A 106,899-nucleotide genomic window follows, 5' to 3' on the forward strand; every position below is an offset into this window, starting at 1 on the left:
GGGTTACCAATGACCGCCACAGGTATTGTTAGCCAACAGGGTACCAGTGGAAATTGGGCTACTGTTGGTCGAAGGAGGAGAAGGAGAGGAGAAAGACGTCTACAGAGACAGCAGGAAAATGAGAAGTGGAGGAGAGTGGATGTTAGAGTTGGTACTTTAAATGTTGGTACAATGACTGGTAAAGGAGAGAGAGAAACCGGTTATGGTGGCGATAGGTATATATGTTATGTGTTCAGGAGACCAAGTGGAAAGGGAGTATGGCCATTAACATTGAAGGTGGGTTTAAACTGTTAAACTGGTATTTAAACTGTTCTATCATGGTGTGGATGAAAAGAGAAATGGTGTAGGGGTGATTCTGAAGGAAGAGTACTGTAAGAGTTTAGTGGAGGTGAAGAGAGTTTCTGATAGGGTGATGAACATGAAGCTGGAAGTTAAAGGGGTGATGATAAATGTCTTCAGTGCCTATGCTCCAAAAGTGGGCTGTAAGATAGAGGAGAAGAAAAAAATCTGGAATGATTTAGATGTGGTAGAAGGTGTACCTAGGAATGAAAGATTGGTGATTGCGGCAGATTTCAATGGGCATGTAGGTGAAGGGAACAGAGGTGATGAGGAGGTGATGGGTAGGTATTTAAGGAGAGGAATGTGGAAGGGCAGATGGTGGTAGATTTTGCTAAAAGGATGTAAATGGCAGAGTTGAATACATATTTTAAGAAGAAGGAGGATCATAGGGTGACGTATAAGAGTTGAGGAAGGTGCACACAGGTGGACTATGTTCTATGCAGGAGATGCAACCTGAAGGGGATTGGAGACTGTAAGGTGTTGGCAGGGGACAGTGTAGCTAAAAGCAAGAAGAGGAGAAGAGTGAGGACTGAAAGAAGAATAAGATGGTGGAAACTGAAGGAGGAAGACTGTAGTGTGAGATTTAGGGAAGAGGTCAGACAGGGTGCTCTGTGGTGGTGAAAAGGTGCTGGATGATTGGGTAACTACTGCAGGAGTGATAAGGGAGACAGCTAGAAAGGTACTTGATGTGACATCTGGAAAGAAAAAATGAAGACAAAGAGACGTGGTGGTGGAATGAGGAAGTGCAGGAAAGCATAAGGAGCAAGAGGTTGGCAAAACAAAATTGGGATCGACAGAGTGATGAGAAAAGAAGGCAGGAGTACAAGGAGATGCGGCAGCAGGTAAAGAGGGATGTGGCGAAAGCCAAGAAAAAAGCATATGGGATGCTCTATATGAAGTTGAACACTAAGGAAGGAGAAAGGGATTTGTACCAATTGGCCAGGCAGAGGGACCGAGCTGGGAAGGACATGCTGCAAGTTAGAGCAATAAAGGATGCAGATGGAAATGTGTTGACTAGTGAGGAGAGTGTGTTGAGAAGCAGGAGGGAGTATTTTGAGCAGCTGATGAATGTGGAAAATGAGAGAGAGTGAGAAAGTTGGATAGTGTGGAGATGGGGAAGCAGAAAGTGGATAGGATTAGTAAGGAGGAAGTAAGATCAGTGATTAAGAGGATGAAGAGTGAAAAGTCGGTTGGACCAGATGACATACAGGTAGAAGCATAGAGATGTTTAGGAAAGATGGCAGTGGAGTTTTTAGCCAAGTTGTTCACCAAGATTTAGAAAGGTGAGTGGATACCTGAGGAATGGAGAAGGAGTGTGCTGGTATCGATCTTAAAGAATAAGGGAGATATGCAGACCTGCAGTAACTACAGGGGAATAAAGTTGATCAGTCACAACATGAAGTTATGGGAAAGAGTAGTAGAAGCCAGGCTGAGAGAAGAGGTGACCATCTGTGAGTAACAGCATGGTTTCATGCCGAGGAAGAGCACCACAGATGCATTATTTGCTTTGAGAATGTTGATGGAGAAGTATAGAGAAGGTCAGAAGGAGTTGCATTGTGTGTGAAGTTGTGGTACTGTATGAGGAAGTTAGGTGTGTCAGAGAAATATGTGAGGGTGGTGCAGGACATGTTTGAGGACAGTGTGACAGCAGTGAAGTGTGCAAAAGAACTGCATCAAGGATCTCCTCTGAGCCCTTTCCTGTTTGAAGTGGTGATGGACAGGTTGACGGACGAGGTCAGACAGGAGTCTCCATGGACTATGATGATATTGTGATTTTTGGTGAGAGTATGGAGCAGGTTGAGAAGAGGTGGAGAAGGTGGAGAAGTTTAGGTGCCTGCGGTCAACAGTGCAAAGTAATGGAGAGAGTTAGAGAAGTGAAGAAAAGAGTGCAGGCAGAGTGGAGTGGGTGAAGAATGGCAGGAGTGATTTGTGATAGAAGGGTATCTGCAAGAGTGAAACGGAAAGAATATAGGACTTTGGTGAGACCTGCGATGCTGTATGGTTTAGCGACAGTGGCATTAACTAAAAGACAGCAGGTGTCCCTGAAGGTGACAGAGCTAAAGATGTTGAGGTTTTCGTTGGGAGTGACGAGGATGGACAGAATTAGAAATGAGTGGATTAGAGTAACAGCGCTTCTAGGAAGTTTTGGAGACAAGGTGAGAGAGGCAAGATTGAGATGGTTTGGACATGTGCAGAGGAGGGACATGGGGTATATCGGTAGGAGAATGCTGAGGATGGAGCCACCAGGAAGGAGGAAAAGAGGAAGACCAAGGAGGAGGTTTATGGATGTGGTGAGGGAAGACATGCAGGTAGTTGGTTTGAAAGAGGCAGATGTAGAAGACAGGAGGTATGGAGACGATGAGCCGCTGTTGCGACCCCAATTGGGAGCAGCTGAAAGAAGAAGAAGAAGAAGAAGAAGAAGTAGTGCAGCGTGTGCCCATTAAATGCATGATAAAAGTACGTATATTTCTCACCCAGGTTTCAATAAGATTACAGTATTGCCACTACTGGTATTATTTGAGCTGATTCTTAGTATTGCAAGCTTGCTAGCTGTGTTGTTTCAGGTCTACAGATTTTAACATTAAATAAGGTTTTTGTTATGGGATGGTGAAATAGGTACAAGCACTTTAGCAGTATTAGTTCTATGTTAGGATCAGTAACTGTACTAATAAAATAATTTCTATTATTGTCATTATTTGAAGAAATAAAACAAATTCCTGGTGAAAAATGCTGATATATTAATAGCATGACATTATTTTTAATCAAAAACTGCACACTAATCACAAATCTAATCTGTTATGTTTCTGTTCCCTGTCCTTTACAGCATACTTTACAGCATACTTTACAGCATACTTTACAGCATACTTTACAGCATACTTTACAGCATACTTGCAACATCGGTGGAACACCCGCAAACTTCATTGTACTTGGTAACGAAGCCTACACACTTTTAAATTGGCTCACAAAGACGTATACCCCAAGTCCTGTTTTAACCCCTCAACAGAATAGCAACAGAAACTGCCTTTGGGAGGTTAAAAGCAAGATGGTGGGATTGTCTGTAGAGAAACAACTTTCACTACACCTTTTCACCATATGCAGCAAAATCTTGCTGTGCACTGCACAAGAGAGAAGAGGAATCCTTCAGTCAAGACTGGATAGAAGAGGCTGCTGCTTTGGAGAGAGCTGTACCACAGCTAGTGGTAGTGTAGCTGTGTGCCATGGTCCAATATAAGACCAATCATTTTCATCTTTGTACACAAGAGCAATAAAGTTTTGAATATTATTTTGTTTTATACTATTTTTATATTTTTATATATACGTTTTTGATCAATGTGAAAAAGTAGCTTTTTAGTAGAGTTGCTGTCTACTGCTTTTGAAGCAAGCATTACTGACTAAACACTGATTCCATTTTTTTTTTTTTTGTGTTGCACTTATTATTGAATAGATTACCTAAATTGAATGTTGAAAAAAAAATCAACTGAAAAACGTTTTACATACAACTTACAGACACGTTTTTTTGTGTGTCGTTCAACTGATTAATTTAAAACATTTTCTTTTTTAATCACACGTGTGCATTTGTTATCAGAATATTAATTGATTTTACTCGTTTTATTTTCATTGGTGCAGTATGTGTGGTGCTTTTTTTGTTCTCCTTATGTTCATATAGGTTTCCTTTTGATTCTCTTTATTTTTCAAAAATATATATATTTTTAAAATCCATTTCTGCCTTAGCCTGCACAACTGATGCAGGAGTTATTTATGAAGATTTTATTAGGATTTTTTCAAAATTTAGGGTATTTATTTAGTAATATAATAATTATAATAATACTAATTATTATTATATATTATCATATATTGAAACTCTATGGTTTGTCATCAGTACACAATACCTTTAATATTCAATGAAATTAAAGTTCATCATCAGAGACCATCAGGTGTTATTGAAACACTCCTTTCGGTGGTCTGTGCATTGGTGCTACATCTTGCATGTTATCTATGTCAGTTCTCTAGAAACCCATAGTGGTATTGAGTGCACTCCTGTGCCAGGAGAAAAAGAGCTAGCATGGTTGACTAGTGCGACAGACCATTACTACACAGTGACTAAATTACTGGTTACTCTTTATTCAAATATGCATTTTTTATATAAATGTGAATAGAGATATTTAACAGTTGACATATTTTGCCTTAATTTAGGCTAAAGTTAGTTTTGAGAAACTTGGAAAAAAAAATTCAAAGATTCCTAGAAACATTATCATTCATTGATTTATCTTCAGTAATCTTTTAAATTGGTGCATGTTTTTGGGAGGTGGATTGTAACCAGATTACCCATATGTAGAAAATATAGTAAAGACAGTAACCCGAGTTCAGGATCAAACTCTGGATCGTGGACCTATGAGGCAGTAATGCACAGTCCAGTCCAGATGTCCAGATGTAAAAGAAAAATGGAGATAATCTGTCTACATTCGTTATGTTTAAAAAAAAAAACTCCAGCACAATGTTACTTTTGTACTCATCATTCCTGCTACCTCCATCTCTGAGGTCATGGAAGACTAGAAGCGCTTTGTGTTAGCCTGATTGACTGTTTCCTGACCAGTCTAAATCAAACAATAGCTGTTCAGTGCCATTTTTTTTTTCTTTTGGACTGTGACCTTTGCCAAGTCACTGGCAAATATGTGTCAAAGATATAGATGATTTCAAATAACCAATATCTTTGATTTATATAATCAAAATGTATAATATTTATAGCAGGATTTTTATCTGACTGTGATACAAAGCCATACAATCATCTCTACAATATTCAAATGCAAATTACCTTTCACTGTGTTGTAGTTTGATGTATTTTTTCATGAAATGTATTCATAACCGTGACCATCATTGACTCATAGTCAGTTACTATGCACATTTTTATGATACACAGTTTTAACCAATGTTAAGATTTATTTTAGAATATGATAAATGCTTTATAGTAATAGTGGAGGATCATACTCGGGTAATATGAACGCTGAAGCAGGATCATTAACAGGTCCAGCTAAGGCATCAATAAAAAATTACTCTATGAATTATACAAAATATTCTCGTTTTTTGCATAAAAATGCAATGGTGAGTTATAGTAAAGGATTTGACTGAAAGACATGCCTTTAAATTGGCATCTGTTTGACCTAATGAAGTTTCTTTCAACTTGAAAGTTTACTTGAATTGATTTAATGGATTAAAGTGGAGCAGAGAATATCAAATTATATGTATATTATTTATGTCTTAATATATGATAATGTTGCAAACAATATTATCATATTATTATATTATATTGTTTTATAGAGCAATAATAACACTGTAATATTTATTGTAAAATATGGTAGAAAGGCTTTAACAGTGACAGTGTTTTTGACTTGAGACTATTTGTGTGTATGTTTGTGTGTGTGTGTGTGTGTGTGTGTGTGTGTGTGTGTGTGTGTTCACAATTATGCACAATATATATTGTGTGTATGTTTGAAAAGTTCCTCTTTCTTGCATTATATCTGTTGATTATCATTTATGCTACATCACAACTTGAAAAATTCGCTTTGTTATAACCTGAAATGATAAAAATTAAAAGTATGTGCAAAGTATATTCAGTACGTTTTTTTTAACCAGATACAAATGTCTAATGATTGTTTATTCACCGTCTTTAGCATATAGGTGGCCAAATAGCTTACTTCTCTGATGTAAATAAGATAAACATCAAATGACAGTAACATTACTGTGTGAAATTTCCATGGGTACAGAGAAACAGATAGATGTGCATGCAATCTACCTTTACAGGAAGTGCATCAGTGGTTGGGGGATTTCTCAGGGCTAAAAAGTCCAAACTCTCTGGTTTGTATGCATGACAGTTGCAACATTGGATTTCATACCTTCTATATGAGCATATGAGGTTATAAAAGCATGGATTTAAAGGTATGTAAAAACAATATGCAAAACACTTTGCTTAAAATTCATTATTTGTTTTAAGGTTTGGGCCCACTAAATGTGATGGTTATAATTTCATTGTTATGCTTGCAAATGGGATATTAATGTATAATAAGACCTTAATACTATTTACGTATGTTTTTGGGGTGCAGATTATGCTTAGTTTCTTCTTAGTATGCTTACTAGTTCTTCAGTAACCATATTTAGCTCAATGGTAAAACAACAAGACAAGGGAAAAGCTGGCTACATCCTAATTTTATGTATGCAAACATTTGCATATATATTTTATAAATGTTACAAATGTTGCTCATAAATTTAACATTTATCTATAGCTACTATTGTATGTGTGCAATGCATTGTGATTTTTCATTATCGGTTCTTTTTCCTTTTAACTGTTTTTAACAATACCTTCAAACTACTGCATACCTCAGAACCATATTATCAAAAGGATAGAAAAGCGATAATTTATTGTCCTCCTTTGATTATGCAGGAGAAAAATTCTCTATATAAAAAAAGTTTCTCTATATAAGTTCTCTAATATCTTAAAAGATTTTAAATCAGTTTCTATTCTGCAGAAAGGTTACGTTAATTCTCTTCAGTAGAGAAAATCTATAAACATTTGAGAATCCTTTTTTTTTTCAATATAAAATATTAATACATTTATATTGGTAATAGTTTGGTATTTAACCAGTAAATTATATAGTAATTAATTTAAATAAATGTAAAAGTTAAGATCTTAATAGATGAGAGTGATTTTGCACAAATGTCATAAAGATTTCTTATAAGATTTGTATTTATACATGATGATTTTTATTTTATTCTTTATTTTTTGGAAGCAATCTGCAATTTAACGATCTTTATAAACGATATTTTATTTGTATTTATTTCGATATTCATACATTGACATTCTGCTCAAATCTACTGAAATATATTGATATCAATGGATCGTTTAAATAAACTCTGTTTACTAATAAATATGTACAATTTGGATGTATAAACAGGATTTAGTATAGAGGGAAAAACCACACAGGAATAGGAATGTTATGAAAACATTGTGTTCAGTGGACAGATGGGGCCAAATTTTGACAAAAGGTGTAACACTTTCGGTGTGTGTGTGTGTGTGTGTGTACGTTCAACTGTGAAATATCTGGTGTAATTAGATTACAAGGTGCAATGAGTCGTTTCATCATAGTGAGCAGAATATATTTGGGAATATGTTGTGCTGCTCTGTAAAGAGCCCCACGGTCAGTGCAGTCTTCTCCATCCTAATCCCCCTTCACTCTCCCTGAGCCCCTCACACTCTTTCCCACTGTATCGCCAGAGACTGACTGGGACAGCAGGCAGAGATACAATCATCTGCTTCTAACACGCCAGGAGCGCAACATATACACGTGTTATAGCTGCTATACGATCCTTTACCAGCCAGTGAACTCTTTCCCGACGCCGAACGTTAAATGCCGTGGCTGGTCTAAGGGGAATGAGGACTAATACCAAAAGCAACAACACTGGCTTCTTGTCTAAACAACTAGCTAGCTATGTAGCTGCAGAGCTAGCTAGCTAGCTAGCTAGCTATATCTGCAACATAGCCGTTTTCGTAGGTTACTAGTTAGCTATCTAGCTATAGCCACTCCAGAAAGCTTTGGTTAAAACATTGCGGGTTTGCTTTCATTTATTATTCCTGCACCAAGCAACAAGGTAAGACGGTTTTCTATAGCTACGACTTATAGCTGGTTAGCTAGTTGCTAGCAAGTGGCTTGTACCGTATTAGCAAAAGTTCCAAGCTAGCTGGTTCAGCATATTGACAGTATTAGCTTTTCGTTGTTTAGCTAACCTCCTATGCTAGCTATAATGCTGTTTTAGTTCATGACTATGGCTTTTTGTAATTGTAGCGTTAGTTATAACGTCGTACATGACAGCTGGATATTGTTATGGCAGCGAGGCCCGTGTGCGTGCGTGCGTGTGTGTGTGTGCGTGCGTGCGTGTGTGAGAGAGAGGTTAATTGTTGTTTTCCTCTATATCTAGCTTACACAAGCAAAGCGCCGGTCTCCAGTTACACCCTGACCCGAAAATGGTGAGTCCACACCGTGTATATTTTTATATATATATTCTATATATCATCATGTTTTGGTAACAACTAGTGGCTTGAAATGCTACAATGGCTCCTAGTATCAGCACGCATGCTTTAATTTAGTATAACGAGACAGAAATTGTAAGTTGTGTGTCAGTAATAACTCCTGGCCACCCTTTATAACATCCAGCTTGTGTGATTGTAGCAATCAAGGTACATCCCTAAGAACTAACCATCTAACTAGGTCTTTACTATAGTGATTAATAAGAGTCAGATTGATTGTTGTTAGTTTTCTCACGATCATGTCCCTGGCTTCTTAGAAGAAAACAAGGGTATTGTCAGGAGAAATCAGAGACGAGTCGTTAAATCTTGATTAATCACTATAGGTTGTAGGAGTGGCCCTAAAAAAAACAATTGCTTATGAACTGACAAGAAGCATGACATTGTTGAAATCTGGTATAGGCATCTATTACAAGTGGTCAACTGTTGCCACGAAGTTGGACGCATGTCGCTGTATGTGCTTCGGTATGATCTAGCTTTAGGACTTCCCTTCACTGGAACTAACCTTTTCCAGCATGACAGTGTTTCTGTGCACAAAACAAGTTCCACAAAGACATAGTTTGGCAAAGTGGACAAAACTGCATGCATATTGGTCTGACCTTAACCCTTCTGCATACCTTTGGGATGACCTGGAAGTCTGACCCCAGTGCTTGAGTTTTCGCTAATGCTCTTGTTTGTTGAATGAGTACAAATCCCAAGAGCAACACTCCAAAATCTAGCGAGAAAACCTTTTCAAACAGAGTGAAGGTGATTCTAACAACAAATCGGGTAACATTTTGAATAGAATGTTGTGTGCATAAATGAGTCGCATACACACATTTTTAGCTGTATGAGCGTGTTATTGTAGTTGAAACAGTAAAAGGATTTCATATAATCTGCATTTTGAATGGATGTCAATAAAGCTGACTTTTTATATAACAAAATCAAATATGTGTTTTAGGACATTAGGCACTCTTAATGGCAAAATTCACCCCAGTAAATTTAAATTTAAGAATGTAAATTTAAGAATTTATTTGCCTACTTTTGTGCATTGTCTTTTTTTCTTCAGGCCACGGATCCACTTGTCTGGTTTCTTGCAGAGCCCTGATGATAAACAAGACCTTATCAGTTCAGCACTTCATTGAACACTTATTCTGCTTAATCCTGTTAATGTAGTGTAAAGTAGTTCAGTATGCAGATTCTTATATGTGTATTTCATCTTCAAGCCCTTTCTGAAACAGCCACGTTATTTTTCAAATGGGGAAGACTGTCATCACTTTTTTTGGTCCATAAATAGTCCTGTGTAAAGCTTTACCCCATGAACAGAGCGTGCCTTCTCCTGACTTCATCAGTTTGTGACAGTCACTTGATCCTTGATCAGAAGGTTTTAGTGATTTGTCTGCAAATCAGCTGCTCATTGAGTCAGTTATGAACGGCTCCTTATTAACCCCACCCAGCCCACGGGCTGCAGCAAACTCATCCCCTCTTCCTCCATCCCCATCTCCCTCGCCATCTCCTCCATCTCCTTCATTGCTGCCCCTTTCTGTACGTCCCCCACCGTTACCCCCTCCGGCTTCTGGCCAGCCTTTGTCTTCGCTGTCTGATACACCGACTCCCTCACCTTCTCCCTGCCTTAGCTGGACCGAGTTCTGTGAGCTTCATGCCCGGGTAGCTGCTGGCGATTTTGCCCGTCACTTCAGGGCCTTCCTCCTGGAGAATCCACATTATTCGCCCGATTCTGCTGCTGCTTTCTGCCGTCGCTTCACTGACCGATTTGTTTGTCATTTTGAGAGCGAACTTGAGGGAAGCAGTGCAGTCAGGGAGGGTACAGGGATTTGGGTCACTCAGTCTGATGGCACGTCGCTGGAGGAAGAGGCAACGTCTCCACCACTTTTGCCACCTGATGCTCCTGCAATCTGCCTGCCGATACACCTAAGGGCTCCGCCCAAGCCACTTTCGGCTCGGCAGGGTTTGGACACTCGAGGAGCAGATAGATTTCAGAATCCCACTGCTTACCAGGACTCATATGCTCATGCGCAAATTCTGCCACCTTCTTCTTTGTCTTGTTCATCTTCAATGCATGGGAACAATGGTCGAAGGGAAGACAGGGCATTGACGGTTAAGAAGTATCCTGGCCACTTGCCTGGCAATGCAGACCTGGAGGAAGAGGAGGACAGTTGGGTGGGACCTGTGACAGGGGAAGAGGCAGAGTCAGACGAGTTAGTGGGGAAGGACTGCGAGGGAGAGGGTGGTATTCTCACGGACAGACCTGATGGCAGCCTGACACCAATAAGCCCTACTTCTGGGGGACCACTAAACTCCGGGTCAAAGGGCAGCATCCCTGGTGCAGGTGGTCACTCCAAAAACAAGCTAAAGAAACGTTTTTCTCTGCGAAACGTGGGCCGCAGTGTGCGGGGCAGTGTGAGAGGTATCCTGCACTGGCGAAGCTCCTCTAGTGACTCGCCTCAAAGCTGTGGCTCGGCTAATGCCACGCCACTGCCCTCCAGCTACAGCTACACTATGGGCCTGCAGGATGCCAAGAGGAACGCTCAAGGTGCCCCATCCTCGCTTCCCGTCTCACTTTCTCTCCCCCTCTCACTCCCGCACTCATCCTCCTCCTCCCTGCCACCATCGTCATCCAGCAGCGCCACCTCCCTCTCTCTCTCTGAAGCTCGTGATCGGAGGAGGAGTAACGGAGAAGGTGAGAAAGAAAAGTGGACCCACCGGCTAGAGAAGCTGCGTCTGTCCCGCTCTCCACCACCAACCCTACAAGCACCTGTGGGGCCTACATCTGCCTTGTTGCCCTCTTCCCTACCTTCTAGGAAGACAGGCAGACTTGTACGAGAGGGAGGAGTGAATGTCTGCTCCTCCGCAGATGAATTTTCTGGCTCTCACGGCTTTCCAGGCTTCTCGTTCGGGTTGCTCTACCATGGCATGGACAGTAATAATGCCGTCTCTGGCTCCACTTCGGAGCAAGCTGGTGGAATGCCTCCTCCAGTAACAGGAGGGGCAATAGCTGGACGAGGCACTCGCTGGCATAAGTGTCGACTGGTTTTGAAGGAGCGAGACAAGGAAGGAGGCGAGAGAGGAGAGGAGTACTTCCTAGAGTTTTACATACCGCCCAAGGTAAATGGAAACTTAATTTATTTCCAATAGTCTATAAGGATTATTATAAGTCACTTTTATACATTGTGTTGTAGTTTACAGATACTAGAATACTAAACTGTGTATTAAACTGTTGCACTTTGGATTTAAATCCAGTTGTCAAAAACATATTTGTTTGGTGTTGATGTATATTATATATCATTTTTTTCCTCTATAGGCTTCCAAGCCCAGACTGACTATCCCATGCTGCTGCATTTTAGACATCAGGAGCACAACAGCTCTTGAAGTACCGGACAAAGAAAACACTTTTCTTCTGCAGGTTTGTCTTCACAGACTCCAAAGTTTCTGCTTGTGTCTGCATCTCATTTGATTCTCTATAGATATTCCTCTATTACAGAATGTTTCTTTTAAATATTTTTTTCTTTTGTTTCTGTTAATATATCAACCTGCTTGTCTCTCTTCTCTTGTTTACTGTCACACTGTCTTTGAATGCTGTCTTCTCTCAGTTGGAAGGACAGGTTCAGTATGTCATTGAGACCAGAGATGCTGTTCAGATGAGAGCCTGGCTAAGTGACATTAGAAACAGCATCTGTCTGAGGTAATATACATTCGGTTATGCTGTAAATATTTTCGGTAATGTTGTTTAAAGGAATACTAATCTGGAACTGTTGATTATTAGAGAGGTGAGTGTAAACATTTTTAAATCACATTATGCCTAGTAATAAAGTAGTAATTAGCATAATTATACTTTAAGATAAATAAAATCAATTTAACTATTAGTTACCTGGTAAGGTTTTTTCAGCATATAGTTTAAAAATTGTTAAACAATTTATCCAACAGGGTTCCTTTACATAACAGACCTAATATTTTTTATTTTACTTGTGTTTCCGGTTGGTTGGTTGGAAGAACAGCTGACCTTTCATTATCTATAGTTAAAACTTTTTGGGTGCCTTTACTACTTAATATCAGTTGGTGTGCTTTTTTTTGTTTTTGTTTTGTTCTAAGTTAAAATCCTGTTTTCCTCCATTTGCCCTCTGTTTCGACCCAAATATGGAGACCAGCTTTCACCTCCATATTTAGGTTGTTTGGGCACAAATGCATGTTAAAAAACAATATTTGGCATATGAATGATATATACCAGATGAGTATTGAAGTTTTAATCCTGTATAAGATATATTGTGCTTATTCTTGTCTACTTTTATAACGTTATAACTGCTTAAATTTGACAATTAGTTTACTAGTGTAGAAACACTCAATCTTTGGCTGTTGATGTTAGTGAGCAAGAGGACATCGAGGGAGTGTGTGGTGGAGCCCAGACGGACCTCAGTAGCACACCGGAATTCAGTGATCGTCTGTCTCAAGGTCAGTGGTTTGTCTGTAATGATTTAGTTTGAGGGAGCTAAGCTGAAACTATTGTCACGTCATTTTAATTCTGAAAACAATACTGAAACTTCAGCAATATTCAGTTTCATGGCCGTGACAAGTTGTTTGTACAGCTGGTACAATTCAGTGGTTGTAAAACGTGTTATTTAAAAAAATATATTGAAACCACTATGAGAATATTAATAGAGTAAAGCAGTATTAAAGGCGTTATACAGTATTGCTTAATATTTCACTGTTCTTTTGTGCTCGTTTATTTATTTTTTCCATTTACAGTGTGTTACGGTGGAGTGGGGGGTTCTCCACTGCTGGACGCTCTTCCTCCTGAGTTGCCACCCCGCGCCCCTCTAGATGAACCCGATGGTCGGCTGCTTGGAGGAGGCGGAGCTAGTCTTGGCATGTCATTTCCAGAGACGCCTGAAGCCACAGGTATCCCTTATAGACATTACAAATAAAGAGTTACAAACAACGGGTCAAATAGGGATCCATTGTGAAGTGTGTAGCCTCAAAGCCATGCCAGCTCTGCAATACACTTCTTTTCACTCTGCCGTCTTATTGATCAATTGCTTTTTCACAGGCTCCTTCCTGATCTCTGAGGGCTCAACTGCAGAGCCTGTAGAGCACCCATTAAGTGAGTGTCAGTGGTTCCACGGCACGTTGTCACGACTGAAGGCGGCCCAGCTGGTGTTGGCAGGCGGCATGGCAAGTCATGGCGTCTTCCTTGTGCGCCAGAGTGAGACGCGGCGCGGGGAGTATGTCCTCACCTTCAACTTCCAAGGCAAAGCGAAGGTGAGTTCACAGTAATTTTTGTTCTAACCACATATTCTTTGCTAATAGTCTGAGTAAGAAGCACTCAACATACTAATCTCTTATTATTTTCCGATTTCTCTTCTTATCCTTGCATTTTGATTAGGGCTGCTGCAATCGATTATTTTAGTAATCGAGTAGTCTAACGATTATTCCATCGATTAATCGAGTAATCGGATAAAAAGTGATATTTCTTTATTAAGTGCGATACTAAATAAGAGGGAAAAATGAAACAAATTTAACAAGTAATTGTTTTTTCTTTTAGAAAAATTTAAATTTTTATTGCTGAAATTGCATAAAAGAATATTAATGAAAACTAAACCCATTTAGTGCATTTAATAGCCATATTACATCAAAATACAAATACAGTTGCATTCATTTTTTTTATTCTGCAGCATCTTCTGTGTTTCCTGTCCAGAGTGCTCCAGAGTTTAGCGGGTGGTGCTTCAGTAATAATCGTCCCTGGGAAACACAGTGTTCCGTGTTTAGTTAAATAGACTAAACGAAGCATTGAATTTTTGTAATTAAATTACTCGAGTTACTCGAGGATTCGTTACAGCCATAATTTTGATATTATTTTGTTCTCTGTACAGCACCTTCGCCTTTCTCTGAACGAGGATGGCCAGTGTCGTGTGCAGCATCTCTGGTTCCAGTCTATCTTTGACATGCTGGAGCACTTCCGAGTGCATCCTATCCCCCTGGAGTCAGGGGGCGCCTCCGATGTCACACTCATCAGCTTTGTGGGCGCCACAGCTGCGCGGCAACCAGGTATTGACACTCAGGGCCAAAGCACAAATGGAGGAAGGCTTGAGTGTGATGGCAGACATGAATAGCATTCGGGTTTTGTTAACAAGGTTTGGAAAACATTCGGGGTACCTAAAAAGGCATTTTTCATTTTTTGTATAGACCTTTAGTATAATCTGAATGCACTGCTGCAGGCCACCGCATGAGCTTTGTGACATGGTTGTAGGGCTAAAATAGAATTTTATCCACGTATGTAGTCTCCTGCTGTATCAGCATGGCATGTGTGAATGTTTTGCTGGCTGTGCATGGCTTCTGATACTTTTCTGATTTTGTATTTGCTAAGTGTGCATGGCCTATTGTGTTTTCTTGTCCCTTTCCTTCCATCCCATTACCAGTTTTTAACATTATCATCCTCAAACTATCTCTTTTATAATTGTCTATTAGGGGTGTAACAGTACACAAAATTCACAATTCGGTACGTAACTCGGTTTTTAAGCAGTTTTTTCAATCAATTATTTTTTATTGATAAATTATTTTTATTATTATTATTAATATTATTATTATTATTATTATTATTACTATTATTATTACTATTATTACTATTATTATTATTAACATTTGTGATCAACAACATTAGAACAGGTCACATTTTTTAAACAAATTTAAATAAAATGTCTGTTTGGTTAAATAATATATAAAATAATATTTTATAATATTTTATAAAAAATAAAATAGAATAAATCAAATTAATGTAATACACTTTTTATTATATTGAATACATTGAGTAATCAATTAAATTGGCACAAAATAAATCGATTAAATAAAATTAAATAAATAAAATAGTTTACATTTGTTAGACTCCATTTGGGTAATACAGACAAGTATGTAAGTGTGTATGTGTGTTTTACATTTAATATACAATTTTTCTAAAGATATGTTCTCCCTAACTGTGCTACTTATTTCAGCAGACTTTAACAAATGTCTTCATTCCTTCCATCCTACATTTATTTACTCCCTCAAAATGTGGAATTGTCAGGATTTTCTCCTTTCAGGAGAAATTCTTAAAGCTGGACATAAAACGCTGAAAGAATCCATATTGCTAGCATTAGCCGCTAGCCACTTTCTGATTAGCAGCTAATGCTAGAGATGTGGATTCTTTAGCGTTTTCATTTATGCACAAAACAAATCTTATTTCCGGTATGAAGTGAATAGCCACAATGACACTGCCAAACTGTCGTTTCTTTTTCTTTTCTTTTATTTATTTATTTATTTTTATGTTTTCAAGTTTAATAATAATAATAAAATGCACTCAAAGTGCGAGGTGGGGACCAAACAAACTTGCAATCTGCCACTTGATATGTTCTCGTGAGAACTCAGATTTGACTTTTGTTCCACATGTAAAATAGAAAAAATTGGTACAAATAAGAGTACCTTTACAACCCTATTGTCCATATTGCTCGTTTCACTTTCTTCTAACTTTTTATCTCTTAGCTTGATTTATTTTCCCTCTTTCTCTCTCCTCTCTCCTCCTATACAATCCTAAATCTGCACCATCTCTGCTCCACCTGCCAGCCATAGCCCCATGTTCAAGTTTATTTCCACTGGAAACCCCGGTTTCCTCTCACTGAGAATATTGCCCATGTTAATATCGCACCTATGTGTGAATGAGTGTGTACATGCACCCTGATGGACTCATCTCAGTGTCCCAGGATAGAGTCTGGAACACACACTGACTAGGATAAAAACGGTTATGAAATTTTTAATTCGTTAAATGAATAAACAATTAAAACACATTCAGTTCAGTAACAGGTTTTGTCAGTTTTTCAAACAGAAACTGTAATGTAAATACTTTTTACCCCCACCCAACCTCGGAAAATGTTTGGTAGTCAAAGCAGTGATCCAGTGAACTCTTCATGCTGTGTGAACTACCAAAGCTATTCCACATATTTAATCTATCTTTCACCTCTGTCTCCTGAGTCCCACCTGTCTCGTCTCTGATTTGCATTCATTCATTCATCATCCATCCTTCTCTGTATGTGCATATCTACTTTTTCCCCAAACCTCTGTCCCACCCCTATGCCTCAGGCCTCCCTCCTGCTAGTGCGTACCAAAGCTCTGATTGGCTGTCTTTGTTGTTGTTTGTCGTTGGGTCATCTTCGCAGGCCGGGACAGGGCAGGCAGCCGGCCCACAGTCTGTGATGTCATCACCACGCGCCACCCTGACTCTCCATCAACCCCCATCTCTGACTGTGTGTAAGTGAGACAAGATTTAATAGACAGAGAGCACAGAGAACCCTAACCCAGAGAGAATGCTTATAAAAAAATTGAAATAATAAATTTCCATGAGAATTACCATCTAATATAAAGGGATAAGATTTGAAGCATCATTTTTAAGATAGTTACAGGCAATGCAAGGGCAATATTAATCTCAGGCCATTTGTAGCCTGAAAACCTTTCAATAAATATGTGAAAAGGAAAGATAGTAATTTAGTAAACTATTGAAATAAAATGGTACACTGCTAGAGACGAATAAACACCACAAAACCTGTAGCGTATGACAGGTGAAAAAGATCGAGATGGGAGGGAGTGGAGCAGCAGGTCATCCGTTCACCTCAGATGTACATTTTGTCTGCCTAACGTTCCATTCACGGCTGGATTTCAGTTGCATAGGTCCATTGTAGATTTGTCGTCACATGGAACATTGCTCACTATAAGCTTGTGATTATCACGACAGCAGTACAGCTTTCCATTTAGTGATTGATCTTGCATCACACATTTGACAGACAACAAGCTCTTTCTCCACAATCACCTGAAGTTTTTAAAGACTTTTTGTATGTTTAGAATATTGTCTCTATACAGCATTATAATGTAGGATGCACATATCCCTATTTACATACACACTGTGGAGACAGGGTGTAGGAAGTCTGTGTACTGTGTGTTGACTGATTCCATTACTGGGACACATGCATGTCTTTGCTTCCTGGATCTCTCTCACGTACTATGCCATTTCTTTCTCTCGTTCTTTCTCTGTCTCTCGCTTTCTCCTTACCCCTTTCACTTTCTTCTCACTCTGTGGAACTTGCCACTTTTGTATATACCCGATTTTTCCCTTTTGATTTTCTTTCCTGTTTTGCCTACTTCCCTTCTGTCTTTTCTCTCTTGGCCTTTCTGTCCTCGTTCCAGACATGATCAGCAGACCCCGTAGCCCCCCTCAGCCTCCGCCTCCCCCTCTCCCACCAGGGCGCCCTCCACCACCCACACCACCACAGGAGCGTGTAACCGACGTGGAGGCCGTAGGAGGAGGAGCGGCCAGCGGGCCAGAGGAATGTGAGGAGCGTGAAAGGGACGCGCCTTTAAGACAGTTGGAAGGAGCAGAGGCCGAGGAGAGAGAGGGAGGCCGGGCCCGAGCCATTGACAACCAGTACTCCTTCTTCTGAGGAGCAGAAGAGGAGAGCCAGTCACAATCAGTATTTTTCACTTCATAGGAAGAACTCAAGGGTATGGGGGGGGAAGCATTACTAACACTATTAAAAAAGGCTTTCAAAGGATGAGAGAGATATGGAGGGAGATACATACACACACACACACACACTGTTCATTGAAACTACAACATAGAAACACTAAGTAACAGTACACTAAGTGGAGATTAGCTGAGGAAACGTTTGTTAATGTTACACTACATTTATTTTTCCATTGTATTTCAGTATTAAAGGTGTTTCTCATTGTTCTGTTATATAGGACGGTACGGTCCTTCAGCTTCGTGCAATCACACTGGATGGTACTCGACCACCACGTGGTGCTATCATTTATACACAGATTTTTCAGATAACATACCCAGCAGCACTCTATTATGCAATTTTTTTTCGGTACATTTGCTTTGTTTTGTCATTTTGTATTTGTTGTTTTATCCTTAGAGCAACTGTCACTGACGAATCGTGATTTTTGCAGTTTATTTCAGTGCTAGACCTCACACAGGACTGCTGCTTGCCAAAATAACCCAAACTCATCAGTGAGGCAGACCAGATATAAAACATCTCCATTGACATCATTACCTCAGTGCCCTCGGGCTGTAAGTACGACTGCTGATCTGAGATCTCAGAATCCTTAATAATTAAATGAATTTAAATTGGCTGATCCCAGATCAACAGTCCTACAGTGAGATGCTTGAGGTGTACGAGGCCTGATGTTTCATCCACAGCTTTGCTGGAGGCTGCTCAAGATTATTTTTCAACCAAATCACAGTGTCCCATCTGTGGTATGCTGACATTCTTACCACCTTGATAGCTGTGTTTGAGTTACTTCATTGGATCTGTTTGGGGAATAAGACAGAAGACAAATGAATTTGGTCACAATCAGATTTAACTGGAAACTAAAGTTGTGTGTACATGCCGATTTCTATTGTGAAAATGGGTTGTTTTATATAATTGTTAGATCATCAGCTGATCAAAGGCAAAGCACACACATGAAAGGTGATTTGGTTCAAAAATCCTGAACCTCTCTTTACTGTCAGGAGACAATCTCTCTCTCTTTCAATATTTCACAATTTTTTTTCTATATCCAGTAGCTGCATTTTATTCATCTACAATATCTGTCTTTATGATGTCCCCCTCAGTCTTCTCTCTTCTCAGTCTCAGCATTCTTACACACACACACACACACACACAAATGCACACACACACACATCTGCACACTGTTTTACTTTTAATCATTTCAAAGGTTGAGTCAAGAGAAGGAAGAATGTCATTCATGTACATGAGAATTTATTTCTTATTGAATATAAGAATAAGGAAGACCTTGATAATTGATAGTAATAATTGTCTAAATAATAGTATTTTAGTATTAATTTTATTTTTTATGTTGTTTTAAAAATGCCTTTGTTGTATGTCGTTTACTTTATGTATGCATAATATTGTTCTCCATACTGAGTTTCAAGTTTTTGTGCCTTTTTTTTTTTTTGTATAGCTTGTGATCTCCCCCAGCCTGTCCCACACTAGTTTCTCTTTTATCTCGTTACAGTTTCTTCTTATTTCCAAAAGGTTTTTTTTTTGTTCTTTTCTTTTTGTTCTTTTCTTTCTTTTTGTTCTTTTCTTTCTTTCTTTCTTTCTTTCTTTCTTTCTTTTCTTTTCTTTTCTTTTCTTTTCTATTCTTTTCTTGTAAACACCAGGACAAATGGCACTTAAATCCTGTGCCTTCCCATGTTGTTTTGTCATCATTTATTCTGTTGTTGTCATCTTTGGTTTTGTCTCCTAGTCCTTTCCACCTTCCTCCTTTATCGATATCCTTAACAACCACATCCCTTCTTGTCTTTTTGTAGTTTTTTTTTTTTTTTTTTTTTTTTAATACCAATGGATCACCCTTAAACTAATTTTATTTTTTAGTTTTATTCTCTTCCCCTTCTCTTGACTTTTGAACTACTATTTGTGCCTTCTCTCTCTCTCACCCTCTCCCTTTCTCTCTCTCTCTCTTTGTCTTTCTTTTTCTCTGTGCTGGGACCGTGTGTTGAGGTGGACTGTGTTGCCCACCATGTGTAATTAGTTTCAGGTACTACATTGAATTTAATAATAATAATAATAATAATAATAATAATAATGGTACATGACAATGGTGATATAAATATACTGAAACATGTTTTGGAGTCTCGTGTTTGTGTTAACCTGCGATAAAGTTCATGTGAAGAAGGTCTTACCAAGTATATTGATGTGTGTTATGTCTTTAGTCTGACTAGAGGTTAAACAATGTGATTATTTCATAAAAAGACATCAGGATACCATGAGAATTATTTGAAAGACTGAATTTTTATTTACAAGGAGAGTATTTGACAGTGTGACATTTCATAGCTGAATCACAGAATGTCATTGTTGCACTATTTATATCAGCTTGTTTTCTTAGTAAACCTGATTCAAATCATATGCTCATAAACAAGCCTTTTATCAGATTTGGTGGTAATGGAGAAAATTTTTTTCTGTGAAAGGGATATGCTTACTAATATAACTTGGTCCAAAATGTGTGGCCTAAATAAGTTGAGTATGGGACTCTGCTACTTTTATTTCTGCATGTAATGATTTAAAAGCCAAAATTATTATTTTCTTGTGATGTTGGTTGAGTGGGTTATTTGTTCATAGTGTGGCCAAGTCAGTGGTCAGTGATTTATTTATTTATTTTTTTAGAAAAAACACCTCAGATTTGGTTAAGTTCCAATAGTTTGGATTTTGATGTAATAAACCTTGTACTGAGGGGGCCTGTGGAATTTATGTCACTGTTAAAGTGGTTCCTGGCCTAATTAGTTTGGGTAAAGTGGAATTCTTTGTGCATATCGTACAGAGCTTTTCCCTTAATCAAACTTGGGTTTATAGAAATCACTTTTTATCTCAGAAACCAGAACAAATATCACATTCATGTTCGAAATTTCATCACTGGTCTGATTATATTGAATATGAATATAGTTATAATGCTTTTTGTTTGCATTTGTTTTAAAGAACCATAGATTTATTCTTTTTGTAGTGGTCTCCGCAAAAGGATAAATACAGCCATGTACAAAATTTAGACAATTAATATTTATTTTAAGCCTTTCAGCTTTTTCAGAAGCTAAAATTGAAATGTTGAGTGGAAGAGCTCGGATGATTTGTGAGTATGTGTTTCTGAACCACAGTATGCATATAGCATGGTACGGCACTCTTTGTTGCCAGAAATATAAAGACAAAAATATTGAATAACATTTTTTCTTCCACTAGAAAAAAGCCTCAGTAGTGGCCCTCATGGAGGAACTCCTGGAGTCAATTAGTCAGCAAAGAAAGTGGAGAATTACAGTAAATAATTCTGAAAATGACTATAGATAGCAGGAAACTTTGACCCACTGTATATCTGTAATCAGAAAAGATTGTATTCATCTGCCATTATTTAAAAAAAAAAAAGGTTCTGTGACCTTGACAGACATCAGATTCTTAGCCATACCTGTGAAATGGATGGTGAGGGTTTCGCGTGTGTTGGAGAGTTTGAAGTTAGAAAGATTGGAAGGTAGAGATTTAACTAGAAATGTTGGGTCATCCAGGAAGAGATGGAAGAAACTATACAGGGCAGTATTTTCTACCAGGTGGTGGTGTAGAGATCTTATTACAGGTCTCAATGGTTTTATTATACAATTAAACCCAAGGCGTACTGAAGATTTGACCCCTAGAGAGATGCTGTGGAAAAAGATAGAAATTGGACTGCTGTGTGGAGGGGGTGTGGTATTGAAAGGAATTATAGAGATTATAAAGATGACTTAAGTTTCACTCCTTTATTGACATGATTTGTGTTGCCTCTTTGGTTTTATCAATAACACATTCCAGAACATTGCACATTTCTGAGAGTGTAGTTTGGGGGTCACATTATGATACTGAATAGATTCAGTGTGTTAAAGAAAAATATATAAACAAACCCTGCAAAGTGTGTAACAAGGTGTTTAAATGAAGTACATAGAAGAGAGGAGGCAATTAAGGGTCAGATCCTATTTAAACATCTGATCAGTGGAAACAGGCCTGTCGGGTTTTTGCTATACTGAGGATTTTCTTTATGCTAAGGCGTAATGCTCTCTTACCCCCCTAGATGAGTTTATCAGTGTAATCGAAATATACCTAATAGCCCTATTTTAGAAATAACCTTGCCGAAAGTTCCATGAGGATTTCTGGGTGGTGCAGATGCACCATGAGCTCCCTGTACCCAGCACGTCGTGCGTCATTGCGTCATCGCGTCATGAATCCGGTTTAGACCAATCAAAAGAGGTTTGCTGAAAGCGGGTTGCCATTATGTTGAAGGCAAATCTTAAGACGTGGTACCGGCTTTTAGAACAAAATTAAGAAATAGCGTTTGACACTTTTCTCAACAGTGCTCATGACATGTTTTCAGAATAAAAACAGGAGAAGATTCTGGGCACTCGAACAGGAAGCTATCGACGGGCGTGGGACATTTTTGACGCGTATTCCGAGATTTAGCTAGCTAGCTCTCAAGGTTGCTAGCATCCTACGCCAGAGAACACTGATACGCGCCACAACGTTAGCTGATCAGCCTAGTTAGAGGCTTGCGATGTCTTTCCGCCGCCAGAATGTGAGTATTTCGATTTTTCCATCGCCCCTGGACAGCCTTGTATACAAACAAAATATATACAACGGTCGATTGGACTACATTTTGATAGTAACAAAACTAGCTCGGTTAGCTCATGGCTAGCGTGTTATAGCTGGGCTGTAGTCGCCGGTCATCCAGCATGGGACTCGCAAAAGCGAAATAATCACGTGTAGATAATGATTGTGCGAAAAATATAATTAAAATAATCTTTTTTCCAGCAACAGTCTGGACCAAGTGGCCGCAAAACGTCTAACGGACCTTCTGGGTCGGCCGGAATGTCACCGACAGTTCCTGGGAGTAACACTGCCAGACCAACCCCTGGAAGGTAACCTGAGCCCGGCTTCCTCTTCAGAGAAAAACCGAGGATCGGAATTTCATCATGAGGCCTACCGGTGAAAGGGGGCGTGTACATTAGGACTAAACGATCCCTGGCTCAAAAAAGACCAATTGGACAATATCTGATTGGATTAGCAGCCATGCTGGCCAATTACCGAGTAGATTGTTTGATTGACATTAAATCTAACCAATGAATTCGCCGCGATTCTAACTCTATTAACGCCCGCCTTCAAAGGAAATATTAACCAATAGGATGTGAAAACTGGCTGATTGACGCGTTCAGTGACCAATGGCTGATTTTTGGGGGGGAGGCGGGCCCAATCGAGAGCTCGGCAATGTTGTTGTTTTTGTAATCCATATGATACACAACGGCGTCCTCGCTTCTCCGTTCGAGCAATTCAAGATCGACCGACCGGAAACCTGGAATGCACGTGACAAAAACGTATCACTACATATTTTTAACCTGTCACGCTAGCAATAAGTCTTTGTTTGTGTGTTTGTTGTTGTTTTTAGATCTGTAGACTGCGTGTGATCCCTCCGGCAGTGTATTTATACTTCATTGTCACGATGTTGTTTGCGCATCTTGGCTGTGTTAACTGGCGCATTGGGCTTTTTGCTGATGTTAACACGATCGGTGTCGAGCTCCGTGTCTAGTTATCGGTGTCAAAAACTAAAAAAACGAATACATAAATTGTCTAAGTAAATGGCAGAATATTATTCGATCGTACTGTCGCTGATAACTTCTTAATACACAATAGAACTGGGGCCATGTACTGAAGCAGAAGAAACGAATCAGGACTAACATAGACGGTCGAAGTAACATTAAAATGAATAAAGCAAAGCTTTTCGAGATGCTAAATGTTAAACGATTATTCACATGTATGCATCTTATAAGATATGTTTGGTATACCGTTGTTAATAAATACCTCCAAAACAGTTGGTATATGCCTGTTGTTTAATGTTACCTGGGTTTAAACGGGTTTATTTGAACGTAATGCTTGTGTTTGACATTTCAAAGGACCCAAGTCACAATTTTATCCTGATTATTCGATTGTCCTTTTATTATTTTCAGGAACCGAAACTCTGTGAAGCCTCCCTCGCAGTCTCCTCCTGTATGTAACCTCAACTCACACATTCTCTCATTCTGATCATACCTGTGGCTACTTGTCCAGCGTGTGTGGTGGTTTTTATTTATTGATTTTTTATTATTAGTTTTTTTCTTCCACATTCAAAGCTCATGATATTATGAGCACACCTTTATAAGTAGTGTTCTGGCATTGCATATTTCGCATTCTTTAAAAGCCAGCGTAGCAGGATGCCTGTTTTCGCATCTTGGTTTCATCCCAATTCGTTGTTTGGGTATAGAAACTCCATGTGTGAAAGAGGTTTGTCGGTGTCTGTATGTTTTTTTAAATGGTCTCAGTTCCTCTTTATTTAGAAAACAGAAAGGGTCATGCTTTGTTTTCTTTTTGCTTGTAGGTGTTTGAGGGAGTCTACAATAACTCCCGGATGCTTCATTTCCTTACAGCTGTAGTGGTGAGTGTCCTTGTGTTTACTGACCCCTTTAATCGACCATCTGGTTATTTCCCACCCCCTCAAATGTTAAAGTTTGCTTTCCCTCCAAAAAATATTAATCCCTTTGTACCATCAACTGCATCATTTCTTTACCTTTTCCTAATCCCTACTCTCTAATGCTTAGGGCTCTAGGTGTGACGTGCGGGTGAAGAATGGCAGTGTGTACGAGGGGATCTTCAAGACACTAAGTTCAAGAGTAAGAAAGATGCTTCTGTGTATTAAATGCAACATACTAGTGGACATTTTAGGTGAATTTGTAGTCAAGTAATGAACAGAAGAAACTAGGTGCTATTACTCAGCACTATTGTTTTATGTATGGAAAATAATTGAAATAATAAGGAAATAATCAAGCAAGAAAATCTTATAGTATAACCAGAGTAGAGCAAATCCAGATGCACTGACGTCTTTTTATATCTTACATATAAGCTGCATATTTCCAATAGAACATTTGAGATTCTTGTGCCCTATATAAATAATCTCCTTACATGTTAAATTATTTTTAATACATGTACATTTTATTTGTAATCTTAAGGAACAAACAAATGGATAAATTGATTTCTGAACATCAAACCAAAGGAAGCTTTTAAGAGTACATGGGGTTATAACTGTTCCGAGCCTATGTTTACTTTTCAATTCATATGTGTCGTAATCTAATTGATCATTGTTTAATTATTATTGATTTTGTGCAGTGTGAGCTGGCGGTGGACGCCGTGCACAAACTAAGAACTGAGGATGGGGATGGCTGTGGAGGTGGTACGTCCACACACCCTAGGAGAGAGGAGATCACAGACACAATGATCTTTAGCCCCATTGACTTGATCACTATGACCTGCAGAGATGTGGATCTCAGCTATGCTACACGAGGTGCGTGCGTGGGCTTTTAGACCTCTTGGGTTTTGCAAGTAACTTCTCGTAATATCGATCCGGTCTGGTGCAGCCTAATTACATTCACCTGTGTGTGGTTGTAGACACCTTTACAGATTCAGCGATCAGCTCATCCAGAGTAAACGGTGATCACAGAGAAAAGGTGCTGCAGAGGTGGGATGGTGGAGACAGTAATGGAGAGAACTATGATCTAGATACGGACACAGTGAGTTGAAACCTAATGTGCACTCTGAAATATGGCCCGCACCCTTTAAGGAAAATTTTAGCGATCCATTTAACAATTTAGGGTTTTGTCAATTAAGGAACTATGTCAATTCAAGGCTTATGTGTAAAGAATTTCTAAATAACATTTATTGCATTTAGCAGATTTTCTCATCCAGAGTGATTTACGTTAATCTCAACCTAATAGTGGCAGCATATCTTGGCAGTGCTACAGTCTAAGCTCAAACACTGAGAGCCTGCTCCACCTTGATTCTTAATGATCTTTGAGCATCATGTATTTTTATTTTTTTCCTGTAGCTCATTCAGTGCTATGGTTTAGTTATGCTTAAGGGAAAGGCACAACAGAGGTCATGTCGTTGAAGTGAGAGTTTCCAGTAATCTATATATTTGTGTTGTATTTTTTGTAAATTATAGGTTGCATCATGCTTCAAATAAAAATATGACCATTTAATTTATTAATTGCTCAGTTTTAGTATAAAGTTGCCTCTAAATAGTCAATTTTACATTCTGAATCTGAAACCTGATTTATTTTTTTTCTGTCTCTTTCTTTCTTAGGCTAATGGTTGGGATGCCAGCGAGATGTTTCGCTTCAACGAAGAAACGTATGGGGTGAAGTCCACATACGACTCAAGCCTCTCGATGTACACGTGAGTTTCCCCCAACCATACACAGCTAAAAGAATGTTTTTTCTTATCTCTGTCTTGTCTTTTAGACTTGGATTGCAAACACGAACTAAACCTAACAGACAAAAGATGGTTTGGATTGTTTGTGACTTTGTAGGTCAATAGAGTGTAGAACGGGTCTGCTGACAGTGTATTTTTTTAAGCTAATGCTAATCAATCAAAGAGCCAGTCTTAATCATGTCATGTTTGCAGAAAAAAGGAAACTTTGAACATGTCAGATTGATTACTCATTTGCTCAATCTTTTTAGGGTTCCCCAGAGCGAGGCAGCTCTGAGGGTTTCCGACAGAGAGAGGCACGAGCTACGCGACTGGCTAGTGAGATTGAGGCTGGCGCACAGTACCGCCACAGAGTGGCGCTGGAGAATGATGACGGAGGACTGAAGAGGACAAGTTCAGTGCTGTGGTACGCGACGGAGAGCGAGAGCGGGCAGAGACAGCCCTGGATTCTCTAGCTCTGGGAGCCGGTCGGTATTCTGTCACTCATTTTAGATCTGATTGGTGATTCTGCCCTGTGATGCGAGTTTTCTATTTCTCCGTCTTTGTTGATTTGTCATAGGGAGGGCAAATACATTCCTTTACCCCAAAGAGCGAGAGAACGAAATCGGTGCGTCCAGAGGTGACCGAGAAAGAGGAGGACCCTCCTCTGCACTTCCTAATCGAACAAATAGACCTGCCCCCTCGAGCTCATCTCCCAGAACGTCTCTTCCGTCTGGCAGTGGTCAGCCCACACCACCGTCTGATAGGAACAGTCCATTGTCAATCAGAGGTGGATATTCTCCTCACCAAGCACAATGCAGCCCACCTGCTCAGCCCCGGCCCTTAGAGGCAGGTCATGCCAGTCCACCTGCCCCACACATGCTCCCTCACTCTCTTTCACACCCTCAGTCTCTCTCGGAGTCTGCACGACCTGTTAACGGAGGTAATGCATCTGTGATTATTTTTAGACTATTGAAATTCCAGTGATGAATTATAATTTTTTTTTACATGGTATTTTGTATTTTTTTGTAACCTAGTGTCATCGAGAACATCTCCCAAATCTCAAAGGCCTGCACAACCTAGAAGCTTGCGTGCTTCCAATTCTCACCCTTCACCTACAGGTGAACCTCACGGTTACACTTTCACTTTGTGCAAATGGAAACGTCTTGTAGTTGTTTACAGTACTTGCACCAACATATAGCTCATCATCAGCCTCTCCTTTTATTTTCCTCTCTTTCACGTTTCAGTCTCACATTCCCCCAAACCCGATGCACCCTGCCAGGATCCCCCTCTGAGTGCCCCCACCTTTCTGGACACCTCTTCAGTTGCCATGGTGACCCCGAAGCCCTCTGGCCCCACCCCACTCTTCCCTGTAGATGGTGAGCAGCATTAATCCTCCACAATTCTCAGTCATTATTATAATTTTTAGCAAAAAGTAATTTTTCCTGATTGTTTGTCAAGTTTCTCTCCTTTTCTGTGTCCTGTTCATTTATTTTCATATTTTCTTTTGCTCAACTTTTCGTGTCAGTGAATGAGATCTTGTCTAAGGAAAGAACAGAGAGCCCTGCCAGTCCTCAAGAAGGCAAGGGCAGTAAAGGTATTATTTTAAAAAATCTATTAATTACAAGACACAGATTTTATTTTGCCTAAATGAATGCCCCCTTTTGTATTCCAGCTGCCTCAATTCATCAGAGGTCACAGATAGAAGAACTTCGTAAGTTTGGCAAGGAGTTCAGAGTGAGTAATATAATAATTCAGTTCCTTTACAATTGCTTTATTGAATATTATTATTTTTTATTTTTTTTAAGGGTGTTACTTAAGGACAGTTAAAATTGGAACACTGTACTTGTCTGTTTCAGCTTCACTCTAGCTCCTCACCCTCCAGCCCAAACACTTCTGCCACACCCAGTGATCCTGCTCAGCCAAGCCCTACCCAAAGCACACAGACAGACTCTACCCGTTCACGGAGCCCAAAACGTTGTCGCCTACAACTCCAACACAGGAGCTTCCTTCAGATGAAGCTAGCAGAGAAACGAGTGCTGAGGGTCCAGCTGTGGCCACTCAATCATCTGTCACACCCACTGTCACACCTTCAGCCACACCTGGTGGGGTTTCCCAAGCCTCTGGTACAATTTAGGGTTTTGTCAATTAAGGAACTATGTCAATTCAAGGCTTATGTGTAAAGAATTTCTAAATAACATTTATTGCATTTAGCAGATTTTCTCATCCAGAGTGATTTACGTTAATCTCAACCTAATAGTGGCAGCATATCTTGGCAGTGCTACAGTCTAAGCTCAAACACTGAGAGCCTGCTCCACCTTGATTCTTAATGATCTTTGAGCATCATGTATTTTTATTTTTTTTCCCTGTAGCTCATTCAGTGCTATGGTTTAGTTATGCTTAAGGGAAAGGCACAACAGAGGTCATGTCGTTGAAGTGAGAGTTTCCAGTAATCTATATATTTGTGTTGTATTTTTTGTAAATTATAGGTTGCATCATGCTTCAAATAAAAATATGACCATTTAATTTATTAATTGCTCAGTTTTAGTATAAAGTTGCCTCTAAATAGTCAATTTTACATTCTGAATCTGAAACCTGATTTATTTTTTTTCTGTCTCTTTCTTTCTTAGGCTAATGGTTGGGATGCCAGCGAGATGTTTCGCTTCAACGAAGAAACGTATGGGGTGAAGTCCACATACGACTCAAGCCTCTCGATGTACACGTGAGTTTCCCCCAACCATACACAGCTAAAAGAATGTTTTTTCTTATCTCTGTCTTGTCTTTTAGACTTGGATTGCAAACACGAACTAAACCTAACAGACAAAAGATGGTTTGGATTGTTTGTGACTTTGTAGGTCAATAGAGTGTAGAACGGGTCTGCTGACAGTGTATTTTTTTAAGCTAATGCTAATCAATCAAAGAGCCAGTCTTAATCATGTCATGTTTGCAGAAAAAAGGAAACTTTGAACATGTCAGATTGATTACTCATTTGCTCAATCTTTTTTTAGGGTTCCCCTAGAGCGAGGCAGCTCTGAGGGTTTCCGACAGAGAGAGGCACGAGCTACGCGACTGGCTAGTGAGATTGAGGCTAGCGCACAGTACCGCCACAGAGTGGCGCTGGAGAATGATGACGGGAGGACTGAAGAGGACAAGTTCAGTGCTGTGGTACGCGACGGAGAGCGAGAGCGGGGCAGAGACAGCCCTGGATTCTCTAGCTCTGGGAGCCGGTCGGTATTCTGTCACTCATTTTAGATCTGATTGGTGATTCTGCCCTGTGATGCGAGTTTTCTATTTCTCCGTCTTTGTTGATTTGTCATAGGGAGGGCAAATACATTCCTTTACCCCAAAGAGCGAGAGAACGAGAAATCGGTGCGTCCAGAGGTGACCGAGAAAGAGGAGGACCCTCCTCTGCACTTCCTAATCGAACAAATAGACCTGCCCCCTCGAGCTCATCTCCCAGAACGTCTCTTCCGTCTGGCAGTGGTCAGCCCACACCACCGTCTGATAGGAACAGTCCATTGTCAATCAGAGGTGGATATTCTCCTCACCAAGCACAATGCAGCCCACCTGCTCAGCCCCGGCCCTTAGAGGCAGGTCATGCCAGTCCACCTGCCCCACACATGCTCCCTCACTCTCTTTCACACCCTCAGTCTCTCTCGGAGTCTGCACGACCTGTTAACGGAGGTAATGCATCTGTGATTATTTTTAGACTATTGAAATTCCAGTGATGAATTATAATTTTTTTTTACATGGTATTTTGTATTTTTTTGTAACCTAGTGTCATCGAGAACATCTCCCAAATCTCAAAGGCCTGCACAACCTAGAAGCTTGCGTGCTTCCAATTCTCACCCTTCACCTACAGGTGAACCTCACGGTTACACTTTCACTTTGTGCAAATGGAAACGTCTTGTAGTTGTTTACAGTACTTGTACCAACATATAGCTCATCATCAGCCTCTCCTTTTATTTTCCTCTCTTTCACGTTTCAGTCTCACATTCCCCCAAACCCGATGCACCCTGCCAGGATCCCCCTCTGAGTGCCCCCACCTTTCTGGACACCTCTTCAGTTGCCATGGTGACCCCGAAGCCCTCTGGCCCCACCCCACTCTTCCCTGTAGATGGTGAGCAGCATTAATCCTCCACAATTCTCAGTCATTATTATAATTTTTAGCAAAAAGTAATTTTTCCTGATTGTTTGTCAAGTTTTCTCTCCTTTTCTGTGTCCTGTTCATTTATTTTCATATTTTCTTTTTGCTCAACTTTTCGTGTCAGTGAATGAGATCTTGTCTAAGGAAAGAACAGAGAGCCCTGCCAGTCCTCAAGAAGGCAAGGGCAGTAAAGGTATTATTTTAAAAAATCTATTAATTACAAGACACAGATTTTATTTTGCCTAAATGAATGCCCCCTTTTGTATTCCAGCTGCCTCAATTCATCAGAGGTCACAGATAGAAGAACTTCGTAAGTTTGGCAAGGAGTTCAGAGTGAGTAATATAATAATTCAGTTCCTTTACAATTGCTTTATTGAATATTATTATTTTTTATTTTTTTTAAGGGTGTTACTTAAGGACAGTTAAAATTGGAACACTGTACTTGTCTGTTTCAGCTTCACTCTAGCTCCTCACCCTCCAGCCCAAACACTTCTGCCACACCCAGTGATCCTGCTCAGCCAAGCCCTACCCAAAGCACACAGACAGACTCTACCCCGTTCACGGAGCCCAAAACGTTGTCGCCTACAACTCCAACACAGGAGCTTCCTTCAGATGAAGCTAGCAGAGAAACGAGTGCTGAGGGTCCAGCTGTGGCCACTCAATCATCTGTCACACCCACTGTCACACCTTCAGCCACACCTGGTGGGGTTTCCCAAGCCTCTGGTACAGATGGACAAGCAGCAGTGCCTCCTCAGCCTGCAAGGACACCAGGCAGGGAGGATGGCAGACCGGAGACTGCAGACAGAGCAGAGGGTGTAGCTGAGTAAGTAGGGGGTAGAGAAGTTGTAATAAAAAAAAAAAATATATATATATATATATATATATATATATATATATATATATATATATATATATATATATATATATATATATATATAATACATTATAAAAAATGATGTATTTATTTATTTTTACCCTCACTGCTTGTGTGTCTGTTGTCAAACACTAACCGTGTTTGTCACCTAACAAATGTGGGTAGATTTGGTAATGGTTAGTGAAAGTTTGTTTCTAAAACAAGCATTTATTTCTGGGGGGGGTTTCCATTGTTTCGGTTCTGTTGTGCAGATGGGCAGCTTTGCCAGCAAAAGTCTATAACGTTGTTCCTTACAACAATGAAAACAAGCTTCAATGCTGTTTATATTTAACATTTAATCACTACATGCAGGTGTATTTGGCAACTCTGCTTTACAAACCTGTTATTGTTTGTATTTACATCTTAGATATTTCAATATATCAGTATAGCCACAATCTATTTGAACCCCATTTTCTCCTTTATTATGTTCAGTCAAGTGAAGAAGTCCACACTAAATCCCAATGCCAAAGAGTTCAATCCTACTAAGGCCCCTCTCAGTATGGTAAGTGCTTTAACATTTAACTTTCTTTAGCATTTTTTCCCTCCTCATATGCACACACATGCACACTCCGGTAAATGTTCTCTTTTATTGTTTAGGTGAAGCCTTCTGCAACCCCAACGACTCCACGGCCCACACCGCCAAGCCCCTCAGTGGTTCTCCAGCCTCCTGCGGGACAAGGAACAATCTACCCTCAGTACCTGGGCTACGTCTCAACAATCCCCTTACAAGGCCACTCTGTACAGGTACACGCACATAGATTTTTCTTTTCTTCCTTTTTTTTTGTACCGGAATCTTGTTGAAATCTATTCTAATCAGTCAGAGAGGTTTATGTATAAATATTGAAACGAGTGTCTTAAAAGTAAAGGGTTTTTTCTTTTTGGATCCGTCTTTGCCAGGCCCCTCAGATGTACCAATATGCCGTGTCTACCGTGAGCCAGGGAAAGTACCCCAGAACTAAAGGTATTTTTGGTACATAATGATTTACTAACCTCAATTTTGGAGACCTCTGACAAGTTTTCAAACATTACCTTTCCTGAAACGGATTTCTATGATGATCATTTTTTCCCTTTTAAATTGTTAATCCTGTTTGAGAAAAATGCCTGTCTGCATAAAAATACTACAGCAAACTTTTGTTCATAAAGTACTAAATGCTTAGTAACGTCTTTCCCTGTATAACGGCTGTGTTGTTAGTTTAGCTACCAGTACATTAGATACAATTCAAAGGTTCAGGTTTATTTGACAGAAAAAAAGCCCATTACATTGACCAGCCTTTTGTCGATCAGGATCAGTAGTTGGCCCTCGTCCAGACCACAACTCGTCTGCGCCTCCAATGATGCAGGCAGCAGCATCGGCAGCAGGTCCTCCTCTCGTGGCTTCTCCTTATCCTCAGTCTTACCTGCAGTATAGCCAGGTCATCCCTGCCATGCCACACTATCCTGGACAGGTATACCAATACCAAAATGTTCATCATGCACACCCAGAATGACTATTACGTTATTGGTTTTGCACTGCAATACAGTTCCAAACCAAGACATTTACTGAAATGGATGAATCCTTTCCGTCTTGTGTTTGTTAGCCGGTATATTCCATGTTGCAAAGTGGAGCACGGATGCTGAGTTCAGGGGGACATCCTCAGACTCTTGGACCTCCTGGTCCTCAATACCCTGGCCAGAATGAGGGACCCCCAGGAGGCCAGCAGGGCATGTATGGTACGTCTTTCACAAGTACACTTTTCATATTTGTGTTTGTCTAAGTCTGATGAATACTGATATTCCAGTACATACACACCAATGTCACACATCGTGCATTCCCCAGCTTGTACAAAAATGAGCAATTTCCCACAACGAAACATAGAAAATTTGTTGATATTGAACATCAGCTGTGCTATTTCAATTGTTTTGTAGTTATGCTTTTCTGCCACTAGAGGTTTGCTGTGTTAAAAAGTGTATGAGAAAACTCCCATGACTGATGTAACCTGCTGTTTCTACATTTACATTTTGTGGAATTATTGCAGAGATGTGCTTTTTGTTACATCAGTTACATGTATTTCATGGATTATCTGTTAACTGGTTGTGTAAAATTGCTGACAGAATCTTTGTTTTGTTTCCAGCCCCCCAGTCTTTCTCTCATCACTCAGGCTCCATGCATCCTCCGCAGCCCTCCACCACTCCCACAGGCAACCAGCCACCCCCTCAACACCCTGCCCCCAGCCCTGGACAGGTACTAACCCTTCACTTTGCACACATCATTTTACAGAACTGGAGTTGTTCCTAGGATGTAACTGTTAGTGAGCATTATATTAATATATGTTAATATTATATACTTTCTATTAATTGCTGTGTTTTTCTACCCTTGTCTCTCTCTAGTCTGGTCAGTCGGGTCCACAGCCTCAGACCTTGTATCATTCTGCTCCCCTGTCAGCTCCCACTCCCCCTAACTTACCCCCAGGCCACAGCTCTCCCCAGGCTTCATACCCACTCCAGGGCTATGGTCTGCCAGGACATCAGCCCCTACCCCACCCCTACTCATCCATTGGGCAGCTCACACAGGTACTGCATTCTTGCACATGTCTGAGTGTGGGTGCCTGAGTTAATTCACACGGTTTCACCGGGGAAGTTCACAGCCCACAAAACCAGTTTGGTTCTAGCACCAAGATGCTGTCTGAAACCGAGAAATGGTGACGTCAGTGAACAGCAACACTGAAAGGGAAATAAATGTAGCATAGGTAAAGGCTATAAAAAAAAAAAATATAATAATACTTAACTGAAATCACTGCTAATATTAAAGCTAACCATTATTATTGAGAGCCAGTACAGTTGAGTGTAAAAGTTCAACGGTTATCACAAGATGTAAGACATTTTTAACTGACTCTTTACAGAGATGGTGGAGGAGATAAAATGGTATCATTCTGTTAAAGGTCATCAGGAAGAATTTTAAACAGCAAGTTGCTAATGTTTTGACTCTCAAACTAAGGGAATTAAGGGACTTTTCCTAAAGTTTCATTACACGCACCTGCTCTGTATCGAAGCTGATGGTTTTCTTGTTAACAGTACATCCTATAATGCTTTTTTTCCTTTTATACATACAATTAGTAAACACTAACAATGTATTAAAGAATGACTTTAGTTTATACTTGCATTTAATGAGAAATCAGTAACATTACATCAGCAGTCAACATTCTCGTTTTTTTTTTTTTTTTTTTAAATGTTAATATGACGCATATGAAGCTTTTTCTTTTTCTATCCTCAGGACATTGCTGTCAGAAAATAAATATTTTCCATTATACTAAATAAACCTCACAGGAAACACCTCTTCAATTATGTTTTCATATTCTTATCATATGGAGCATCCAATATAGATGTTTATGTAGAAACAAAGTACTAATTGCAGGAGTGAAGGATTATGGGTAAATTGGCACACTAAGTCTGGTGAAAAAGCACCATTAATAGGTTTTCAGGTTTTCCCCCCTCACACTTTGTAAGTAATTAAACTCTATGTAGCCCTTTGTTGTAGCCTCTCACATAGAGCATGTGTGTAGTCATTGGGTCTCGGTGAGTGATGATCTGTTTATTTCTCTCAGGCTCATGTTTCTGGAGCTCTCTCGGGTCCTCACCACTCTGGGGGTCATGGGCCTCCTCCGATGATGCTGCTTCATGCTGCTCCTCCCCCTCAGCAGGGTCCAGGTTCTGGTCCTGGCCCACAGCATCCCACACATGCACCCCCACCACCCCAACAAGGAACTCATCAGCACTACACCTACATCGGGCACCCGCCAGGTGAGACTTCAACTTAATCCAAACTTAAATAATACATCATTTACTTCTCTTATATATACTTTATCAGATATAGAATAAAATGTGTAATGGTTAAAATATTTAAATTAATACATATATGCAGCAATGGCTCAGATGTTTTAGAATGTTTGTGTGCGTTTTCCAGCTGTGCAGGTGCCCCACCCTCCCCAACAGCTGCCCTTCCACCCTTCTGGAAACTGAGTCAGAATTCAGGCTCCATCTGCCCCTGATCTTTGGAGGGAAAGTTCCTTATGCTGATTCTGGACCAGGCACATCTACACACTAACACACCACCACACACACACACACACACACACACACACACACACACACACACACACACACACTTGCAAACATATTCACACTTCTTTCCCTTTGTTCCAGAAACAGACTTTTTTTTGTTTTTATTCTTATCCATTGGAAGGATTTTCCTTTTTCGTTTAAGCTGAAAGGACGGGCACACAGTGTGTGTCAAAAATGGAGGGAATGAGTGAATGAGTGAGAATGACCAAGTGAGCATGATGAAATGAAAAAAAAACCTGAAAGAATGAGATGTTTTATAAAAAAAAAAAAATAGCAAGATTTCTTTCTTCCTCCTCAACCCCTAATTAAATAAATAATAAAATAAATTAAAAAAAAGAAAAAAAAAAAAGAAAAAATACAAAAAATAAACAAAATTTCAAACTCTAAACAGTGGTGTTGTCATGATGGATTTAATGTTGTCTCTTTTTGGTTAAATATTTTAATACGCAAGTTAAAATGAGGAACAGAGTTTTTTATAGTATTGCATATAAAATTTATCTGTATTTCTTTTAATATAAAATGGCCTTTGTGGTGTTCAGCTGTGGTGGGATTTTAACCACTGTTCCAGAAGATGAGACAGCTGCACACTTGTTTGCTCTGTGCTTGGAAATGGGGTCATGCACTTCTAAATTATTATTATTATTATTTGTAAGTTATATTTGCATTTATTTTCATTAAGGCATCACATTTATAGATGTTCTGTATGATATTGGAAGAAAAATACGGAACATGTATATAAATGTTTACAAAAAAAAAAATCATGTACAATATTTTATTTGAAGTGCATCAAACATTTAGAACGCATTCTTGATTTAAATTTAAGTTCTAATTTAATGTATTTGTGCATGTGCAGTTTTACACTTCCCAAACAGGGCGCAAACGGCAACAACCTATCAAAGTCTCCTCCAGGCAGCATCTGTGGGCTGTAATAAAACTATTCTTTGTTTGAATTTGACCCCAAATGTAAAATAAATAAATAATTTCAAATGACAAGAGTTTTTGAGAATGCATTTTGATAATGCAGAATTTACCTCATAAATTAAGCCCCCACTAGTAGCAGTGTGGATCTAGTGGATCCAAGCATCCTGGAAAGTCTCCAGCTACTATTCCAAACTTAAAAGAATTCTTACAATCCAAAGCACCGATCCATGACATCGAACTAAGGGTTATTTATAAAGAAAGATACTGTGAAATAAACATCTGCAAACTTACTCGAGTTTCATGAACAGGTTCTCGGTCTTCGCTGACATTTATATAATGCTGACTATCTGTGAGCACAAACATTTGAACCGATTAGTTGAAGTTTGCATTTCATTGTGCAGAGTGTGATGAGTCACGGGACAGGCCAGTTTCATCTCCAGCCCATATCCTACCTGAATCATCATCATTGTCATCATTTTCAATGTTCTGGTAACTCTGCCCTAGAAAATCAGCATAGAAACCACAAGGACCTTTTGAGTTCACCACAGTACGGAGAAATACATTCATGTTCTGAAAAGCTAACGTTATTACATATGCTTTATGCTTGGTGTGAATTTGATAAGTGGCTTTTTGATATTTCACGTTATGTATCAGAAACATGTAGGGCATGTAGTTTTCATTTTCACATTATGTTTTTCCTATGATCGAAAACTTGAAAACAAGTCAAATGTAGGTGAGATTTCTATAACAAGGGTTATTATAAAAAAAAAATATATAAACGGTTCTAATTTTCTTACGAAGTCATGTTTTTTTTAAAAGTCATTTAATGTGATAACACAATCTTATACAAGATTTTCTCGTATAAAATAAGCCTTGTGTATAACCTGATAGTGATTCAAGTCATGGTGTTTTAAAATCAGCCCAGGTGGAAGTTAACTGCAGGAGGACCAGAAAGAAAAGAGAGAGATGTAGTAAATAACTTTTATGATCTAAATGTATGTGTGCTATGAAACAACATAGTATAGCCTTATAATAAGCCAACACTAAATAAAAAAAGTGAAAGTATCAGAGCATACCTTGTTTAGGAGCATTTACATAATCAGAGCTACCCTGGCCGTCACTGCTGCAGCTTCCATATGATCCAACTGAAAGTAACACACATGATGAGTTAAATGCAGTTATTCATTTGTATGTTTGTGGGGTTTTTATTTTTACTACTTGTGCCAGGCACACACATAGAATAGCTATCTGCCCACTTCTGCATACAAGAGCTCAAAAGCACCTGTTATTGGCTAGGGAGCAAGAGTATGCCATCTCACCCATGCAGAGAGCAGGGCCAATTTTGCCTCCTCCGCTCTTAGTCATAGATGGTTGTGTCCATCTATAATTTCCTGATAATAATGTTATTCTGTCAGGAGCCCAATAGTTCAATTTAAACATTCTCACTGTCTCATGCAATCATTCTCTTTAATTTTGGGAGGTAGTGAACACACAAAGGATCTTTGGATTTTGCAGAACCAGAATGCAATATTTAAGAGTGTGATTTAGAGGGGTTGTTCTATCCACATATAATTGCTATCCACATATATTTAGTTTAGTTTTGAAAACAAGCCATATATATATACAGATAAGATATTAGGGATTAACAGTCTTGCTCATGGGCCCACAATGATCCTCCTTTCTGTGGATGTGAGCAACTTTCCAGTTGTTAGTTTTAACTCAAATTTATTTTCAGGCATAAAAATATCACATTTATAATTGTATTTATTATTATTTAATTTTAGTTATATACATATATATATATATATATATATATATATATATATATATATATATATATATATATATATATATATATATATATATATATAATTTTTTTTTTAAGGATATATTATACAATATTCTTTTGAAGTGTGTCAAAAAATTTGAGTAGCTTCCTTGATTTTAATTCAACTTCTAACAAAGTGTGTTCATGTGCAGTTTTACACTTCCCAAACAGGGCGCAAACGGCAACAACCTATCAAAGTCTCCTCCAGGCAGCATCTGTGGGCTGTAATAAAACTATTCTTTGTTTGAATTTGACCCCAAATGTAAAATAAATAAATAATTTCAAATGACAAGAGTTTTTGAGAATGCATTTTGATAATGCAGAATTTACCTCATAAATTAAGCCCCCACTAGTAGCAGTGTGGATCTAGTGGATCCAAGCATCCTGGAAAGTCTCCAGCTACTATTCCAAACTTAAAAGAATTCTTACAATCCAAAGCACCGATCCATGACATCGAACTAAGGGTTATTTATAAAGAAAGATACTGTGAAATAAACATCTGCAAACTTACTCGGAGTTTCATGAACAGGTTCTCGGTCTTCGCTGACATTTATATAATGCTGACTATCTGTGAGCACAAACATTTGAACCGATTAGTTGAAGTTTGCATTTCATTGTGCAGAGTGTGATGAGTCACCGGGACAGGCCAGTTTCATCTCCAGCCCATATCCTACCTGAATCATCATCATTGTCATCATTTTCAATGTTCTGGTAACTCTGCCCTAGAAAATCAGCATAGAAACCACAAGGACCTTTTGAGTTCACCACAGTACGGAGAAATACATTCATGTTCTGAAAAGCTAACGTTATTACATATGCTTTATGCTTGGTGTGAATTTGATAAGTGGCTTTTTGATATTTCACGTTATGTATCAGAAACATGTAGGGCATGTAGTTTTCATTTTCACATTATGTTTTTCCCTATGATCGAAAACTTGAAAACAAGTCAAATGTAGGTGAGATTTCTATAACAAGGGTTATTATAAAAAATAAATAAAAAAAAATGTTTGCATTCTCTATTATTTAAGCATGTGAATATGTTTATCACCCAGATTTAGACCGAATGTAAAACATGTAAAAATAAAATATTGGTGCATCCTGAAGCAGGGCAGCAATTAAAAAAGCATATTCAATATAACAATAACAGAAATCTTTTTGAGAAGAACCAAAGACATTTGAATGTGATCTGAAACCTTCACTTAACACACATTATATTGTATGTCCTAACATATATATATATATATATATATATATATATATATATATATATATATATATATATATATATATATATATATATAATTTTTTAAGGATATATTATACAATATTCTTTTGAAGTGTGTCAAAAAATTTGAGTAGCTTCCTTGATTTTAATTCAACTTCTAACAAAGTGTGTTCATGTGCAGTTTTACACTTCCCAAACAGGGCGCAAACGGCAACAACCTATCAAAGTCTCCTCCAGGCAGCATCTGTGGGCTGTAATAAAACTATTCTTTGTTTGAATTTGACCCCAAATGTAAAATAAATAAATAATTTCAAATGACAAGAGTTTTTGAGAATGCATTTTGATAATGCAGAATTTACCTCATAAATTAAGCCCCCACTAGTAGCAGTGTGGATCTAGTGGATCCAAGCATCCTGGAAAGTCTCCAGCTACTATTCCAAACTTAAAAGAATTCTTACAATCCAAAGCACCGATCCATGACATCGAACTAAGGGTTATTTATAAAGAAAGATACTGTGAAATAAACATCTGCAAACTTACTCGGAGTTTCATGAACAGGTTCTCGGTCTTCGCTGACATTTATATAATGCTGACTATCTGTGAGCACAAACATTTGAACCGATTAGTTGAAGTTTGCATTTCATTGTGCAGAGTGTGATGAGTCACCGGGACAGGCCAGTTTCATCTCCAGCCCATATCCTACCTGAATCATCATCATTGTCATCATTTTCAATGTTCTGGTAACTCTGCCCTAGAAAATCAGCATAGAAACCACAAGGACCTTTTGAGTTCACCACAGTACGGAGAAATACATTCATGTTCTGAAAAGCTAACGTTATTACATATGCTTTATGCTTGGTGTGAATTTGATAAGTGGCTTTTTGATATTTCACGTTATGTATCAGAAACATGTAGGGCATGTAGTTTTCATTTTCACATTATGTTTTTCCCTATGATCGAAAACTTGAAAACAAGTCAAATGTAGGTGAGATTTCTATAACAAGGGTTATTATAAAAAAAAAAAATAAAAAAAAATGTTTGCATTCTCTATTATTTAAGCATGTGAATATGTTTATCACCCAGATTTAGACCGAATGTAAAACATGTAAAAATAAAATATTGGTGCATCCTGAAGCAGGGCAGCAATTAAAAAAGCATATTCAATATAACAATAACAGAAATCTTTTTGAGAAGAACCAAAGACATTTGAATGTGATCTGAAACCTTCACTTAACACACATTATATTGTATGTCCTAACATATATATATATATATATATATATATATATATATATAAATGGTCATAATATAGTCCATTACATAGTTATGGCCTAACAATATATCCTACTATATGAACACTCCTATTAGAACAGGTAGTACAGGTAGTAACCTTGCAGCCACAATGGCTGTCAAAGAAATTTGATCAACTGACTGAATTGTGAAATTCAACAGAGCTGCGGTATACAAGAAAATATTCACATCACATTCAGCAACAAAAAGGCTATAAATATTGCTATTATATTAATTTGAACTATTGCAATAATTTTCTCATAATAAGGAATGTCTCGAGACTAAGCTACTTCCTCTTAAATGGCTTTACATACTTTATGCAATTAGTTATGTATTTATAGAGGGAGGATCTCATATAATCAACATCTGTTTTCATGATGTGAACGTGTCAAATTTAACCAAATGCTGTCATTGTGTATGTTAGTATTACACCAGAAACAGACCCGTTCCAGAATCCACAAAACAAATGAAGAAAACCAGGTTATACATTATATTTGTATTGTCTAAACATTGTGCTTGGGTGTATAAACATTTGCAACTGTATTCTGGATTCAAAACCTGGCAGATTTTCTTTTTCCATTGTTTCGCTAATCATTACAGAGTTTAACATTTAGATTTAAGCCTGAATGTGGGAAATTGAATGAAAAAAATGTTCTTTAACTTACCTGAATTCAACGAAGAGGCGAGATTCTGCTGGGACAAATTTTGGTCATCGGGTAACACATCCCTAAGAGTAGGTAGGAAGTAATCCAATCATGTTTACAAAGAATGCTAATCAAATAAGACAATCAGGTGGAATATATGTGTGTATTTATTTATGAATTCAATCAAAGTTTTTATATAAGTCTAATTTGGGTCTTGGAACTATTGAAAATGTTTAAACCACATCTGGACTAAACCAGCACATTAACCTATGTATGTAAGAAGTATGTTCTTACAGATAATCCGGATAATCTTGGGTCTTTTCAGGAGGCTGCTCATAGCTTGCTGCATCATTGTCCACTACAGACACAATATAAAATGTGTACATTCAAACCAAAACACATTTTCTTTTTCCCCAAACTGTATCCAACAAGTAGATAAAAGCAATAAGATTTCATTTTCTCCCTCACCATTTTGATTGATGTAGTCACTCTGGCTTCCACCTAATTAAATAAACAGTAATAAAAAGAGTTGACTGGGGTCTGAACACTCTAACTGAGAACAGTGTCAAATGCATTGAACCAAAATGTTGACTATTTCTTGTTTAAATATACAGGAAGTAAGTGTTCCAAGAAGAAAATTGCAGACGCAGTCTCACCATCAGAAGAGGGACAAGCAGAGATCCGTCTTGTATCAGGCATCGATGGAGAACTGATAAGCAGAGACAATATGAGTCTCATGTGCACAAGCTACTCAAGTAAATGCTAAGTAAATGTAATTCGATACTGTATATAAGTAGCTTTTTCACATATCTGTACACTGAAGTATTTTCATTTGGGAAGATTTTTAATTTCTCTTCACTACATTTCAAAGTCAAATATCTTACTTTTTACTCTCCCACATTTTGCGAAATCAGTTCTATTTATGAGTGGATAAAAAACTGGTCAAACATCAGCAAGCCACCAATCAGGGTAGAGCGTGTGCTCTAGTTTTAACTTGTTTTGATTGCTGCTTGGTGGTATCTACTTATCACCAACATAAAGTGCAGCATCAGTTCAACAACAAGCAGAATATTCGAGGAATAAATGATAAAAGAAATTTCTTGCTACAACACCTGTGGCCTGATTTGCGTGATTTTTTTGTAGTTGAAAAGGTTTGGGGCTCATAATAATTAGAATAGATATCAATCAGTGTTTGACTCATTAATATTAGTATATTAATATACTGGTGTGCTGAGAGTAACATTAGAGTCTTTTCACATAAACTAAGTTGATTAAGCAGAGAGTCAAAAAATGATAATTGGAACAGTATTGCTATAATAAATCCTAGTACTTTGAATACTTTGAGTACATCTGAAGGCAAAATTGTTTGTACTTCACTCAAGTTTAAATGGAGCACATTTATGGGAGTAATATTTTACAGAGTATCTCTACTTTAACTCAAGTATATGGTGTGTGGCTCAAGTGTAGATGTGTGTTGATGGATGAAGAGCAGGCAGACTCACGTGATGAGCTGGTGCTGAGAAGGCTGAACTGGTATGACTGGGAAAGAAGGAGGTTCGTCTAAGTGATTAAATGGAGTAAATAATCTCATAATTTATCCAAAATTCTTTACTCTTTGTAGTGTCTGTTAGGCTGAACATTATATCATGTAATTTACACATTCATTGGAAAAACTAGAATCCGAGTTAATGGGAATTGCCAAATATGTGCTATTTAATTGATCATTTAATTATGTTAAACAATAGAAATAATATGCTCATACAGGTGCATTTGCAAATGTACTAATTGGAGACAAATATGGTTTTTTTTTTCTATTTGTATTATTACAAAAAAAAAAGTTTAAGCTTACTTTACCTAACAACCAACAACGAACTAGATATGTAAAGAATAAAATGATAAACACTGATGTTGGCTTAATAAAACCATCCTGAATGTTTGAAAGTGTTTTCAAAAGAAAAGAAAAGAAAAGAAAAGAAAAGAAAAGAAAGAAAAGAAAAGAAAGAAAGAAAGAAAGAAAGAAAGAAAGAAAGAAAGAAAGAAAGAAAGAAAGAAAGAAAGAATGAAAGAAAGAAAGAAAAAGAAAAAAGTGATATGAGCAGAAAGTAAGAACGAGTGAAAGATTGACAGGTAGATCCAAAGTATTATGTGGAGAAAGAGAAAGAGTGTGATTGCTACTGATTGATTTAATGATGTATGGGTATGTGGCACTGTTAGAAAGACAGATCAAGTGCACATTGACTGAGTGAGAGGGAGAGAAGAGGAACTGCAGTATGTGTTTGTAAGAGAGATTTGACATTAAGTTAGAGTTAGAATCATGACTGTGCCAGGTGCTGAACATTCCCTCAGAGTTTTTGGGATATTTGATCATCTACTATGGGAAAACAATAACAGAAAAAAATATGAACATATAAAGTATAACAGCATAAAGAACAGCATAAAGTTGAATAGCCTGAAGAGCTGTGCTGACTTTGGTGATTGTAACTTGTAATGTTTAGGAGTCCAAACTTTTCAGTGGAAGTCAATAAAGGAAGGAAAACTGTACTTCCGGTCAGTTAGAGAAGCAGCAAGTGCCATTTCCAGATTTATTTTTCTATCTGCAGTTGTCTCTACCTTGCTTATTAGGAATGTAGGTCTAAGCCATTTGATATTAAAAAATTCCTTATTTAAAAAAAAAGTGCATTTAATTTTTACTTACAGGGGCGGACAACTGTAAATCCTTGGTTTCTGTAAGAAGAGAGAGTGATAAGACCGTGGACACAAAGACAGCAGTACCACCAACCAGACTCCTCTAGCCACAAACAGTCAAAGTTAGTAAAGACTCTGATTCAGAAAACAGGATAAGGCTTAAGACTAAAGGTTTTCATTCAAATAATGAATTATGTGTGTGTGAAATAATATGAAGTTTGAAATGGTAAAGGTGAATCTCAGTAGAACCAATAACTGGAAAATAAATACACAGTATTTACAAAAATGGTGTTCTAGTTTTCATAAAGTCTTTTACTTGGAACCCTTTCTGGAAATAAACCCCTCTGGTCTAAGGTCCTACATAGAATTGTTAAATGTTTCACCTGCAGAAGAAAATCTGATGAACCGATAGACAAGTTTGACAGAAGCAGAATAGAAAAGGGCAGTGATTAAAACATCTCTTACGATGCATAACTGTTGCGTGGATCGTGCCGTTGTCTTATATAAACTAAAAGAAAACAAAAGGAGAAAATATTCTTATGCGGTGCTTTTTATGAGACAGTAAATTAATATTTATTTACATTGTGTGTAAGTGATACAGGGACCTGGTGTGTGCACATCCTTTTTTGCTTATCTTACTTGGCTGGCTGTTTCCTTTGCAGTTCAAGCAAAGACCAGTCAGGATGATGAACAGCACAACAACTGCCACACATACCACAGTCAAAAGTTCTGTGGAATCCATTTCTGGAAAATGAATCAGCACTTTAATTAACTTCTTGTATTATATCAAAAAATACCAATCAATCTTATCAACCTGTGTGAACAAACACTTTCTCGTCTCGTCCTCTGAGGTACACAACATCAATTACAACCACATTTTACATTCGGCTTGTTAAAAATCTGTTCTCATACATGTCACTGTTTATACGACTCTTATTATTTAGGCTCAGTGAGCACGCATCTGCAACATGTTCGACCACAGGTGGCTTTTCTGTAACTTCCAGTAGAGAGTTTTTATTTGCAGCGAGAAACCTCATATTCGCACCGCTTTTTCAAACAAATCGTTCATTTGCAAATGTAATGATGCACGTGCAGGACAAACTGAAGTCCCAGAAATCGTCTCATCCCTGTTACCTTCTATGTTGAAATGACTGAATCTATGCTTCCTGAAATTTAAACAAGAAAAGGGTTTAGAGGATCTAAAATAAAATCATTTGGAGCATGGAATTAAGCTGTCGGAGCTTCTCCATTGCGTATATGATTTTCAGCTTTTTTGTTCACTCATGGAAAATTTAAAACTTTCTTAAAAACAGCTTTATTTTAGAGGACGGAGAAAAATAGTTCTCGTTTTTAAAAGTCACACTCATTCCTCAGCAAAGAGTTGCTGTTTGCTAGCTCGTCTGCGTGACAAACATTCTGCTTAATCAACAGTGCTTATAGTCTTTTGGTTGCACTGTAAAAAGACTTACGCTGTCTTTTTATAGAATATTAATAAGTTTGATGGCTAGTTAGAGGGCAAGTTAGTGATTAGGTTATCATTCTTTGTAACTGTTTCTCATTTTTAGAATTAGAAAAAAATAGACCAGAAAAATACTAAGATCTATAACACGTATAACGTATTCAAATATTTGATCCTTAACATGAGCTGGTTTAAAAGCTAGCCAGCTAGTTAGTGTTTATTCTAAACATTCTTGATAGCTAACACGATTGGTAATTTTACCAAACTAAATGCTCACTAGTAGCATACCTTATACAAATCATAAACAATTTTAGTTATTAGCACTAGCTTGTTCTTGGCGTTTACAAAGGTTATTATTGCTAGCTTAATATTTTGGGTTTTTTAAGCTGCTTGCTACTAAAACTGCTTTAATTTAAAGAAATGCAAATCTGTGTCTGGCATTTTTTTTGCCTGTTTGATAGCAATCTTTTCTTCTGTCTCTGTGGTACTGCTATCTTTATAAAAAATGATTACATAGTCATTGGTCAGTGGTTATGTTCTGATCAGAAATTTGTGAGTTCAAATTCCAGCACTACCTGCCACTGCCCATGAAAAGGTTTATAATCCTCAACTTTTCAGTGTATAAATGAGATAAATGTAAGTCACTCTGAATAAGGGCGTCTGCCAAACGCCGTAAACGTAAACGTCATGTTTCAATGAATTAAAAAAACAAAACATTATAATTTATTTTATTTTTCTTAATTAATACCGACATTCTTTACGATGAATGAATAAAAAAAAATAAAATTGGTGGGAAGGGTTTACAGACGTTCATGAAAACATTGCTAATTAAATAAATGTAAAAATGCGACACGTTATCTGAAACGACTGCAGCTACATTTTAACAGTTTCACAATCAAATTAATCTCGTAGCATCAGTGCCACTGCAGTTCTGTGTACTGTCGACGTTGCCGCCGTGTCTGTATGTATGCATGTAAGTGCGTTCATTGCCAGGAAACGGATTTCCTGTATTTTGCAGTTAGATGAGAAAAAAAAGGAGCAAAAAAAAAAAAGCACATCACAAGAAATTGGCTCGGCCTAGGTCTGTCTGTTACATCTACATCTGCAGGGCCTCTTCCACCCAAACCCCAAAAACCAGGGCCACAGTGTATCCACCTCCATATTATGCCACCCTGAGCATTTCTAAATGCCAAGGTGAATCTGAATCAATGCTTACTGAGTGCCTATGACCTTCACTTGGGACATCTTTAAAACACTAATGTAATGAAAATAATTTGTAATGAAATTATGAAACGAGAGGAAACGCAGAGATGCTAGTTAGGCAATCACATCCTATTATTATACGTTTTAATCAAATCAATCATGTACAGTTCAGACGTAAAAACAGCATAATAAATCATTTATTTCAGTGGCATCAAAAAAGAAGAAATAATGTGTGAAACTGAGGTTTCCTTAAGACCATGTTGTGGTGTACCATTACTAACCCCTTGGCCCACCACAGGACCTTTGGGCACCAATTTTTATTACCGATTTTAAATACATGAAAGCCTGGTGAAGCTGATTGTGATATAGAGCAAACAAACAGTTTGACGATGTCTGGGCAGCCCCTGGAAGCAGTCACTGATTAGAATCAGACAACACTTTTAAAGGTTGATCTTTAATCCAAGACGGTGCATGAAGCAAAAACTTATACTTTAATAGGATTACAAAAAAAAAGGAAAAAAAAAAAAAAGCAGACTTACGGACACCGGCACAGAAGGTGATAGGATCTGCCTGTCAGGATGCTGAGCCAAACCAAATTCACAACCGGTTTACACTCGGAGTTTTATCATTTTGGTTCTCCTACTTTTCATATACACCTAAGACTCTTGTCACGCTTGTCTGACATTCAACACCTTTTTTCTCATCAGTCTGAATGGCTCATAGCAAATTAAAGCAAGAACATCAGTCATAGATGAGTGCTGTAGAGAAATAGGCCATCCCTGAACTTTTTCTTTCTTTATCTTTACTGTGCCCGCTCTCGCTCACTCAATCTCTCTCCCCTCATAGGCTCGTTCTGAATGTCGTCGTAGCCTCCACCTCCAGTTTCTAAGCGGATCTCTCTGATTCGTTTCTTGCTCATTCATCTGCCTGGCTTCAGCTCTGTCCTTGTATTTGAGAAAGGGCTTTTTTTTTTTTTTGCATGTGCTTTGTGTTTATTCTAGTTCCTCTACTCCCTCGGCCCTTCAGTTCAATTTATACATCCTTGGCATATACTCCAAAAACAAACTATAAGTGTTACCTTTAAATCACATTACACCTCTCATTACACAGAATAATTCTAAGGAGTAAAGATCATGTAGAGATCATTACCTTCACATAGCCAGTTCTGAAGAAAAATGGATTATACATGAAACATTAACTTTCACCAGATTAAAAAAAACCCGTTATTTATAAACTCATTAAAAGACACCCATAATAGGGCGAGTTGATTTAATAGGAATAACAAAAAACAACAGAAATATCAGCTCATGCTTCATTTCAGCATTTGCTCTTGTTCTCAGCTGCCAAAGTCATGACATTTAGCATCCATGCACACAAGAAACACCTCATGCTTGCATTAAAGCAGCTGCATAAATCATCACTGTACCACTACAGCTCAGAGCAGTCGAGAACTGTTTTCATGTTGCTTTTGCTCGGCTAATTTGCAATGTAGTGAGAACCTGTCTCTCCCACCTACAAACAGGAAACCACAGCAACTGAAGACAACATCACACTCCCCAACAGAGAGTGCGTGTGAGTGTGTGTGTGAGAGAGAGAGAGAAAGAGACCAGAGTGAGTAGCAGGATCAGTAACACTGCTGGAAAGGTGATTGCTGAGGACAGAGCAGACAGAAAACAACGTGTTAAGAACTAGAAAGATTTGGACTCTATAGATGTGCAAAATACTGTTGCTGAGAATTTTAATAGTATAAAGCATTCAGGTTACATCACTAGAGAAGCCCCCCCACAAAGAGAATTTTAACAATTAACAAAATGGAACATGTTGTCAAACCTCATTATTCCTAACGATAGCTTCTCCAAATTAGCTTTGTACAAACACCAAAATCTTAAAAAAATAAATAACAAAAAGGAATGACTTTTTATTTAAATGCACATCCTAAAGATCTGCAGTGTCAATCAGAATCAGGAAACGCTTGAATATTCAGAATCATAAAAACTTGGATAGATGCAGAAGGGTAGGTGTTTTATTTTGACCCTTTTTTTAAATCTTAAAAATAAAAGCTATACTTGGGATTATAATGTGAAATACTGTAGCATATGTAGAGGTTCTTTAGGAAGCGTTAACATTACACAGCAATGCATAGTCATGTCATTATGATCATGTAGTGTGATTACAGAAAGGACAGTGAAATGATATCAGTGAATATACTTTTGCTAAAATGAATTAAACATAAATAATAGTTAAAATAAACTAAAGGTTAAAATCTCCTCCTTTTGACTTAAGGTATAAAACACAATTTGTGCCTTTTATCTCGTGATGTGTTCTCCATTCGACACAATTCGACAGTCTTTGGTGCTCCTCAATATGAGACACATCTCTTCTCAGAATGCCGGAATGCTAAATGCTGGAGAGCTCATTTTATTCCCAGAAAAAAAGTCCTCCAGAAGGTCGCACTTCCTTATAGTTAGTCATGTTCCCAAAAATAATAAAGTTGTTAATAATATAAATGTAACATAAATTTTCCTCAAAGTCCCTGAACAGGTGAAAGTTCAATCAGTGAAACTCTTCATCCCTTTCTACTCCAGTAGTGGTGTTGAGCTCAGTTACAGCCATCCACATCCTCCAGTGTAGTGAGCATTCTCTAGATTCTTCAAGGTCTTTAGTCAAATTTACTCAAACTAAAACACTTGACACAGACACCTTCGTGGATCTTCCTCTTTTAGGGACGACAATCGGTGCATCGTCTAGAGAAAAACAGAGAAGTCATTTCACACTTAGTTGCCATCCTGTGACACATTAAAGGAACAGGCTTATCAAACAAATCTGTGTTTGACAAGAATGAACATATTTCTCTGTAAAACTCATATATAATACATGCTTATGGATGCATAACTCTTAATAAACCTTTATTCCTTTTAATTCAAGCCATATGTATGTATAATTTTCAAATTAGTTTCTCAGAGAGAATAATTACTGGTCATGTTTTTGAGTGGTTTTGGTGTACAAGGCGAGGTGAATTCTTTATTTGGGATTAAGAATGTAGATCAGATTTAGACCATAGATCAGGTATATTCAGTTGCAGAGGTGTGTCCTGTTTAAACAATTACGATCAATAGTCTTAAATGATGTCTAAAAATGACTTGCAGTTGTATATTCAATGCTGTCCCTTTTCCTTCTAATCTAAAAATGTCTACTTGTGATTTGAACCCTGGGTTTTGCCTGTGAAGTCTGCAAATTTTTATTTTGTTAAAGGATAAACCAACATAAAGACCAGAGAGCTCTCTATGGGAGAAAATCAAGCCATTCTAAAGTGGAGAAGAGAGATAAATCAAAAGAAAAACCTGGTGCAACATCCAGATATTGGACAGGTCAGCCAAAATAAAACAACATTTAAGAACATACGGTTCTGTTAATAAAAGCAAAAAAACCCCAACATCCCATCAAACTCCACAGCATAGGAATCACAATCCATTTAAAAAAAGAATAATATAGAAATATAGAGGCCCTACCACAAGATGCAGCCCACTCAACAGCACTAAGAATCGGAAGTATTGAGATAGAAACGTTTTGAAGCCAAGATTAACCTCTACCATTGTGGTGGAAAGCTTCTCATGATCTGAAACATTGGTCAAGCATGGTAAAACTAGTGTGGCTTGGGCTTTTTTATTTATTGAAGAAGAAACGCATGATGGTAGCAGCAGAAATAATACAGACATCTACAGAAACATTTGGTCTGTCGATTTACAGAAAGATGCATCTAGTTCAATTGAGAGGAACAACTTCATGCAGCAGGACATTGACTGAATGCACACTGCCAACACACAAAAAAAAAAGACCTCAGGAATAGAAAGTGGAAGGTTTTAGACTGGTCAAGTCAATCACCAGACTTAACCCAAGTCACTCCCCTGAAAAGGATACTGATGGACCCTCAAAACAAATAAACTAAAGAATCTGCCATACAAGCCTGTAAAGGACCCCCCAAAAAAAATGCAACAGTGTGGGTATGTCAGCAGGTCCCTGGGCTTGATGCAGTTACCAGGTGGCCAATACAACCAAATATAAATTTTAATTTACTTTAGGACTGGTCAAAATCTTTTTTGTTCACCTATAAATTAAGTGCTAGAAGTGCCCGGTTCCAAGTTGTTTAACATAATGGATCAGAAATTCATTTCCTGATCTAGGTGTCATTCATATTTTGATCGCAAACCCAAATGTGTTCAATATACAACAAAAACAAAATCTTTTTTTCTTTTTTTCTAATTTCAGAGGGGATTATAAATATGCCATAGAACATTTAAAATTTAAAGTGCAATTACATTGCTTTTGCAAATGAGTTTTTCCCCCCAGAGACAGTACTTCACAAAAGTGAGTACACTCCTCACATTTGAGCAACCATTTTACTATATCTTCAGTATAGATTTACCCTCCTCTGAACTCATACACTCATTATTGTCTTAATTGCTGGCAACAAAAGTGAGTACACCTAAGTGATAACAGCTGTACGTCACTTAACCAGGCAAAGCCACATGTACTATTCATCATGTTCATTTTTTTGCCTGCTTGCCAGGACCATACACATTTGTTCATCTTGTATTAGAACAGTTAAAATTAGGTGTTTTCAGGACAATTCTCTGATACCGACCACTGAATGTTCAACATGGCATCTCGAGAATTAGAATTTTTGCTTTCCACAAAGATGACCGAGGCTATAAGAAGCATGAGTGCTGCCAGCATTACTTTAGAGGTTGCAGAAACGGAAGGTTCGCTTGTCAGTGCTCAGACCATATGTCTCACTCTGCAACAAGTCAGTTTGCTTGGCCAATGTCCCAGAAGGAAGACTATTCTGAAACTGGCCTACAAAAAGTTCGCTGACTGCAACCTGTCCAAGAGCATGAATTACTGGAACCATGTCCAGTGGTCTGATGAGACCAAGATAAGATGGTGATGCCCTGGTGAGGAGTGCCAAGAAATTTGTGTCTTGCCTACAGTCAAGCATGGTGGTGGTAGCATCATGGTCTGGGGCTGCATGAGTGCTGCTGGTACTGGGCAGCTGTGGTTCATTGAGGGAAACATGGATTCCAACATGTCCCTTCAGAAACAGGGCCGAACAACAGTTTTCAAACCTGATAATAACCCCAAATGCCAATATGACAGCTGCCATGTTGAAAAAGGTGAAGGTGTTTGAGTGGCCGAGTATGACTCCAGACCTGAACCATATTGAGCACCTGTGGCGCATCCTCAAGTGGGAGGTGGAGAAGCACCATGTGTCTAACCTCCGACAGCTCTGTCATTAAGGAGGAGTGAAAGAGGATGCCAGCAACAACCTGTGCAGCTTTAGTGAATTCCATGCCCAGGAGTATTAAGGCAGTGCTTGATAATATTTTGAGTGAGCACCATCGTTAACATTTTGGACACAGTTTTGACATGTTCACTTAGTATTTGACGTTCACTTAGTATGTACATACTTTTGTTGTCAGTTATTTTGACAATAATGGCTGTATGTTGAGTTATTTTCAGAGGAGAGTAAATCTATACAAGCTGCACATTGACTAAAGTATCACATTCAGGAATGAATCTGGGCTTTTTGACTGGTTAGTGTCACTGTGACTGACAGGGAAGAAAAACACTGTTCCTCCCACCCAAAGGGCATTGCCAATTTTGCTCTTCTGGACTACGAAACAATGATGGCTATTGCATATTTAAATAATGTCAAATGGCAGGAGAACAAATATAGATACCAAAAGAAGCACAAATAAATTTTGTTTCATAGCGGCCCACTCACCTGTGGGAACATAATTCTCAGCAAGATGTCGGTCTTTTTCAATAAAAAGGGCTGTGGCCAGGAAAAAGGCTCCACCCACCACAGCGACAAAAGTACAGAGCAAGAGTGAGATCTGTAAAGAGCGGAACTGCCACATGTAAGAATCCGTTTGCTTCAGTGAGTCCGACACCTACAACAGGGAAGGAATATGGGCAAGTTTCAATGGATTGAGGCAACAGAATGAATGGTGTAGCTCAATGTCTGTGTCAAAATGCAGCACATACCACTCCTATTAGGTAGGGACTCCCTGCATCTCCTAGCAGGTGAGAGAGTACGATTTGGAAAGCCTCTGCAGTGGAGCGCCGTGTAGGGACAACAACATACTGAGAGAGCGAGAAAGAATGAAAGAGAAAGACAGAGAGGTAAATCGGTCATGCCACAACTTTTCAAACTCCATAATAAACGCTGAGGAGGAAGCTTACCAGCAGGATGTCAGCAACGATTGCCCAGTTCATCGAGAGGAACATCTCACCAAAAAAGATGAAGACCTGAGTCAAACAAGAAATATGCACAAAGGTCACCCAAAAACATACTAAGGAGGCACCCACAACTAAAGAGGCAAAGGTGCAGCATTTCATTTACAACACAGATACACGCTAATGCACGTCACATTTCTGAAACACTATATGCATTCAAGTAATATTTGAGTCTTTTTTTTGTTTTTATTTATATGATAATTTTTTCAAATGAAAATCAAATGAATTTCTGAAACTTTTTGCGACCAAATCTACATAAATTCAGCTTTCCAATAGATCATAATGAAGTATAAATTTTTTTAAGCAGAAAAAGCTAAATGTATACATTTTACACTTAAACTATTTATGTTTTTTTTTTACAGCACACATTCAGCACTTTTTCATTTGAAGTTTATCTACAAAAATAATCTATGCATGTTAAAAATCAACCAACTAACTAATAAATGCAGTTACCTAATCAGTCAGTCATGTGGATCTAATCATAATACAGGGCAAGCGCTTTAGTTAATGTTGACATAAAACATCAGAATGAGGAAAAAGTGCAAACTCTGTGACTTTTTTTGTTTGTTTTTATTCAGGACAGACTGATCTGAGATTTGAGTGGAATTTTCTCACACAAATGTCTTGAGAGGTTACAAAGAATAGTGTGATAATGAAGAAAAAAAACACCCACCGAGTGGCAGTTCTGTGGGTGGAAGGTGCACAGTTTCTGCAGTTTTATGCAACGTACTGCTGCCATATTATTGCTTGATTAGATAATTAAATATATAAACAGGTTTACCTGAAGTTTTCCTAAAAAGGTGGTCAGTGAGTGTATGTAAGCCGTTTATGAATTTGGTGGCAGGTACATTTCAAATGACTAACTATTGAGCACTATGTAAAGTCTGCGACACTATTTTTATTGAACTCTAAATAGTAAAAGGTATATGATGAATAAAAATAAATGTGTGCAATGTCCAGATTTCTGGGTAGCCAGAAAATAAATCCAAATGTCAGTGCTAAAAATGTCTGAATCAATGCAAAAAGAAGGGGATAGATTGGAATAATCTTATTTTTTAGATGAATTTTTCACCCTGGGTGGCTGATATAAATAGTTAATGGTGTTCCAGTCTATAGCAGTAAAAATAAATAAATAAATAAATAAATAAATAAATAAAATAAAGAATAAAATAATAATAATAATAATAATAATAATAATTCAGGATAATTTAGTATTCCAATGCATTTAGAAATATAAAATATTTTACTTAATCTCTTTAATTAAATATAAAATCACAGAGCCAATGATAAATAAAGAATACAAAAATATAGCGAAAATAAATAGGAGAGAAAAAAAAAATGAAGCAGATGTGCAAACAATGCGTGCAAAGTGTGAAAGAAGAAATGTGAGAAAGAAGAGCAAGAGTGCGAATGAGAGAAAAAACAGATTGTGCATGCGTCGAAAGCAATCTGTAGCAGACTCACGTAGGTAGCTATGGTGCTGCCCTGGGCAAAGATGATTGACAGATAGAGGAAAGGAGCGGCAAGGAGGAGGCCAGCGGCACACACGAGTGGGTCAGCACGTGGCGTTTTCATTCTCAGACGCTGACTGACTGCTCCACCCATCGCTACACCCAACACACCAGTCACACACGTGATGACGCCAAAATACAGGCTGGAGAGAATAGAGAAAAGACATTGGAATTATCATACACTGTGCTGCAATAAACAGGAGACACAACGTGTATGTGAATGTTAAAAGGATTTTTTTGGTTTGTATATTTAAAATACAAAAACTCGCCCAGACAAAATACAATAGAATAAGATCTTTTTCATTGAACTTTAACAGTAACTGTGAAATAATAGTGTGCCAGTTTTGCTGCAGAAGGTGATTTCAGACTGACACTGTTAATGTTAAAATGAAAGCAGCAAAGCACTAAAAACATCTGCAACATCTGTGCACCATATAAGCAGAAATCATGCTATTAATCCCAGACACAAATATCCATAAAACACTCTGCTAGTCACATGCATTAAAGTGACTGTAAGCGTGTGCATGTGTGACCTGTCAGAGGTGTCGCACGGCTCCTTTATACACGGCTGCTTCTCTCCAGTGAAGACTGCTGCCCTGAAGAGGAAGGCAGGAGCCCAAAGAGCAAGCGATCCTGTGACAAAGGCTACTGACGTGAAGCCAAATGTTGACAGAATAAAACTCGTACTACAGAAAAAGAGAAAGTAATAGGATACAGTTAAAAGGTAACAGAATTGACCATCAGAAAATCATTTGCCATATTCTTGTGACAATGACACAGCCACTAATGGCTTAAAGCCTTTACAGGCGATAGAAGAGGTATACTCTCTTTCCCCTACCAGTCATAATGACACTTGCTACTCGTAGGTGTCCGTGTGCTTACATATGTGGAAAAGTGCAAATCGTTTCTTCCATAGAGTGTGTTACTCTGCCCTGTGATGCAACCCGAGCAGAGTTTAAAAGTTTAACTTTACATGTCCAAGGATAAGAGAAAGGATGAGGACACACAGATCTTATAATGGCAATTATCGAAGATTGTCTAGGCTAAAACAAAATGACATGACACACTGTCAGTCAACGAAAGTCTGTGAACTAAGCAATGAACCGGATTTTACAGAATAACGAGAAACGGCAAGTGAAGTAGGCAAGTGTAAAGAGCATCAATATGTACAAAATTGGGCAAATCATAAATCCACTGACTTCCTGAAGAGAGCCTTCATGTCTGCAATCCAGCTAGTCCTATGCAGGGTGTGCTCAGGCCGGGCTTCAATAGCACCACGCTTAGGCTCCTTCACCACAAACACCAACAAAAACACTGCTATAAGACCTAAAGCAGGCGTCACCTGACAGAGAGACAGACAGACAGAGAGACAGAGAGAGAGAGAGAGAGAGAGAGAGAGAGAGAGAGAGAGAGAGAGAGAGAGAGGCATAAAGGTTACTGCAAGTGCGAAAGTCATGTCAGAACAAAACTCCAAGTTTGGCAATAGATGTGCTAGAAGACCTACCCTCAGAGCCCAGTGCCAGTCTTGTGCCCTTTTATCCACTGCTGATCCTACTATATAACCTAGACCACTGAAAGAAGTGTGGGAAGATAGACATAGGAAAAGAAAAGAAAAGAAAGAGAACCAATAAATTTAATCATTAGTCTAGAAATATTATAAAATAATATCATAAAAATAATGTGAATCTTTTTTTGTGGACGGCAAAGCAAAACATTTACAATCATGCGTCTTAAAAAATAATAATAATACAAATAAAAAAGATGGACCATTTTCAAAAATCTTCGATGCATCTTTCTGTAAAGGTTGTGCAAACTTTTACAGAACTTAGGGTTCTGGATGAGAACTACATGGTTGCTGAATGAGGTCCTGGTGAATGTGTCAGAAAGTGAAAACATGAACTGTGATTATGCATTAATGTGGCTGCACGAGTGCACAAAGTAAGTAAAAGACCAAATTCAAATACATATGTTCCCTATGTTTAAATGACATCCTTTGACACTTTCCAGACATGCAAAATAAAAAAAACTCAAAATAAAGAACAACTATGCTAAAATCTCAAACTCAGATGATGGCCACAATGTTCATGTCCCTTCTTTTATTTTTTACTGAGCGGTCAGTCTCAGATTTTAAAGCGGAAATAAAGAACAGGAAGTCATCCACTAACTGTGTCGCTCACATATCTTAGGAAAGCTTTAGTTCTCTAAAATACTCTTGACCCAGTGGTAGCATGTCTATGATTTGTAGGGCTTTGTGTAGTGTGCTGTATGGGATATTCTAATAGGATCCAGGTGGAGTACGTAGATCATTTTTGAAATGCAAATTAATAACTGTTTAGAATAGTCTAATATGAAATCATTATACTTTCCAACTTTCAGATAAAAAAATAATCATTAAATATTCTAGCACTTCTAGTCACAGCTCTTCATCAGCTGATTGTTAGTAACCTGCTAAAGTTTAGAAAAATATCTAATAGATGCTTTTTCTGCAGCTTTACAGCTCTGGTTAGAAACACCTTAGTATATCGCTCACCTGCCCACAGGGATGGCAAAGTAAAAGACAGAGAGCATGGCGGTTCTCTTTTCCTTAATGAAAAGGTCTGCGATGATGGTAGGAGCAATGGTCGAGTAACTGGCCTCACCGATCCCTACAAGCCCCCGCGTCAGCAACAAAGCCCAAAAATGCTGTCTCACACACACACACACACACACACACACACACACACACACACACACACGAAAAAAAAAAAAAAAAAAAAACAGAGAGTAATTAATCAACACCAGGTACTTAATCATAGTCCAAAATTATAATGAGATACTCTGAATCTGATGTTGTTAAGCATGCAAATGTATTCAAAAAACATGAGTCACAAGAAGAGAACAGGTTTAGCTCTGGTACTAACATCTCTGGAAACGTAGGAGCTGGCCAATGTCACTAAAGACCATAAGCTGATGCCCACACACATGATCAACTTCCTGTTGTACCTGTCTCCCAGATAGCCAAAGACAGGAGCAAGAAACATGTAGCTGCAGATAAAGACTGAGAAAAGAGGGAAACTGTTTATAATAATACTAGCAAATTATAATAATCATCATCATCATCTTCATCATCATCATTATCTCCTCACCAGTTTGAAGCAGCCCAGATGTGCCATCATTGATGGCGAAGAACTTCTCAATATCAGGAAGCACACCTACAGGAAAGGACACCACACTTGCAATTTCGATGACCAAATTATCTCCATTTAAAAAAGAAAAAAATTGATCAAACTAAAGCCAGTTATGTTTCAAGCTTATTTATAGTAGATATCAACAAAATATAAAAGACTGAGTGCAAGGTCCTCCAGACAAAGTTCCCTGTTCCAGATTACAGCTGCTTTAGCTGACACTGATGCAGACATTCAACAGTTCAGCAAATGTGCTTCTGCATTATAACACTTCAGAGCGAGATCACATGAGTCTCACATGTGATCCATCAATAGCCTTGGAGAACTTTTGCTGGAAGTAATGCTGACTGCTAAGTAAAATGAAAGACGTGATTTCAGTGCTCCCAAGTTCCAGTCTATTTTCTCTCTTTATTTATACAATTCACAAGACCTGGAAATAGTTGACATGGTAGACAGGTAAAGAATGGCATCAGTTTGACAGCCTTTTAGTTTTTGTTATTAAATGAATTAACTAGAACTTGTAAAATATATATGAAATTCACAATGTGCATGACCTCTCATATATTACCTGCTACAGTAAACCTGTCCATGTAGTTCAACAAGTTAATGTAGCAAAGGACCACCACGGTCATCAATGCTCGGCTATTGGATACTCCACTTGCACACTCTTCCTCCGGGGGATTTGGCCGGGCCTCCCCCTTCACTTCTGTCCCCTCCCCCTCATCATCCGAGAAGAAGGGTGTGGTATCTGTGGTCGAATTGCCGAAAGACATCGCTGATGTACATAAAAAGACACACAGAGAAAGAGTGAGAGAGAGAGAGAAGAAAAGGGAACCATCAAAAAAGTTATTTTTTCTTTCAACATCAAAAAGAGTCTAAAGCATACATACTGATCCGTTTAAAAAAAACAAAAAACAAAAATAAAACTACCCAGAAAGCAGAAGTAATCAGGAGAGGTGGTCTATGGCTTTACAAACTCAGATCAATATTCAAACAAAGTACTACTGAAACATAAACCGGCGTTTATGTTGCACTTTATGACTCCTGTTCAATGCATGCAAACTGTGGAAACAGGACACGTTCCAAAGTTCGAGTTTGGTGAAATTGTGAATTCTTATCACGTGAAGCGTGACCAAACTGATATCAATACCTCACTTCATGGTGTGACCTCTTAAGGAAGTACAAAATGAAGAATCACTGATTATAACAGTGCCACAAATCATGCAAAGTCGACATTGTGAAAAAGAAAAAAAGAAAGAAAGAAAAAAAGAAAAAAAAGAAAGAAAGAAGATGCCTGGTTTGCGTTGCAGATGTGTACAGATGTTCTAATTTAACAATGTCACATTTGGTTGCTGCCCATTTTCATCTGAAAATTTTTTAGAAAGTCCAGTGTGACTGCAGCTTGATGCTTCAGTGAAGCTGAACACACACAAGGAGAAGCTGTTTAATCTGGAAAATCAATTCAATTGTGTGTGAGCATGTGAATACAGTCATCCAAGAGCCAGACATTAATTGATTATAAAATACTAAACTGAGAGTCTACTAAATTATTTCATATATTGTCTGAAATGTTGACTTGTATATAGACACATATGGGGCCAGGACCCAGAACAAATAATGACCTGTGAATTACTATTATTAAACATTAAATAAATGGTAGAGGAGAACAAAATGTATGACATTTCCACTGGTTTTAAGAATGTGATTTGACCCTGAAAGATTACAGGATACATGAAGTCCCAAAAGTCTCCAACCAAAATTCTTTTTTTTTTTTTTTTTTGATGAATGTCTTTCATTTTTTTTCGTACTTAGTTTATATTATATATTACTTTAAATAGTTTTTAGGAATCCTGTTGACCTAAGAAGAACATATTTTTTAAGCTCATGGATTAATTGGGAAACAAGTTTGAAATTAATGTGTAACAACATGCTCAACATCAGCTCTGTTATCAGTTCATCTTTACTGGGAGAGGTGACTTTCTGTGGTTTTACAAAGAAATGGTAAACATGTTTTTTTTTCTTCCAAATATTATTACATTTTGCTAAACAAGTTCATAACCCAATTTATGGATGACGTCACTTTTGGGACACCCTGTATTTCAACAAAGAAGTATTTTAGTGAGTTTGATAAAGACTCCTTTCATTTAAAAAAACCAAAAAAAACAAATGATGTGATTTTGCATTTCCTGTTCTGTAAGTGATATTTATATACTTTGTTTGGCATGTCTTTGATCATCAGGGTCTCACTTGTATCATCCTTTCTTTTAGATGTCATACATTGCCTTGTTCGAAAATCATTGGTAAAAAGAGTCATGACATGCATACTTATGCGCATGATTTTGCCTTACAGTGGCATGTCAGATGTAAACACATTTATATCATCTTAATGTAATTTTTATTGTAAATTATAGCAGAAATCAAGTCAGAGCTAAAATCGCACAGGGCTGCACTTATTTCTGCTGACTACATGCCTCCATATACTGAGTATTGAGCAAAGAGCTGAAAAAAATATATAGGTTATTGAAGTAGCGCGTGCGAGGCAGCTGACTCCTAGAAAATAAATAGAAGACCATATTGGGTGACAGTAAAACTGAAACAAATATATTCATCATAAAGAAAATAATTCTTTAAGTCTATCCTGAAAGATAAACAAAAAAGATATTTATATCATGTGAGACATCAGGAGCATTAGATCACATGACACTATGAAGAAATGTCACAGTCTACACATCATGGAAACACTTTATTTCTAACTTCTACAGACAGCCCATATGACCTACTTATGACTATCACTTAGACACAGATTAGGCAACAAAATATTATATAAAACAATAACAATTTATGATGGTTGGATTGTGCTGAAAGTCAGAAGCGTCTGTTTGTTTACCTGCAGCTGCGGGGTGAAGGCAGTCCGGCTACAGCACTTTCAAACTGCTCACTACAGCGCCAGGCTCAAGCTACTGGTTTAAAGCTATAATTGTTTAAAACAAATCCCAAGCAACCCGATAATACAGCTGTTTCACTTTTCCGTTTTTATTTTCTTTGTTGAGTCAGTTGTTGCTCTGAAACTGCACTACGGCGTCGCCATCTTGAATTAGCTCCGGAGTTTTGTCACGCCCCCTTCTTAAGTCATGGACTCCCGATTGGCCAGAGGATAAGACATCTGTATAGGCACCGCCCCCTTCACGCACCACGCGTTTAATAAAGCAAATAGTCCTCACATGATAGAGAGATCATGATCAACAGAAGCGTGGCACATTATGGAGAACTAAACATTGTGGAAAACTTAAGGTTCATTTATAATCAATATTATGCAAGCAGGAATTCAGTTTTTAAAAAACTGTTACATTTTTACATGTATATTTATTATAGGTTTATTATTTATGTCAGTGCAACACAAACTGAGAAAGCTAATGCGTTTTTACCTTTTTTAAATACAATTTAAATAAACAATAAGCTTGATCTTATTAAATATTCAGATATTGTGTATATAATGAAGCTTGGCTGAAGATTTTGAAACATTTGGTGAGCCCTGTTGTATTATATAACCTTAAGAGTGGGCAAAAAAAGGATACTAAAATGCTTTTAAACTTTTTTCTTTATTGCAACTTATATAAATAACCAAACCGTATACATCATGTAGTAATATATATTTTTTTTAATTATTAAACAGAAGTTATAACTACACTCAAATCTAGCTGTTAAAAAGAGAATATAGCAAATGAGGTAGCTGATATGAAACACTGTTACAGAAATCAGGTCCAGACTTCAATGACATCACCATCCTCCATATCCAGCTGTGAAGGTGTCTGATTGTGTGTCACCTTTAATCCGTCAAAAAGGAATTTGACCTTGCGCTTAGCAGTGGCAGACAGACCTGCAGTGTACTGTGACAGGATGGAACCCAGAGTAGCATCCTGAGTGATGAAGAGAGTAAGAAATTAATAAGAACACAAAGATGGATGTCACTGTGTTCGAGTTGACAACATGAACAAAAAGCAGCAAAAACAAAGATTTAGAACTTTACAACCTTGTGTAAAGAATATTCTTTTGTGGATTCCTTTTCTTTGCCCTGAAGTCGCAGAGTGATGACATCACAGATGCTTTCATCTTCTTTGTCATCGGTTATCACAAGACAGTCTGATAGAGTGGACACAAAAGGCAAGATGTATGTAGATAAATAAGTGACTAATCACTATGAACCGATAAATCAGAAACTATTTCACTCACCTATGATGTCTGCAATGCCAAGATCTAATTGTGTGATTGTGGAGTGCACTGAAAGCTCATCATCGTTCCTCAGTACAAGTATTTTTGAGGGCGGGACATTAAGTTTGACAGATAACTGAGCTATAGCCTTGCTCAGAGGATCTGTCTGCAAACGAAAGGCAGATCATTATATCGCCAAACATGTACATCAAATAAAGATCAGAGTCCCTTAGCAACTATCATTTTGAGTAGGACATTGTGTTATTACAGTGTGAAAGCACTCCATCTTACTGAAAGCACTAGAATTCTGTGCACATCCATTCGCCATCGAAATTTCAGTGAGATTTCCCGGGCATGTTCTTCTGGCTCAGGTCGTTTCTGTTTATTCTTAGATGAAATGATTACAATGTCGTCATCGTCATCATTTCGGTCATTTATCTTGGAGGGGATGTCACAGGAGTCTGGAATATGTTCAGGTCTTTCAGGTGTTAAACACATGAGCGACTGAAGTGCATCCAATTTCTTGTTGATTTCTCTGAAACAATAACAACTCTACAATGAATTTTTTTTAACCCTGCAAAGAGCGGTTTTACCCATACATTTACCATTTCAGTGCCATTATGTTTGAACTTACTTTATAAAATGCACAATGAACAACTAAAGGATGATTATTTACAGTGTCAGAAATTTAGAAGTGCAAAGTCTCACAACTTCATGATTATTTTTTTTTTTATCAGTTTTTCTATACAATATTACTAAATGTTTGTAATTAATAAAAGTCATAATCTCTCTCGCTTTTTTGTTGCAATAATTTGCTCACCTTAATTGTTTGTTTGCTCTTTTAGTTTTAAAAACAGGTGGGGTGCTGGGAGGTGAAGGTGAAGAGGCAGTTTTACTCTCCAGTCTGTCAGAGAGAGAGAAAGAGAGAATAAGAGAGAGAGAGAGAGAGAGAGAGAGAGAGAGAGAAAGAGAGAGAGAGAGAGAGAGAGAAAGAGAAAATACTCACTTATAAGTCCCTTTAGATGATCTCATGTATATTATGCTTATTAAATAACACATTACCCATATTTTGTAAATAATCCATTCAGTAATTTGCTCAATCGTTCTTGCGCTTGTATAAGTACCAATACATTCACAAGTAAAACTCACTGAATATTATCTGGTTCCTTTTCCTCAGAATCACTCAGGTTTATGTTGATTGGTCTCCTCTTCATCTTGGTTGTAGACAGAGGCCACAGACTGACTTCTTTTTCACTGACCTCTATTCACCCACAAACACAGCAGCATTGGATTCCATATCCATACATAATTACAACCAGATAGAAATAAACAAAGTGAAACTTCTGCATGACACAACATAGCAGGTTCAGTACTGGACTTGTGTGTGACCGTGAGTGGCCTAAAACACATGAATGACTTTTCATTTGCTGCAAAAGTGCACCTATTTAAAGAAAATACAGAAGGACTACCTGTGCAGTCGACTTTTTTGAAGACAGCTGGTTTCAGTTGTAAGCTGCGTGTGACCTGAAATAAAATGTTGATGACTATCAAGTATTTTTTTTAAAACAAACCACAACTATCCTGGTCCTTTGCTGCATTTTGTCATAACAGTTAAAAAATCATTTTGGTGATCTTTAATAGATGCTAAATTCAGTGCTAGTGTCAGCACATCTACTAGTCTAATAGAATGTCCATTATTCAACTTCAGCAAGCAAGATGCAGTCTGCTGAGAGAAAGTGCTCTCAATGGGCAGTGGTGGAACCCTGCAGAGTAGATGTGACAGAAGGTGGAAAACATCATGGGAGTTGTGAATTGACTAATTATTTTGTACCTTTTCTGAGTAAATAGGCACAGCTGTAAAGGCTGAAGGGTCAAGGATACGCCTTCGTTTAGGCGGTGGGTTTGGGCGGCTCTGTGTTGTAACCTCAACATCACTGTCACTGTCACATGCCTGGATAAGGTCAAGGGAAAGAGATGAGATCATAATGAAAGAAGCATCTAGATTTAGGAACACGATACTATATGGTCAATGTGGTATATAGACACCATTTAAACCTTAAAAAAAGATTACTCCAACACTAAGCAATCTGTACTGTAAACCTTCCAAGGAGGACAGAGACAAATGGTGTAAGACTATTTCAACTATAGTTTGGACACTCCCTGAGCCTGAACCTCCTTCTGGTCATAACAGATGAATTACAATATGCTGTGTCATATTGGAATGGTCGCTTAGTAAAACACTCCATGGAAAAAGTGTGGACATCTAAACATTTAATTACCAATCAGGCTAAGGATCTAACCCATCCTACCAAGATTTATTATAAAAAGATATTTCCACACAATAATCCTTTATGTTCATTTTGTGGTGCTGAGGATGAATCTGTTCTTCATCTCTTCTGGGACTGTCAGTCTTGTTCTGGAAGAAATTTTATTTTTGCATCTTTCTTTGTGTATTTTTATCATAGAGTTTTACTTTGTAATACAAAGAGTTTCTGTTTTGGTTACCACGAAAATGGACAATATTTTTTGATAAACCAATTTATACTTTAAGCTTTTTTTTTTCTTACACAAATGTAAAATCTAAACCTTTTTTTTTTTTTTTACAGTATTATAATATGCAACTCTAGTTTCTGTTTTATATATACCCCTGGCATTGTTGTGCATGTTTTCATGTTAAATAAACTGAGCCGTGGTTCATCCCGATTTCCTACCAAAACAGTTGTTAACTATCCTCATATTGTAGTTATGCTATTATAATACTAGCAAGATAAAACACATAGACTGTCGTTCACAGCATGTAAAGTGCAACATAAACATATTTGAATTATAATATACACACAATCGACACTTACAGCTTCCGCCATGTTTTATTGTCGCGCGTCAGTACCAGGTGGATGCGGAAGTACATTTTCAGCCAATAGCAGTTCAGAACAGATCCGGAAGCAACAGCAAGCTCGAACTGTAATATATATATATATATATATATATATATATATATATATATATATATATATGGAATTTTTTATTTTGATTTCACAGATGAACATAGGTAAAATTGGTATATTATTGGTATATTTACATTTATAAATATAACATTTTGCTAAAATAAAAATCAAATTCATGAGATATCTATTATCTTCTTTGTTATGTTCATAAAAACCAGACCTAAGGGGGTTCTAATGCTATTTAATGCATTTATTTCATGCAGATTTGTTTATACTGGTAAAGAGTTGGATTCTCACGTAGCTAAATACGTTTCAAAAAACAATTTGGACATATGGCAGAGTATAAACGTGTCAGATACACTCTTTCCAGGTTTGTATACATTTTGGGAACTTTTTTCTAGTATGGCCCTTCATGACATCATAAAGGAAGGAATTCCTTGTATGGGCAAGTCACCAGGAGCACCGCACAGGACTTGTTTGAGAATTTTTTTTTTTTTTATATATATGAGTGGAGATAACCTTGTTTAGTACTTTCCATATAGACACGTCCCCCTATTGATGTTGCTGCTGTTGTTCTTGATGTTCAATTTCAGACTCGGGATCTGATTCTGGATGAAATGTATATGGCTGGATCTAATTGTTAGCCATATTAATTCCATCCAATTAATATAAGACAATAAAGTTCTCCTGTTTTATTATAGCTCTGCCCAAGCACACTTCCAGGGGCTTGGCTGTTTTTGGAGAGAAGTTAGGGTTAGCTGTAAAAGCTGTATCTTTCTTTTAATAATCTGATAAAAACTGAAGACTCTTCAGAGATATGAAGGATGCAATACTACTCTATAGGTACTCAAGAATACATGAGATTGACCGAAACAACACGAGATTGATTGTGTTATGTCCCCTTTACAGAAAGTAAACACAATATTCCAAATAATTACTGTAAAAAAAAAAATCATGCATAATCATTAAATGCAGTCAATAAACCAAAAACATAAACCAAACAAAAGTCTTGGAAAAAGTTTTCTTCCTTTATTTTTCTCCACTTTTTTTATCTCTGCAGTCATTTTTCTTTGGCGCTACACTGACAGAAATGTTGTACAAAAACACATACAATCTACACACAACCCAAATTATACAAATTCATCATTCACACCAGTAATAAGTCAAGAGTCATGTACAAATATAAACACGAATTTAGACATCCCATGTAGGTTTTTATCAGAGTTCATATTCAGTCTTTTTAGATTCAGTCCTGTACTCAAATCCATTTGGTGACAGTTATTATACACAGCAGGAGTCTGATTCACCACTAACTTAAAGAGCACTAAATCAGGTCTTGGTCTTCATTCTGCTTCTCACTTTTTCTTGTTCTCTTTGCAGGCCACTACATATCTTTGGGCTACATTGAGAGGCGGTGAGTAGCCGTCGGCATAGGACGTGTCTTCAAACAGAACTGAGTAGTCATCCTGGGGCTGCAATTGAAATAACAATGGTTAAAAGATTAGAGAATATTCCCTTGTCATAACATGTAGACAGTTATTATATTCCATATAAATGAAGGCACATACTTTCTTCCTGGGTAAAAGAATAATTGTAAAAAAATAAAATGTACATTATATTTACAATTAAGACAGAGCTTTAAGCTTTTCAGCTCAAGAAGAGCCATACATTTGGAACTGTTTTAAGAGTTTTTATTTGGCAAGGGAGTCATATTGCTGGCACCAGTCCAGATTCAATAAAACAAATGTCAGTCCTGAGACATTATGGTTACCGCCGAGTTTTGAAAGTGAATGACAAAGAACAATGCAGCTACATCGAAAATGCTGATGCTCACAAAACTGTCATTTTGTGCATCTCTGTGATATGTACTGTCTAGGATTTCCACTCTTAATTACTTTATTATATTTATATATTTTAATAGTATAAAGAATAATAGAGATATGGAAATATTCCATGACATTTCTGTAACCTAATGGAAACTTGATCATTTGTCAAAACTTGATACAATTTCTTTTGCTGTCTTTATTTGTATGCTGTGCATTGCTTCTTTTCTAAAACCGTCCCACCAGTGCTCACCCGGTGTGGGGGGTTATGAATCAGGGCTCTGTAGAAGCAGGTGGTTTGTGGATAGAGGGCCAGCACCAGCTGATCTTTGCTGAACAGTGCCTCAGGGTCTGTCTCTGGGTTGGCTTTCCACTGTGGCAGCGGAATGATTCTTCTTCGACTTAGTGTGTGTCTCCTAGAACAAAGGAGGAGAACATAATCAGGGAATATACACACAGCAGTGTAACATACACTTGCAATGAGCAAAAATCTTCAAAATGTACAATGGTAGTTTTAATTAAGTTTTATTTGTGTTTAGTTATATTTAATGCTGTGGAAAGTCCAGGAAACTAGTTCTTGTTATGAATTAGGTCATAACCACTATAAACAGCCATTCTCTAACCAGCCTCTATTTCTCTTTTAGTTTATGAAACAAAAAAATAAATAAATATATCAGTTTGTCATGTTAGCAAGAATCTGAAAAATTCTCCGATCATAAGACTTTTTCATTGGGCAAATCCTACTCATGTTTATAATCGGTGACACTGGAGACTCTTTTCTTAATTACACCATGTCAAAGCCACTGAAAAAAGTTACTCAACACCTTTTGACCCGTCAGATTTGAGAATTTACTGTTGACTCTCGTATAAGATAAGATATACCTTTATTCGTCACATTGTGGGGAAATTTCTAAAAAGATATTAGATGTCACTTACTCCTTCCCCTCCTCATCGATATCGTCCACTTCATACCTAAGACAAGAATGTAGCAGTTAATGAAGTTAACTCCAAAACAGCCAAAGTAGCTGAAAAGTTTCTACTTAGATTCCTTAGCATCACACAGTAACTGTTTACTTGCTTAGTCACTGATTCTACAGATGCTAAAATTGATAAGTTTAGTTGCTAGAACTGAAGTTGGTAAGTTTAGTTGGTAGACAGTTACTTGTTGGTGGAGTGGTTGTAGCTGACCACTTCAGCCAGGATCCACTGTTCATCACCGTCCACAGCCTTAACCCGAGCTGCCACTTTATCACCCTGCTTTGCCACATAGTCACTGCTCGCGGGGATTGCGCCACACAGAGGAGGTGGACTAAAGCAGAGGAACAACAGGACCAGAATTATGTCCCACTACTCCCCTTAACTATGAAAAAGAAAGAAAAGTGGAGAAAGAAAAGCAGTACCTTTCACCCGGTTTGCCGATCCATAAAGGAAGCGTCATTGCAGATTGCTGTAACAGGGTCATCAGAACACCTCTGCGCATGGTCTTTCGGGGAGGGTCGCTGTCGTTGTACACCCCTGCCATCCTTGCAGCTGGAAGACAGAGAAAATGGTGGAGGACAGGTGGGTTAGTCAGCTGTTAATAAAAATTGTCAGAATCTGTCTTTTGTGCCAACTGCTGGTAAAATATTAAATGCTGAGTCAGTAGGTATGGATATGTGTGATTTTACATAAAATAATGTATATTTTGAGTTTTGAAATTTTTATACTGTTTGATATTATTTGTTTTGATGTCCTGGTTCCCCTTTCCCCATTACTAAGGTTCCAGTCACAATAAAACCTATAAAGATTTGAAAGTCTCTTGGTTCCCGCTTTGCTTAGTTTGTAATTTTAAAAATTCAATACATAAACACCTAAACTTTGACACTAAACTGTCTAACACACACACACTAACTTACCAATCCGTCTCTCCTCCAGTAGTGATTTAATTTCGGCAATCTTGTCAAGAGCATGGCGCAATATACTGTGGGGGGGGGGAAACGACAGATATTACTACTCAGCAATTCTGTTATATAGAGATGCTAGAAAGTTATCAAAGTAGCAGCGTCATGTATTCAATGCCACAAGATGGCGCTGTCTCATTACCGTCCCCCTAAGTTCAGCTCTAGTGCATTATTGCTGTAGTGTTTAGTGATTATCTCAATAATGAGATGATTACTGATAAAAGCGATTTCTCTTACAGCACAAAATTACATATCAGGGCTTTATATATTCATTTCTGAATGGTGGGTTTTACGTACTGCAGTTGGGATGAGTCCTAGATCAAGAAAATGTGTATGAATATGTACTATATTGCATTTACCTGCATTCAGCCTCTGCATCTGCTTTTGCTGTGGTGTACAATCCACGTAGCTTTGTCCGATAGTATGGAGAAGCTGGGGAAAGAAAAAGGTTCTGGTGTCTTTTTGTTTTGCTAGTTAGTACAGCATAGCTTGTATTAAAGTTAAAAAAAAGAGACACAATGCTGATAATGCATGATTATAGAGACCCACTTTTGTTTTCTGTCTGCATCCGTTCATGTGTCTTCTGAATGTTGAGTAGGTTGTGTTCACTGCGAGAGCGCTCCTCCTGACAATCAGAAGATTATTGAGCCCCATCACAAAAACATTTCCACGTTTTTTCCAGCATTTCTAACTCTCTTTTAGAAACAAAGCATGGCTGAGAAGTGTTTTAAAGGGGGTGCAGATCTGTTTTATTCAGTAAGTGCAAATCACGACACGTCTCTACAGTGTATTTATTTGCACTAATTAATGAAGCAGAAAATCACCTACTTTCCTAGAATCTAAACATCTAGCAGAGGAAGGCACAAAAAAAAAAGTGGGAAAAAAAGGAAGTGTGTAAAAGGGCATATCAACTTAAGCAAACACTGGTATGCTAGGTGGTTCCAGATGCATAAACATGATAATAATAACTAATAAATGTACAAGTCTAGAAGCTAATAATTACAAATTAACAATAAACTTATATTAAATAGTCTTAGTGCTTACAAACTGGTGAACGGGAACTTAAAGAGCTTACATTTAAACAAATCTCTTCACTTGCTGTTGCTGCAGTTCATTTGCACTCCATGTGTTGATGTGTAGGTTGTACTGATTAATGTACACTCATCCCCCTACTATGTTTATGTCTTCTGTTTTTTGGGTTTCCGCTGGTATTCTCGTTCGCTTACAGTTATTTACCTGATTGTGTAATATCAATTCCGTTCAAAAATGAATGAATTTCTCATCTCTTACTTCTCAGCTTTTATTTTTGCCATTCATTTCTGTCGAAGGGGTTCGTCTCAAGTGACATTAAGTTCGAGAATTTAAATGTCGTCGTCTTATTATTAATTATTAATAACTGAAATGAGTAAATAAGTGAAAAGATGAACAAGGGGGTCTAACCCTGTTATAACTGGGGTGAGGTTTAGCAAAGTTAAACATTTACCTGAGTCTGTTTGATGAGTTGATGGAGTTCAGTCAGCAGCTCGGCAATTTTGGTATCTGCGGACACTAAAGCCATTGCGCCTGCAAGAAGTAGTCATGTTGGCTTTGAATATCATTACAACCACATATGGCACACAGTGAGCCGAAACAACGTTCCCCCCAGGGCCTGGGATAACTTGGATCATTTCTAAAGTGCATATGAGCAACAAAATGGCACATTGAGACGGTAGACACGGTGACACTGCAGTGCACACCAAATACACCAGCATACATTTGTGATGATCCAAATAATATATATTAATGAATACTGCTTATGTAAACCCAATTATTTTCTGAGTGCAGAAAATCATCCACATCATCAGGGTGTTGATGCGAGATAAGTGGCACTAAATCTATTATTTCTATCAGGTTTTCTCAGGTGCTTTAAAGCATTTCTCAGATCAGAAATGAAATTCTCAAAACTACTCGTTCAACCTCCACATCATGGATTCACTTGTGCAAATAATAAAAGGATTTTCCGTTGATTTAAACAAATTGCGAATGCTTTTGTACATTCATTTATTTGATTGTGTACAACAGTCAACAGCTGTTTCCTACTTTATCATTTGTTCATGTCATGTTGATCAAAATACAATATACTGGTTTTCACCTGAAAAGTCTTAACCCCCAAAACATCTCGGCATCAGTTCATTGTACAAATCACTGAATGCAAAAGTATTGAAAGGTTTGTATGGCATCAAGATCAACCAGTGTTTAACTAGTTCTCTAAAATAGGTCAACGGTGAATCTCGTGAACCTTCAATTAGCCAGCGTGGACAGACAGAGCAAAACGCAGAACTACAATTTCTGATAATAGACGAACAACCAGTAAAAAAATGAACACTAGTACAGCACAGTAAAAGTGTGAAATATGTCTGGTCTCTTGCAATCAATATCCCACATACAGTAATGTGTACATTTGTGCTGTTGAAATTCATATATACCATACAGAAGAAATTCAGCTTTGTGCATTTTCAGTCCAAACCGTAGTTTACATCAGAAAATTCTGATACCATGCACTATATTTTAACTATATTGTTTGTAAACAATAACCAAAGGACTTTCTGATGTTAATATGTTAATTGACACAAATACTTGCTTTTAAAAGATGAACTAAGGATTTTGAGAAAAGTACAGGCTTTTGCAAGAAATCCAATGTGTTGGGCAGTTTGTAAAAGTGTTTTGAGAAATGCACTTACTGGTTTGCAAATATTAAGAATGATTCAAGAAATGCTGTGAGAAACTGTAAATGCTCCAATTTCTAGATGTGCATTAACTGTGTATCCAACACATAATAAGTTACAGCATCCGCACTATGCTTTGACCAAATCTTTCTTGCAGTCGCTATATACAGTGGATATAGAAAAATCTACACACCCTTATGAAAAGTTTTTAAATTTAAAGACAGTAATAACAACATCAAATGTAGGATGTGTTACATCTTTAAAACAAGTTTCATCTTTATTCCAACATTAATCCTGGAAAAAATAAAGGTAATTAATGGGAAAATTTTAAATAAATAAAAAAGATCAGTTTGATTGCAGAAGTCTAAACACCCTTCCCAACTAATACTTTGTGAAGCTTCTTCTAAATTTAATTCAGCACCAAGTCTTTGTGAATAAATCTCTATTAACTTCACACACACAGACTTTATTTTATCCCACTTTTCTTTGCAAAAAAGTTCAAATTGTGAGGGGATCTCCAGCGTATGGTTCTTTTTAGCTCGTTCCATTGGTTTTCCTTGGGATCAAGGTCTGGGCTCTGACTGGGCCGATCCAGGATTTTGATTATACTTTTTTGCAGCCAGGTCATTAAATGTTGTTTTGTGCTTTTGTTAATTTGTGCTTTGGGTCATTTTCAGGACAAAATATTTTCTGCCAAAATAGCTTAGTATTTGGAGCGATTTTTAATTAATTTTTTTAATCTATCTTGAAAAATGACCCTGACACAGCTGAAGACAAGCAGCCCCAAAGCATAATGCTACCCTCACCATGCTTCACTGTCAGTATGGTGTGCCTTAGATAGTGCTCTGTATGAGGTTTATGCTAAAAACATACCTTTTAGAATTATGGCCAAAAAGTTTACACTTCTTTAAACAGACTATAAAACATTTTCCCCTTGCAGTTTTTTCTCCAACTCTTTGCGGCCCCATGACTCTTAGTGGAATGCAACCCCAAAAATGCAAGCAAATGCAAAAACAGCAGCTGACTTGTATCAGGTTTTAATCAGAATCACTTGAATTAGTGGCAGGTGTGTACCATTTACCTACAGGCCTAATTTTTAATGTGACTGGTTAACTTTGAGGACACTTAGAGTCCCAATTATAAAAGAGTCTGCAGACTTACGCAATCAAGGTGTTGTGTTTTTATTTATTTATTAAAAATGCTCCCAATAATTAAACATTTCTTTTTCTTCCTCTGGATTTTTGTTTGTTGGAGGGTCACATTAATAAAGTAACAAGTCTCACATTTATGTTGTCATTTCTGTCATTATATCTTTTAAAAACCAGCAATTTCATAAGGGTGTGTAGACTCATACATACATATTCACTGTATCAGTACGATTGTTAGCGCGCAGCCTCACTGGTGGGACTCAATAAGACTAGCATTAGCTTTAGCATTTTCTATACGAATGCAGTTTTCTAAAAACTTATAGCTCGTTCAAATGTACTGCCTGGCCGAATAACACCATGTCCAAATCTCAATGCATTGTTAGGGTGCAAAAACATTACTGAAATTTCTACAGCTGTACCTGTTTTGAAGCTTTATTTTCAGTTTTGAATCGGGTTTGCAGGGTAATGGATCAGGCCTAGTACGGGAACCTGGGAGGGACAAGCTTTGCAGAGGATGTTTTGCAAAACGCATCTAGGATATCTTGGAAACCTTTACAATGATCTCTATAAAATACATTTACAATATTTGAATTATCAGGAAAGAATGATAGAAACATCCTTGCATATTCAACTTTTTGATTCAAAATGGTAGTATTAATGAATATTTGCGTGTCCCATCGAAAACATACACACACACACACACACACACATAATATATATATATATATATGACCATTTTTAAATTAAACTATAAACAAAATATTGTGCAACCCTAAACCCTGGGTTAAGTAAATATTAAAAAGCAAGATTAAAAGTTTCAACGATTTTGGGAATTGCTTACAGTAGATCTACTAAAATAAAAATTATAATAATAATTAAAAACATTACAAATGGTTGCATACAGTGACTTAGCAAATGCCACTTATAGTGATAGAAGATTTAGGGCAAAATCTAGCAAAGATTACAACTGAAAGCTCATCTTCTGATATTAAGACTGCAAAACTGTTCTTAATGCTAATTGTACACATCACCTCATGTTATCTAATGTATGAAGATGCATATGGTTTAGCTTTATAAATGACCCCAAGGACTAAGATAGCAACAGACTGAAGAACTCAAGGCAGTGCTAGGTTTTTCTTTTCTGGCAAAAACATATCTAACTTGTCATAGAAAGTGTACAAATAGAAAAGTAAGAACAGAACGCACTGACATCCTGGAAGCAATAGATTGGGCATAGATATCTAATCTGCATAAATAAATGTGACTGTTAGAGTGCAAAGTATGATGGCACAATATTTCAAAGTTAATTTTTAACAGGGTAGTTCTGACCTAGAAAGTGTGAGACAGAGATGTTTTTTTTTAGCAAAATTCTGCTGCTTAGCTGAACTAATAGTGTAAATATTTACAGTACCAAGTTTTTCACTCTCACATGACATCAGTTACACTCAGAGCCACAAACCAGATATTTAAAAAACCAAAAGCCAAGAATAAAAAACACTAAGAATGTGGTGGTTTTGTAGAGGACTGGGTTTATCACTACATACAAGAAGACACCCAGATGCTTTTCAGAACAAAAAGTAATAATTAGATAAAAAAGAATGAGAATCAGCACAAACTGGTGGTGTGCCTATGAACTGAACAGGCTGAGACAAATACACAGCAGGACGAGTTGGCACTGTTTGTCTTTCTGACGTTAAAGCAAGAAATATGCAGAGGAGTGTCTGCTGTGTGCACACTCACTGTAGTCATAAACACATGGTGCAGCTTGTGCTGTGGAATATTCCAGACCTCAGCATTAAGGCTCACACACTCAGTATTTCTGTGTTTGGTCAGACCCAAAACATAGGACATTTACAGGAAGCCACAACACTCATCTAAAAATATACAACAAAGAACACTGCACACTACTCACTAAATGTGAATCAGGAAACCATCTAAATGCATTTCGAAACTCCACAGAAAGTATTTGTAAGAGAAACGTGTCATGTCTCAAGTGTGTCACGTTTTCCATGCACTGCACACACTCGGTGTAAACACACAGGACTGGATGTAGGGCAGAGTGAAGCAGAGCTGTGGAGGTAGCTTTGGAAACAAAGTACTATTTTCAAGATTACACAATAAAAATAGAGCGGGGGAAAAAAAAGTAAACCATAAAATGTATCATGTATTACATGTAATAAGAACTGATACAAAAAAAAAAAACTATATAATGTCATTCGATGCACATTCTTATAAAGAAAACTGACAAATCAAAGTGAAAAAAAAGGCACCAGAGAAGCAATTAGAACACATTCTTTAGGTTTTCCCAAGTTTCTCCACTGTCCTGTTGTAATAAACACCATTCTTCCAGGAGATATTTCTTCAGTTGGTCTTTTGAAGATGGTGGAATGTGCTTTCTAAAATGTCAGTACAAACTTATTAAAACACCCAGTGAGCCCTCATGCCTGTGGTTTGAGGTGTAATCATCCATTCCCATCATGAAGTCCCACAGGATAAGCATTCTAAACCTTTGAGCAAAACAATTATACAATTATGGTCTGTGCTTCTAGGAAAGAGTATCTCTAGTATAAGTCAGTGGGACAGTCATAGACAACATATAGAACCTTGATGATATTTATTCACAGAAAAATGAATGTGACATTTTAATAGACTCGTATAGGTCTCATTTGAAAAGAATAAAACATTAAGAAGGTTAGAAACTACAATCAAATCTATTCGCATAGCAATATAATATGATATCATATCAAGATATATTTGGGACATGTAGAAACAACTATTACAAATATTGTACATTTATCCTGATCCTGGTTGTTATGGATCTAAAGAATCTCTATATCTCGAGAACATGAGGCATGAAAACCAGTCAACCACTTACCACTTAACCACTCATACACCATCATTTAAAGCCAGTGGAAAGACACCTGTTACAATGCTTTTGAGAAGTGGCAGCCAATCTAAGAACCCAAAGAGAACACACACATACATATAAGGAGAATATGCAAAGCTCCCCACAAACTGTAGCCCAAGCTCAGGAATAAACCAGAAAGTGCAACCAAACCATCCCAGCCAAATGCCTACACCTACACCACAAACAAAGCGCACTGCTTTTTATTTTGATTCATCTTTGCACAAAGGTCATATTCCTGTGCACAATTATTCAGCTGCATCAACGAAAAGAGGCAAATTCTACATAGCAAAAGAGCAAAGTCGATAAGTTTACTCCTATCATTTTAAAGTGACTGTTTTTGCATTGCCACTGCAACAGTCTCACCCTGGCAACAAAAACATGTCACATACTCTGCATGTATTATTGCATATATACAAATTGCTTACATAATACAATAATATTATATATTATTACATACATATAAACTGTATATGCTATAAACAATCACATCACTTCTCTTCATACCTCTTCATTTCCAGCATTGTTTAAGTTCAAGCATGAACATTTTCTGTTCATGTTTTTTACCCTGATGCAATTCTGATACACACTCACCATTTTACACAACTTCAACTATTATCAAACATCCAAATTTAAACTACGCTATGAACATGTAGAGCTATTTTATACTCTGACACTCTGCAGTCACATGAGGAACTGTGCAACTTGTGTTAATAGCTGAGCAAATATTATGAATAATGTAGGTTTGTGTGCATTGTAGTGATGCTGTTATAGGGAAATATGCAATACAAATTTCACTTTATATTGTACGCTATACTTGTGCACATACAAAACCCGAACATGAAAAATAACAAAATATTAGTTTCATCTTGAAAAATTCTCCAAAAAAAACTATCTTTAAAATGTAAATGCTGTGTATAAAAAAACAAAACAAAACAAAAAAAACCCCACATCCGACTGTCAGTAGAATGGTCATGTGAGAATTGGCTAAACACACACAGGTGCGGTCAAGAGAAACAAACATTAACAACTGTAATCAAACCCACACTCTTTAACACAAACAAAAAAAAAAAAAGAAAAAGAAAAGGGTCACACCCAGAACAGCAAAATATAAGCTTTTACTGGTCTCAACAACAAAATCATTGGTCAGAAAGAAACCTACTGAGACCTCCTGTGCCAACATTTGCTTGTTTTCTTTTACTGAGGTGAACTGTATGGAGAAAAGCTAGAAACAGGGAAATTCACTTATATGTTCTATTATGTAAAAAACAAAAAACTTTATAAATTGTTTGGTGTAATTTAACACATGTAGGTTCACAAATGTATTTCAAATCCTTATCTAATGTTTGAAAAAAAAAAGATGTCAGAAAGAAAAAAAAGTTTATCATGTTTAAACATTTAAAGACATAAAATCTATCCCATACTGTTACTTTATCTGTTTGTTTTTATTCTTCGTCCATTTCCTTTTTGGTCAGGCGTGTATGCTTGACATGGATCTAGAGAGTGGAGGAATGGTCTGATTGCTAGAAAACATCTGGGATAGAGAAACACCCTTTTCATCCCTGAATAAGAGAAAATGCAAACAACTTGTTCATTTCTTTTAAAGTAGAAAGTTAACTAAAGTAAAACATCAACTAAAATGTTATTCATAAAATCCCTATAGAAACAATAAAGTCAATTGAGGACAAAACAAACAAGGTCATCTGATAATGGTATCTTTCGATATGGCATGGGCTCTTTAATGAAACATTAACTCCAACCTGATGCAACTCTGTGACTCAGGCAGTAAAGGAGGAGAGGAGGAGCTGCTGCTCTTTATATAAAGCCTGGGACACAAAGCCCAACATAAACAACACAACGTGGAGCAAAGAATCAGCGTCAGAAGCCAGAGCTTTGTCCAGCTTTGACTTTATTTAAACTTTTTTTTCCCCCTACAGCACTTGAGTGCAGCTGAGCACCATGAGTCACGTGGAGGTGAAGAACCTGAAGCCCACCACCTTTGAGGATCAGTATTATGACGAATATGAATATTACAATCTGACAGACAGACACACGGGTAAGTAACTCTAAATTAGCCCAGTCTCATTGTTAGTCCGGATTTAATCTTTAAACACAGGTTTCCTTCAGCACACTTCACCAATGTGTTCACTAGTAGAGAATCAATGCTGCCTTCAAGTGTTGCAGGAATGTTCGTAAATGAAAGTTTCCCCGTCGAAAACCTCTTAGAGTCGTAATTACAAGCAAACCTCATAAATAATAATGACCCAAAGTTATATAGCATTTACTTGTTAACCATGACACGGTGATTCTTTACTTTTATAAACGTGATAAGTTTTCTTTTAGTATGCATAAACTAAACCATAAACACTGTTTTACACCTATAGGTTTTTAGGCAGATTCTTAAACCAGGATACTTAAACAAACAAACAAATGCATTGTATTTAGCGCACTATATTATAACACTTTTTTAGTTTACTTGCATGCTGTTTTGAGGAGATAGCAGGCATTCCCCCGAGTTTAACCCCAATTTTCTCGTGTGTCCACTAGAGGGCGCGAGCCGCAAAGGCAGGACGAAGAAGGAGGCCAGCTGCAACACGAACCGCCACAACCCTGGCGGGCACGAGCGCAAAATCGTCGAGAAGCTCCAGAACGCGGAGAAGAAGGCCAAAGAGTGAACTAAACAGGTAAACTAACATCACATGGGTGCATATTTTGTAAATAAGCAGTTGCATGAACGTAAGCGTCATTAAAAAAAAAAAAAAAAAAAGTTTTGAAGTTTCTTGTCTGCTTTCAGATTTGTTCGGACGGCTTAATATGGAAACCGACCTTTCGGCGCCTTGGCGTCAGATTTCAAAAGGCAGAAGATAATCGACGTGCCCTTCCGGTACGAGTCTGCTGAAATGACCCTCGGTGGCCTGTTTGGGGGGCTTTATACGCGGTTTTGGATGTGCGCATGCGCAACACACCTGAGCAAGCGGGCACAGGACGCATTGATGAGCGCGTGCAGGATGGTCAATGATACCTTTTTGGTGTTGGTGGTGTTTTTTTAAACAAACGTTTTTATATCACAGACAAAATACTAAAACTGATGAGAAATAAAGACATTTTACAAAGACCTTTAAATCTGTCATTTATTTTTTTGCATGATTGAATGTAAAGATCAGTACCACCAGTACATGAATTTAAACAAAAAAGATCTTCCAGTCAGTATACTCACAAGCAAGCATGAAATGTTTTTTTTTCCTTCCAAATTTAGTAAATTGGATAAAACTGGTAAATTTGTATTCACCTCAACTTTAGTCTTAGGGTTTTTTCACTTAATTTTTTAAAATGATCCATGAAGTGTACCTGAAAGGTAACTAGATGCAAGTGGTCTACAAGTGGGCACGGGTCTCCCAGGAAATTGACGTTTGATTAAAAAAATATATGGATGAAAAACAGATTTTAGGTGAAATATCAGACATATTTCAAATATCAGAAATATATATATCTTTTAAGCTGAATCATAATCAGCTCAAAACTTATGATACTGGCTGGTGGGAGTGGATGGAGATAGACATTGTCTATGCATACATATATAATATATAGACATACATACTGTATGCTTTTAGTATTATACAGTACTAACCAGTAAACTTATTACTGCTGACTACCAATGAGCGATCTGTTAAAAAGAAGCTCTATTAGCTTAGCTGCCTTGTTGCTCTCTTGTAGGACTAAATAGCCCTGCAAAAAGTGATTTGAATAGTTTTTCTGAGACAGAAACTGAAGCTTAATGCAGCAGGTACAGCAACTCTCAAGATTGGTATCTATAAAGCCAAATATAAAGCAGTCTGAAACCAATATGTTCTCACATTGTACAAATCAAATGAACTACAAACGCTCCATTCTCAGACCACTTCTGAATGTGGTCTGCGTATGGTTCACTTGTGGGTCACTTTTAAGGTGTCTTGAGGTTACTTTGTATTCAGACATGCACAGAAAAATGCTAAGTACTGAGACCACATGGAAGACTGAAATGGACCAAGTTTGAAAATACCTTTAGAAACCTCAATAAAAGCTAGTCACAGTTGCTTGTATTCTTTAGTTGACAGTGACCAAGAGGTGGCAGTAGGCTAATATCAGTGAAGTAGTAAACATTTCGAAACAGTAAGCCGCAATATGGAAATGAGAATCTCAGAGGATTACCTAAAGTGCTACTGCATTTCATTTGGAGCGTTTGAAATAAAAGTAAATGACAGCTCGATGCAAAACAGGTTCTTGTATTTTCTCTTTCTCCAAAGAAATACAAAAGTGATTCATATAAATGAAGCATTTAAATTGAACATTGTAACTTGGGTCAAATCCATTTAACCTTCTGGGTGTTAAACCAGGAATTGTACTTTAACAATGGAAGCTGTAGAAACATGAATATACAATGAATACTGAAAAAAGAGTAATTGCATCCACTTCCAGGGCCGACAGTCATATTTGTATACGGATCACACGCATGACATTCTCTAAGAGTGCTAGAATTGGTGTTTTTTTGTTGGTCATTACTGGTATATTAAAGCAGAGACAATGTAAACATATCATGTTTCTAATGTTCCTGTGAAACATCAGACCAAAACCAGGGCATTTTTCTGGTATGATTTGCTTGATTTTTGGTGTATTCTCTCATTGTCATCTTCTGTCTTTTATTGAATTTCATTACATTTCATTTACAATCATGGACTGATAGATTATTGTTCATGTGCTTTCAGTCAATACTTTTTTTTCATATGTGAGAAGAAAGAAAATGTTAGATTTTTATCCTGCCCAAACAAAACTTAATTCATGAAGAGGTTTTCCATACAATCTACGATGCCCATGGTGCCTTTCTTGGTCAGGGTGAACACACTGAAAAAAACCTGAGCTAAAGCTGTTTCTGATTGGGTTAGAAGACAGAGATGAGTGAGCCCAGACAAAGACTTGCTGTATAACTTACATACTTGCAACATAAAGAGCCTATAGACACTGACCAGACAACATAGGAATGTGTTTAGAGAACCAGTTTGAGGCCCATCTTAATACTAACAGAAAATATTGAGTGATTAGTAATCTACAGTAGTTTATAACAATGTCTTGTCTTAACTTTATGCCAACATGGTATACATGGCTCAAGGTGAGAGGAAATAGAAAGTGAGGCAATATCCATTGCTGGTTAATTTAATATTAATTCGATTCATATTAGATAGTTACACAACACATTGCCATGGACGCAGAGTATCATGATTGTTCAATCAAGCTTTAAAACTGTGTCAATGAACTACAACAAAATGTAATTCTAACCTAAAGAAATGTAACATAACTAATGTATTAGCAAAACATTTTTTGTTGATCATTTTTTGTAGAAATGTGGACTTTTGTAAGGTCCAGCAAATTCAACCCTCAGAAAATCTAAATGAACCCGAAGTAGCTATGCATCAGTGGTGTTTCATTTAGCAGTTACTCTCTAGAAAAGATAATCATTGAAATATTTAATTTGGATTGCTCCCTAAAAGCTTCTAGTTTAAACCAGTTCCTAAAATCATTTTGTTGTATGGCTCTATGCAGAACAGAATAAAAGAATCAGGAATAGGTAGTCTTTAATGTTCACAATTGTCTCCCCAATATATAAACATATAAATATTTTATCACTGTCATAGCTCCTGTTATTGACAATTCATAATTTTGAGGTGTGAGAATGAATAACCTCCGTGGTTTGTTAAAGATATAAAAACATGATGTTCACAGAGAGGTGTTTTCAAATGTTTTCTTTCAAGTGCTGATGTAAAATTCACTGAATTATTTCATATTCTTCTGCTTCATGATAAAGTAAATATTGATTTGGTTAAATGCGCTAAATATTTTACAAAGCCTGAGGTGGTTGTTGAGGTGTGTGCCAGTAAAAAAAGCAATACAGTTAAAATACTACATGCTACAATTAAAAATATATTAGTTGTTCAGTTTTAAAGGTGTGTTTGAGTTTATTAAAGGTCACTGAGTCAAACCTGCAGTTCCCTCCTGCTAAACATGAGCCTGGGGCATCATCTGGTCTTCTGGTAATTTTATATTTTACAGTGTTTTTGTTTCCAACTTTTTAATCAACTGAACCGCTGCATATACCACCATATGTTAAACATGTTCACATTAAGTAAATGTATTACTTTTTAAAAAGTATATATATTTTCAAGTTTGTTTGTTTTTCCCCCACATCATTTCCATCTCCTGTTGCTGTTTTGATTTACATAACCTTGTCTCAACTTTCATTGAGTTTCTAATGTCTTTTGAAGAAAGCATGATACTTATATTAAAAAGCTGCTTTAGACATAGCAGACAAGTTTCCAGGGGTTTGGCCTTCTCGCTGTCCAAATCTGAAATATTTCTTGCTGTACTTAAAGAAAGAAAATTTTACTTAATGTGACATTGACATTTGCATCCCAGTCTTACAAACCGCCTGCAATGCCATCATTAACCCCAGGTTGTGAAACCCTTCTGGAAAGGACATGTTAGGTGTGTTTGTATGGGACGGCTTTGATAAGAGTCACCGTGTAATCTTTGTGATGTAGTTTCACAGCTCAGTGTCCCACATGATGTGAACAGAGCATGGTAAAGGATTCATTTCCCGTCCTCTGACACAAGTATCACCATAGACCTTTTTACCAATTGAAAACAGTTGGTGAATCCTAAAACAAAAGGGAAAAAACTTACAAAAAAACACAACAAACAAAACAACCTACAACAAATAAAATGTTGAATTACTTTCACTTCAGCAAATAAAAGTAAAGAGTTTCATTGTGTGAGCAAACCTTTTGGTATCCATAGGAAATACATGTGCTGTAACATGCTTTGATTCAAACAGTATATATGGTACATTAAGTTAATTTTAAGTTTGTAAATTACAAATAATACATTCATGTACCTTTTATTTTATCAATTATATTAATATGTATTATTAGGTTCCCTGGTGGTCTAGTGGTTAGGATGCGGCGCTCTCAACGCTGCGGCCCAGGTTCGATCCCCGGTCAGGGAACCAACCCCAGCCATTAGGGTTGCACAAGCCTTAGTGCCGGTCCCAAGCTCGGATAAATGGGGAGGGTTGCGTTAGGAAGGGCATCCAGCGTAAAAACATGAGCCAAATTAAACATGCGGATGATCCGCTGTGGCGACTTCTAATGGGAGAAGACGAAAGAAAGTTTTTTAGTTTTATATTAATATGTATTATTAACATTAAATGCTCCTTTTGACTAAAAAATCTCAATAGCTCAGATGATTACGTTATATATGGTCGTCTGTGGGGGCTGGTACATGGGCCACACTCTGAGAAGAACAAGTCTTAAAAAAGTCAAGTTCATACACAGGCACTAGTATAGTGCATGCTTTACATGACCAAAGATATATTAACCTACAGATTCAAATGCATTGTTTAACATATTGCCTTCTGGTTTCTCAATCTCAATTGTTTAATGTAGCACTTTGGCCCTACATTAAACAACACAGAACTAAGTAAGTCTAAACAGACCCAAAAAACATGACCACTTAAAAGGATTTGAAGGTTGAAGGTTTTGAAAACAATTACATTTTTTTTTTTTTAATTAAATATCAAAAAACTGACAAAGACTGAATAGGAAACCATGCAAAAGAATGAACGTTTAGCTTGACCATCTGTTTTGACTTTAAAACCACATCAATTCCCTCAACCTTTCAAGCTCTCTTTTCATAATGGTTTGCCAAATCAACATGTTCTGGTTCTACCAGTGATTATAGTACCTAAGAATTAAGGGAAGTACCAATCGCAAAATTAACCAGATGTGTTTATGGTGCTATTTAATATAAAAAATACTTCATGCTTTATTTTATGACAGTGAACATGATTAAAAATGTTTATGGTTAGTACATGTGCAGGGGAGGGACATGGGTTTTATCAGTAGGAGAATGTTGAGGAAGGAGCCACCAGGAAGAGGGAAAAGTGGAAGGCCTAGGAGGAGGTTCATGGATGTGGTGAGGGAAGACATGCAGGTAGTTGGTGTGAAAGAGGCCGATGTAGAGAACAGGGGGGTATGGAGACGGATGGTCAGCTGTGGTGACCCCTAATGGGAGAAGCTGAAAGAAGAAGAAAAAGAACATGATTACTTTTATATTTCAACTAAATGTGCAGTAGAATATGACCCTCAGAATAACATGAATAAATACAAAGACTTAACTTTTTCACATGAAAGCAACAATTGCAGATGTTAAATTTATGACATTTGGCAGACGCTCAAATCCTGAGTGATGTACATTTAATTCATTTCATAGAACTGAGCAGTTGATAATTATGGGTCTTGTATGTTCGGAAGCTTGGCAGTGCTAGAATTTGAACTCGTGACTTTCTGATCCAAAGTCCAATGTCTGAACATTCTTCACATTTTTCGCACTGAGAAAAAGCCCTAGTGTCTTAGCAACCGATTAAGAATGTTTGAAAAGAGTAAAATAAATGTTAATAAATAAACATATGACTTTTTTTTATGGCCAAGAGCTTTTTAAGTATAAACCGAAAATGTGAGACCCTGAATCCCATCCATCTCCTTCTTCAGAGCTGACCTCTGTTTCTCTTTAAACACATGCTGTGATTGTCACTGGTGTCTGTTACATAAAATGCCCAGGGCGAAATATTCCATGGAGTCCAGAAGCCCATAAATTCTGACAAGCTCAGATGGTTTTGTTTGATTATGAAACATTGATCAGCAGAAGACAACTGTGAAAATAAACTGGCAGCATTTCATTAGCATGTAGAAACATTCAATCAGCTGCATCTTATTAGCATGTAGTATAATTTTACACTCCATAATTTTATGAAATATGAGGACTGTGTATTATGTTCAAAGCTTGTTCACTGGGTAAAAATTCAAATGTTTTACTGGGAAAAGAAATCATGATAGAAAAAAAAAATTTAATTAGTAAAATTTGAAAATATTTTTTTAAGTGTCCCTGAAAGTAATAGACGATCCATTAATTTGTTTCATTTAAAATAGTAAAAAAAAATTGTAATTACTCATTATCTTATCTAATGAGTGGTTTGGACATGGGGAGGAGGGACATGGGGTACATCGGTAACAGGATGCTGAGGATGGAGCCACCAGGAAGAAGGAAAAGAGCAAGACTAAGGAGGAGGTTTATGGATGTGGTGAGGGAAGACATGCAGGTTGTTGTTTTGAAAGAGGCAGATGTTGAGGACAGAGTAGTATGAAGCAGGATGATCCACTGTGGCGACCCCTAATGGGAGCAGTCGAAAGAAGAAGAAGAAGAAGAAGAAGAAGAAGAAGAGAAGAAGATTATCTTATCAAATGAATATGAACTGTAAGACACTTTTCTAATGTGATCACTTGCAATCATGATTCAATCATCTGCAATATTATGATGAGTTGATATAAACAATCGTAATATATAACAAAATCTTTTAGCATTGTCATTCATGCTTTAATCTTTAAAGCTTGTATTTATCACAACAAAAAAATTATTCTGGACTTCTGCTATGCCAACAAAATTCCCACATTTAAACATGAGTACATGAAGTACATACTGCTAAAAGAAAAATGTTTCATTTTTTTTTTTTACAGACACTTGCTTTGACCGTGCGCTTCAGATGCGGCCCAAGATCTACTTGAAGACTTGTTTCTATTCAAATTCCATTTTGAGGAACAATGAACATCACTGGTATTGCACTGAATTGCATTATTCCTGGACTACCCAGAACGCCCCTGCTTCCATTTCACAATATGCGAACCTTCAGTATGAAGCACTCTTTGATGTTAAATTCAGGATTAAAGTTAATGAGCTGGCTGAAAGATAAGTACAGGCTCTTAAGTTTAGTCCTCAGACAGCGAGACAGAGTACAGAATGAAACCATGAGCAAGTTCAAAAGCGAGTGCACCCCAATTCAGTTCAGTTTCCCATGTTCCTGCCCCCTCCCCCTTTGGCTATCTCTCTTTCTGCTCTTCTCGCTACTGGTGGTTGGAAAAACACAGCCTGTTGCCTAGCAACTAGCCTTTGGAAATTCCAAAAGAGCCCATGGGGAGCACAGACCATTCTTCTTGGCGTGCATGCGGCCAAGGTGCGTCGAAAAATCCACAAGACTGCTTCCTCTGGCCAGGTTGTGCAGGTGAGCAGGTGTCTGTCTAAAAGAGAGCAGAAGACATTATGAGAGTCGAAGACACAATGTGAAATGAAATGCAAATGTCAATTATTTCATTTGGTGGAAACATCTGCTAGAGCCACAGCACAGCAATAAGTAAACAAAGCAATTAACAGCTGGTTTGTGTGTGTGTGTGTGTGTGTGTGTGTGTGTGTGTGTGTGTGTGAGAGAGAGAGAGAGAGAGAGAGAGAGAGAGAGAGAGAGAGAGAGAGAGGCAAAGTAATACTGCGAACTTAAAGAAACAGTTTAACTTTTTGCATCTGGATCAAATTTCCAATGTCTTAAATTCAAAACATTGTGTATAATATTAACAGCTATTCTTTAATCTACTACAGTATTTATATTCTTTAAACAGTATTCAAAAGTTAGATTCATACTAATTATGCTTGAATCCAAGCTTAGGAAATAAGGAACTTATTGTGGGAAATGCATGAGTGTCACTGATATAATTTCAAACCATCATCCATCATTAACAAAAAACTTGTAAGTTGTTGATAAAGCTCACATGGCTTTCCTCTGTGTTCCTTAGTTTCCTTCACCCTTCCAAAAACATGCTAGAAGGTTGATTGGCTTCACTATATTACCTCTAGTTATAAATGAGTGTGGGGAAGTATTTGTGTTTGTGCATGGTCACATTAACGGTGAATCCCATTGCATGTCTTGTGTTTCTGTGATATGCTCTGGATCCTCTATGATAAAACATATTCTAATGATGAATAAAGGATAAATAAATGATATAAGAATGCAAGGAATACAATTTACCATTAAATACAAGTTTAAGATAATCACTATTTAGTCAAATGTGTGTTGCCATATTATCCACTACATTTTGTAGACTTTTTGTGGACATTTCTTTAGCCACAAGAGCATTTGTAAGGTAAGTCACTGATGTCAAGCAAGGCCTGGGGTGTATTTAACATTCCAGCTACACCTCAAAGCTGTTCAGTGAGGTTGAGGTTTAGAGCTCTGCAGGACACTTAAGCTTTTCAACTCAAACATTGGCTAACCATGTTGTCTTGGACACTGCATCGTGCACAGTGGAAAATGTGCTGGGATATGTTTAGGTTTAGGCAACCTAGCTTGAGTGAAAGGAAATTGTAAGCATACAAAGATATTCTGTACAATTGTGTGCTCCCAAACTTTTGATATTGCTCATATAAGTGTATTGTATGATATAGAGGGCTCTTGAAGTTCCACTCCATTGCTTTGTTATGAAGCCGGGTAATGATGTTTAGTTCAGCAACCACCCATCAGTTCATTACCCGCTATTCACAACTATAATCATGGCTTATATGTGCCCTGGAATGAAATGGTTTGAGGCAATTCATATGTCACAGACCCTCCCACTTTAACCATCATTGATGTAGGCTTCTAAGGAATAAATTGGAATTGCCCAGAATCCAAACACTAATATTTAGACATCATTCAAGCAGCAGGTTCCTCCAGGTTAACTCAAGAATCATAAATATTGTCCAGTTGTTGCTTTATATCAGAGATTGTTCCAGTTACAGCAAAGAACCCTTTACAAACCTTTTCACAAAGACTGTGAAATTTCAATCTTGAAAATGATCATAGCAAAATTAGATAAGTTATAAAATAATAGAATATTAAATCTGATTCGCTGTGAGGAAAAAAAGAGAAGTCCTGATATTCTTTCTGCAGAATACATATATATATAAAAATACACACAGTTAGTTTGCTTCTCTGAGCAGAGGACTTAATTAGTGAAATCAGTACATGCTACATGCATTTTGGTCATTGGTTGGCTACAGGACTGCAAGATGTTACCCTGATGCCCTCACTGTTAATGTTGCAGTTCTCTTTTCACATCTCCTCCACCTCCTTTTTCTGGTTCATTACCCTCACCATACCATGCCATTTACTTCCAAATGCTCTTTCACCCGCTCACCTGCTGCTTCTATCCCTCTCTATTTATCTCTAAATTTCCTCAACTCTACCTCCTGCCTCTTGCTGTTTTCATCCAAACACCGTAAATCTTGTGCTTATTGACAACTATCAGGCTTCCTGAGATTACCAGTGTTGCAATGATGAGAATCATCCTTATTGGACCTAATGAGGCTTAATTAATTGACATGACAACAATTCAGGTTCAATTTAATTCAGATTACAATCTTCACTCCTCTTATAATACATTGTACTTTCATGCTCTTGCCTAGTGCATTCCTTCTTTCACTCTCTCTTTCTCTATTGCTTCCTTTCTGGCAAATATAAACACTCGGCTCTGTTTCTTCAGAATTTCTGTAATTGACCACTGCAAATGTGTCGGAAGAGTCAATACATAACCTGCTCACTAGAGTTTAGGGGACTTCCTTATGTCTGTTTAGAATAGTGTCACTGTCACTCGAATGCTGTGTTCCCGCTGACATTTCTTTATACAACTTTCCTTGAGTTTTCTCTCTAGTTTACTTCACTGCTGCATTTCATTACATTCAGCGAGGTCTAGATGTGGTGCAGATGAACTGATGCAACGTGTGTCATGCCTTCCCACCACTGAAACTGATATGAATATTTGAACGGATGTATTTGGTTTGTATTGTTTTTCAGCTCTGCTAGATTGAACCAGAGTCAAGTGGAATTGAGTTCCACTTCTTTGAGTTTTTCTGGGCAAGTAGATTAATTGCCACAATGTAAAAGAAAAATAAATAAATAAATAAAATCAAAATTCAGCACTACATTCCTGAATTATTTCTGATTATTTATACTATTTAGAAAATGTAGTGATGATTAGAACAGGTGTGCTTGGCTGAAACCCACCGCTTCTGGCAGCAGTGTGAAAGTCTGGCAAATGGATATTGCACAATGCTGGCTTTAATAACACATAGCAACGCTGGCTTTAATAGCAAAACCCCAACACCGTCTGCTGCAGAGAGCTTCACACATGTAACAGCATGGATTCCTGCTTCAGTTTGGCTCCTTTTTAAACTATTTGGATGTAATGGTAACAATCAGAACAGGTGTACTAGGATGACATTTTGGAAACTATAAAAGTTTGGAAACTGTTTAGAAAAAAAATGAATTCAATAACAGAAGTAACACAGTCAGGTTGAAAGCTTCACACAAACACAAACACACACACACACACACACACACACACACACACACACACACACACACACACACACACAGAATCGTGCTTAAAATTGACCAGATTCAAGATCGATTGTAAAATATTTATTGCCTCTGTGGCTTTTTAATTACTTTAATAGCATGGATTAATGCTTTATTCAAATGATTTGCTTTGAATTTGCCTGTTTTAATTCAGTCAACTAAGGCCAGTGATGTTTATCTCTGCAATATCCGCAGTGCGTTATGAAGTATTAAAGACGCAATAAAAGTCAAATTCACGCTAGTCACTAGCAATGGCGGTCTGTACAGCGCTTTCATAGCTGCTAAGAGTAGAGAAAATCTCATCCATGTCCCTATTTCAGTCAAATGTCTCTGCGTCTCAAGGGTCTGGAGATACCCATAACCTTTTTGACATGCACCAGTGTGCTAAATGAACAAATGTTAATTAAAGCGATGCAGTTAACACCCTTGATGATTGGTAGCATGGCTTTGATTGGTGTCATGCTTCTGCTTGATTTGCCAAGGAGTTCAGAGGCCATTGGATATGACACACCAAGCTGGACTTCAAGCCTTCAAGACAAGGGGATATCACTATTTACTTTCATTACATCTGTGCAGTGAGCTGATCTGGAAGTGATAAGGCAGTCTATGAGTTTTAATAAATAGCCAATACATTCCTCTGGGAGGCCTGGAGATCATTGTGGGAAGCAAGATGACAAGAAGACAAGGAGATGAAAGAGAGAGGAAATGTTCGACAAGCGCACGTATGCTCACAGACAGGTAACTATGTCAGAGATAACAATCCATCAACCAAAGAAGCATGGTGGAAAATTGCAGGAACAGAGGAGTGATGTATGGGGTGCCAAGGCAAAGTGGAGGAAAAGAAGCCATGGACAGATAGACAGAAGACGTGCTGCATCAGAGTTAAAGATGTTATTAAAATGAAACGGAGAGATTGCTCACTCTGGAGAACGCTGCTTACCATCATGTCACTGACCACGGAAAGAGATGGAAAAGAAGGCAGAGACCGGGGGGGAAAGAGAAAGAAAGGAAATTAAACAGAGGAGGGGTTTAGAAACTGGTTATCCTGAATCCATGTCTTCACACATGTATCATTAGGCATCATTAGAGCAAATTATATAGAGAGAAAGACAGATGCTGCTGCCTGGTGCTTATGAGGCACAGCACAATGTTGCTGCTACATGCTTCCTGGATCAGGGATAAATCTCACACGCTTCCTTGCAAGAACACACACAGACACGCACACACACGCGCACACACACACACACACACACACACACACACACACACACACACAGTTAAAATGCAGTCATAAGCAGAGACAGTAGGAAGCTGGACAGAATCTTAATGCGCACAGGGATATTCATTGAGGTTGACACAACAAATGCACACTGTCCGGAATGATATTGGAAGAATGCCAGTGAATTGAAGTGTCCAGGAAAAAATGAGAGGGAACATGTGGAAGTGGCAGAGGGGGAAATATGGGGGAGAATTGCAGAAGATGAGTGCGCAGAGAACTGGGAATTAGTAGCAGCAGCTCAGAAAATAAAATTCTCCCTCCTATGCGATGCAGCCTTGCGCATCTTCTCACTCAGCATTTTGCCTTAACTCAACTTCTCACTTCTTACAGTCGCTGTTCACTTCATCTTCATTTTCTTCTTCTTAATCTTCTTCTTCTCCCGCTACCATCCTCTACTGACACACAACCTCTCCTTACCTCCTGTTATACCTCTTCTTACAGTTTTAGAAATGTATCTACCATCTGATACACATTTACTCCTCCATCTCTGCCTCGTCCCCACTCTCTCCATCGCTCTGCCTCTCCTCTACCCCCTTCCTCCTCCTTTCTCTCTCTGTCTCTCATGCTCTCTTTCTCATTCTCTCACACCACCTGTTAGTGCAGACCTGTAAGCTTTGGAATCCACTTGTTTTATGAGGGACTCTTTTATACTCACGCAATCGGAGGTAAGTGAAGGAATCCTTCTAATTAGTCCCTTTCTCTGAAAACTTCCTGTGCTTCCTGGGCTTTGGATAAAGATAAATATATCTATGTCTTTCATTTGTTTCAATTATTATTTGTCATCTCCTCTTGTTTTTCATGGTGTTTTGGCTTCCTTTATGCATTAACAATTTTCTTGTAATTGGTGTCATTGTAATGGATTGTTTAAGAATTGTTCCAATAGAGTTCTCTTCTTCTTTTACTCTCTCTTTATATACAGCTGTCTCCTCCTCCCTATGGCATCTCTTTACAACCCTTATTTATCTCAACCATATTTCTTTCTGTATAATTAAGTAACTATAGTGGAACTGAAATTGAAAGAGTAAAGAATATTTATTGGGCAATAATGGCCTTAATGCCATGTTGTTACCTGAGAACTCTTACTTAATATATTAAGTAGTAAATGGGCTTTTTTTTACGATTTTGCCACTTCAAGAACGTGCTGCAATTTCTAGCTTCTAGCCAAATGAGTTTCTATTGCACTTTACTGCTTCTATCTCTGTCTTTCTCTTCATATTGCTCTATTTTCTCCCTGTTGCTGGCTTTCTGCTTTTCATCAGAGCCAAGGAGGATATTCTAAAAAAAGAAGGAGAAGTAAGGGTGACAGTAAGAATGATGAGCCAATGTACACGTGTCTTTGGGGTATCGTGCGTAAATTCGGGTGTTTGAAAGAAAAGTGATATATGCTTAAGTAGCATTGCAATACATAAACTGATGCAGACAGCAGCAGGAGTGGTGGTGGTGGTGTTGGTGGTGGTGTTGGGGGGGGTGGTTTGTAAAGATCTTAAAAAAAAAATCAACACATGAGCAGACAAAAACTATAGAAACAATGTTATAGATCCAGCATGGAGGAAAGGTAAGAGGATAGATATGAAGATGCTGATCTTTCAGCAGAGATAATTGCAGCAGAAGTGTCTGAAAAGCCAACACCTTGGATTTTAAACTAATTCTGGGCCACTCGTATCCATCTTAAATGGCTCAAGCTCCAACAGGTACTTTTATATGTAGTCAAATGTCTTGGAAAGGAAGACTGAATTAAAACACCTGTGATCAATCTGGGCACAGAATGATTTTAAATGAACTCAGACAGACTGAGCAATATACACTGGAATTATTCAGGCTGGAACGAATCACTAGCTGAAATAAGAATGACATGTTATGTTGATCCCATTGCATTTCATGATGATGTATTTGTTAAGAATCGAGGCTTGAGTGGACGTGATTAGCAGTTTTGGCAAGCTTCGACATGCTGCCCAGTCCTCACAGGCACTCGGAGTGCTTTCCAATACAGCTAGATTCCCCCACACTGCCAACCACCATAATGAACACTGCTGACCACCTACTGTCATTACTACACACACACATGCACATGCACAAACACACACATACACTTCTTTCTTCTGCCATCCCTCACACTCATGTGCTCAGCGATATCCCTCTAACGTCCTATTTCATCACTTGCTGTGATCCACTCTCAGCTAGACTGACACTCATTCAATTAGTCCCACACAAACACACACATGCTCACACACACCCATACACAATGATTTGACAGAGCTAGCAGCTATAAAGCAGTGGCGCTGTCAGCTCCAAGCTCAATCTGCAGAAGGGGTTACTGCAGTCAGTTCAAGCACACAAGCACACTTGGACGCAGTGTGTGTGTGCGTGTGTGTGTGTGTGTGTGTGTGTGTGTGTGTGTGTGTGTGTGTGTGTGTGTGTGTGTGTGTGTGTGTGTTCCTGTGTGTTGACTCCTTTTACACACACTTTTAGTCTTCCATGATGTGGTAAATAAAGTATTGTGAAATTGAAACTATATACTGTACTAATGCACATTGCATGTCCAATCCACTCATTTTGCCGTTTACACAATTAAAAATTAAGAGAGATACATTAAAGATTTCTGGTCCAGAAATGCAACCCATCATATTAAGGAAACTTTACTAAAAGATAAACCTTGAGTTTATCAGAAGATTGCCTTCTTCTGTAACAGCGTCATGTCTGCATGTAAGTGATTCAAATTGTGTATATAACCAAACAATATGACATGAAAGGTGTTATAGTTAAATAAATTGCACCATTATGATGCTGGAGTGGATTAATATTTTTGCAAAAAGTGTTTTCTTTCTCTTGCACCCTAGCAAATTGATAAAGATGATAATTTATAGTTAAATTTCATGCTACATGTTATTTCCTTCTATGGCTTAAATAATAGCAATTATAAACAGATGTTGCTAATGATAAACAGTTGTTGAACAGTTGACAGTAAACCCCAAACAAACAAACAAACCAGAAAATACCCACAAGAAACTAGTGTGGAAACAAGGGCACATGCAGGCTCACCTTTCTCTCTTGAAATTGTATCCCTTCCACTGCTCAACTGAACAGAGAACCCTTGTTATCAAAACTCAGCCCAGGTGTGTGATCCTAATAGTTCACTTCCTCTGGATCCACCCTCTATTCATCAACCAGTGTTTGACCATGCCTGCGCTTCCATAACTAGAAATTGCAAGTCAAGGTCCCCTGTGTATAACACCTTCTCACAGAGGAAATATTATTGACTGTAACATGATGCTAACACTGAAGACTTTGGTAAATAATACATAATTATTATTGGACCATGATTATTATTATTATTATTATTATTATTGTTTTTTTAAAATGTTCTATTTATTCATTTATTCATTTATTTATTTATTATTAAACAATATAGAACCATTCATGATTTAAATATGCTGTTTGCTAAGTTTGCATATAGATTTATTTATATGCAGTTGACCATATTATTTGTGTGGCTTTTTGAACATCCCATTCTACATTTAGTCCCAATTTGCTGTTATAATAAACTCCACCCTTATGGGGAGATCCTGTAGATTTTGGTATGCACTTGTAGAGATTTATGCTCATTCAGCCATTAGGGTGTTAGTAAAGTCAGGTACTGATGTAATGTGAGGAGGTCTGTGCACTCAGCGTTCAAAATTAACCCAAATGTGTTCAGTAGGCAAACCTTCCACTCCAACCCATGTAAACCATATGTTCATTTAGATATGGTTATCTCACCATGTGTACAGAGGCATTGTCATCGTGCAGCAGGTTTGGGATTTATTCTAGCACATTCAAAGCATCCTATATATTTGTGTATCTCTAAAAATTGGTGTTAACAATTGGGTTGTAACCGCATATAGCTGAAAAAGTCAGGTTCCTCTATTCAGGTTTCTGTTTATATTTTTTTATGAACCAGAAATGATCTTTGCTCTCCTCACCCCACTCAGAACAGAGCTCTGTGATGTTTTATTAAAATGCTATTCACAAGGTAAAAATGTTTTTTTTTAAGAGAGAATGTATAAAAATGACTGTTGTTACAGGGGAAGCGATAGGCAGATATTGATTTTCTAACAGTTCAGTTAATATTAAATTATTTAATCCCTAAGTCATGACAACCCCAGTTTTCAATCCGTTATGTTCATAGCAGTTGAGTTTGCTTTGAATTATAGCCTGACAGTCTCTTTAGAAATCATCATGTCAATCAAGATTCAACATTATACATGACAGCTCCATTTTCCAAATGTAATAAAATGTTAAATAATTACTGTTGTAAAGGATTTACAGTTTTGTTCAATTACTATGAAATACAAATACGAAAAACACTAAAAATAAAAAAAATTATACAGTGTGTTTTGGAAGATTATATTACAATAAAACATGATTGCAATGTGGTATAGTGCTAAGAAGGACAATTGATATCAGACATGTAAGAATGCAATAATCCGGGGCTAATTGCTAATCTTGTTTGCATGTATGTGCCATGATGTTATTAGCCGTGCTGGTACATGGTCTCTGTATTCTCTTTTTTTGTTATAATGATGAGCAGCATGTCACAGCCACCAGATGTGACACATGTCAAAGTCAGAATGTAAAACTGACATACAGGACAGATTGACTTGTGTGCGTGTGTGTGTGTGTGTTTGTGTGTGTTTGTGTGGTTTGTGTGTGTGTGTGTGTGTGTGTGTGTGTGTGTGTGTGTGTGTGTGTGTGTGTGTGTGCGTGCTTGTGTATATACCTAAGGCTAGTTGGGGGCTAATCTGTCTCACAGTGACACACTTTTTTCATTCCTTTTCACCTATTATTGATTGTAGTATAAACCAGAATAAAATGAATGCTTGCTTTTTAGAAAGCAGTATTTGCTATAACAAGCTGTTTCTCCTCTTGTGTGGGCTGTGATGGTGACAGTTAATAAAATAAAGGCTTAAGTTCTATGCTGTTTTTCCCCTACTCACTAAATTAGAACTTTAGCTGGATAAATCCCCCAGTAAAGCTCACTTTTCTCCCTTTGCTTGCCTTTCTGGAAATAAGACGTTAGCGGCAGGATAAAGTCTAAACCTCTTTCTCTTTTTATGACTTTCTCTCTCTCTCTTTCTGTCTCTCTCCCTCTGTCTCTCACTTTCTGTCTCTAAGAATACTTTTCCACTCAATATCCATGCCTTATTCATCTCTTTTTCTGGTTTGCTTACTCCCATAAGCGATAGCTCACAATACATTTAGAACTGATTCATTTCTCAGGTTACACTGAAGCTACAAAACAAAAAGATTTGCTTGAGCAGGCAAGCCTTAATTACTGAGATATTGGCCACCTGCATTAGTGTGCAGCTCACGTCCATATGCATAGAACAGGTTGGCAGTTTTCAACTGCAAAAGCAAGTATATGTATTTATATATATGAATAAGGTGCAGGCCCATAGTGGCAATTTGGACAAGTAGGTCAAACGTCTGTTTTTTTGTGATTTCCCATGTCTTGAATATAGCACATAAGAAATACACATCGTAATACTCAATAAAAGAAGGGGTTGTTTGTTAAGGCAGTGCTTTTAGGACAAAAAAGATTTGGAAAATTTTTTAAATAATAATATTTTCATAATATAGATAAAATAAGGGTATGGAGCTTGGAAGATAAGAAAAGTACTTAAATATGAATTCCATGCATGTGAATTATGTAGATGTCACATTAAAAAATTCTGTATTATAATTAACAAATCAACATGACAGCCAATGTTTCCATCTTTTTAACTTGCTGGGGTAAAAATATACAATTATATTATAACTTTCTTATATTCTGCTTAAAAAAATATATAATAATAATAATATAATATTATTATTATTGTTATTGTTATTATTATTATTATTATTATTATTATTATTATTATTTTTTTTATTATTATTATAGAAGTTTTAGTAGTAATATTAATAGTAGCAACTGTTATGTTAGTAGTAACAGTAATACTATTAGTTTTAATGGGATTAAATAAATCCAAAATTAATATCTCTCATTATCTTTTGTCTATCTTATCCACTCAGCTCTATGACGGTGCGTAAAGGTAAAAAACTTACCATCTCCATCCAGGAACACATGGCCATAGACGTCTGCCCGGGCCCGATCCGACCAATCAGACAGATCTCCGCCTACTTTCCCCGTCTCTCCCCGACCGGTGACTCTATCTCTCCACACCCTGCTGCCTCTCCAGTGGCCCTCAGCCCTGGGCTTGGGGCTTCTGGAGCAGGGGGCAGCAGCACACTCCTCTCTCCACTGCAAGCCGGGGCCAGGGGAGGTGGTGGAACATTGTCATTGTCCAGTAGTGTGGACACATCAGTGGACATCAACAGTTCTGACAGTGATGACTGCAGTAAGCTTTCATTCCACCTATTAGTTTTAGTTCTCGTTATATTGTACACTTGGGCTCTGTGCATGGAAATAATACAATCACACCAGGTAACACTTAAGAGTTAAAAGTGCTTTAATACAAAAGGGGGCAAAGAATGACTGCAGTGGGATGGTTTAATAGATAATGTCCTCTGCTGCCTTACATCCTTTAAAAGGATGTAAAATGTCAAACCAATGTGGCAGAAAATAATCCTTAATGCTGCAGGAGCAGTACTGCTTTGTGTTATGTTTCATGGGTGGATGTGGTCGATGAATCATATTCATAGAAACCAGATACATAACTGGACTTTATGTAGGTGCAGGGTGTGATGCTGGGTTAAACTGAGAGTTTCCCACACATTTGTTATACACACGTTCAGTGAGGTCCAGCATAATCACATTACATAAATACAGTGTGTAATAGTGTGTTCTAATTTGCATGAATATTGCACACATGCTGTTTGTGCTATATATTTACTGTATATACAGGATATATATATATATATATATATATATATATATATATATATATATATATATATATATATATATATATATATTATGTGTGAAATCTGCGCTGTTTCTTATTTACACATGAGATTTTAGCACTATTGTCCTACATCTAGTAAACATTAAAATTGAATTATTTTTTAAAACAGTATTACCTGTTACCTGTTACGGCCTTTGTGTGGATCATAATAAAAATAGATGATTAATGAACGTTTTTATTCCAGAGGTGCTTAAAGTTGATTGCTGTAGCTTGACAAATTGCACTGTGAATAGTTTAATCTTTCCATGTGTATGCTAATATGATCATTTTTCCATTATGGTATAGCTGCTCTCGGGACATTAGAGTTCGAATTGCGGTATGAGAAAGCCACCAGCTCCCTTCACTGCACAATCCTTAGAGCCAAGGTTTGCACTTTTCCAACAGTTTAATTTTTTTAAAAGATAAGGCTATGTTATAAAAGATGTCCCATTGAAGAAATAATCACTAGTTTAGTGACAATATGTCAGTGAGCATATGCTCATATGCATACTTATAGAATAAATAGAATGAGTGAATGCTTTGAGTCATGTTTTGCCAAAAACTTTTATGAGAAGCAATAATGCTCACTCACTTTTTTCTAGGGTTTGAAGCCTATGGATTTCAACGGCCTGTCAGATCCATATGTTAAGATTCATCTCCTGCCTGGAGCGAGTAAGGTGGGTCAGTTGAAACCACAGTGCAGGCACTGAATCATCACATCCATAATTCATAAGTTTCCTATGTATATTATAACCATACATATAAAACAATTAAAGTACAAAACTTTAACACAAAGCAAAAAAGAGGAAACACAAATATTTTCTCCAATAGCTGCAAATGCTATTATTAAAATCATTATTTGCTTGAGGGTTTTCATGTTAATATTTGCTAATACCTTGTAAGGCCAGCATTTAGACAGCATTTTAATGATTCTGTTTTTTTTTTTTGCAATTATTATTAATGAAAATTTTGGATTGTTGGCTTGAAGCAGAATATAGCCAAGTTTATGAAATATCTTGAATTCATAACATTTTTAATTAAGATACATTTTCATTTCATCTATATTAAATACCTTTTGGAGCTTAATTATATATTTAATGTTTTTATTTGAATTATTAAATTAGCCCCTTCATTGTTTCTCATTAGGCTAACAAGTTGAAAACCAAAACTGTACGGAACTCTCTAAATCCGGTCTGGAATGAGACGCTAACCTACATTGGAATTACGGAAGAAGACATGCACAGAAAGACTCTGAGGTAGTTTGTGTGTGTGTGTGTGTGTGTGTGTGTGTGTGTGTGTGTGTGTGTGTGTGTGTGTGTCTGTGAGAGGAAGATGTAGGTGTGTGTGGGGGTTTGTAAATTGAGCAGCTTATAGAAGTCAATTCTAAAAATCCTTCAGGGAGTGTCTTTTCTGCCATGAATACCCGTATGCCAGTCGCCCACACATCCTTCCCTGGGTACATCTCTGTGGCAGCAATATTTCAGCTTTCAGCCTGTTCTCTAGAACGCTGTACACTTCTGAATGTTAAGGATATGTTTTTATGTGCCTGCTGCTCGAGTCTGAGAAGAAACTGTTTTTCTGAAGTCGTTTGCTTGTGACAGCATATGTGTAACTGACTATATTTAACTTTAGGGGACAGAAAGAAATTCTCATTCCTAAAGCAACTATGTGATTAAATTTAGATTAATACAGTTCTGTGAAATATTATAACACAACTTAATCAAATACAATTATATAGAATCTGCAAATGTGCAAATACTTTATTTTTGGCATATATCAGACACCCTTATCTGGAAATTATTTATACAAGTGAGAATTTGAGGTTTGAGGGCCCAGCTTCTTTGCTTAAGGGCTCAGCTGTAGCAGCTTGGTGGAACTGAGGTTTCAACTCACAACCTTCTCATCCAAAGTCCAACACCTTAACTACTCAGGTAATAAGGGTTCCTTTATTGATTTAGGTGCAAACATACAAAACAAAGATCAAGAAACAAATAAATAACCATAGGAGGACTGTAGAAGCCAACAACAACCACTAAGAGAGAAAAGAGATATAGTTTAGGTTAATCTTTATATAAGTGTATATCATTGATATAATTAACCAGAAATGTGATTCAGGCACAAACATTTCACATAACATAAAACATTGAGGAGTCGTGGCTGGAATCATAGTTATGATTTATAATCCTGACATTAAGAAGCATCTCAATGCCATAGATTCCCTGTGTGAGTCTCCCCGTGTGGAATCTGCTGCTGAGATGTAAAGCCATGTAGTAAACACAGGTGTGAATAGATATTGCTTATTGTTCAGCATGGCCACACAAATACTCATTAATAATACATGCTTAAATTCTTTGCTTTCACAGAAACCTCGCAGATCTGCAAATTATTATGTTGTAATTGTTAAACAATTGTAAAAGTGTTTCAACAATATTAATATTAAGTATTCATACTGTCTTTAGAACATCACACGTTTGAATTCTGAAAATACTGTGTCCTGGGAGCGAAAGGAACAAAGTTAGTTGTTCTAACTGGGTGGAAGGGACTGCATACAATTTCTTGTTTGTCAGATTGTTTTCAGTGAAGTGACACTAACCAGTCAGGAGAATCTGAGCTCATGTATGTGTAAAAGTGTAGACAGCTATTTTTTTTCTTTTAAGCTAATAAGCGTGTTGGCTTGGAAATATTTGGTGACCAAATGGAAATATTTGCTGAACAAACTGGGGAGATAATTAAGTATAAAACGTATTATCAGCACAAATATGCAGGTCTGTACATGTCAAGGTAAGTGTTGAACATGAACATGAGTGGATACTTTGGACCGAAGAAAACATTTCCCACAATATTTCATAACGTAATTCTTATCCCTTATAGGGCTAGTTCAATCATAATGAAACCTATTTCATATTTTAGCAGCAGGGGATTACTTCTATGTCATCACGTCCTAACAACAACTCATTCTCTCTTCTCATCTGTAACACAATTTTTCACATTACACATTCTCCCAAGATCTTCTTTTTGGTTGCCACTTTGTGCCGCCGGCAAATCCCCCCTCCCTTCATTTCAGATATACACTTCTCCCTAGACACTCATCACTCTTCACTGAAGAGAAAGGAGCAGGCTCATCACTGTTTCATATTCCTTCTGAAAAATTGCACAATGAGTAACATTAGTGCAATCTACAATGACAATGATACAAATATGATCCATTTTAAAAAAGAAACATTTCATTAAGTGTTCCCACTAGTTCGTTTGCATGTTTGTTTGTTTTTGCCTGATTGTGGAATTTTATCCCAGCGTCAATTTTGCATGCATCTCGTACATCTCTTGCTATCATTTATCTGATGCGTAATAAGGGTGCCCGCCCATATCCCCTCACCCTTTTACACTACCATACCTCTAATAGACATAACAGAGACAGTGTCAGCAAATGCTATATGCTGAAATTCTTTTATAAACGAATTAATGGGATTGTTCAATTCATTATTCTTGCTCTAATTGTAAGAACTAAGACAATTCTTTCTTTTAAAAGCCTCTCAAAATATTATTTACTGTTTAGAGGGGGATTTAGGATTTTATTGTGTGGATTTAATTTGTACAATGTTTTTTTGTAGGTTTGGGCATTCTGATATGCTTTTCTGCTGGATGTAAATGGCTCTTATCTGAATTACTTTTGGTTACCTGTCAGCTTCTGATAATTATCCACAGAATTATTTTCTTTTTTTGCAGTATAAACTGCACATGTTTACTGTTTCCCTAAACACCTACCAAATAACATTATCTTTACTGATATGAATATTACAGAAACAGCTTATACAAAAGGTGAAAAATGGAACTACCAGGGTCCCATTATAAACCAACCAAACACTACTTTCCCCAGACAATAAAAAAGCAAATAAACATAAAAAACAGAAACTTGTCATATTTTATTCATGATATTCTTTTGTGTGTGTGTGTGTGTGTGTGTGTGTGTGTGTGTGTGTGTGTGTGTGTGTGTGTGAAGGCTAGAGGTTTCGTTCAAGCTGCACCTGTTGCAAAAGTCAGCAGGATGGTTCTCTTTACTCTCTCAGGAGTGAGCTGATAATTGAAATCCTGTTGCTTAAAATGAAAATATTATTTACTTTACACTAGACCCAGTTTTACTCTGTGAAAAGTACCTATATGCCTTAAATGCTTTCTATCTCAACATTTTTCCTTATTCCTGGTGGTGTGAAGGCAGAAAAGAGCACAAAGAAAAGTAATTTAACTGTTTATCTCTGACGCCGAAGAGCTGAAACTGAGTCTTAGCTCCACTCATGCGTGAAGCCCTTTGAACGTGAGGTGCGAGTGCATGGGGGCAGGACATTTAAATAAAAAAGCTGTCAACGCTGAGAATATCATTCTAATCCCAGTCATAAATATACATTTCTGTCAGGAGCAATTCCGTCATGCCTTATTTTTGTCTCTCTCACTCACTCTCTCTCTCTCTCTCTCTCTCTCTCTCTCTCTCTCTCTCTCTCTCTCTCTCTCTCTCTCTCTCTCTCTTTCTTTATCTCTCTTACCCTGTATTCTGCTAATCTCTCACTTTGCCACTGTTTGGCTCTCACTTATTTTCCATAAAAAATAAGCTGTGCCCACTTCTTCTTTCCTTTAGACTTGTAAACACACACACATATCCTTCTTCCCCCTCACTTTCTCTGCTCTTTTGTCTCTCCTATAATCTTGTTCAGGTTATCAGTGTGCGATGAGGACAAGCTGACTCACAATGAATTTATTGGTGAGTCGCGGGTGGCTCTGAGACGTGTGAAACCAGACCAGACTAAACGCTTCTACACCTGCCTAGAGCATCCACCACCTGTAAGCACACACACACACACACACACACACACACACACACACACACACACACACACACACATAGAGACATAAACACAGAGACATAAACACGGTCCCATACACAGGCAGGCACTTTGAAAGTACTCCTGGAAAAAGTGTGATAAACATTTCAAGGATTGTTTTTAACCTCTAACTCTTTCTACCTTTCTTTCAGCTTCCCTCTCCGACAGCAATGGGAGCAGCCTTGCGAGGGATCTCCTGTTATCTCAGAGAGGTACTCAACCTCAGCCATCTCTTACACACACACACACACACACACACATTTTCACTATCATTAAATCCATCTGTTTCCAGCACTGACATTTTCCGAGCTTGAATACATATCAGGCTTAAATAAACCAATTATTGTCTGCATATTTAATGCATTTATCATTGCGATCTTTAGTGCTTTCACATTGGGATCAAAGTGAATTAGTACTCCGAATAAGAATGGTGTGTACATTGTAATATGTGAGGAGAAGAATAAAATCCATTTTTCATCCTCACATTTCCTGGAGTACTCTGGAAGTCGAACATGTCGCTGAAAGAAATAGCAATTTCTTGACGATTCAATGAACTGGGTGATTAAAAAACCTGATACACGTAAGACTTTGAAATGAAATATTAGGGCTGTGAATATCCCTGTTTTAGACAAAACAATACACATGTATATTATATTTTTTATTTATTTATTTACTTTTCACAACAGACATTGTCTCAAAGCAGCTTTACAGAATTTAACAGTTAAGGTAAATGATGTGTATTTATACCTGATAAACAAGTAATGGCGACTGTGGCAAGGAAAAACTTCCTTAGATGTTATGAGGAAGAAACCTTAAAAGGGACCAGACTCAAAAGGGGAACCCATCCTTATTTGGGTGACATCAAGAGTGTGATTATAATCTTTAAACAATACAGAACACTGGAGAGTGAGAACTAACATGAGCACTGGAGTGTAAGATTATGAGTAATGTTCTTTCTACAGTCTTATACAGTTATTTGAGAATATGGAACCAGGAGCTACTGAGCAACTCATCACCAACACAAGATCCAACACCATCTTATCAATGCCAGACCCTTTTAACACTCAAAGAGGTCCAATGTTCAAACTCCACATGAAGTGGGATCCAAATGTCGGTGGTATGTCTCTAGATGGTTTGAGATGTTTGCGGGTCGGCATCTACTTCTTTAAATGTCCACAATCTTCATGAGGTTGGATGTGACTGGGGCTGGTGCAACCTCAGGATGCCTCGGGATGAGTAGAGAAAGAGATGCAGTAGAGAGGAATTAGTGTAGCTGCTGTTCATAATATTAACAAGCACAAGTTGATAATGTGCATGTGATCAAATGTTCTGGAGCACATGGTTATGATATGTGATGTGTGTTATGTGTAGGCCATGCTAAAAAACTAGGCGAGTGTGTCCCGAACACTGTCAGGAAGACTATTTCAAAGGTTTAGGAGCTAAATGTGTGGATGCTCTACCATATTTAGTGGACTTTGCTATTCTAGGAATTACTCAGAGTTTTGAGATCTCAAAGAGTGTGACGGATTGAAGCGTGTTAGAGAACTGGAAAGATACATGGGAGCCAAACCATTTAGTGTTTTGTAAGTAAGCAGCAGTAGTTTGTAGTCGTTTTGAAACTTAACAGGTAGCCAGTGTAGGGATGATAAGATTGGTAGCTTGTTTATTAATGATGCAGGACAACCACCAAATATTGCATTACAGTAGTCCAGTCTGAAGTCATGAATGCATGGACGAGCTTCTCTGCATCAGATATAGAAAACATGTTTGTTAACTTAGCAATATTTCTAAGGTGGAAGAAGGCTGTTTTAACTCCTAGGTCTTTTACTGTTGAACTAGTAGTTACAGAACATCCTTCTAAATGCAAGTTGAAATGCTGGAGCTTCTGTGTACTGGTTTTTGGGCTGATGAGCAAAATATCTGTCTTATCAGAATTTAATAATATAAAGTTATGTCATCCAATCTTTTAATTCTTTTACACACTCAGTTATCAGAGCCAATTAAACTGAATCGTCCGGTTTCGATTAGATATATATAGTTGGGTATCATCAGCATAACAGTGGAAGCTTATCCCATGCCTGCTAATAATATTTCCCAAAGGAAAGCATGTATATTGTGAAAAGCAGGGGTCCTAGAACTGAACCTTGTGGAACCCTATAATTATATGTACTGTATAATACCACACACAAACAACACAGTAAAACGAGTAAAGATTGACTATTGCAATTCGAATGCAGTTTGATTCTGCACTGACAAGTGGTGTTTTCTTTCCTTATTAACTTCAATAGAGAGGAAAAATACAGATGATGGTGAGTGAATGGTTATTTATAGATGCTATAACGTAAGTGTTTAATGGATGTTACACAACACAAACTCACAAAAAAGCATGATGTGTCATTCTTTCATCCCACCACCTTGTTTCCATAGAAAACATGAACACTCTGAAACAGTTTGCAGGGTTGTCTTTTACCTTCTGGCTCTGAAAAAAAGTTGAGCTCTATGAATTTAGCTCTCTCTCCCATGAGCTGTAACATGGACCAGAAAGAAATGCATCGATTTCTGACACCAGTATTAGTTTTTGATGTCTTTCCTGTATGACTATACCAACTTGGCTTGTAAATCAATGCAGCCAGGTTGTAAACTGCTTGTAGTCAGATTGTAAAAGAGGAGTAACATCCAGTGGCAGATGATGATGATGATGATGATGATAATGATAATGATGATGGTGACAACTAGGTGAGAAGAAATAAAAAAATAAAGTTCAAGTCCCAGACTTGTTTGTTGAAGCACACTGGTTGAAGAACACAGAAACAGCAATATGAAAGTAAGAGAAAACATGAAATATAAAATAATTTCCTTTTTTCGGTACCTCTAATAAAATGATGAACACGGCCGATAAGAGGAAAACCTTATGACCTTGCTCAAACATTTGAAATTACAGCACAGCTGGACAGAATGACAACAACATCAAAAAGCACAGAGGGTTCAGAGGGCAAAATGGGGAAAAACTGAGGAGTGGCTGTTCTCTGTGCTCTCAGCCAGGGAGTCAGAAAAAGGACTAATTTAAAAAAAAAATCCAATTATTTGAAATCTTTAAGAGAATTTTCTTAAAAGTGAACAAAATAACATTTCACATTGATTTGAAAACAGTTGGAATGGAGTTCACAGAATGTTGTAATGAAGAGATAAATAATGATGGCCAAGCAATTAGCGTTGGCCTGGATTTGCAATGAAAGAGCGGTTCATGTAAAAATGCTAATCTGATCTTAATACAGACTTTTTGCAAACTCCAGAAGAGGAGTATATATATATATATATATATATATATATATATAGATATATAGATAGATAGATAGATAGATAGATAGATAGATAGATAGATAGATAGAGAGAGAGAGAGAGAGAGAGAGAGAGAGAGAGAGAGAGAGAGATGAATGTAGAATCCTCATTGGACAACTCATTCCCAGAAGGATGAAAAATGGTTGTGACAAGTACAAAGTTGCAGCACTACAAAAAGGAAGACAACAAGTGAGAGTGACACAGAAGGAGAGCAAGAGGTGGACTTAAAATGCAAAGTGGAGACAGAGAATGGCAGAAAATCTTGGCAGAGTTAAGTAATTAGAGAGAAAAGTTGTCAGTAAGCAAAGAAAAGAAAACCAAGAGGCGAAATGCTAGTAGGTGGATGTTTCACATGGCCACCGGATTACAGCTGAGCACTGTTGCTATTTATCAAAAACTCCTGATTTGGCACCTAGTAGATGCTCAGAATCTGATAGGAACTGATGACTGATCCTGTGCCATCTGTGTGCTAATCACATGCATCTGAATATGAAAGATATTTCTCTCTCGCTCTCTCCATGTGTGTGCGTCCTCACACCTGTTTACCAGCTCGTTACACCTCCTCATTATCATCAGCGAATTGAAGGTCATTAGTCTTTCGTAAAAAGTCAAAATGTATCGAGACACATCTAATGAGACATTTAATGACATTTAGCGAGAAGCTGTAGGAACGCTGTAAAGCAAAATAGCTTATTTAAATTTTAAAAAATATATTTCCAATTAAAGATACATTATATGGTCAAAAGTTTGTGAACATCTGCCCATCGCATCCATACATAACACCAACCCCACTACTGCTGCCACAAAATTCTAAACACACAATTGTCCAGCTATAGTTTTACCATTTCATCATAGTTGAACTAATGCTCATTTGTCTGAATGAACAAATACCTACAACCAGGCTATAGAATCTGGTTTAAAGCTCTCCCAGAATAGTGGAGGTAACTATAAGAGCAAAGGAAGACTAAATAAAATGAAATGTTCAGAAAATACATATGTGAGTAACAATCAGGTGCCTTATTCATGCATACTACAACAATGCTATAGACCATGCTAATAAATATTCATGTTTTTATATGTGATTTTTGAGGGGTTTTTTTAAGAATATATTTTATTTAAAAAAGTTCCTGTAAATATCTTCCACAAACCACTACTTAGTTCTCAGTAATTGCAAAGAGATTTGCTAATGTGGTTTAAGATTCAACTTCATTTTAAAAGTCCATTGTGGTGCTTAATGCTGAAATGTTATGGAGGCAGCCATCTGGAATAATTGGAATCTGCATTGAAGGTTGTGTTCTTTCATAAGAGAGTCATACAACAAGATATTATAGGGCTTTTTCATCTAAGTGTTTGCTAAACACAAATTTACAGAAGTCCAGAAAGGCCATAAGTTGCTTATTTATACATTTATAGTATGTTGTGATCTTAAGATAGAAAAAGTATGTTTGCATGATTAGTGCATTATAGATGAGTGCATAAATTTTTAGTTTAACTCAAGACTTACACAAGTGTAAATACTTGGCACAGTGCTAATATTACCACCTTACAGCTCCAAGTTTCTGCATTTAATTAATATTCTTTTTTAACTTGAGCTCAGGTTACCATCTGTTAGCTTGCCATCTTTGTGTACGTATGAATTTCCTTTAGGTTCTATGGGTTTGCTTCCTCCTCTAAAAACATGCAAGTAAAAGAGCTTACTGAAGATCTGTAAATGAATTTTTGTGCAAGGAGTTGCAACTGTACTGAATTTGACCACATATTAGTAAGGAATAATCTACTGCTAGGTGCATTACACATCTTTAATGCACAATACAAAGGTAAATAACCACCTGAAGCCATGTAGCATGGTCATCTGCCAGCATTCACCACTGAAGCATTAACGTTAAAAAGCTTTCATTGATATTCACAGGGCAAAATGT

At 37.5% G+C, this 106,899-nt stretch overlaps 8 protein-coding genes across 18 annotated transcripts in view; 4 read left to right on the plus strand and 4 right to left on the minus strand.

Moving 5' to 3' along the window:
- The first annotated feature begins 7,609 nt into the window (after window positions 1–7,609).
- Window positions 7,610–20,363, plus strand: sh2b1 (SH2B adaptor protein 1). 3 transcript variants are annotated; one of them, XM_046866827.1, is made up of 11 exons: window positions 7,610–7,980; window positions 8,308–8,356; window positions 9,462–11,518; window positions 11,715–11,816; window positions 12,004–12,095; window positions 12,774–12,859; window positions 13,154–13,306; window positions 13,455–13,666; window positions 14,278–14,452; window positions 16,591–16,681; window positions 17,612–17,765. In XM_046866827.1, exons 3-11 carry the CDS (start codon window positions 9,821–9,823, stop codon window positions 17,631–17,633), a joined length of 2,631 nt encoding a protein of 876 aa, XP_046722783.1. In that variant the 5' UTR covers window positions 7,610–7,980; window positions 8,308–8,356; window positions 9,462–9,820; the 3' UTR covers window positions 17,634–17,765. The 3 variants fall into 3 exon arrangements, with proteins under 3 accessions (XP_046722783.1, XP_046722782.1, XP_046722784.1); XM_046866826.1 differs by lacking the exon at window positions 16,591–16,681 and having other exon boundaries at window positions 17,612–20,363; XM_046866828.1 differs by lacking the exons at window positions 14,278–14,452; window positions 16,591–16,681; window positions 17,612–17,765 and adding an exon at window positions 14,080–14,253.
- A 1,804-nt stretch (window positions 20,364–22,167) lies between these two features.
- atxn2l (ataxin 2-like) lies at window positions 22,168–35,555 on the plus strand. 3 transcript variants are annotated; one of them, XM_046865479.1, is made up of 24 exons: window positions 22,168–22,510; window positions 22,747–22,853; window positions 23,937–23,976; window positions 24,344–24,400; window positions 24,564–24,635; window positions 25,129–25,303; window positions 25,408–25,529; window positions 26,102–26,193; window positions 29,214–29,432; window positions 29,525–29,889; window positions 29,984–30,067; window positions 30,194–30,325; window positions 30,477–30,545; window positions 30,624–30,685; window positions 30,808–31,175; window positions 31,698–31,767; window positions 31,863–32,009; window positions 32,163–32,226; window positions 32,550–32,710; window positions 32,843–32,975; window positions 33,377–33,486; window positions 33,633–33,815; window positions 34,847–35,042; window positions 35,206–35,555. In XM_046865479.1, exons 1-24 carry the CDS (start codon window positions 22,490–22,492, stop codon window positions 35,259–35,261), a joined length of 3,105 nt encoding a protein of 1,034 aa, XP_046721435.1. In that variant the 5' UTR covers window positions 22,168–22,489; the 3' UTR covers window positions 35,262–35,555. The 3 variants fall into 3 exon arrangements, with proteins under 3 accessions (XP_046721435.1, XP_046721433.1, XP_046721434.1); XM_046865477.1 differs by lacking the exons at window positions 22,168–22,510; window positions 22,747–22,853; window positions 23,937–23,976; ... (3 more) ...; window positions 25,408–25,529; window positions 26,102–26,193 and adding an exon at window positions 28,804–28,927 and having other exon boundaries at window positions 30,408–30,545; XM_046865478.1 differs by lacking the exons at window positions 22,168–22,510; window positions 22,747–22,853; window positions 23,937–23,976; ... (3 more) ...; window positions 25,408–25,529; window positions 26,102–26,193 and adding an exon at window positions 28,804–28,927.
- A 1,490-nt stretch (window positions 35,556–37,045) lies between these two features.
- On the minus strand, window positions 37,046–47,766 carry lat (linker for activation of T cells). Of its 3 annotated transcripts, none has more exons than XM_046865483.1 (13): window positions 47,158–47,766; window positions 44,596–44,700; window positions 44,422–44,464; window positions 43,967–43,995; window positions 42,774–42,810; window positions 41,928–41,980; window positions 41,740–41,772; window positions 41,566–41,629; window positions 41,293–41,354; window positions 40,041–40,088; window positions 39,878–39,934; window positions 37,361–37,429; window positions 37,046–37,220 (listed from the first exon to the last, which is right to left on the minus strand). In XM_046865483.1, the coding sequence occupies exons 2-13, from the start codon at window positions 44,696–44,698 to the stop codon at window positions 37,201–37,203; spliced, it is 618 nt and encodes a 205-aa protein (XP_046721439.1). In that variant the 5' UTR covers window positions 44,699–44,700; window positions 47,158–47,766; the 3' UTR covers window positions 37,046–37,200. The 3 variants fall into 3 exon arrangements, with proteins under 3 accessions (XP_046721439.1, XP_046721437.1, XP_046721438.1); XM_046865481.1 differs by having other exon boundaries at window positions 42,774–42,831; window positions 47,158–47,755; XM_046865482.1 differs by lacking the exon at window positions 39,878–39,934 and adding an exon at window positions 38,624–38,680 and having other exon boundaries at window positions 42,774–42,831; window positions 47,158–47,753.
- A 573-nt stretch (window positions 47,767–48,339) lies between these two features.
- spns1 (spinster homolog 1 (Drosophila)) lies at window positions 48,340–60,718 on the minus strand. Its single transcript, XM_046865480.1, has 13 exons — window positions 60,478–60,718; window positions 58,159–58,365; window positions 57,552–57,617; window positions 57,327–57,463; window positions 56,957–57,108; window positions 55,931–55,997; window positions 55,626–55,768; window positions 54,960–55,112; window positions 54,380–54,569; window positions 52,862–52,927; window positions 52,664–52,762; window positions 52,401–52,569; window positions 48,340–49,362 (listed from the first exon to the last, which is right to left on the minus strand). The coding sequence occupies exons 2-13, from the start codon at window positions 58,361–58,363 to the stop codon at window positions 49,292–49,294; spliced, it is 1,518 nt and encodes a 505-aa protein (XP_046721436.1). The 5' UTR covers window positions 58,364–58,365; window positions 60,478–60,718; the 3' UTR covers window positions 48,340–49,291.
- A 452-nt stretch (window positions 60,719–61,170) lies between these two features.
- LOC124396883 (nuclear factor of activated T cells 2 interacting protein) lies at window positions 61,171–64,768 on the minus strand. The gene is made up of 9 exons (XM_046866245.1): window positions 64,652–64,768; window positions 63,631–63,750; window positions 63,269–63,323; window positions 62,949–63,060; window positions 62,620–62,703; window positions 62,091–62,334; window positions 61,821–61,965; window positions 61,621–61,730; window positions 61,171–61,507 (listed from the first exon to the last, which is right to left on the minus strand). The coding sequence occupies exons 1-9, from the start codon at window positions 64,661–64,663 to the stop codon at window positions 61,346–61,348; spliced, it is 1,044 nt and encodes a 347-aa protein (XP_046722201.1). The 5' UTR covers window positions 64,664–64,768; the 3' UTR covers window positions 61,171–61,345.
- A 983-nt stretch (window positions 64,769–65,751) lies between these two features.
- Window positions 65,752–72,898, minus strand: sgf29 (SAGA complex associated factor 29). 2 transcript variants are annotated; one of them, XM_046866701.1, is made up of 10 exons: window positions 72,780–72,898; window positions 69,991–70,070; window positions 69,057–69,132; window positions 68,867–68,939; window positions 68,463–68,527; window positions 67,968–68,097; window positions 67,730–67,876; window positions 67,504–67,539; window positions 66,821–66,983; window positions 65,752–66,216 (listed from the first exon to the last, which is right to left on the minus strand). In XM_046866701.1, the coding sequence occupies exons 2-10, from the start codon at window positions 70,063–70,065 to the stop codon at window positions 66,100–66,102; spliced, it is 882 nt and encodes a 293-aa protein (XP_046722657.1). In that variant the 5' UTR covers window positions 70,066–70,070; window positions 72,780–72,898; the 3' UTR covers window positions 65,752–66,099. The 2 variants fall into 2 exon arrangements, with proteins under 2 accessions (XP_046722657.1, XP_046722658.1); XM_046866702.1 differs by lacking the exon at window positions 72,780–72,898 and adding an exon at window positions 72,086–72,314.
- A 4,198-nt stretch (window positions 72,899–77,096) lies between these two features.
- On the plus strand, window positions 77,097–78,388 carry nupr1b (nuclear protein 1b). Its single transcript, XM_046866703.1, has 3 exons — window positions 77,097–77,321; window positions 77,813–77,949; window positions 78,060–78,388. Exons 1-2 carry the CDS (start codon window positions 77,225–77,227, stop codon window positions 77,938–77,940), a joined length of 225 nt encoding a protein of 74 aa, XP_046722659.1. The 5' UTR covers window positions 77,097–77,224; the 3' UTR covers window positions 77,941–77,949; window positions 78,060–78,388.
- A 6,203-nt stretch (window positions 78,389–84,591) lies between these two features.
- Window positions 84,592–106,899, plus strand: part of doc2a (double C2-like domains, alpha) — a 30,291-nt gene continuing 7,983 nt past the window's right edge. Inside the window, exons 1-8 of one of the 4 annotated variants that reach the window (XM_046865504.1) lie at window positions 84,592–84,604; window positions 84,865–85,406; window positions 95,896–96,221; window positions 97,074–97,153; window positions 97,370–97,444; window positions 97,914–98,023; window positions 101,474–101,600; window positions 101,794–101,853. In XM_046865504.1, coding sequence (XP_046721460.1) covers window positions 85,348–85,406; window positions 95,896–96,221; window positions 97,074–97,153; window positions 97,370–97,444; window positions 97,914–98,023; window positions 101,474–101,600; window positions 101,794–101,853 — 837 coding nt within the window. In that variant the 5' untranslated portion in view covers window positions 84,592–84,604; window positions 84,865–85,347. Of the gene's footprint in view, window positions 84,605–84,718; window positions 85,407–90,388; window positions 90,513–93,017; window positions 93,136–95,895; window positions 96,222–97,073; window positions 97,154–97,369; window positions 97,445–97,913; window positions 98,024–101,473; window positions 101,601–101,793; window positions 101,854–106,899 lie in introns of those variants that run through there. The other 3 variants (XM_046865503.1, XM_046865505.1, XM_046865506.1) reach the window with 3 other exon arrangements.

This window comes from Silurus meridionalis, chromosome 14, assembly GCF_014805685.1.
Source record: "Silurus meridionalis isolate SWU-2019-XX chromosome 14, ASM1480568v1, whole genome shotgun sequence".
NCBI lineage: Eukaryota > Metazoa > Chordata > Actinopteri > Siluriformes > Siluridae > Silurus > Silurus meridionalis.

What these genes read in the sequence shown, in the direction of transcription:
- lat (XM_046865481.1), bottom strand. Translation starts at nt 44,698, where the DNA reads ATGGATTCCACAGAACTTTTGACTGTGGTATGTGTGGCAGTTGTTGTG. An exon ending in ATTTACAGTTGTCCGCCCCT is followed by an intron (nt 42,832 to 43,966) that starts GTAAGTAAAAAT and finishes TTAATCACTTAG; the next exon opens with ACGAACCTCCTTCTTTCCCA. An exon ending in TCTCAGCACCAGCTCATCAC is followed by an intron (nt 41,981 to 42,773) that starts GTGAGTCTGCCT and finishes TCTGCTTATCAG; the next exon opens with TTCTCCATCGATGCCTGATA.
- sgf29 (XM_046866701.1), bottom strand. Translation starts at nt 70,065, where the DNA reads ATGGCTTTAGTGTCCGCAGATACCAAAATTGCCGAGCTGCTGACTGAA. An exon ending in GATGCAGAGGCTGAATGCAG is followed by an intron (nt 68,528 to 68,866) that starts GTAAATGCAATA and finishes CCCCCCCCACAG; the next exon opens with TATATTGCGCCATGCTCTTG. An exon ending in ATCGGCAAACCGGGTGAAAG is followed by an intron (nt 67,877 to 67,967) that starts GTACTGCTTTTC and finishes CCTCTGCTTTAG; the next exon opens with TCCACCTCCTCTGTGTGGCG.
- spns1 (XM_046865480.1), bottom strand. Translation starts at nt 58,363, where the DNA reads ATGTCTTTCGGCAATTCGACCACAGATACCACACCCTTCTTCTCGGAT. An exon ending in GGACAGGTTTACTGTAGCAG is followed by an intron (nt 57,618 to 58,158) that starts GTAATATATGAG and finishes CCTTTCCTGTAG; the next exon opens with GTGTGCTTCCTGATATTGAG. An exon ending in CCGTGCGACACCTCTGACAG is followed by an intron (nt 54,570 to 54,959) that starts GTCACACATGCA and finishes TATTCTCTCCAG; the next exon opens with CCTGTATTTTGGCGTCATCA.
- atxn2l (XM_046865479.1), top strand. Translation starts at nt 22,490, where the DNA reads ATGTCTTTCCGCCGCCAGAAT. An exon ending in TCTCAGCTATGCTACACGAG is followed by an intron (nt 25,304 to 25,407) that starts GTGCGTGCGTGG and finishes GTGTGGTTGTAG; the next exon opens with ACACCTTTACAGATTCAGCG. An exon ending in CTGCCCCCAGCCCTGGACAG is followed by an intron (nt 33,487 to 33,632) that starts GTACTAACCCTT and finishes GTCTCTCTCTAG; the next exon opens with TCTGGTCAGTCGGGTCCACA.
- nupr1b (XM_046866703.1), top strand. Translation starts at nt 77,225, where the DNA reads ATGAGTCACGTGGAGGTGAAGAACCTGAAGCCCACCACCTTTGAGGAT. An exon ending in TCTGACAGACAGACACACGG is followed by an intron (nt 77,322 to 77,812) that starts GTAAGTAACTCT and finishes TGTGTCCACTAG; the next exon opens with AGGGCGCGAGCCGCAAAGGC.
- LOC124396883 (XM_046866245.1), bottom strand. An exon ending in AGAGCAAACAAACAATTAAG is followed by an intron (nt 62,335 to 62,619) that starts GTGAGCAAATTA and finishes TTATTGTTTCAG; the next exon opens with AGAAATCAACAAGAAATTGG. An exon ending in AAGAATATTCTTTACACAAG is followed by an intron (nt 61,508 to 61,620) that starts GTTGTAAAGTTC and finishes TTCATCACTCAG; the next exon opens with GATGCTACTCTGGGTTCCAT.
- sh2b1 (XM_046866826.1), top strand. Translation starts at nt 9,821, where the DNA reads ATGAACGGCTCCTTATTAACCCCACCCAGCCCACGGGCTGCAGCAAAC. An exon ending in CAGTGATCGTCTGTCTCAAG is followed by an intron (nt 12,860 to 13,153) that starts GTCAGTGGTTTG and finishes TTCCATTTACAG; the next exon opens with TGTGTTACGGTGGAGTGGGG. An exon ending in ACTTCCAAGGCAAAGCGAAG is followed by an intron (nt 13,667 to 14,277) that starts GTGAGTTCACAG and finishes TTCTCTGTACAG; the next exon opens with CACCTTCGCCTTTCTCTGAA.